Below are 143,376 nucleotides of genomic sequence, written 5' to 3' on the forward strand. Positions count from 1 at the left end.
TTAGGAGTCACAGACAGTTCAGGAATGTGATGAACCCTGAGAAGAAGTTTTATCTTCTTAACTAAGGACTGGAGCCGTGCAGTACCACCACCAGGATAATCTATTTCCTCCAGGCTGCTGCCTTAAAAATGTCAAAAAGTTGAAGGGATTTGAGTAAAAATAGAAAACAACATCCTGGATGATGGGGGAAGGCTTTGTGTCCGGTGGGAAGCCAGGGAAGGCAGGAAGTCACCAGGCAGAGCCCAGCACTATCAAGGAACCCAGCTTGCATGGGGACCTGCGGGCTGGGATGGGAAGAGGGAGAACAAACCTTGTGGAATGTCAAAAATCCCACCTGGACATTATTCTGGGGGGGGATTGGGGTGGTTTCTGCTTGTTCTTGCTACTCTGCCATGTGCATGGGGCCAAAATGAGATGGGTGCCAGGGCTGGGTTGGCTCTTGGGAGGACAAAACACCTTCTGCTTCCCATGGCAGCATTGGCATGAGCAGAAACCCCTGGGATTTACTGCTCCAAGGCCATCCCAGCAAGCAGGAGCTCTTGGAATTTCCATTAGAGCAGCAGTGGGTGGGCAATGCCAGTGATCCTGGGATGGAGATGTGGAGCCATGGAGAGCTGAGGGGTGGCCTGCTTCCAGGGCTTGGTGCTGAAATGTTGTCTTGGTATAATTGACTGAAGAAGACTCAGCCTGTCCTCTAACAGCAAATTAAACACAACTTTGTGGGTTTGGTGGTTTGCTGCCAAGTGCCAATACAGCTCCATATTAATGGCTTATGACAGGATTATTCTCCCTGTTTTTGGCAGGAAGCAGCTCTTTGGCCTTAATCCTGCTTGTGGCTGAGGGAAGAAACCCAGCACATCCCATGTATTTACCAATGGTGGAACACCCAAATACTGCTTAAATCCCAAATTTTCAGAGAGAAGCAGAGCAAAATGACCCTGCATCAATCCAAAAATGCTGCCAGGAGGCAGAGAGAGGTGAGGACCCTTCATGCACATCCCAGGGTGAAGGCTCAGTCTTCCCCAAGAACAGGAATTACCCTGTGTAACTGTGGGCATCCATCCTCTCAGAATAATATATAAACATCACCATAAATATATTAAAAAAATATTTTATTTAGGCACAAAAATATGATACGTAAAAATATATGTGTGAGGTTGTTAAATCAACAACTTCTAAAAAATTTTTAATACCAGTAGAGAGCTCAATATTTAAATGCCTAAAAGGGGTAAATCCTCCAAACAATGGGGTTGGAAATGGGAAAGCAAAAGGGATTTGCAGCGGTAGGTTTAGGAGAGCAAAGTACTCAGCACACAACCAGGTCAAAACCTCTTTGGGGGGCATCTGGATGAAGGCTGCCACAGCATTAATCCTTTTTAAAATTCACATACTCCAGCCAGGGGACCTCAGTGGTCACAGAGAATCAATTTTAGTGAAAATCTCCAAATTACACACCCAGCATCCCACCCTTCCCTGAGCTTGCAGTGATGAGAGACCGGCCAGAGAGGCTTCAAGGGCTCGATTTTGGGAAAAGCTGAGCTGTCAGCACTGGCAGCAGAGCTTCACTGAACTGAACTGGCAGCATCACTGGAAATAAAAGCAGGGTTGTTTTGTTTTTTTTTTTAATTTCTCCCTGATTGTTGAAGTTTTGGCTGGGTCTGTGAGGATTTGCTGGCGTGGGCAGCAGGGCTGGGCTGCACTGGAGGCTGTGGGGCTGGTCAGTGCTGGGGTTGGGGGGAGGACAAAGATACGTGTGTGCAAACCACCAAAAACCTCCAGGAAAAACGAGCACAGGCTTGAATTTTTATAAGGAGGTCAGCACAGCCGTGGCTTTGTGCTTCCCACGACCTGCGGACAATGTCCCTTCTCACTGTTACCCATTTGCGAGGAGGAGGAGGGGAGAGAATAAAAGTCAAACTTTGTCTCCCTCGCCTTGCCCGTGCCAGCCGTGCCCTGTGGGCACGGAGGAGGTGACAGGGTGGCAGGGCTGGAGGTGACACCAAGCTGCCATCGCTGCATCCATCGGCAAGGCACAGAGACAGTGGGAATTTTGAGAGGTAGAAATGTTTATCTTGACTTCACGGAGTAACCAGGAGTCAAAGCATGAATCGCTAACTACAGGGAGAGAAGAAAAGAAAAAAAAAATAAAAAAAGAACCCCAAAGCCCTCAGGACGCTTCAGTCTGCTTTAAAGTTCTCATGTGGCACGAAACAGAGACATCTGCACTTTTTCTGTGTTTCCTTATCTTCCCAAAAACAGAGAAGCAATTGCCCACATGAACACATCGTTTGTGAGAGGATCCAGGCACAGACACGCTGAAATATTTAAATGTAGCACCATGCTCAGTCAATGACCTTTGCATAATTAGCAGCTCTTTCTCTTTCTGATCATGGAAATGGCCTGTGGCTTCTGCCTTTGTGCTGCCTGCTATGGTCTCCATATGCTCCATTTGCATCCTGGAATTATCGATTGCCCTGTGTCTCAAATGTAAAGATTTATAAGCAGCCGTGGCAGGGTTGGGGATGCCAGGTGGGGGGGTTGAGGTCACCGAGGCTTTGGCTGCTGCAGATGGGACGAGCAGAGGCTTTGGCTGTGTAGGGCCTCACTAATGAGTGTCAGGTTGGGTCAGTTCTTGGATGAGGAGGCTTCCTAGGGCTCTGTTCCCATCCCTTCCCCAAAATCAGGTGAACAAAACACGAAATAAATAAGATAATAAAAATAATAAAATGAATCTTGTGAAATGAGAACTTTGGGGCAAGGCCAGGTTGGATGGGGCTTGGAGCAACCTGGTCTAGTGGAAAGCGTCCCTGCCCATGGCAGAGGGTTGGAACAAGATGGGCTTTAAGGTCCCTTCCAACTCAAGCCATAGCACAACCTTGGGATTTTGCCACCACCAGACTGGGATTTATAAGGTTGCTTTTGCCTTCCCCAGGTTGGAAGGGGCTTGGAGGAACCTGGTGTAGTTGAAGGTGTCCCTGCCCAGGGCAGAGGGTTGGAACAAGATGGGCTCTAATGTCTCTTCCAACTCAAGCCATTCCACAATGTCATTTCCCACAATGTGATTTTCCACCACCAGATTAAGATTTATAAGGTTACTTTTGCTTTCCTGGATGCTTGGATTTGACTAAAACATCTGACCCAAGGACTCCTTCACTCTAGAAGGCAGATGGTGATTTTTATTAGCAAGTGGTTTCCTGTTCTTTTGATTCCTTCAATAATGTATTTTCTGTTGCTGGGGTTGGATGTACTTTCTGTATATGATTGCTAACCCTTAGCAATGAATTCCTGTTGATTTTCTTTCAGCTCAAAGGCTTTCCTCATTCATCTTCTCTCTCTCAATGGCAACAGCAGGTATGTCTGTGCTCTTTTTGTACCAAAAAAAAATGTATCACACACTTTTCACAGATTCTTCTGGTGTTTCCATACAAAATCTTCCCCTCTTTAACAGAGCTGGTAAATCTCAGCCACGCGAGTGCCTTTTCCCTGCCCAAAAGGCAGGAGCTCTCAGCCTCTTCCATGATAACTCGGCTCCTTTGTTAAGGGGAGGCATTATCTGATGAGGTACAAGGCATCTCCATCTCCCAACGATTCCAGGAGCAATCAGAGGCTCACCAGGATCGCGTTTCTCAGCCATTACCTGATTGCTGTGAAGCACCGTTCCAGCCCGTCCATCTCCTAAAGAGCCCATCATAGAGACAACTCGACCGGAATCCCGGCCGCTGCCGACAATAGCGAGCCTTTCAGCTTGGAAAGATAATGACTTACTAATTAGCCAGACGGAGGAGAAGTGACCATCGATAACCACCCCTGCGAGCTCCCACAGCCGGCAGGAAGGCAGCGCTGCGGATTTTGGGAGCTGCCGCTGCACGTTGATGTTACAGGATGCTGCAGGATGTCGCTCCCTCTGCCACATCCTCCCGACATCTGCGCGCCGATGGTGGTCGCTGCTTTTTGGTGGTGTGTTTGTTGTGGTTTTTTTTTTTTTTTCTTCCGATTTTTTCCCCCTCTTGCTCAGATTTCAAGGGTTTTGGGGGCTGTAGTAGCCTTTTTTTTTTTTTTTTTTTTTTTTTTTTTTCTTTTCTCTTTTTTTCCCTGAGTTTATGCACTGGCTGGCTGAAGGCAGCCTGGAATCCTGCCAGGGGCACCTGGCAATGCACTCAGTAAATTATAGCAGTGAAAAGAATGTCAGATGCTGGGAGGGAGTTATAAGGCTTTACTGGTGTATACATTTTGGAGGCCAAACGCTGCTTTTATTACATATTCAGGTATGACCTGGCATCTCTTTACCCTAACAAGTTGTAGAGGAGGAAATGATGAATTGCCAGGTCTTGCTGCCCGCGAAGACAGAACTCCCAAGTTGTTGTTAATCACAGAATGGACTCACAGAGTAGTTTGGGCTGGGAGGGACCCTTTAAGGTCATCTTGTCACCTTCAACTGGAGCAGGTTGCTCAGAGCCCTGTCCAGCCTCTGCCTTGAATGTTTTCAGTGCTGGTCACCCACCACCTTTTTGGTCAACTTGTTCAGTGTTCCACCACCCCCACCATAAAACTTCCTCAAAGAACACAAGGTCCCACCGAGATCCCACAAGCCCTTTCTGTCCCACCAAGTCCCAGAGTGTTTTCCTCTTCCAAAATCAGTGCTGCAAAGATTGCCAAAGGCAGCAATGAGGAATTTGGGGAGACAAGGGGATGGGCTCCCATGGGCTCAGTGCTTTTGGCTGAGGAGCTGAATCCTGCTGGGGAACAGCCTGGGCTGGATCTCACTGGGGATGTGGAGGAGGTTTCTGTAACCTGCTGATTATCTGCTGGCTGAATGGGAGCTGGGGGAATGTCTCTCGTTTCTAATATGCAATAATTTCTAAAATGCATTTCATTCTCTGTAGCAGAAATATGTGGAAGTGATGTTTGATTCTAAACTGTCTTTGTGGGTGTTCATGCTTTGCTGGTGGGTGAAAGATTTTGGCATCTGCAGACTGGGGAAGTTTTGGGTCTGAGATTCATAATGCTGGTACTGATGGCTCCCATCATCCTGAAACTCCTTGAGCATCCCCTGAAAAGGGGATTTCTTGGCTGATAAAAATTGGTTGGGTGATACCAGCAGCTAGAGAGGGTTTTCAGGGATCAGTGCAATTGGGTGACAAACCCTCACCAAGGGAGCCTTTCACTCCAGAGCCAGGCTGAGACCACAGATCTGTGCTGTGCCAGAGCTCCAGTGCTTGGAAGGCAGAACTTCTCTCCTACCCCATATCCTGCAATGATTTGGGTGTTCTCATTATGTCTGACTGGGGGAAGTCTGGTTGATTTATGGGATGGCTGAATTTCTCTTTGTGCATGGGGACCCAGCCATCTGCTCTGGAAGCTGCTCCCCTGGGGGATGGGGATCATCACTGCCAGGGATGGCTCCTGCAGGAGGATGATGTGGTCCAAGCCCAGGGATCCATATTCACCAGCTTTGTCTGCTGGGATAAAGGTCAGAGTAGTAGAATTTTCCCTAAATTAGGTACAAGTAAATTATGGGGAAACTGTGTCCATCTTTTGCATCTCACCATTGTATTTGTGTTACCTTTGCAATGGAGGCAAAATTAATAAAGAAAAGGGGGTGAAGTCTTTAATTCCCAAACCAGCAGTTGGGTAGGATAGAGGGATGTGGTGATTTGAGAGGGGACTTGGCTCTGGGCTGCAAGGTCCTCAGCAGGAGCTGGAACTGTGGCTGGACCTGAATCCTCCTGGGAAAAGTGCAATAAAGGCAACACCGAGATTTGGGATGCCAGGGTTCTGATTTTGGCAGGCACACACAAAAGGTGTTTACTTTCATTGCCCCTTAGCTAACACAAGTCCTGCAGGAACTGAGCTGCACAGTGCTGGTGTTCCAGGAAAGGGGGAGGCTGTGGGGCACAGGAAAAGGGACTCAGAACATCCCTTTGGAATAACCCAGGTTGCTGTAAAAGACCTACAGAACCATCTGGGCACGTTTTGTGCTTTAGACTTAGATCATTTTCTTTCAAGAGAAGGACCTGTGGTGCCTGTCATACCTGGGGATGCCTTTCTGGAATGACAATGACTCAATTAGAGCCAGCCATTAGACAGATATGGCTAAGGTCAACTTCTATCTTCCTGGACATTTTCTTGCTGGGTCCTTCTAGAACTCCTTGCAGTCAGCTTAAAATTTTTTTGGCTTGTCAGCAAACTTCCCCATTAGGAGTCAGGAGTCTCCTCAGAAAAGGAGGAAGCTGAGGGGCACAGGAAAAGGGACTCAGAACATCCCTTTGGAATAACCCAGGTTGCTGTAAAAGACCTACAGAACCATCTGGGCACGTTTTGTGTTTTAGACTTAGATCATTTTCTTTCATGAGAAGGACCTGTAGTCCTGGGGATGCCTTTCTGGGATGACAATAGCTCAATTAGAGGCAGCCATTAGAAGATGACCTTAGCCATATCTGTCTATCTATTTTACTTGGACATTTTTTGCTGGGTCTTTCTAGAACTCCTTGCAGTCAGTTTAAAATTTTTTTGGCTTGTCAGCAAACTTTCCCATTAGAAGTCAGCAGCCTGGCCAGGGCCTCACAATTCCACAAAATCCCAGCAATAACCTCTCCCCACTGTGAAAATGAAAACTGATTTCCAGCCTTTGGTTTCTCTTGTCTCAACTGCTAATCCATGCAGCCCTTTCTTTATCTCATGCAACTTTTATCTCTTTGACAGCTCTTGTGGTGCCAAAGCTTTGCTGAACCCCAGGTATGTGATACACATGCAATCACCTCCTCCAACATATTCATTGACTGCTTTAAGGGGTGTGAATGCCTTATAAACTTTGACTTCTTTCTGCAAAAACTTCATATTGCCCTTTCCCTGGTGTATCAGATCTCCCCAGTGCATCCCAGGTATCCACATTTACCTGAACTCCACTGGATTTTCATTTGTGTAGTGCAGGTCAGAATTTGACTCCTAAAGTTTAATTTTTTAAACTTGCTTCTTTGGTAGCAGGTTTGTTATTTCTCATCCTGCAGACAAGTGTAACCCTTCACAGAATTGTACAAATGCAAATATATACAATAATATATTTATACAATGTTTTATGGAATATAATTATACAATTATTCATATCCTTGTATCTTAATCTCTTTCAAAGTCTTGGGCCAGTGATATCTCACTCTGGAAATTTGCTCCTCTGCCAATTTACCTTTTTAATTCAAAATTTTCTTGGTGAAACTTATATTTAAGAAGCTCATCAAAGCCACTGCAGAAGAGGAGGGTTTTTCTGTGGGAGTCTCAAGCCCAGACACATGGGGAGCTCATTTACTCAGCCCACCAGTGTTTTATTGCACCCCAAACTTCTCACTTTCACTGCTTGCTGGTCCCAGGGAGTCCCTGGTTGAATTTCTGCCTCTGCTTTTTTTATGAGCATTTTTATGCCTCTGGTGAACTGCTTTGAAATATCTTCTGCACTTGCCTTGCTGTGGTTTTATATTTGCCAGTGTTTGTGCTATATTTCATTTCCCTCATTTTTGACAGCTATCTTTTTTGTTCCTAATAGCCTTCCCCACTCTGCTACTTAACTTCTTTGCTTTTAAAAATTCCTTTAGGGTCTTTATTAAGGAGTGTTACATATTAAGCTGGAGCCTTTACCATATCTTTAAGCTGCTGCCAGGGTATTTGAAAGCATTTTATCCTTTTAGCTTTTCCACTTATTTTTTAATGCAATTCTCCTCTGTAAATTTTAGGTGGTACTGTGAGTCGAGACCATTACATGCCATGGTGGAAAATTAAGACAATAGAAGAGATTTTCAAATGGAGTAAGGAAAAGAAAATCTGTTTTAGCCTGACCTAAGTGGGGCACTGAACCCCTGAGACATGGACTGAGAGGCTCCCCCAAACATGCTAATCTTGGTGTTGCATCAATGTGAGCAATCACATCTTATTTTTCCAGTAATTTATTTATCAAATCTACTTTTAAAACACCTGCTGCTCTTTCTTCTGCTATTTCTACTTGGTGGCTGCTTGAGAGCCTCACTCACCTGCCAGCTGGAGCCTTTCCAGCCTGAAAGGTATCACCCACCAGGTGATACCTGCTTGATCCCAACCTTAGAGCTGAGAGAGTTTTTCTCCTTCCCTGGGGTTTATTCCCCTCTCTGGAGCACCAAATCCAGGCTTTTGCCATCCCAGAGTTTCATTTTCCCAGTCCCAACCATCCCCACTGATGGCTGAACCTGATCCCAGGCCTGGAAATCTCTCTCTGAACCAGGAGTGCAAACCTTTATCCCTGTTTATGCTCTGATCCCATGTGCCATGAGTTCCACATGCAGTGTGAGCTGCAGCTGTGATGCAGGGGCTGTTTAGAGGATCTCAGGATGGTCTGGGTTGGCAGGGACCTTAAATCCCATCCCATCCCACCCCATCCCACCCCTGCCATGGGCAGGGACACCTTCCACCATCCCAGGGTGCTCCAGCCTGGCCTTGGGCACTTCCAGGGATCCAGGGGCAGCCACAGCTTCTCTGAGCAACCTGTGCCAGGGCCTGCCCACCCTCACAGCCAAGAATTTAATCCCAATATCCCATCTAAATCTCCCCTCTTTCACTTTAAAAACCTCTTTCAGTACTTTTGAAGCCCATTCCCTAAGCCCTGATTCATAAAAGCACTGAAGTACAGTCAGAGTCCAGCACATCTGGAAGTACTTTGCTAAATTAGAGACTTATTAATCTTCCTGCATTTAAAATAACTTTTTATTACATTTTAAAAATAAATGGGCATGTACTATTTCTTCATGTTTGGGATTTTTTATTTTTCCTCCAAACATTGATTTTTAATGCTTGCCTGGCTTGGCTGGATATTCCTCCACCCAGCCAAGCAGCTGCTCGTGCTAAACCTGGGAGCAAAATCCCTCTTTCAGTGTTGATGCAGCCTGGAAGGAGCTCCAAGTTATCTGTGACTCCCACTTTCAGTTTTTTTTGGTTGGAAAACAACCCAACCTCCCTTCACTGCCCTGAAAAACCACCCTGAGACACCCCAAATCCAAAAAGGAAGGATGTTTTGAGCTGAAAAGTAGCAGAGTGCAGCTGTGGGCTTATTTCCCAATTATTTCAATGGGTTTGGGGGAAAATGCCAGCCAAGTGTTGCTTGTATCAGTTGCAAAAGGAATTTTTTGGAGCTGGTGGAAATAGAGGGGCTGGGATTTGGGGTTGGGATCTGTGTGGCACAGGGAGCTGTGTAATGTGTGGCAGAGCTGCTGCCTCCTCCTGGCCCTGCTTCATTAGCCAAAATGTAGGAATTTTAAATATTAAACAATTCTAAACAGGTTCCCAGTGCTGGCAGCTATTGGTCTTTGGGAATTGAGATGAGAAAACCTAAAATTTGGCAAGAAAAGACTCAACAGCCCTCAGAACACCTTGTGGGGCTGGGGCTGAATCTTCCCTCAGCCTAAAACACCCCGTGGGCAGAATGAAGAGATTGGACATGGACTAATGAAGCACAAATCCAAGGAAAAAAATAATGGATCAGCCCAAGCTCAGGGTTTATGTCACAGTGTCTCACCACAGGTGCATGGCAGGTGAGTGCCCCTCACCCAGCACAGCTCATCCAACACAGATGTAAATATTCCTCTGTGAATCCCACTGGGATCTTTTTTTCTTTCCCCTGCACATTCATTTTTCAGCAATACCAAGAAGAGCATTTTCTGTATTTAATAATTTCCTCAGCAGTGCAAACCAGTGCATTTTCTGTAGTCATGGAGTGGGAGTCACTTCTGTGTTTAATGACAGCAAATGCACTGGTTTGTGTGCTGGGAAAAACACCTGCAGGTTTGGGAAAAAGGTGCAGAGCTGCCCAACTTGCCCCCTGTTTTCCAAAAAGAGCAGTGTTAGAAAACGTGGAAGTGGAAAAGAGGGACAAATTCAGACCTCCAAGGTCCCTCATCCCTCCAAGGTCCTTCCTCATCCCTCCATCCCCAGGTGGGAGCAGTAAAAGATGCTCCAAGTCCAGACCCATCACTGACTTGTGGAAGCCCATCTGAGCTGAGCTGCTTGGGAGCATTGTTTTGAAGATTATTGGAGTTTGTTAATGTCATGTGAAAGCCAGGCTGCTGGGGAGGTCTTGCTTTCAGGGGAGAAATGCAGAAATTGAAGAGGATGCAGCCAGGAGTTTGTTTTCCACGCTGTTTTGGGGAATTTATTTGTTTCCTTTGACAGTGACTTACAGCCTGGCTTTCTTTTCTATTTTGTTAGAGCAATAAAGAAGATAAATCTATAATAATTCAGCTCCCTGTCTTCAATAAAATCTTGTCTTCTTCACACAGCCCCTGGGAAGATCTCCATTTTGCAGCCCTTCGAGATTGGTTGTGTTTTTCCATTTCACCTCTTCACTGGAATGACAGAAAAATAATATTACCAGTAAAATTAATAGCTAAATACAATTTCTGGCAGAGGGAAAGCTTTCAGCAGGAGCAGATGGGACTGTGCTGGCCCCAAGGATGCTCTTCAGCAAAGGTGGATGCTCCCATTGCTTTTGTCTTTGATAATGGGTTGGAAACCTCAAATATCAGCTAATGAGAGTTTCAGTCCTCAGCAGGGATTAACATCAGGACAATCTTTGCTGGTTTTGGGCTTTAGTAAGGTGCAGAGGACAAAGGAGGAGAGAAGGGGATGGCGGGGCAGACACCGAGGCAGAAAAATATCCTTGGAAGTCATGGAATGGGTTGGGTTGGGAAGGACCTGAAAGACCAGTAAAGAACAAAGGGTGTGAGGGCATTTCCGTCCCCTCAGACAGAAATTTCTGTCCCCTCAGAAGGAGGCAGAAGAGGCTGGAATTGGGCTCCAGGGATGAGGGACAGGAGATGGGACAGGGGATCACGGCAAGGGCAGGGTCTGACGGTGGGAGCCCAGGGAAGGGGCAGGGGCTGGGCAATGGCGGCGCCGCTCCCTCAGGGGCAGGAACAGCCCCGGGAGCTCTCGGGGCGCTCCCTCAGAACCCCAAGCCCAGACAGGAGGCGACGCGGCCCCGCAGTGACCTGAACCTGCGGTGTAGAGACACGCCGTGCATCCCGGGGATAGGAGGGGATCCAGAGCCCCACAGGTGCTGTGGAACCCGGGCTGGGGTGACCCAGAGCCCCCGCTCGGGACCCCTCGGTGACCCCGAGCCGCGGCCGCCGGTGCGCGGCCCCTTTAAGAGCGGCCGGGTCCCCTTTACTCTATGTTTACATAACACGGCCGGGCCGTACCACTGCTGCCTGTGCGGGGGGGGGGTCGCGGCGCGCGGGAGGGGGCGGTGCGCACCCGCGCCCAGCCCCGCCCCGTTCGCCGGCCGTTAATGGGCGCGGGGAGGGCGGGGCCACTCGCAGCCTCGCGGGGGGGGGGACGGCGCCGGTTCGCTCCTCCCGCCCCCCCGCGGCGGAGGGTTGGTCCGTCCCCCCGGTGGCCCCGCCCCCCGCGCCCCCCGCGGTGTAGTGGCCGTTGCCGCTGGCCGGCGGTGCAGAGCGGAGCAGAGCCCGCTCGGGACGCGCTCCTGCACCGGCGGCCGGGACGGGGCGGCCCGGCCCGGTGCTCCCACAGCGGCGGCCCCATGTTTTCCGCCAGCCAGGAGGAGCTGTGCGCGCTGAACAAGGAGCCCGTCAAGTATGGGGAGCTGGTGGTGCTGGGGTGAGTGCTGGGCAGGGGCTCCAGGGAGCGGCGGGGGGAGAAGCGCGACGGTCCCGGGGCGGCGGGAGCTGCCCTCTGCCAGCCTCCGGCTCAGCGCCGGCCGCGTCTCCGCGCTGCGAGGGAGCGCTCGGAGCTGGAGGGGGGCGCGAGGGGGCGCGTGGCGCTTCCCGCCTTCTCCCCGGCCGAGTGCGCGGCGCGGCCGCTGGAAGCGGGGGGGTGATCCCGGTGCCCGAGGGGAGCAGGGGAGGATGGATTGGAGGGGAGGTCCCGTTGCCTGAGCGGAGTAGGGAGCGTTTGATGGGGGGGGGGGGGGGGCTCCGTGCCTGAGAGGAGCGGGGAGGGATGGGGGAGTGAAGGGGGGGGAGGTCCCGGTGCGTGACGGGGCGCGCGGTGCGGCCGTTGCGGGCTGCCGGTGCCGGGAGGGTTGGAACGAGGACCCGGTGCCGGAGGGGAACGGGGAGGGTTGGAGCGGGGACCCACTGCTGGAATGGAACGGGGAGGGTTGGAACGGGGACCCGGTGCCCGAGAGGAACGGGGAAGGAGGGATGGATGGGGGTGGTCCCGGTGCCGGAGGGGCCCGCGCGTCGCGGCCCTTACGGGGTCCCGGTGCCGGAGGAACGGGCGGAGCGGGGCCCGGCCGCTCTCGGGCATCGAGGTCGCGGCGGGGCTTGGGGAAGAAACTTCTTGCGGGGCCTGGGGGTGCGGGGTTATGACACAGAAACCCCCCCGCTCCCCGCTGCGGGCCCCGTGCCTCGGCCGGTGCCGCCGTCCCTCGGCCGCTGGCTGCGGGAGAACGGCGTCCTCCGTGCAGATGGCAGGGAGATGACTTTGGAGCGAGGAGGGTGAAGCGCTTATATTCGGATTCGTCGTGGAAATGTTTATTTTCTCGGCTTGATATGGATCTTAAAGTAATCCGCTTGGCATTACGCTGTTGCCCTGCTGTTAAAGCTCGCAGCCGCTCTGCTGAGCGCCGCGGCGGCAGATGAGGGAGAAGCGTCTAAGCCGCGCTTGCTGAGAGCCCTCGCCAACCTCAGGAGAGACGCTTAATTTTGGGAGTTCAGTACGTGGTAACGTGTGGGTAATGGAGTGATTTTTCAGCGCTAAACACGACGGAAAGGTTTGGAGCCAGCCGCCAAGCAGCACGGTCACAGCCTCGCTGCGTTGCTCAGCCTCCCCCAGAACCTGGTCCGTATTTGCTGCAAGGTCGTAGAAAACCCTGTTCTGGTTTCTTGGGGATTTTTGTTCTGTTTCGGTGCTTTCCTAAAGAGCCGTGTTCACCTTTGCAGAAGAAGTGTTTGGAAAAAGAGCAGTCCAGGCTGGGTACTCCATCCAGTAGTGCACCTTTTTTCCTTAAGGGATGCTGAATGTTTCCTGTCACGAGACTGGGTCAAGATGCAGTTACCGTGGAATAAAACACAGCTGCTATCGTGAACGTGGCGTAGCTGGCGCTTGAAATCCTTGAATTTAAGTCCCTTGATTCGTGAGGAATACCCATATCACACTGAATTCAATAAAGAGACGTTCTTACTGTTTCATTTGCGGCAATGGAGGGTGAGCTCAGCTGTGCAACACTGTCTCTGACAATAAAGTCATAGTATAATGCAGAATCTTTAATTAAATTAGAGTGCGTAAATTGATGTTGTGCTGCAGAGGCTCTTTGTGCACAGCTGGAAGCATTTTCCTTTCTGTTGCTTTACTATTTTTAGCAGCAGTTGAAAGTGCAGAAGTATGAAATGTTTTGGCTCTGATCTTAACCTGGCAAAGTCTGGTGAGGTTTGCCTTTAATATGGGGACTCATTGATCTCGGCTTATCGGTTCTGCTGGGCTCTTGATCTTCACTGTGTGCGTTGAAACACGCCAATAAAATCGAAATAAAATGTATGTGGCTGAGTTTGGGTCCTGTTTGAGTTTCAGCCATTCTCTGAAACTACTGAGGCTGCATCTTGTCGGTGTAAGATGTACTGAAAGTGCAAACAGATGCTGTTGTCCTTGCAGTGCAGCCAGGGACAAGAAGTCTGTGCAAGGGAGCTGAGTGTCCCCGTGGCTGCACTCAAACAATGGGGCATTGGCTGTCACTGCTCACACAATGGGATGTAGGGCTAGGTGGACGTGATGGAAGCAATCCAGGAAATCTCGTGACTTCAGTAACTGTATTTTTAATTTTTAGACGGAAGATTGTTGTTTTAAGAGCCCTTTGCCACTACAGGAGTTCATTACTGCGTGTCCTATCAGAGGTGTCTTAAATGTTTGTAGTGCCATAAATAATGCAAACATCCCTCTCTTTGGTGACTCAACATTTGTGACTAGGAACTCTTGGAACAGCTTAAGCTGTTCAGTATGCTAAAAAAACCACTTAATACCTGTTTTGTATTAAAATCTTGTAATCTGGAGTTTCATTTAAATAAGACAATGTAAATCTGCTCTCCTCCCTGCAGCGAAACTGAGACCTGGGGACCAGCAGAAGCGTTCTGTTGCAGCTCCTGTTACAACTGCCTGATTAAAATTGATAGAACAGCCTCGCAGCTAGGTTAAAAAAAAAAGAAAAGAAAAAGCTGTTTTGAGACACTGTGTGGGTTGTTGTTTTTTTTTTTTTTTTAAAAAAGCCTTGATTGTGATGTTGATGAATAACTTGTGTCTTGAACTGTGAGACTTTTAAATTAGGTGGTGAAAAGGATGATGAACAAAGGAATTGGCATACCTGGCAAACTGCTGAGCTCCTGTTTTTAAGATGACAAAACTTTCCCTTTATCTTTTGCTCTCGCTCTGCCTTAGCAGTATGAAAGTGGGGTTGCTGTACCTTGACCTTTAAATGGAGGGAAACGTGTTTTTTTGGCAGGAGGTGGCTCTCCCAGCAGGGCACGTTCTTACTGTCTCAATAGTTGGGATTGCTCAGTGTGCACCTCAGCGTGAGCCCCAGCAGAGCCCGAGGCGTTTGGTGTGTGCAGCAAACACATTGCTGATAACCTTCTCCCAGCTCTGTGCTACGTCTGTGCTGGCAGGGATGTGGCAGCGTGTGTTTGGTGAAGGTTTTGCCGAGGTTTACATAATCAATGTTGTAGTGAATAGAAACAGTTTATGTAAATCGAGCCAGACAGGTCAAGATGGCTGGTAAAGAAGAGATCATCTGCTTTATTGTGAATCTGCTTGTGTACATCTGCTCGTAGCATCATCTGCTCACAAAAGGCTCTGGATTTCTTGGTGAAGCAGAAACATTCATATTCTAATTCTTTTTGAAGAAAAAAAAGAAAGCAGCTTTGTTTGAAGTCCTGTCAAAGTAATGGCTCATTATATATTTCTTGGAACGTGGGGCTGGAGGGAGTTAAGGAGATGCTGAATGCAGTTCCAAGTACCTGAATAGTGTCAGGGTGTTTGTTTCTGCCTTTGTCAGTAGCTTTTGTTTGACTTCTCTGGTGCCTTCATGTTTTGAGGTGCATGTCCTGGCCCCTTGCTCCTGGTGCCCCTTTGTCCCCTAACTTTGAGTCGTGCCCTGAAGCCTTTATTCCAGCAGTGTCGCTTCTGCTAAGCTGTGAGGAGCCTGTCCCTGCCTGCGGGGGGTGGCTGTCACTGAAGGCAGGTGTCAGTGGCCTGGTGCCCCTAAATCCTTTGGGACTGCACAGTGGGGATGGGCAGCTGTGACCTCTCAGGAAAGTCACTCGATTAAAATGATGTAAATTGAAGGAGGAACAGCAAACAGACGTGAGCTGTAGTCAGTGGCTGAGTTGTGTAGCAGTGAAAGATTTGGACCTGACATTGAATGCTTTTTGGGATGGGGTTTCTGGTAGCTGTGTGCATGTAGATGGAATATTTCTCATTAACCAAGGACTTTCTTGATTTTGCTACTCCTTAGCAAGGAGGTGCATCCTCAGCTGAGGAAGACTTTGTTGTACAGACTCACTGGATTTTGCAATATCTAATCCATTTTTTAAATTTAACCAGACAAAACTCTTAAGGGCTGTCCCTCAGTGTTACAGTAGTCATTTTGAAATTGCTGCCAACATTTTGCATGTAAATTTTTCCATTGACTACCATTAAAATAAATGCATTGGTTAATTTGGAGGCTTCAGTGCTGAAATAAGCCACTGTGAGTTATTGTGAGCATTGTTTAATGTGGATTCATGGACATCCTTGAATAAACAGGCTGTAGTTCTGCTTAAATTTAACCTTTTGAGAAAATAGAATTAAAGGATAGGTCTTGGAGCAGCCTGGTCTGGTGGAAGATGTCCTGACCCAGAGCAGGGGGTTGGAACTGAATGGTCTTTAAGGTCTCTTCCAACCCAACCATTCTGGGATTCTACAAAAGCTATCATTTGTGTTTACAGTCATACATTTTGTGGTAATTTTTGGGAAGCTCTTCTCATTGATGGACCACTTTATAGTTGAAGCAACTTTGGATCTGAAACAGTCTTTTTGTGTTAATCTGAAGGGACATGCATTTTTAAATTCCTATTTTTCATACTGTCTTTTTCTGACTGATCAGAGTTCTCACTACCACTACCTTCTTGCAGGGTAGATAAAGTTTCTGAAGTGTCTTCTGCTTATAAACACGTTTCTGTTTTTTTTAACTTGCCTGTCTGGCTTTTCGCATCACTTGTGTTCATCTCTTGCTGTGCAGTTCAGGAAGAAGCCAGGGCAGGTTTCCAGTGGTGTTGACAAATGCAGAAGCAGAGTGGGATCTCTGCTTGCCCTTGAGTGCTGTTTGCTGCTGTGCATGGACTGAAGCAGGAGGGAGAGTCATCCTGGCTGTGGAATTAAACTGGGGCTTTGTTTGCACATAGATGGATTTGCTGCTACCAGACTGAGGCTTGGTTTAATGCCTTGGTGATTTCCTGCACGATCTGCTATAGATATATTGGTGAGACTGCTTAGGTGACTTGAGTTCTGCTTTTAAGCCTTATTTGAAAATGTACTTTAGGTTTCATTTAAAGGAATGGCTGTAGCCCATAATGAGAACTACCAGTTAAATGTGTTCAAGGTCATGATTCTCTGAGAATCATTGGCTCCAGCAGTCATAGCTGGAAGGCTGCTGTTCTGGAGAAATAGATTTTGGTTTTTTTGTTTTTTTTCTCTTTGATATTGACAGTGGCTTCTTGGTGACCTTTATGTCTTGTGCTGGGTTTATGGTGGATTTTATATGTGCATATTGCAAATGTGTGATCAGGGTCAGTTCAGAACTTGCAAGGAGATTAATCAAACACCAGAAGAATTGTGTCTGAATAGAACATTAACTGCAGTGTAGGAAAACAGTGGAAAGGATTATATCTGAGGAAAGGTCTGTGGATTTTTTTGGAAAGCTTGTGTATGTCTGGATAGAGCAAACGTTTTGCTTCATTTAAGCTAAGAAAGAAAACATACTTGAGTTGTTTTTTTACAGCTATCCTATTCCTTGGAGTACTTTTGACTTTCTCAGAGTGCAGATTTGTATCCAGCTGTAGGCTTTATTCACAACATCTCAGTACCCATGTAAAATCAGAGAGCACAAACGTCAGTCTCTAAAATCTATGTTTATTGAAGCAAATCACAGCATCAAACGTCTGCATGTTTAATGTTTGTCATAAAAAGGAAACTGAGTGCATTCTGGAAGTTAAACTAATCCCCTTGGTGTGTACAGGCAGGAGGTCACACATGTGGAAGTGAAAGACTCAGTGTTTTTTCCTTAAAATATGGAAAACAGTTTACTCTGAATAAACAAGTCTGGGAAATGTAGAACTTTGCCTTTGATGCACTTCTTGTGTGGAACCAAGTAAGCTGTTCCTCTTCAGCCCTGGCAGAATCAGGGATGAATCGTTTTCCATTTTCAGCTGAAATTTGTAAATGGATAAATACTGTAACAGTCCACTTGGTTGCTTTAAAATATGCATATAAACCAAGAAATTACTTTCTAGGCTGTTATGGTTTGTTTTTTGTTGCTGAAAGCAGTATCTTAAGCTATTTCATGTTCCTTCTTAACAGCAGGCTGTTCTTTGACTGTGATTACAAGGTTGCTTGAGAACAGATTTTTCCTAAGAAGTCAGGAACTTATTATCCAGTTCAAACAGAAATTATGGCTGGTTTATACTTAGAGAACTCATGCTGCTCTCTAACTTGCTCAGTAGTGATAGAAGGTATAAACTTGGTACTTTAAGATAACAAACTCTTTCTGTACCCTAATGAGAAGGTGTGTGAGTGTAGCGAGCCTGTGCCTTGCTCTGGGTGGGGTTTGTTAGTTCAGGCTGCCAGCAGAGATGTTTTACAACTCTTTGCAAAGTCCTACAGAAGTGTTGTGTTTCCTGTTGGTATTGTCTGCACATTCCCAGTTTGTCCTGAGCACGTGTGGCTGTGAAGCCTTCCAAAGATCACTCTGGTGTGTTAGCTGCAGTCTTGTTCAGTGCTTCTTGTGGTGTCCTCTCAGTCTGGTTATTCTGCACTGTCATACTCGTGGCTTATTTGTGCTGTGGTCAGCAAGGCAAGTGAAGTAGAGGAGGATTTGGTCTAAGCTCTCAGCTTGAAGCAGGATCTCGAGCTGGTTTCCAGTGTACTTTGTGCTGTTAAATCCTTTTTTGCTTCTGCTGTTTGATACCCTAAATCTCATTTGTGTTGGGGATGCCTTTTCTTTTATCAACAGAAATCCTTATGTTTATTCTTGCTCCGTCCCAAGGTCACCACTGGAAGCTTGCATGTGACTTGTCACGAGTTTAAACCTTGAGGGACAGCAATGAGGATGCTGGCATAGGGACTGTGCCTGCTTCCAGAGAATTCTGAGGCAAAGCTGCTCCTTCTGTTTGTTTTGTAAAGACATCACTGAATGGTGCCCTTGCATTTTTCACTTCACCTGCATAGACCAATATGTTGAGAGGCTCCTGCCTTCCCTTCAGAGGGCTTGTTTCCCTCTTGATAAGATGCAGTTCAGAATTTTATGCCTCCCTTATTTTTGCATGATATTTGTTTTTAGGCATCTCCTGGTGTAGCTTTTTTTTTAGACAGGTTAGTCTTGAGTTCATAGTGACATCCCCATACTTTGGGGGACCAATTCGTGCCTTGTCTGACAAACTGTAAGTAACATCTGGGATTAGACTGCTTTAATCCTATTACTTGCTAGCCTGGAATAGTCTTGGTGCTCATGTTAAGCAAAGAGTACAGTTGAGAGCAGTGGGGATTCCAAAGCAGAGATTAGTGAGCTCTGGGGGCTGAGCAGGAACAGGAGCAGTGCTGTCCCACCAGCTGTGCCCCTCTGTGCTGACTCCTCTGTTTGACCTTGTAATGTCACCTCCTGTGCAAGTACTCTCCCTGGGTCTCTGCAGTGTGCATGGCTGAATAATGATTTAAAACCAAACAAAGAGCAGGGGGGTACAGTGGGCAGCAAACTGTTTGTAGGGTTTTCTTAAAGTCTGAGTAGGCATCGTGGTGCTGGGAGTTGAGCACTAAGAGTAACCTGTCTTTGGGTTTGCCTAGGAATAACCATCTCTCCTGGCCTTCCCACAAACAGCACTTGTTGGCTTGAGTTAAAAGATCTTAGGATTCAGGAAGACAGTCCTTGTAGGAAATCCCTGTATGGTGAAACTTCAGCAGTTTTAAATATTTGGTATTTGAAGACTGTCACTGAGGGGCTGTGTGGTGAGAGGATGCAGCATTTTATGTGATGGGGTTATGAGTGATGTGTGAACAAGGTGACACTGGACTTGCATTGTCTTCATCTAGACAATGCTTCTACAATTACTCCTTCTGATTAGTGTAACCTCTGTTCCTAAAAATAGCAACTATCAGCTATTTTGCAATGAAATTTCACTCAGTCCTTCATATTCCAGCCTTGGAAGTCCTCGTGTGAGGTCACTGGGAAGCACGCCCACAGCTGGGTAGTACAGCAGCTATTGGCTCATGGAGAAGAGAGAGTAATTCAGCTAAAAGCTTTCCTCTGTTTCACAACAGAAATGTCATCTGGAGGGAGCACATTATAAACAGCAGTTGTAAAAATGGATACAGACAACGTCTGCAAAGCTGGAGAGTTTGTTGTGTTAAAAGCAAAGAGGTTTGGAGATGAGCTCTGTTTGATGAGGAATGATGTGAAGGTGCTGATAGCTGAAGGACCTGTTTAGGCATCCTGCTTTCAATAGCAGCTTGTTTATGCTGGAGAGAGGGAAAGCAAGCAGGCTCTGTTTTGTGTTTCTGGAAGTGATTTACTTCAGGTCATTTAACAGTATAATTTTCAATATTTCATGCTGACCTCACTGTGGATACAACTCGTGTTTCAAGGAGGATGGAGTAGATGTGGGCTGCACCTAATCTGGGCAACACAAGGCTTCCTGTTCTAGGGAATTGGTACAAAGGCCACACGTGCCCTCACTGGGTGTATGTCAATAAAGACCTGGTGTTCTTCTGTCATATTTATTGCTTGTATTAACTATGATACAGCTACATTGCTGTGTAGCAACTGATTGTGTTTATCAGAGGTGCCAGCAGGCTGCTGTGCAGCGAGTCAAATACTGTGTAAAATGTCTGTTGTGCTGCCTCCCCAAAGGACTGGGGACAGGCAAGAAAAGTTAGGAGACAGCTGGCACATGGTAGGTTAAAAGGAGAAGGCCAAGAAGCATTGTGGTCTTCTTGAGTACTGTAATGTGAACTGAGCCCTGTTGTTGCAAAAATTTTTTTCTCTTTACTTTCAAGGAATTGAGGACAAAAAATTCTCAGTGTTTCTTTCTGAGGAACGCTTTTTAACTTTTTCAAGCACTTAGTGAACTGTAAGGATGTGTTTAGTGGGCTTTCAAATTACTCTTCACCCAGAAATGTGTGTGCTGTCTTTAATTTAGAATCCAGTTCATCAGCTGTCATGAAAGAATTTTATTCTTCAAACTGGCTGGCTTTAGCAATGCCTCAACAAACAGGTAGGCTTCAAACTTCTGAGGTATATCCTCTTAAGGCATGGAAATGTCATGGCTGAGGACAGAGTGGGACTGTCTGTGAAGACAATTAGTCACTGTATGAAAGTAAACAAATTGAAGTGAATAAAAGCTGAAATCTCTGCTTGCCTGTTACAAATAAACTGGAGCCCAAACGTGCAAACGCTGGAGCACGTGCCCCTAGGAAGAGTGAAAGAACTGTTTAGTCTGGACACAGAAGTTAATGGGCTGAAACTTTGATATAAGCACAGCTGTATTTCTTCATGTGCAACAGCATGAATTCATTTTGATTGTTGGTGTCTGATTTAGTGCTGTTGGAGGCACAGCCTTTGAAACTGGAGTAGAGTTTGTGTGTGTCCTTTCACAGGAGAGAGACACTGTGCTGGTGAAAGATAGCCAGGGCTGCGAGGTTCCTGCTTCCCAGCACATCCTGTGCCAGGGTTCAGCACCTCTCAGACTGACTGTGTTTTTTATGGAATATTGACTACTAAACCAAAATCTTGCTCTACTTTCAAGTTGCCTTCCTCCTAGTGCATGTTTGACCTCTGAGAGCAAATAGCTGTGCAGCTCAATGCTTGGATTCAGAATCATTTTGGTGTTGAAGACGAATCTTTCAGACTTGATAGGATTCATTACCTTGTGCTTGCCCTAACCTTCCTGCTAACATACATGCAGTACTTACTTTGAATTGCATTCTGAATCTTAAAATTTGCTGGAGTAGTTTTCAGTGCATCAGGGAGTGAGTTTTGATTCATGAGTTTGGTGTGTGGCTTTCTGTGCTGGGCAGTGGGCAGAAGTCCCATTCCAGAGCTGCATGTGTGATGGGAGAGGTGGCAGTGCCCTGCTGCGGGTCTGAAGAATTCAGAGGAATTCTTCCCAAGTGTTCCCTCATCTCACTCTGCCAGAAGATTTAATTAAATGGGCTGTCAGTACCTTGGTGGCTTTTGCCAAAAAACTACTGGCAAATTAAGCAAATGGAATGATTTGGTGTTGGGGCAGATCTGTGAGGAGGCAGGTGTTGGTTCATGTGAGCAGCTGAATAACTTCTTCCATCAGAGCAAAAACTGGAGAAGGAAGTTGGGCAACAGCCAAATGGACAAGCCTTGCATGGTTTTTTTACTCCACTTTTGTTTTAGGCTGCTGGGCTTCACTGGAGGAATGAAAGTGAAAGATGCCTCAGAACAGCACTGGTGGTGCAGCTGCCCTTGGGTGCTGCTGGCATTTGGGAGGTTGCAGGCTCTGCCTCCATGGGCAGTGGCCGTGGGAGCTGCAGTGCTTTGGTCTCACTGACTGTGCTGGGATTTGTTCCTTAGGTGAGATGCCTTGCTCAAGGTGCCAGAGTCTGCAAGCTGCTTGTTTGCTTTTAGGGATGTGTACTGCGAATTTTTCCTGTAATTTCCATAAATATTTTCTTAATACCCAAATGTTTTTTTCTTCCCTTTTTGGTAATGAGTCCCTGTGCCCAAAATCTCTGGATATGTTCTTTCTTTTGACTACGAAAGATAACTAAGCTGGGTTTTTTCCAGTATTTTCAGTCTGCTTGCTGTCAGAGCAAAAGAGCTTTAACTTTTGACTTGGGTTTGGTGCCTTTTTCCATGTTTGAGCACAAAATGCTGGAGTTCCATTGCTCACTTAGCTGTGCCTTATCTCTGGTTGTGCAATTCCACTTCCAGCTGCAGAACTGAGTGCCATATATCCAGCTTTATTGCAAGTTCAGAGTTTCCAGCATGCAGAGACTGGTGTTATCCAGCAAATAGCACTCCATGTAAGGATGCAGGGAGACTACAGAAAGCACAGTTCCCTCTGTAAGCAAAGCCAGGGTTTAAGTGTGATTAACAGGGTCTAAGTCAAGCTCCATGTACCCTCCTAGTTTATTATGTGCAATGTGACTTCAAATTCAACTCAGGAATTGGCTTCTGATCACGTATTGCTGGTTTGCACCTTCAGCTCTTTGGAGGACGCTGGTTTATGTTATGGCTTTACCTACTGGCAATCTCTTGGTGTAGAGACAACAATGGTAAAATGATGCTTTGTGAAAGGGCAAGCAGATAGAGGAAAAAGTGATTTGCTCTTTCACCTCTGGGCATTCTGTGGCCAGTGTAGGCAGGAAGGAAGGAACTGGATTTGGGGTTGGCTGGGGTCCAGTTGCAGACTCTATTCAGACCCAAGCCAGAAGGAGTATGAGCTTATTTGTAAGTTTTGGGCAGAGATGACAGTTGAGAAAAACCAGCTGTCTCACTTTTGTGGGCTGAGGAAATTAGTTATGAATATGTCAGGTGGTAAAAGTGGGATGCTTTGTGCTGTGCAGAGACTGAGAAATGCATTAAAGATCAGTTTGTCATGCCTAAGTCAAGAGACCAAAACATTTAGCTGAGTTAAACTAAGATAAGAATGTATGATGCTCTTTAATATCCAGAAAATAAGTGTATTCATTTGTAAAAACAACTCATTTATTGTAACCATGTGTCGAAAGGAATGTTCTCCCACCTCCTGCACCATTCTTACTTGTGCCTGAGCTAAGTGAAGCTTGTGTGAGTGATTGTGAGCAGCCTTTGTTTACTTAGTCATTATTAAATCTAAAGGCTGGTCTGGTTAGGGATAACACACATTTCATTTTCTTCCTGCTTTTCTTCCTAGACTTTACTCTGCATTTGGAGAAATATTGAGTTTATTTGATGTACAGAGCAATGCAGTTTGACAGCTATTGTCAAAATTTAAAAAAAAATTGGTGTAGCAAGCAGAATTTGACAGGACTTTTTAGTTTCCTGTTATGTTGTTTATTTTGGAAGAACAAAAGTCCAGATAATGACTGTTCAGATGGGCAGCTTGTTTTGGCATAAATGAATCCTGGTTAAAATTTGGAGAAGCTCTGAACCAGGTATTTGTTTCACTGATGGTCATAACTGCTTGTAGTGATGCCTCAGGTTTGAGCTTTTGTATTTTTCAGATTCTGTGCTGCTTTAGTGTGTGGGTCTGGGCTTCTTGTTTGGGGATGGTGAGTTCTGAGCACAGAGCAGGGAGACAAAACAATTCCTGCTCCAGCTGGGGACCATGGACAGCCCATCCAAATCTCAGGGCTCAAGAGCATAAACAATGATGGACTGAAGAGAGAAAAACAAGGAGGATGGGACTGCATGGGGTAAATCTGTAATTAGACAATTAACTCCAATATGCAAATGGAGCAGAATTTATAAAAGTGAGAGACCCCGTGACCAGTGACATTTTGTGACCATTTTGGGTTCATCTTGAGAATAACCCTGGCTGGGCTCTTGTGCTGCCCAAGGTGGATCCATTGAGCCCTCCTGGTAAATCCCTCCTTTGTTCTTCAGCTCTGTCCAGCCTCTGTTCTAGGTCAGCCTTCACAAGGCATCAGTAGCCCTGGAACTGCTGCTCTTTGTGCTGTGGGATGAGCTGTGAAGGATCTGCTGCTGGCACAGAACAAGGGGTCACTTTTGGGCTGGTGATGCCACAGCTGGAGAGAAGCAGTCGCTGCTCCTGGCTGCCCAGGCAGTTTCCTTGCAGGAGGACACTGAAGCCTCAGCTCTGCTGGCACCATGGGCTCCCTCTCCCAGTCATTTTCCATCTGCCTCTGGTGAATATGCTGTGATTTACTGAGAGATGTAGTGACAGGTGAGGTTGTAGTCTGTAACTGGAAATGAAGGATGTCACTGAACTCATTTTATTCCACAGCCTCCCGATGCTATTTGAGCTCTGGTGAGGAGAGGCTGTAAAGATGAATGAGCTTCCTACCCCCCTCCTTGTTAGACATCAGGGAATCCATGTGACTGATTCTCACCTCTGAGAAAAAAGCTTCAATTGGAGCTGTCACCTCAGTAGACAAAGAAGGAATCCAACTGCAAGACATGTACCCAGAGGAAATCATGCTTTGCTGGTTCCCTGGCTTATGAAACTCCTTGTTTTTTCATTGTTCTCCTTGTCACTACCAGTGCTTCACCTCTGCTGCCTGCAGTAGTAATAACAGTGTTGGCATGTTGAGTTTGAGTGAGTGGGAATGGACACAAATGTTCTGCTACCCCAGGTGACCGAGGGATGGATCTAGGAGAGGTTTGGGTGTAGAAGTGAATAACTCTGAGTGTTGCCTTTTCTTGGGAAACCAGCTTTTTGGAGTTATTTTGAACACAACCTGAAACTGCTTTGAGAATTGTCAGCAATGTCTCATATAGTTTAGCAGCCTCATATTTTGCCTCATGGATGAGCTCAGTTCAGAGCTAAGAATAGTATTCTGTGTTACTCAAACATTTAAATTTTCTGGATGTGGAAAGTCTTCTTTTCCTAGTGGTTGTAAAATAGCCTAGTGGAGGATTTTTGTCCTTGGCTGGAACTCTAAAAGGAAAAATTTGGGATTTGTCCAGACATGAATGCCTCTCCAGTAGATTTCAGGCTTGTTCCTTTCTAATAGGCAGTTCCAAGAGAATTGCTTCTGAATTCTACAAAGATACTGAAACAAACTGATGGGGTGTGAGTATTTCTGGATGTCATTCTTATCTTCTGCTCCCCCTCAAGGTGGTGCAGCCTGAGAGATTTCTACAAATGCTTATTTTTGATAGGGCTGTAGGAGGAAAGGAAAACAGTTGTAAGACATCCTTAGAGATATTCCTATGGGTATAATGCCAAAGAATTGACAGAGTAGGAAAGGTTTATGTTCTGAAATGCACATGCTGGGCAAGGGAGGACAGGAAAGAATTTGGTATCTTGCAAAACCCACATAAAAACGAGATAGTACAGACATAATCTGAGTCTTGCACATCCTCGTGCACTGCAGCAGCTGCAGAGCTCTTCAGCATTGTAGCACTCCCCTCTTCAGCTGGAAACAGTGCAGCATGGCCAAGGTGCCCTTATGGAGAGTGATGTCAGGTATAAAAACTTGAGGGCAACAGGGAATCTCTGGAGCCAGGCAGCTGTAATCAATTACTTGATTTCTGTGTCTCTGAACTAGCTCCTGCAGTCATGCTTTGCTGGGCAATGCACTTCCAATTTCAGTCTTGGGCTCATGAGCTTTATTTCCACAGCTGAATTTCCATTTGGCTTGCAAAAGCTACTTCTGAGTCCTGTAATGCTGTTTGATATTATGGCCTGTACTTGGGGAAAGTTTGCTTTAAGCAGATCCTCTGTTTTCTTGGTCTGGTTTGCCCCATAGGGCGTCCTTGCCTTTAAAATCAAAGGAGTCTAAAGAAATAGAGAGAAACATATGGGGTGGCTTGTTTTCTTGAAAGTTGGTGAACAAAAATAGTAATAGTATGCTGTCTGTCTTTGTGGGTGTTGGCAGAGAAAAAGAGCTGGATTTCCAAAGGAAATAATTTGAGGGAGAACTATCTGTGGTTTTTAAACTTATTTTCTTTTCTACAAGCCATTGTGCCACTTGTGCACATTACTTAATATCTGTTGGAATGAAACTTCAGCTTGCGGAGCTTAACCAGAAGTAGGCAGGTTGGAATAGCCCTGCAGAGGAGCTGAGTGAGAGTTTTGCTCTAGGGAACTTCTCTGCTTTAGAGCCTTCAGTGTGGCTGCAAGGTTTCAGAGCTTGCATCTGTGTGTGAGCACAGTCTTGTGTGGTTGTTTTGCACAAAAGTCCCTTGCTGCTTCAGTGAGGAGGAGATGCCCTCCCATCTGCAGAGATCTCCCGTGCAGGCACTGCCTCACCAAGCTCTGTAGTGAGATTCTTCAGAGATCAGAATCTCTGAGCATTTGGACCTGGAAAAACATTAGGAATTCATCACTTGTGTTGCTTTGATTCATTCTTAGTAAGTGGTGTTTTCTGAGGCCTGTGAAAGGTCAATGTTTATTTTATGTAGCATTTTGGGAAACCCTCTTAAGGGAAGCGAATCTCAAAATTCTATCAGTGAAAGTGTGAAACTGAAAGGCTTTGCTGTCATGAAGGTGTACATAGATCAGAATTCATTCTGCTGATCAGCAGTAAACACCTAATGGTTTTGCAGAAATCTTTTCCTGGCTAGAGATGTCTGATTAACTTTGTTATAGATGATGATAAAAGCAAACACCCAAGGTTGCTCTGAATTAGTAAGCTGTCAGTGTGTTTTAAGTCTGAAGAAGATATATTGAAGTCTAGCTCTCTGCACTGCTGCACTGTTAATTTCTGGTTTATTAAGACTTTTTTTAAAAAAGCCCCCACAGTTACAGCAGTGCTCTGATGCCTCTGTACCAGTAGGTTTCAGGTAATTCTTTCAGACAGGGTATGAAGAGTAATTTATTCTGTGCCCTGGATTTTAGGGCACATAACACATTTGCTAACCAAGAACAGGCAGAAATGTAATTCTTTGCTTTTTCTCTTTACTTACCCACTCTAAACATGCTAGGAGCAGGCAGAGCAGTAGATTATCTTCCCTTTGACAGCTTGTGCCATGGAGCAGTTGATATAGTGCAGAATCAGTGATATTAAGAAAGCTGCTGTGTTCAGAGGCAGCAGTGCTTGCAAGTGCTACAAAGAAGGAAACCCAGTTCTTTATTTTCTGTTTCTGAGGCAAATATTTGGGATTCTATTCAGCAGTTGGGGTTGAACTGGGAGCTGTGCATTTGTAAGGGTGTCTTTTTCCCTGGGAAACTAAAAGGAATGTTCAAATTGATGGAATTAGATATTGCAGCTCAGGATGCAGTAGTTGAGCACCTTGCTTTCTATTCAGTGCACTGCTGGTGAGATCACCTATATTCACAAAATGGATGCAAATTTTCTCTCTTCCTCTGTGCTAAATGGTACTGAAACCAACCTAAGACTATTCTTGTTATGCTTGAGTGTTTGAAAAAGCTGTAACAGACATCCTGGAACTTGCTCCACTGTCTGTGAAATCACAAAAATGACATTGCCACTGCTTGTATTTGGAGGTGAACTGAAGTTATGAGAAAGCTATCACCTTTTCTTATGAAAATGTGAACTATCAAATAGTCCTTGATAGGGTTTTAGGGAAAGCACTTGATTTCTTAGGAAATGACTGTTGGGACTGTGCTTTTATTTTCAAAAGGCTCAAAGGTTCCTTTGAGTGAAATGTAGTTTCCTCCATAATGTTTAATGTAGTGCAGTTTCAGCTGCACTACAGTAATGTGGTGTTATTCAGTAATGTGGTGTTATTACTGTTCATTCCTCAGGCTAAAACTTGAGCAGTTGGGTTTTGCACCTTGGAGCATGTGGGAAGTACAGATAGGAGAATGTTCAGAATGTCAGGGCAGGTGGGTTTTGAGGTCTCTCATCCCCTTGAATGCTGTGAAGTCTAATTTGTCTCAGTTTTGAAACTTGCAGCCTTTTCTTGGTGTGATGTTTAGGAGCAGATTGTAAATAGTTTCCAGACAAAGCTGTGTGGTTCCCAAGCCTCTGGTGGTGTGGATCAACAGGATTCCTCCTTCCCTTCTTTCCTCCTGTGCACTGAAACCCAGCTGGGTGTAGTACTTTGCTTTCAAAGTGATTTTGTGTTTTGCTGACTTGTTTTGAGTGCAGTGAAAGCCAGGTCTCACTTTCTGCTGTATCTGTATGTATTTAACCAAAGACCAAATCCAACAATTCCAGTGGCATTTGGTGGATTATGGATCCTTGTCAGATGAGCAGCATTTCCTCTGTGCTAGAGAGGTTTAAGGTTGGAAAGAGGATTCTCTAAACGTGGTGCTTGGCCCACCTCTTGTGCTCTTGTAGCTGGAATAAAAAGCGTGCTTTGAAATGAACCTGATTAGTTTATACCCTGTATTTTGCTGTGCACTAGCATTGCTGGTTTTCTGTAGTGGGGAATGGTTTTAGCTGGCAGCTTTGGAGATGGGCTTAGAGCACTCAATAAAATTGCCTCCTTGTTAAGTGAGTGCTGGGGGGAGCAGTAAAATGTTGGAAATAAGGATTGGTAAGGAAATCATTGTGTGAAAAAAGAGGTTTCCTTACCCTTTACCCTTTGCTTTCTGAAAGGGAAACCTCTTGCATTCTAATGCTCTGCTGGCATATTACTTCTGTTGGAATTCTATAATAATATCTTAAATGGAGTTTTTTCTCTGTTAAAGTTGCTCCCTTTCTTTTCCCTGGTCATATCATGGTTATCTGTGTTTTATGTTGTGAGACTCAGGTCATCCCTGCCTAGAGAGTTTTTAGCTATTAAGTTGTTTGGAACTTGAGGTTATTTGACTGCATTAATTGAAGCTTATCCTGATGCTCTAGCAGGCTGCATCTGCCTGTTCCTTGGATTCCTCCAGAGTGTCAGCTTTAATCAAGCTCTTATGCCACCTGCACAGCTGTCTTTGATTTCACAAAAACAAAAGTAACAAATTATTTTCCAGAAAAATAATCTGGGACAAGTAACAAGCTACTTTTTAAGAAAAATCAAGGAGTGTAGGAAGAAGTTTCTGCAGAAAGTTTCTCCTAGCCCAGGAGAAACACCAGCTCTTCTGTATTCCTGACTGCATCTCCCTGGTCTTCTGTGCCAATAGCTGCAGTAATAAAGCCCTGACTCCTGTGCCCCTCACTTGGGGATGGTTACTTCTGCATTATTTTACTCCAGAATTTCTCTCTCTGCCCCTCAGTGAGGAGAAGAGGATCAAAATAGCCAAGAGTTTTGGGAATCTTGGAGGAAGCTGGATGTGTGGTGTAAATAAAGCTGTTTCAAAGCAGTTCTTACACGATCCATTTGGTAATTGCAAGCCAAGAGCATCCTTTAATTTTCTGTATAGAGTGAAATTAACACAGATCAGGTGGGTTTTTCTTCAAGTGCCTCTATTACGTAAGCTAAACATGCATGGGGATTAGTCAGCTGTATTTTCTATAAATATTCTCCTGAACCAACCTTGATTTTCTATTGCTCTTGTGTTACAGCTGTTCTAATAGCAGGGTAGCCCTGCTGGTGCTGGAGGGGGATGTGTGGAGTGGGATAATTACAAATATGAGTTAACCTGATCTGTAGGGTTAACCAGATCCTTTCATCTCTGGGTGGCTGGAGGTGGGGGGAACAGCAGGAGGCCACAGCAGCCAGGAATAGCCTTTCCTTCCCAAACCAGAAGAGTGACCAGTTCTGCTCCAGAACACCAGGGAATAATTAAGGTCACCCTGGAGAACCTCAGCTACTGCACATGTGACTTCTTGTGGTGTTTCCAGCAGATAAGGTTCTACTTAATTTGTATACCCTGGGAAGGAGAAAAGTAGGTTCTGGCTTATCTGATCTGCAGTAGGTACCTCTGAAAGCTTTTTTTTTGTGGTGTACATAACCTTTTACTGTGTGCTCAGCTGATCCATGGGGCTGGCTGGGTGGATGTGAACATAAAAGTTTTGTGAGTGTAACATGAGGCTTTGGGGTGGCTCACTGCTGGGTTCCTGATGGTAGGAGCAACTTTTGAAAGGTAGCTAAAAAAAAAAAAGTAATTAAAAGTGGCTCCTAATCATGAGCCAGTGATGCAAATCAGCTTTTTCTCTGAAGAAATCTGGGGTCATGGCACAGATCAGACCTGGCTGCATTTCATTGAATCACTGCAGCAAGGAGTACTGAAATTTGGTGCTGGAGAGGAGAAGGCCTGTGGTGAACACACAGGGCTGATCACTGTGCCAAGGAGTGTTCCAAAAGTGCTGGGGAAGGGAATGCTCCCTGAAGTGTTTTATGATAGTAAAATGACCTCACAAATGCAAGTTGTAAGAACAAACACTTGTCTCAGAAGCAAAGAAAAAAACAGCCCCAAACTGATTATAGCCACAATTAATAACTCCAACATACCTTTCTTATGGATAATCAAATTCACAGATGCAAAAACATTGCTTTTAATTGGGTGAAGAGATGAGATTATTTGAGACTTTGGAACTTGCTGGTTTGGATTTTCTTGCTCTGCAGGAAGACTGGCTTTGTTAAGCTGTACAACTGGTAGTGATTAGGAAGCATTTATGCCTATGGAGATGTCTTAGCCAGCAGAGTCTGAGGTGGGACTGTGTCTTTCCCTCAGAGCTTCCTCCCAGGTTGCATAAACCAAAGGTCTTGGATCAGTGGTTTTTGTTAATCAAAGGATGGAATCCCTTTGGTTATCCATGAGTTGCTTCTTGCTGTAGCCTTTCTACTCAATACTACTTTAGTTTTGTGTTTGTAACTACTTAGAACATTTTCCTTCAGAAAGAAAGCAAAATCTGGTGGGAATTAATCTTCTAGCACGTGAGCCTGCTGTGAGAAGGAAGAGAGAACAGGTTGGTTAAGCTCTTTGGTGGATTTGGCAGGAAGTGCAGGAGACTTGCTTGACCTGGATCTCCCTTGCTTGACCTGGATCTCCCTTGCTTGACCTGGATCTCCCTTGCTGTGTGCATGGGGAAAGTTTTCACTCTAAAAATGTTGAAACACAGTGGGGAGGCCTGGATTTTCCAGACTAACTCAAGCAGAGGTGTCATGGATTGACTGGATGAAGCCTTTGGGTTGGGGATGGAGCAGGTGACTGTGCCAGCTCTGTGTTCTGTCCCTCAGAAAGCAGCTGTGCACTTTTCCAAAGGTGCAGTGGGGAAAGGGAACCTTCTGGTCATTCAGGGCTTGTTGAGCTCCTGGGAATGAAGGCAACAAGGATAAAACAGTATAAATAAAACAGTATCCTCCTTCCAGCCTCCAAGAAACCTCAGCATTAAAGGTGTTCCTTGCAATCTGCTGTAGAGATCTGTGAAGCTGTTGAAGGAGCAGCTGTGTGTTGACTGCCAGAACTCCCCAACAGGAGCAGGATTAGCAAAGCTCTGGTGGTGGAGCTGCTTCTGGGACACACATCAGTGCATGCAATCAGCTGGGGACAAGCTGAGACCTAAATTCATATTGAGTTAATATCTGTGACACTGATAGAACACCAGAGCACTCAGTTCAAAGGAGGAAATGAACCAGGAGTATCCTGTTGGTACAGAAGTACTCCTTAGCTTTGCTTTTCTATTTGGCAGCTCTTCCCCATGAGATTGAGTTTGAGAATAACTTCACTGTTCTGTTTCACTGAAATTCTCAGATAAATTGCCAGTTGCAGACAGCAACTGCTTGTTTTCTGAAGCTCTGATGCAGAAAAATGTGTTTGAAATAATTCTTGCCTTTTTCTATTTAAAAAAAGGAAATCCTTAGCCATTCTTTTGCTGAAACATTACTAGACACAAAATGAATTGTTGAGATTGATACAAGGGAAGAGGGTGTAAAGACTATGAAGTACTCTGGCAGTGATATTATATAAAGGGAAACACAAATACACTTATTTTGTTGTCACCTTTGTGGATGTTGAAGCTTTCTGTTTGTGTTTTGCTATAAACATGTCTTTTTCCTTTTCAATGTGTGTTCAAGGGAGGGAGTGCTGGATGCTTCAGCAGCAGAGGGTTTTCCAGTTAGTCAGGACTGGATTGTGGAGCTGTGAAAAGCTCTGGGACTGGGTGTTATAAAGGTGAATAATGTATCTTTAGCTTTCATATGTGGTGGATGTCATGAAAGCTGCAGACTTGTAGCACTTGCAAGGGAATCCCTCCTGCTCCCTGCTGGTTTCCATGTTGCTGATACAAGTGCTTCTGTGGCTTTGCAGTGGGCTGGAGAGTGAGGAATGTGGTTTTAAAACTGAACTTATAACATAAATCTAGTTTTGTTTCCCCTTCATGTGAACCAAGGAGAGAAGTAGTGGGAACAAATTAATAAATGAAAGGTGAGACTGCTGCTTTTGGCAGCAGTGTGGGACCACACTGGCTCAGGGAAGGTGAAAATACAGTGTAAGCACAAACTGAAGTTTGCTATGTGTGGAGTAGGTTCCCCAGGATTCTACCAAATATGGGATCAGAATGTACTTAAAAGGGAGGATTTACTCAAGCCTGATTTTGCTCATGCAGCTTTATTGTTTAGTGAGCAGAGATGTGCTGTTTGACTTACTAAAACTATGGAGACAACTGAACTGCAGCATCTCATCTGTTTATAGCCAAGTCTGTCATTTGGGATGGTTTTCATCCAAAAATGACGAGGTGTGCTGTGGATCTGTTATTAACAGACAAGGAAAGCAAAGTAAAATTATTCTTTTTTTGTCTGGGGGAAATATTACCAGTGAAAATCAGGAGTTGTTCAGTTTTAGTCTTTTGGGAGGTAGTTTGCATAGGTATGCAGAAGTATTTAACTTTATGATGGCTTGTATTTTGACAGCATTGTAAAAAAAATCAGCTACATGCAGCACCTTCAATGTCAGCTAATAGATACCTTAATTCTAAGGAGGACTTCCTTGAGTTGAAGTCAAACTTTCCAAGGTGCAGCTCATGATTTGGAGCTGTTGTACCAAGGAACAGAACTGTCATTTACTCTTTACCACTGTCTAGGCTGGATTTTTTATTTTTTGTTTAAACAAAGCCAAAATAAACATAAACCAAAAAAGCTTGTGTAACAAGCCTTCTGACAAATAGTTCAAAGCTTGCTGCTAATCTCTGAAGTAGACAAGTCCTTGTAGTAGTACAAGTAGTACAAGACTTGTAGAAAGTAGGAGCTTGCCACAGTGGACTGTGGGAGAGAGCAAGTGTGGTCTTGCTCTCCAGACAGCCCTGAATCCAGGAGGAGGAGAGGCTTTCATTACACATCCCAGCCATGGGAAAAGCTTAATTGGAATTTGCAGCTCATTGTATACCAAACTCTTCAAGTGTTTGATGTAAATCTGTAGGAAACTGGCTTTGGTAATTATGGTGCCCATAGCCCATGCCAGCACCACTCCCTTATTTGCAAGGAACAGTGCTATCAACTGAGATAATTATCCCAGGAGGTTTCATGATGCAGCTTGTCCCAGTGCTGCTGTCACTGAGAAGCATTTGGAAAAGTACAGGACTGCTCCTTCCACCTGTGCTGGTCTGATGAACATCTGGAGAACTTCCAAAGTGCCCCACACATCTGTGTGTGAGCAGGGTGCTCCCAGAAATGATTGTTCTGTTGCTGTGAAATTGATTTTTTCCTAGTTTGTTTATTAGTTGGAAACAACATTAGTTCCAGGATTTTGATGGCTGAAGGAGAGTTCCAGCTGCAGTTCTTTTGGTAGCACTGGTCTTCTTGTGAAGCAGAAAGTTGTGTGCTCATGTGCTGGTTCCTAAGCTGATCCTGGAGCTGTTGGAAGAGTGCAGAGGAGATGGGAAATGGCTCCTGCTTGTGGAGTGGCATTGTGATGAGACAGAGTGAAAATTTTTTCCGAGTAGAAATCCATTTTGATTTAGGTGAAATGTACATCTTTGAGTTAAGTCTGTGGTTTGAAAACACAGCTGTTTAGTCACCAAACACTTGAGAGGAAGTGTTTGCTGATGGGGAATTTGTGTCCTCAATCCCAGTCCCTTCTCCATAGGTGATTCCATCCTGTTGCTGCTCAGGGGGAGGCGCTTGGTGCTCGCCCAGGCTCTGCTCAGTGGAAGCAAGAGCAGAAAGCGATGGAGAGGAGAGGGCAGGGCAGGTTTTGTTGTAGTTCTTCATGGCTGTGTTTAGAAAATCTGACTCAGCAAGGTGTGGGCAGCCATTCCTCCTCCAGGGTGCTGAATCCAGCTGTGTCCTGTGGGGCAGCTCCTGTTGGGAGGGAAGCAGGGACAGGCTGTGCATGGAGCTGCTGCTCAGGAGCAGGCCATGGAAGGTGGAGGGAGCTGCCATGGCTGGCAGGATCCCAGGGCACCACTGCCAGGTCACTGGGCATGGATGGAGCTCCTTCAGGGCTGGGAAGCAAAAGTGTGGCTGCAGTGCCATGGGAAGGGTTAATTTGTGGGGAACAACTTGAGAGGCCTGGCCTAGGAAAAATGAAGGTGTCTGCTGGTTGTGGAAAGAGGCAACTTCTCACACCCTCCTTTTTCCCCCCCTTTTAAAACATGTGTGTGTCCCTAGGAATTGTCCCAGCTCTTTCTACCACTGTTGGATCAAAATCAAACTTGAAGGTCTATAATTGAAGCATAACAAATCATAAAACTACCACTCAATTCCTCCTCCCTTTGTGGAAAGGAAATGTAGGAATGGGCATAAGGAAAACCTCCCTGAGAATTTATCAGTGCTAATCAGGATGACTGAGTCCATCATTCCTTTGCTTGTATTTCCTTCCTATTTGAAGACTCCAAGAGGTCTTTTAACCTTGAGCTTCTTTATTTATGTATTTTAAAAGTAATTAAACCCCACAGAGACCTGAATTGAGATAGAGTGGACTTCTCCAGTTAAAATTGTGTTCTGAAAATGAGGGAAAACCCCCCCCAAACAATAAAACCCCACTTGCCTGGTTTTAACTTCCAGTGGAACTGCTTTAACTGTTTAGCAGTTATACAAGAAAAATCAATAATTACAGGGTATAAAGCTAGCAATGGTGATCTATAGTAGTTATATATTATTTCTGAGGGAATTGTTACTTTTTTAGGTTTCCAGATAAAAATACTGGTAGAAAGAATATTGTCTTCAACAGGTTAAAACTTGCTGGCATATTCCTGATAGGTAGTGACTTTAAAAGAAAGCATGTGCACATAGCCAGGGATATTCAAGTGCAGAATCAAATAATTCCTGTTTGAAGTGCTGGTATTTAAGCTGCCTGTGGAACATTTTGATGTGTCTTTCTAGAGATTGGTCTCTTGTGATGAGGATCCACAGGCTGCACTTCTCTGGAGTAGAGTTAAGAACAAATTTCCAAATTTCCAAATTTGCAAGTAGGCCTGGCATGAAATAGTAGTGATTTACTCTTGTTGGTTTTGTGCTGTGTTAGGGAATCTCCTTTAATATCCAGAAAGACCCAGTGGTGTTCCCTGTGAAAATGGGAGTGAGAGGACAAGTTCAGCTGGAAGTCTCTCAATTTTCTATGTGGCTTTAGCATCATGTAATAAATGTGCATTTTTAAATGTCTGGGTTTTAAGTTCTAGAGCAGTGAGATTTGAGATCATTTTTATCTTAAATCTGTTCTTGCTTGTGCTCAGTCATTCAGCAGTCCTGTCCTTGGGATTCCTAGAAGGGTGGGAGGCTCTCCAAGTGCATTCTCCTGTTACACAAATATACAGGATGTAATATTTGTATCATTATCATTATGTATACAGGATGTAACGATAAAAAAAAATTCTGGGTTATTGCATTGCTGCCTCTTTTCTTTTCATATTCTTTTTCTGCCTGCAGTGTTAACCTGTAATCATAAAGACTGCAGGAGAGGGATATATGAAATCATTGTAGAATAGACCTCACCAGTAAGACAGAAGAGATTGATCAGTGGAATAACATCTGTAGTTTCTTGGGCAAAAGTCTGAAATCTCTGAGGATCAGGCATGGAAGATTCAGTAAAGCCCTGAAAGCTCTTCCAGCTTAGAGCTGGCAGGAATGGTGGTGAAAAGCCTCTACCTGACCTAAATCTTGGTGAGGTGATGGTGAATTCCATGCTTGTGCACTGCAAAGAAATTTCCCTTCCCTGGGGAAGGAGCTCTGTCCCCTTGAGGCTTCAGACTTCTCTGAATAATTAATCCACTGGGTCTGTGTCCTCAGGGAGAGATGAAAGAACTGTCAAGGGCTCCTGTGTTACACCTGATAAGGAAAGTCATTAGTGAGGCTTCAGATAGTCACATAAATTAAAAACACTTGCATCCTCTTTCCTTAATAATTAATAGATGAAGCCTTTAGGATTAAAGTTTTGTAAAAAATGGACGAGATTCAACTAGAAGAGCATTCTTTGTGAGTGAAATTCCTTTCTCATAGTTTGACTTGCCCATAAATTACTTTGGTTTTCCATGTTGCCCCTGTTCTTCCAGTCCTGCATGAGATGTGGGCAGATAGGTGGTAGGATAAAAACATTTTAGAACTTCTTACATTCTGAAATTCAAGTGAAGATGTAGAGTTTGTTCTTCTACATTCCTTTGCATTATAGAGGTGAAGAAATTCTCTGTGGCTGAAAAACGGAGTATTTAATTTGTAGTTAATTATATTTCAAATGAGAATAAGATTTCAACCATTGGTAGGTAAAGAATGTTTGAATGCTCAATTCAGGAAGCAAAACTTAGCCATTGTTACTTTTTTTTTGTTTTGCCCCATGCATTTGATGATACCAAAATATTGTGGCCAAAATTACCTCTCTTTCCTTTGCTGCTTTCCAGACTGGTGGTGTTTTATGCTAAACTTTTTTTCCTTTCTTTCCAGGTACAATGGATCCCTCCCTAATGGTGACAGGGGGCGCAGGAAAAGCAGATTTGCCCTTTATAAACGATCTAGAGCAAGTGGAGTTAAACCCAGCTCTGTCCATGTCATCTCTACCCCCTCTCAAACTTCAAAGGTACGTGACACTGGCAAATGCTGGTTTTTGATGATCCTGGGTGGAGAGCAGCTCAGCTATTGCTGCTGATTTACCTTGCTGCCTGTTTATTCTGTGCTTGTAGGATACTTCTGTTTCATGAAGAGGCTGCAGTGGATTTGCTTTTCTGGGGTGTATAGCTTTAATCCAGTTACCTGTTTAAAATAGTCTGTGAGCTCAGGTGTGAATTAATCTGACCTTCCTGCCCCTATTCAGAAAGCTCCTGTCAGTGCTGGCTGTTTTATCTGAGCCATAGAGTACATGGGATAAAAACACAACAAGTATTTTAGTTTCTCACTGGAGTGACTCTTCTTTCCTCTTCAGGGAGATAACTGACATGCTATGAAAAATGTTCTGATCCCTTTGGGCCTTTAATTTTTCTTGCTAATAATGATACTGTACAAATTTTTACCTGGAGTTGAGTGTGGGTGAAGGAGGAAAAGCAGCAAAGTTAATATATTAACATAGTAACATATTAATGTATAGAACTGTCCAGGTCAGAATTCTGGTGGTGGAATGTATTTCAGGCTGCTAAAACTCTTCCTATCTCTCTTCTCAAAGCCTTTTTCTTAAAACAAGAAGTGAGTAGAGTTCATGCTAAACTGGAGGTGGAGTTCTGTGGTGGGACTCACACAAGAGGATGATTTATATGAAATTAACCTCACTGAAATATCTCTTGGGACAGAGAGAGAGAACCTACACTGTGCTCAGAAATGTACCAAGAGAAGAATGTTGTTTAATATATAGTATGGGATTGTTTTATTTTCTAATACACAGTATATGCCTAAACTTACCAAAATACACAATATCAGAGCTTGTTCTCTTGGAGTACAGTGTAGGGCTTGCCTGCTGCAGATAAATGTGGAGTCCTTTGGATTAAAAGTCACAGGAAATATTTTACAGTGTTTTTGTTATTGAAATGAAAGCTTTTGGTGAGTTAAATCTTCCTGATGAAATCAACCTTCAGAATAGAGCTGTAGTATATGTTGGTAATTCTGGTTTGTTGCTTAAAATGTAACAAATGGGGGAAAAATGTGTTTTACATAGTGGATGAAAAATATACACATGTTCTCACTGGATGATCTTAAGCATTTGGACTGCAGATAGTATTTCAGCATTTGAGTTGCAAAATGTTTAAACACCTGGCAGACACCACAAGGAATCTGGTTAATGTTCATCTGTGGTGTTATTGTAGTGCAGATAAAATATGTGTGCTGTACAAATTAGTGCCCTTATAAAGATAGCAGAGGATCTGGGACATTAAAGCCTTTCCTCTGAGCATTTGGATTCGGGTAGATGTGTCAAGTTGAATGGATTTTGCACTTTCTCTGAACCCTTAGAAAGAGCTTTTGTGTATTTGTGCTGCTGTCTGGGGCAGGGCTGGTGGATGTGTGCCAGAACAGTGGTGCAGTGGCTCTCAGTGAGTGCTCTTCCCATGCACAGAAAGGACACTTAGATTTTAAAGATGCTGTCATCAGCTTTTCTCACATCTTAGGCACCAGAGCCTGAATTGTTTTACTGAGAATTGTTTCTGCATGTAACTTGTGTAATTGCCTGAAGAAACATGGGCTAATAAAGAGTGAACTGCTTAGTTCTTAGAAAATAATGGGCAACTTGACCTCAAAAGTTTAGTTGTGCTCTCAGTCTTTCAGTCTTGTATTTAAGAAAGATGAACGAGAAAAAACTTTTGCTGCATAGGATGTTACCAAGTTTCCTCTCTTTACATCATTGACTTTAACTTAATTAACCAATTTTCTGTTTTGTTCTGCTTGTCTGTCACTGTAACTGAACCTGTGAGTAAAAACACAAGTGTAGGGCAGTGATGCTTTTTGGGGGGTGGATTTAGCAGAGGAGGGAGAAGCCCTGACTGCCTCCACTGGTGTTGTCTCTGACAAACAGAGGCTTGAACGAGGTGCATGGCTGGTTTTGTGCTGATTGCATTAATGCAGCAGCTCAAGAACTGTGGCTGTCACCAATTTTGTGTGTCAGCCTGAACACTGCAGTAGATGGAAAGAGGATGCTTGTCATGTTCCATTGTCCCTGCTGTGCAGGTGTCAAGGACAGCTGGAGTAGCAATGGCTTCAGTAGTAAATTTAGCTGAGCTAATTGCATATGAATCACTGCCTTTTGTTTTTTTCCACTGAGCGCTTGTTTTTTGCCACTCTGCCTTCTGAGGTGCTGAAGAAAATTCAGAAATATTTGGCCTTTTGAGGGTATCTGGATGTATTTAGGGGAAAAGCAGTGCATAGGGTATGAAGTCTCAAGTTTTTTCAGAGTTGTTGTCATTGTTAAAATGCAGACTGATCTCTTCAACATTATGCACTGGACTTCAAAACCTATTTTATTAACTCTTTGCTTTGGCACCATTCAGTAAATTTTGTGTTTTCCCCTATTTGGTTTTTGCCAGCATTGTCAAAATTGGTTTTACTGTAAGAAAGAGCTTAAAACTTTTCTGCTGTTCTAAGCTTGTCTGTGTGGACATGTCTGAGGTAGGGATTTGGGGAATGGGGGACTGTGAGTCTTCATTATCTTGAGAAAGATCCATACTCAGTTTTTAATAATCTCCTTTGCTGAATTAGAGAGTTTCTTTCAAAATCATCACATCACAGGAGAGGCCATTCCTTACCTCTTGATCTGGGTCTGATGATGAAGAGGAAGGTTTATCAGTCACAGTAACAGAATTTGTGAAAACCTTCCTCTGGCTACCAAACTCATAGGTGTAAGTTTGCTGTTGGCTCATCATAACAACGTTTTTATGGTTAGGGTTGGTGATTTTTATTTTTAAGCTGCTGGAGCTGTTTAAGAAAGTCAGAAGTCAGTTGTAATGTTTATTTCATTTAGTTGAGTTGTGTTCACTGTTGTTTTCATGCACAATATTTAATGCTGTTAAACTCCAGTCACTGTCTGCTGGTGACTGAAATGATTTCAGGATTTACTTGGGCAGAAATTTTCCAGTAAGTGCTGAACTTCAGGTGAGAGTGGGATAAAAGGTTGTCTTTAGAACAATCACCTGGAATGATGAGTTGCTGAACTGGACTTCACTGGGTTTTGGGAGGAATAAGGGAGACTTTCATAAGGGTTTTTTGTGTTTTGGGAATTTGTGACTTTTTCTTTGGTTGGAGATATTTGAGTCTAACAGGGAAAGAGGTGTCTGACTGAATATGAAACTGGCTTAATACCACTGTGGAGTAATATTTGAGGACACTATGTTTTTCTTGCAGATCTTAAGCAGGTCAGTAATATGATGTGGAAATAAAACTGAATGATCCCAATTCCTGCCAAGTGTGGATGTTCCTGTTCCAGTCCACATCCAGTCTCTTGATTCAGTGCATCACTAGCTTAACACTTTGCCCTGTCCAAGCACAGGTGAATCTTCACTCCTCATTACTCCTCATTGCTCCTCTTCATGACCATCCCTGGCTTCTTGCTGGATATTTTTAGTTGGGATTCTTTTTGTGGAACAGAGGGAGAGACCTGCCCCAGTCCCATAGGAGAGGGGTGCTGGCAGCTGGTGTGAAGACTGAGCTCACTGGTGTTACTGGGAACTCTGATCTTGGAATCCCCCATGACTTTGGCTCTGAGAACATTTGGATTTCTCTGTTGGCTTCTGATGCTTCAGAATTATTTCCATGGGCCTGAAGTTTAGAGAAATGAAGAAGGGGCTTCACGTACATTTGAATTACCTGAAGTATGGCATTAGGAAGCAGGAATTGTTGACAGTAGCTCTTCAGGATTACTCTGGAAATGTGACTGAATTTCCTTGTTACAGCATGGATGGTAATTGAGACTTTCCAAAGTATTGAGCCAGTGGGCAGAAGAATATAACTGCTGAGAATTGGAAGTATTCCTTTTTAACAAGGGACTGTTGAGCTTTCCTAAGTGATTGCATGTGTAATAGTGACTGCAGAAAAGATTCCAAATACCTTTTGAATTGCTGAAGACTTGAGAAACCCCACCTTTAATACCTTTTTATGGCGGTGTGTCTTGGTATTTGTTATGTCTGTCTTTCTCAGGATCAAAGTTTCCTTTGGTAACCTGTGGTAGATAAAGGTAACCTATTTTCTCCCCAATGAAATTACTATTTCAAGCTGACTGAGGAAGATCTCTCTTGACTTCCAAGTCCAATTACCTGCCGAGTTGGCTTCTGCTTTGTGCTATCACAACAGCAGCTTGGATAGTCACTGGCTGGGTTCCTGCAGCTCTAATCAAGTTTCCTGCTGCTGCTGGAGAAGAACAAAACACAGCCATACGAATAATTATTAGGTCGGGGAGAGAGCTGCAATTTGTGCTTTGAGTGACGAGAGAAAATGAAAGTATAGGATTCTTGTGATTAGTGATCTACTGTAGATGCAGTATCTGCTTTGACGTCCTTTGAATTGGGAGTAAAAAGGCCACCAATCCTCTTGGCACTGACAGCTTTTTGGTGTTCATGCTGAATGAGAGCTGTAGAGCTCAGCTGCTGTCAGGAGGATGCTGTGTCTGTCAGTGGCTTCTCCCTTTCCTGTTGGGCTTATTTATGGTCTAATCAGTTCATGGAGCACTAATTTGTTCTGAAGTAACTTAATCGCATAGGTGTCTCAAGAGCCCTGGCTTGTGCAGAAGCAGCTTTTTCTTGGCTCATCAGACTGAGTCTGCTTGAATAATAGTTTCCTTGGTGTAATGTCCTTTTCTTCTATTAAATGAGCATCATCTTAACATGCTAACTCCCTACCCCTGTGCCCTTGCAAATAGCAGGGAATGGTTAGGCAGGAAAAGATGGTTACACCAATTTCACTGGTAGGGCTGAATAAATAACAACTCTTACTTGGTTTGAAACCCTCCCTCCTGAGCTTTTGGGTCTGTGTTAAAGGTTTTGGAAAATCATTTTATAGTGTTTGCTAACAAAACCCAGATGTTTAGTGAAGGAAGGGGAATTAAAAATTGCTGAGGTCTACAACAATTATTTTTTTATGACTTAACGTTGCTTTTTGTTTTCATGCTCTCCCTTCAGAGGATAAAAAAAAGATCAAAAAAATGCTTTCCTTGTAAACTCTCTTTAAACTACATCTGCTCTAAATCAATATTTTAGAGCAGATTCTACTTGAATGTGGTGCCCTTTGAAAGCAGAGGAGGATGCAGTGATCACCAGGCTGGTGTCAAGAAACTGGGGAACATTTCATTTCCCCATAAGCTTCCCTTGGCTTCCTGCAGGGAGCCAGGCTGTGGGAGCACTGCTGTGCAGGACCTGTCACTTTGCAGCTTCCTTGACCATGTCAGAAATAACCTGGGGGGTTTGGGCTTGTGAGAATGCAGAACCAGGGAAAGGAGAGGCTGCATCTCAGCTGAGGTTTAAATGCTGTAGTGTAAGGTCAGACACTGCAAATCCTGCTGCCCATCATGGAATGTCCTGCATTTCTTTGTGCCACAGGAAAAGTGACGAGTAGGATTTGTACCAGAGTTGGTAGAGCCACTTGTTTCACTGGAAGATGAAAATTTCACAGCTTGAGCTTAATGTAGCATGACTTGTTTAAAACTGTCTTGTTCCAGTTTGACTGGTTCCTGCATGCTTCCCCTCCGTTCCCCAGAATTTAGAGTGGAAATTTTGGACCACCTGCTGTAGTGGTGAAGCTCTGTCCTGTTTCATATTTATTCTGTTTGGGCTCTCAATTGGCTGGAATGGATCTGGTTTTAGAATTGCATGCCTCCTTAGAGCTGGGCTGCTCTGAGCTTCCTAAAGGTCAGGAAAACTCCCCACACCTTTGGTGTGGCTCAAATGAAGCTGGATGGCCTGAGCACAGTATTCCTGCCTGTGTGCTGCTACTGCCTTTGGAACTTGTTGGGGATAACTCCCCCTGCAAGCTGGCAGTACTGAGGGAGATCCTCTTTGGAGTATTCAAGTGGTGGGGATCTGCTGTGGTGGTCAGGGGTTGGGTGGGCTGTGCTGGAGCCCAGCTGGGAGCAGCCTGGTGACTGCAGGGCCTTCTGTACAGCTGTGAGAGCCTGGGATGTCAGCAGCTCTAATACAGGAATCCCTCTTCTCTGTAAAGGTTGTTTCATGCTCAAAAGAAAGTGCCATGGCAAGGGGAATGTGGCAGCTGATAATGGATATGCTTTTCCTGTTATCTCAAGCAAAATTGTCTTAAATGGATGGAACGTTGTGTTTTGGAAGAGTCAGGTAGTGTGAAGTCAGAGTATGGAATTGCTCTCCTGGAACAGGGGAGTTGGAACTGCATCAAAGAGGAGATGAGACTTCTCTGCTCCAAGGCTTTGTTGAGAGGGGCAATTATTTTGAAAACACAGAAAGCAATTGAAGCATCATGGGCCAACAGTAACTTTCCAAAGAAACAAACAGCTGCTACTCCTGTTTTACAAATTAGAAAATACTTGTTTTCCAGCGTGCTTAGAGAGTTTGTTGATGGAAAGAACAAAATCTAAATATTTCTCTTTTTGGGAGTCTCTTATGACTCCATCTGTAAAATGAGTAACGTTATCTGTTTGCCAAGAGAAGAACTAAGAGGGGTGACTCTCTTGTGACATTCAAAGATTCCTCTTTCTACTCTGTAGGTCTCTTGTCTGAGACATGTTTATGCTTTTTTTTGGGTGTAGATTTACTTTGTTTTGAGATCCTGCTGGTTTGTTCTCATTCAACACCAAAGACCTCACAAATATTTTAGGAGAAAGCAGGGAGTACTTTATCCTGATAATCTCTTTAGAAGGGATGTATCCCCAGCAAAGTGCTTATTGGCTGCATGCTCTAAGCCCTTCAGCTCTGCTTGCAGAAATTCTCTGGCAGTTGTAAAGCAATCCAGAATTCTTCAGCAATGTGGCTTTGCTTCTACAGGATCATTATCTTTTTTTTTTTTTTTGATCATCCCTGAGGTGTCCTTCCATGAAAACAAACGAGTCCAGCCACTGGACCTACATCAGAGCTTGTACTTGGGTGACCTCTGTGTCAGACCCAGTGTGTTCTGTACAGACTTGCCTTGAAATTCTGCATGTCTCTTGTCCACAGTGATTCTGCCAGTTCTTCAAGAAGTTCTGGACTCTGCAGATGCCTGCTGTGAGATAATGCTTGTGGTAATCTATACTTTGGGCTTCTAATTTCAGTAGCAGCAGATCCCTATCACTTTGACTTGAGGAAGCTCATTAAAGGCCCAGCACTCTCAGCTTGCTCTGTTCAGTCTTCCCCCAGCTCTGAGGGATCTCCCTTCCCCTGAGTTCACCATCATATCCAGGGAATGGTGGATGCTTTCTTCTCTGCTTTTTGGTACCAGGGAGGGGTATCCCTCCCTGGCCACCTGAAAACCTCTGGACTCTGAGGATTGCACATTTCCTGGGAACTGTGGCCTGAGGACAAGGCCAGTGTCTGAGCAGGGATCTGTCTCAAGCTGGGGTCATCCTGAATTGTTGCACTTTCAGCCTTGGATGTTGACAACAACAGAGATTTTCCTGGGAACCTCTCCTTGTAAATTTAAGATACCGAGGGACACGTTCCTTTCTCTTCTGCCCTAACCCCAGGATAAGAAAAGGGGAAGCAAGTACAAGGTTGATTTTTATGTATTTAGTTTTCTTTCATGACACTCATGTGGCCAAAGAAGCTCTGTTCCCAGGGCCTGTAGCTGCACAAATCTGTTTCTCCTCCCAGACTTCACAACTGATTGAAGGCTTAGATGACAAAGCACTCCCAGTTTGCAGCTTGGAAAACTCTTCTGTCTAAAGCAATTCTGTTCAGCATTGGTCAGGGGTGTTCTTGAGCAGGGGAATCTGAAAAGAAAATGGAACTTCCCTGGGGAGATAAACCACATTTTATACTTGCACTACAGCAGTGCAAATTTCTGGGGTTTATTGCTAACCTCAAATCCTAGAGAAGTTTAACAGAGAAGATGCTTTCTTTTGATGTATCAGATGACCTCTGAAAATCAGGGCTTCATGGGACCAGAGCATGCACATTTACACCCTGGTGACCAGGGAATTTCTGAACCTGTAGCAGCTTGCTTGTTCTCCAGTTCTTTGGAAATTCAGTGGGAGCTGTTCTTTGGGTGGTGAGTTAGAGCCTCAGAGGATCAGAGCTTCTGTTCCCTTCCACAGACAGTGCTCTTCCTGACAGTGCTGCTGCTGTTTCTTTCAGCTTTATTTCAGCTGCATGAGTCCAGAATTCCAGAAGAGGCAATTAAAGAAATCATATTTAGAGAAGGTGAGGGAGAGGTGCTTTTTTGTGCTTGAGGTTTTTAGAGTTTGTATTACTAAAGCGGAATTTCTGGACTTCATAAATGCAAATAAAATTGTGTGAACGATCAAGAAACCCTGCAGTGGTTGTGGGCTGATTTCTGTAATTTGTAACATTGAGGCAATGGACTTTAAATATACAGGCCTAACTAGTTTTGAATTTCCTACAAAGGTTTGCAAGGAATGTTGAATAGGACAGTGAGAGCAAATGCACAAAAGCTGGAAGGGGGCCTGAAAGAAATTTTGGTGAGGTTTTGTGGATTACTTTTGACTTGTAGCCTTCCTATAATGGGCATTTACCATTATAAACTTTGGACAAGAGGCTAGAGTGTAAAACATGCAGAAGTTTTTCATCTTTCCTGTTATCTCTACATTAGCATTTGCTTTTCCACATCTCTGTCTCTTCTTCAGCCCACCAAAGAATCTTCAGTGCTGAAGGTCAGGAATGAGGCAGTGCCTTGGGTGGTCCAGGTGGGAGGCAGGGAGGACAAAGCTGACCTTGCTTCAGCTGCTCCCAGATTGTTCCCAAGGAAAAGCTGGCCTTGGAAAGCTGGATTGTGGAACTTGCAGTAAAGCACATAAAGTGTTCTCCCTAACTCATCCCTCCTCCTCCTCCTCCAAGCTTTCTCAAATCTTTGTTTGGTGTTTTGTCACAAAAATTGACTCTGTTGCTACTTGAGTATAATAAATAAACTGCAGAAGTCAAAACAAAATGTTTGCAATTTTGTTCAAGAGACAGCCCATGCTGAATGTCTTAAAATATCCTTGTGTTATGATCTTGCCTGTTACTGGAAACACTCTCTCTAACTCTCCTTTTCTTTGGTTAAAAATACCTTGGTTATTTAATGTTGTCTCTTGGTATCTTGCACTGTAGTAGCAAATACTGCTGGGGTTGAAAGTATCACTGTGCCATTATGCGATGCATATAAAAACAAGGCTCTTTCTGAGGAACCTTTTTTTCATCTCCAGATGAAGATGCACTTGCTAAATTTAGAGGTAGGGCTCTGATTTTTCTCTGACTGCTGAGAAATTCTGTGTAGGAATCCTCTGATTAAAATTGAGCCATAATGCTAAATAAAAATCTAGATATGCATTCCAAACACAGCATGACAAGGGAGAGCACCATCACACAGTGTGGCTCTATGAATGCACTGAGGTTTTTCCAGGCTGAAATAGAATTGGTTTTTACTTGGTGGCAGTGAGTTACCTCATTTAGCCTTAAAAACACTAAACCACTTTGAAACAGGAGTGTGGAGGCACCTTCCTCAGTCAAAGGCTTTGATGGCTTCAAACACATCTGGGAAAAGGAGATTTTGAAATGTAACAACTGATGTTTCTGCTTCAGGTTGGATTTGGGCTCTGCAAAGGCTGTGAGAGGTGATAGTTGCCTGCACAAGTGGATTTTGGAATTTCCATGGAGCTGTAATCCATTCTGTTCAGTGTTTACCAGGCAATGTTTGGCTGCAGCCCTGGTGGTGGAGCAGTAATGTGAATTGGATGATTTCTGATACCCAGAGTCTTGCTCCCAGCTCAAGGGTAACAGTCCTGCCTAGATTGATTCTGAGTAAGGCATTTTGCATTAGGTAAAAGCCCACAACAATGCTCAAGGTCCACAAGTGGAGACCATCCTTCCCTGTGGAGAAAGCAGTGTCAGGGTCATGGAGGCTGAGGCTGGAGCCTGTGTTGGAACATTTGGAAGATGCTGAAGGTTTGGCTGTGCAGGTTTGGGCTCTGCAGGCTCAGGGGGCTCAGCTGAGCAGCATGTGCTGCTTTAGAGCACATGGGTTTGGTCAAGGCTGCCCTGACTCAGCTGTGTCCAGAAGGACATAGCAATTTTGGTATCTTAGTTGCTGATACAAGCCTGGCTGAAGGTCACTCCAGAGGGAACTGCAGCCAGTTTGTGTACATGGGATGTTTGACAGCTTGTAATCCTTTGTCCTTCAGTCATTTTTCTGCCAAAACCTTGAGTGTCTGCAGAGTCATTTTCTGAACTCCTGCCAGGATTCTGGTACTCTTTGTTTTGAAGTCAAGGAAGTTGTCTTCAAGGAAATGTCATATCCAGAATCATTTGTTAATTGTGCATAAATGGTGCATAGGCTGTCTTTCAGCAGTACTTTCCCAGCTTTCACTTGCCAATTTGTGAAATGTCTTGCTAGCACCAGTAGAAGTTCATAAATCATAGATAGAATCTGTGTACCTCATCAGCCTGTCCAGTGTTCCAGGATTATCTCAGCCTTGTGTTTCTCAGGCTTGATGAACAGGAAGGAGGGAGCACTTAGGACACTTGTTACAGGTACATGATGTCTCTTCTTTATCACTTATATAACTTTTTTCCCTGTTGTGTATCAATGTGTATTTAAAGAACAGTGAAGATAAAAAGTAGATTTTCTTTGAAACAGAAATCCTCCTCATTCAAATATTATGTACTCACTGTCTCTAGACAAAAGCTTGCACATTTATTTGCTATGATTTTTCTGTTTATATGCTTTATTTTGTTTTTTTGTTTGTTTATGCTTGGATCTAGATACAGTGTTCCTCTTATTACTGAAATAGATGAGCAGTGTTAAGAGATACAAACTATTGGGAGGGAGAATATAATTTACAATTATAATTCTTTCTCATGAAGCATTCACTACTTTTAAATCTATTTATTTAGTGCCTGCTAACTATAGGCAGCATGATGATGATTGAATGCTTTTTCATGCAGGCTCATGGAGACTTGAAGTGGAATAAGATTCACCTTTGGAATTCACTGAGATAACTTTGTCAACAGCAAGAAATTGCATGCAAAGTGGAAAGGCCAAGAATGTGCTGAATGTTTTGGCATCATCAGTACTGTATTAATCTAATTTCTGATGGTGCCTTGCTGTACTAGTTCTCTATTAATAGTTTCTTATACCAAAAGCTTGTTTTGCTCTACACTGGGGGAAAACACCTTGCCTTGAGAATAGGGGTTGTGGTTCTATTCAAGTGCTTTTGGCAGAAACTGAGATTATACCTGTCTGGGGCAGGTTGTGTCTCCTTGTCAAGTGGCACATGGGTTGGTTGTCTGTGTAAACAGTGAGACTTGCTCTCTGATGTGGTGTTCTTGCTGCAAAATTGTTGGGCTGGGACTTAATTCCAACTTTGCCAGGATTTTAAAGCATCAAAAACTGGGGCTGAAGGGGTTGAATTGAACTCTTTGGTAATTGATAGACAGAATCTGGCTGTGATAGAGCTGTGGAAGGATGTATAGTATGAACTGTTTATGAGAGAATGACATTTAATGTGGAAATAAACTGATGCAGCAGCTTGAGCTTTGTCTTCTTCCCCTTATACATCACCTCCTGTGCATCTTAGAAATGCAGACATAATACAGTGTAAAGAAGAAATAGATTTCATTAATTGGTTTGTAAGCCTGGGTTAAAGTCCTGCAGTTATTTTCCTTGCCATCAAACCTCCCCTCTCCTGTCTCCTGCCGCTGACCTGCCCTGTGCTGCTCCTCTGCTCCTTTGTCCCTGGGAAGTGAGGGACACCAGGAGTCCAGACATGGGTTTTTGCTTTTTCTGGTTGGCCTATCAGTGAGATGCCTTTGAGCTTTTTAGGAAAACATTGCTGAACATTTTCTTTTTGGAAAGAAAAATGTTAAAACTGTACTCCTGGGGCTTTAAAAGAGAATTTTCCTTCTCATTTTGCATTTCATATATAAAACATGTATACACTGTGCTTAGCACTCACTACTGGTTTAGAGCCTTGCTCCTACTGGAATACACATCAAGTAAAAATAGGCTGGTGTACTCAGGAATTGTGAGATTTGATGTGTCCCAGTTTTCATTTCTTACAACACTTTCACTGTGTTGGTCTGTCACTCCATGTTGGTAATATTTTGATTTTTATTTCTTTTCTCTTGAGCTGGTAAAAGGAGAACCTTGTTTTTGCCATAGTGAGTTTCTGTGCTGGTCTCTGAACACAAATTGCAGCAGTGCACCAACAGAATGGTGAGGATGTATTGACAGGATAGTCCATATAATATTATGATAAATTCCATATAATATTAGATCCAGAAGGGATTTTTAATAATCTAAAAGTGTAGAACTACAAATTCATCTCTTCATTATTTGTTTTGAATGCCTGTGTTCATGAAAGTAGTTCAGAGCCCTTATGGTTCTGGCTTAAATCCTAAAATCTTCACTGAGTCCTAGGATTGAATTTTCATGAATAAACAAGATCTTAAATTTGGAAAGCAGGAAATGATAGGATTTGGTTGCATTGCTGTTTGTTCACGTTTCTGTGAAGGGGAATCCTGGCCTGAGAGACATGATTCTGTAATTAGAATATTAGTTACACTAGATCACCTCTTTCAGCTTTACTGAAAATCAGTGCTTTTCACGCTTTGCTAAGTGAGATGCACAGAGACAAGCACTAAAAATTACATGTTACACTTCAAACTCTTCCTCTGTCTTGATATTTTCCTTGGTACTGAGGCCTTTTGCTGCTGAAGGGAAAAATGTAGGATACATGCTGTTCTTTCATAGCTCTCATTTCCTCAAAACTATTATTATTTTCCTTGGAAGCCTGTCTGAGCAGAAAGTGTCAGTCATGATTCTGTGTGTCTGGTGGCACAACACTGATGTGTCATCTCCTGGTGTCACAAATAAAATCTGAATCTTTCCAGGTCAGGACAGAATTTCAGCTCATTCCTCCCAGAGTGTTTGCATTGGAGAAGCCTCATAGTAACAACTCAGCTTTTTTTTTTCCTCCAGGAGGAATGTCTGCCTTTTGTTCTTACAACTAATTGTTCTTTTCTGAATGCCTTCCCCATAAGTGCTGTGTGGGTTTTTTTGTTTGTTTTTCTCTAAAACTGAAAATCTTGAATTAATTTGTGAAATGGTGTTTGAACTTCCTAACAGAAGTTAGTCAGGTTGATGTGCAGTGAGACAAAGCTGCAATTATCTCTATTTTTGTACTCCCAAGGGGCTTCATTACAGCAGCTCTTCTCTCCCTGCTGCCGTGTCCTGGCAAGGTGAGGTTCAGGATTCAACAGACACAACAAATTATTATTTTCTGTGCGTGTGTAGTGTTTCATCCCTGCTGATGGAACATTTAACTGGGGGTTTGTTTTTTGGTTTTTTTCTTGCTGTTGTTGTAGTAACAGGAGAATCTGTGTGAGTTCAGACAGACTTTGTATTATTGAATACTTGTTTGGTAGTTGCCTTGGTTTGAAAAGCCAGGTGTGTGCTGAGGAAGGCAGGAGCCTCCCCTGAAATGGAAAATGCAAACCCCCTCTGAATTGTTATAATTTTGAAATTAAGGGGCTCTCAGGCAAAGATATGGGAGCAGGAATAACAGTTCTTTATTAGGGAAGAAAATAAAAAAAAATTAATAAAATAAACAATGCAGTGATACAAAACCCCACTGCCAGAGTGAGAGCATGCCCTGTCCCCCTGTGTGTCAGGGGGGTGGCACAGCCCCATCCCATGGGGGCTCAGCCCTCCTGCAGTGCCAGCTGTGGCTCTGCTGGAGCAGGGATCCTGCACAAGGGGGGAGTTTTCCTCTGCAGCTCCAGGGCTGCTGCAGATGGGCCTGGGCTCCCTCTGGCCATGCAGGGCAGCAGAAGCTGCTCCTCTGGCAATGCACTGGGCAAAGGCTGCTGGGCTGTCCCAAAGCTCAGATTGGATCCAGGTAGGAATGCTTGGCTCCTCCCCTGGGCAATGCAGCATCTCCCCATGGGATGCTGGGATTGGATCAGCCCTGCAGGGACACTCAGTGGCCATGGGCAGCAGAGATCTCCTGCAGGGAGGATTGGCTGTGGGAGAGATAAAGAAAAAACTGCCCAATTAGCAGAGGATAATTGCTCACAGATAGGAATAGAATACACACCCCCATTCCAGCCCCAGACTCTCTCCCCCAAGCTGTGATATGGCAAAAGTATCGAGGGTTCTGCTGCATCAGCTCCTCCACTGCTGTCAGCCAAAGACAGGGACACTTCAGCCCCAAAATGTCTTTAAACTGCTCTATTTCTAATATTGCTTAATGCAATTTGACAGGCACATAATGCTCTAACTCTTAAAGCCTCTAACAACAATTTCATGATGGACTAGTGTGGGTTTAAGCAGGCTTTCCTGAAGTTTTAGATTTGCTGATCCAACCCTGAGGGCAAGTACTTAATACTCGAGACCCTCCAGACTGTTAGTTACACTTCATAGTAACATTTCCTTCTTCAGGTAGTGCTTTGTCTTTTCATAACACTTAAACCTCCTTTAATTTGACTATTTTAGCTATCAAAGCTGAGGCTTGAGTGGCAGCACAAAACTGTAATAAGGATACATTTGGTTACAGACACAAAAACTGTCTTGCATTTATACTTTCCACTGCAGAAAATTGTCTCTGTTGTTCATTTGTTGTTTCAAGACCCTTTAAATATTTTTTTTAACAAATAAATGCTGTTTTGGCTCATATAGTTTAGTAGGACATAGTTCTTTTTTCATAGTGATATCTTTACTAGCATTTAAGTATTGAGTGCAAGTCAGGGGAACTGAATAGTTTAGTCATGCATTTATAACTCCTTGTTAAGGGAATGTCTATAATATTTTGAAAAGAATGTGCTTAAGTAGCTACCTGCAATTCAGAGCTCTCTGCCTGGAAAGTGAGCTTTAGCTATTGTTCAATATTTATTTTTAGAAATTGTAGTAATGTGGAGAGATCTATTCAAAATATTTTACTTAAAAGAGAGCATGTCAATATATAGATTTGGCAAGATGCAAATCCTGAATTTCTCAGATGCTCTCAGCAAGGGGAGGGGGGAGAAAATGTACCAAAACCAGTGAGAATTAACTGCTCTGGTGTTGTGCATTATTTTGTTGCATTTCAATGGCAGGTGAATTATGAGAGGCATGACTGCAACCCTCTGCAGGTGGAATTTTTGGCTGCGTTTGAAGACAAGGAAAAGTACCGAGGTGAACAGCCTGGGGTAAGCAGTAAATGGGAGAAACTCATTTAGCAGGCTCTAGTCCCAAAAATTCCTTGCTTGCCTACATAATAATGTGAGGAATCTGACATCTCTGACTTGCTGAGTGTAAATGAGATGTTGGTATAATAAAGGACACTTTGAGAAAGTGTATGAGGATGCAGTAAAGAGGAAATGAGGAATTCTAAACTATTTATCCTCGTGTTCATGAGGGAGGGATCAGTTCCTCATCCATTTGGGTTGATTGGATCCCTTTTCTGTAATGAGGCATTCTCTGAGTTTGCTGGGAGCAGGAGAGAGCCTGGCTGTGCCTTTCCCAAAGCTTGCACAGCACCTCCCTGCTGCCTTTTCATCCCTCTGCACACATTTTCTCCCTGTATTTGGGGAAAAAAGCAGAACAGCAGGTGCCTGTTCACTGCAGGGTTATAAGGTGACTCCTGGTTTATTGAGGACTTCCTAGAAATACCATTTTCTAAATGAGTGTGTTCCCAAGGATCCTAAGTGGCTAAAGAGAGAGGGAGAGAGCACCTGCTGGCTTGGTAATTGATTGCTGGAGTGAGAACAGTGGGGAATTCCTGAAGAGCTTTAATGGTCCTCTGAGAGCTGGAAAGGGAACACGAGAGACCAGGTAGGTCCCTGTGCAGGATGGGAATGTGGCACCACTGAACACTGGGATGAAAAGCCAAAAAGAGAGAAATGGAAACGAGCTTTAGGTGATGTTATCTTCACTGTTATCAGCTGGGTATTAATTAATTTAAATCCTGGTAAATTATTTGTGAAATTGCAATTCCTGAGCTGGTTACTAATGGGATTCCATACTAGTAAGCAATTTTCTAGCATTGAATGCATCACATGAAAGAAAACCTTTGAAAAACAACAAAGAAAACACCAAATAACAAACCCCATAAATTTCATTTGATAAAACTGGTAGCAGTTAAAGTGTTAGAAAGGTAAGTAAAATGAAACAGCTGCATTGAGTGGTTTCTCCATTTAAAAATGAGCTTTCTAAAAAAACACATTAGTTAGAATTAACTATAACCAAAATAGTAGCAAAGTGAAATATATGGAGGATTTCAGTATGGCTTGTTGGTATTGCAAACAGGAACAGTGCCTTGGAAATGAGAGTTGTCTCCAATTGGTAAAAATGGATTTCTGTAAAAATGGATTTCTGGACTGGGATGAGCAGGGAATTGTGGAATTGAAGAGTCTGTGTTATCCAGTACAGATCTGCTGTCAAGTGTTCAGAAGGATTCTGAAATGCTGGAGAGGATTCAAACAGGAGTAGAAAAACTGATTTGAAGGAGGGAATGGGGAGACTGTGCCTGGAATAGCAGCAAATGAAAACTGGCAGCTGAAATGAGCTGTTGCACAAGTTACTCACCACAACTGCCCAAGAAACCTGGCACAAAGTGCCTCAGTTTGGTTCTGAACTCCAGCAGCTGCCTAGGAATTTCCACATGCTGCTGTATGAAAACTGATTTCTTTGAAGAAATCTGGTTTCCTTTTAATTTAGTGTATTTTACACTTCATTGATGAAATCAAATTAGCATGAAGCAGATTGATATGTTTTAGCCAAATGTAATGCATTTAAACCAATGTGGGGGACAACAGGATGACTTTGGAAAATAGCTGGTATAGGGAAAATTTAACCTGATTAGGTAATTCTGTTTAAAAATATAAATTATATTTTCTTTGTGGTCTTTTGGAGAAAATATTAAGTGTGCCAAAGTATTTGGTTATTCTGAAGCAGGTGTTCACTGTTGTCTTTAGGGTCTGGGTGGATGGTGGAGTGAGTTGTATCCCAGTAACTGCAGGGTTTTGAAAATGATGGAAAATGTTCCTGTGTGTTGTAGTAGGCACTGTGTGCAGTGTGTGCAATGGGAGGGTAATGGCTGTTGTAAAAATAAATTAGGGCTGTTTGTGAGTAAGTGCTAAAATGGAACCTTTTTTTTTTAGGTGTAGAAAATGATGATGCTCATAGTGAAAGTCTCTGTGTACATAATGTGGGGAAAAAAACAAACCTGGGAAGCATTAGTGTGGGAAGATTAAAGGCAGATCCCATCTTTAGAGCCCATATGTGATTTGTAGCTCCAGCTCTGTCTGCAGAGACATCAGGGAAGGGGGTGAGAGCCCTGAGCCTTGATGGATGCAGGGAAACCCTCACAGCTCTTGGGGCCTTTTGTTCCTGGTGCTTCATTAGGCAAAGCAGATGTGAGATTTAAGGGATTATTTGCTACTCCTACAGAGGCTCAGTAACAAAATCCAATACCAAAAGACCTCAAACTCGAGTTTGTTTCATCTGGGGAATTGTAAATTTGGAATGATGCTGTATAAAGTGTAAAATGTAGTTTATAATCAACCACAAATTTTGGTTTATGGCTTCTGTGCCATCATTTAAAAATGCCTGTTATCCACACTCCCTGACCTGACTTAACAATCAGAGGGCAAATCTCCTGAGTGGAAATAATTTTATATCAGTTGCCACATACAGAAATGAAAAGGTCAAAATGAGATCCTGTAATAAAAGGTGTTCTGAATTACCTATTACTTGTAATAGCTGTATTAATAATAATAGTAGAGGTTGAGAGAGCAGGATGGGTTAATGTAGCTGAATAAAACACCTTTTAGGTGTGAAATATTTTCTACACATTACCTTGCTTGTTAAAGAACACATGCCATTATCCCAGAGATTTAATAAAACATTGGAAGGTCAATGCAAAAATGAATGTTTTGATAGGACAAGATAACTGGGACAGAGGTAGTTGGATGTCAGGCTGCAAGTGGGGAGTGCATTCAGTTACTGAGACACTCCAACCTTTCCTTCAGTGTTTGTGGAAGCCAAGAGAGACTCTGCTGCAGTTTTCTGAAAGGAATTCTTTAAGTTAAGCCAACTATTGCTGTACTATTTGTAGGTTAAAAGAATTTTTGTATTGGCACTGCACTCTGTGGTCTGCATTTCTGCAGCATTGCTGTGCTATTAAGTTCTTGTTTTTAAGGATCAGTGAATCTGTACCAGCTTGCTGGGTGGTTGTTAGAAAAATGGATAAATTTTTTTCAGTTATAATTATATTAAATGTGAATTTAAATATACTCTTCATTTATATTGACTTTGAAGAGATTATCTTTTTGGATTTCCATTTATTATATTTGCTCTAAAAATATGTAAGCTCTTAATTATTTTTTTTTAATCTGGCATTTGATCTGGGTTGCCATTTTCATCTGTTGTCTTTAATTAGGCTTCCTGCTGGGTTTTGTAGCTTTACAGTTCATACCTTGTGAAAGAATCAATTGATTTCAGTGCAGATTCCCACGGTTACTATTCTTAAATTGCTTTCTTAGCTCAGCAGAGTGGTGGCAGAGTTCTTGCAATTTGATCTTCACAACCACTGCTGTTTATTTAAAAAAAAAACGGATTACTCATGATTTTTCTACAGCCTGCATGAGATGATTTGATAATTTATTTGTAGGCAGTGTTTGCTCCAAGGAGTCACCAGAGCTGCTTCTTAATTCACTCATCCACAGTGTCTTGGGGCTTCCTCTGGATATCATCCAAGTATTCCAGAAGTGCACAGGAATGTGACTAAAACTGCACCCAAAGCATGTGATTTCAGTGTTTTTAATTTTATATATATATGAATATAATACATGCTTTGCCAATCATGTAACAGCTGTCAGTAGGTGTTCAGTGAAGAGACTATAAAGGGCAGGTAGGTCTGGAGATGGAGGTTGGTGCAGAGGAAAGGGACAGGGGAAATGATTTAAATGATTCTGGGATTTATGGGGCAGCTCTCTGGAAAGTCAAAATGGGGGTTTTGCCAGAGGGTTGCAAAAGGGAAATTTTTTTCTTCTTATCTCCAGCATAAAAATGATGGGTGGGTAAGCAGTGATCTCTTGAGCTGTGTGTGAAATGTGTAGTGGCTGTTCCAAGTCCTGCTCTCAGTAAAGCTATAAAATTGTGGATAGTGAAGTGCTTTGAAACATGTCAAATACTGCTCAGGATCATGTGTGTAAATTCATGATTTTTTCTTAAATTAAGCAATAATATTGAATACATATATCATCTTTATTATGGGCAGCCTGATAGTGCTGGGTGCTAAATACCCTTACCTGGCATGAGACTGGGATTCAGAGCTCTGCCAGGAGAATCAACACAGCAAAGATTTTCCTTCCTCCTTGCTAAAACCTAGCTTAAACAACTGATTTAAGAAATCAAGTAATTTAAGACACCAAATTAAAACCATACTTTAAATCAGTTAATACTGGAAAACACAATTAATTTTTATGTCAAGAACTTCTACCCAGGCATGCTGAGGGACGAAAAAAGGTCCTTGAAGTGCTTTTTGTTGTATGTAATTTCATAAACCTGTTCTCCACATAAATGTGGGCTGCTTTATCCTAGAAAGCACTGAATATTCTATAAACCTAATTAAAACTGTGCCTTATTAACACTGTGGGCCTGCTAAGTGCATTGTGTCATTACTTAAGACTGTTACTCAGTGTTTGTTTCATTCAATATAAAGCCCCAAATCCCACCTGCCACTGGGAAAATTGTATTTTTCATAGAAATAGTGACATATCCCATAATTTTGCTCCTGCAACATTAGATTTGTGCTCTACCTCTTTATTTTTAAAATAAAAAAAATTTAAAAGTATATTTTTAAATATTATAATCTTTGTCTGTGTGTGTGTTCAGATAATTTGGGTCTGGGAAAAAAGTGTTAATATGGGATGGAGTTGTGCTTCCCTTCTGCCTGAGCCAGGCTGTTTTGGAGAGGGGCAAAGCAGGTCATATCAGTGGTGAAATCATGTTGTGTGAAGTGCAGAGCTTCTGATGAGCTGTTCTCTTATCTGACATTACATATGAATAGAAAGCAAGTTGCCTGTAAAGCTTGCTTTAAATTTTAATAAACTGTAGAAAAGATAAGTGGTAATTTCCTGATGTGGATGCATCTAGTAGAGCCTGCTAAACCCAAATTCCAGGATCATAAATTTTAAAATGAATCTTTGTGGCTTGAATTTTTAAGCTGGCATGATAGATTTAAATTTTAGGGAAATAAATTTCCCTTCCTCTCCTCTGTCTGTATCAATCTTACTGAAAAACGACAGAAGATTCAAATTTGTGAACACAATGAAAATAACAGGAAGGGAGAGCAATAGAGGCCACTAATCCTCTAATTACTTTCTCTGAACACTGGGAATTGGGCTGCAGAATATCCTTCAGTACAATCTAGAGTAAGCTAAATTTATTCCATTCCAAAGCTGTAAAGGGAAGGGTTTTGCTACCAACTCAGAATAGTAATGGGCTGTGGTGGTCTTTATCTGATGGGAGAGAAGCAGATGTGGCTGCTCTGGGAAGGCCTCTCTGCAGATTGGAATTTTCCTGCCTCTTAATTGCCCTGTGCTCGCCCTTTCACACCCTGGGGTTTGAAATGGAGCTAAACAATCCCATGATTTTATAAACCATGGGGCAGAGCCCTCTGCTCTGGGCATGGGGGCTGAGGATGGGGCACATTTACAGCAGAATTCCCAGAATGACCAGGTAGGAAGTGACCTTAAAGATCATGGACCCTGGCCCCCAGTGCCACATCCAGTCTGTTTTAAACACACCCAGGGATGGTGACTCCACCATCTCCCTGGGCAGAGCATTCCAGAACTTTATCACCATTTCTGTAAAAAACTTCTTAATATCCAACCTGGATTGGGAAGTGACTGTGGTGGATTCTCCTATAAATTCCTTTTGGCTGCACACTGCTATCAAAGCTGTTTAGTGGCAGACATGACCTGTATTTTGGCTCAAGTGCTGTCAGCCAGTTCTTTTGTGCTTGCTTTGCTCAATAGTGTGCTGTTGGTATTGATATTTTCCCCAATCCCTCACTCCACACTGAAGTTCAGTAAACACACAAAGATGCTGAAGTTAAATGTGTGGCTTTCAGCTGAACCTCCCTCTGCTGCTGTTGCTTGTGTTTTGTGAACCTTGCTGGTATCTTGGATAAATTCTGGAGTAACACTCAGGGACAAAACCTTCTGGGATAAATGAATCCTAAATTTGGTTGTAAGCACTTTGTTGTAGCTCTGGTGACTGAGAATGGGGTTTGCTTTCTCACAGTGTTTCTCAGTTTGCAGAGTGGGGAGGCAGTGCTCGTCCCACATCCCCCAGAGCCCTGACACCTCCTGGCTGCAGAGATGGTCTTTTTTTTTAATCCCTTGTATAATTTAGAAAGGTTTGGGAATCAGGACCAGCCTTTTTTTGCACAGATTCAGAGACAGCACCAGAGGGGTTTACAGTCACTTATGTTTTGGAATGAGCCTGGCAGCTGCACATGTGGAGAGGAAAGCTCCTTGCTTCCCACTTGTTAGCAACTTGATTTTTCAACTCCCATGCAGCACATAAATCAGGATTTAATTCTGACTGCTGTTTTATGTATTATCTTGTTGACTTAAATCACTTAAATAGCTCAGTTAAACACAGTTCAGAGTGTGTGTGTGTTTTTAAATACACTAAGTTGTGTGTAAGGAATGTGAGTAAGCTCTGAACTTTGCCCAGGAAGATGCTTGGTAATGTGTATAAATGAGAACTGGAAAGGTTACAAATACTGTGTTTGCTTTGCCCTTGTAGGGCTAAAGAAGCCCAAAATAATTTTTTTTCCCACATGCAAGATGTGGGCTGTTAACTTGTTAGTGAACTGAGAGGTCAGATCATCCCTTTTATCCCTGTAGGAGCCAGATCCTACAGATTTACCTGGTTTGTGCCTTCTGCCCCCAGAAATCCCTTGCAATAAGGAAGCTCTGCTTGAAAAGTGGGCTTAACACACTTCTGCCCAGAGCTACTGTCAAGTTTGCCTAACTTGGTTCAAGCACCAGTTGAACTATTTTACAGGATATTTTTTTATTATTGAAAGTCTCCATGGAGGAAATTGCCACAAAGTCCAATTTGCAATGACTTGTTGCAGTTCCTGCAGCAATCCCAGACCAGTAAAAAATAATCTGATTGCTTTTGGGTTTGTTCTGTCAGGACAATATTCCATAGTGTCATTTCTAGAAAGCAGCTTCTGTCCCTGATAGGCTCTATAAAATCTTAGCTGCTTTCTAGAAGCACTGAATGGCTTTTTGGCAAGAAGAATTTGCCTTTTTTTCCCTCCCATCCTCTTGAGAGAGTTTTGTGCAGCTGCTTAACAGGTCTGTTAAGGTAACTGTCTGGAGAGTCTTTGGCTGTCTTAATGTAGAACTGAGTCATGTCAGATGCAGTTTATGGATTCTGGGAGCTGTGGAATGATCTGCAGCTTCTCCTGGTGTTATTGTGTGCTCTCCTTGGCAGGCAGGCACAGCTTGGTGCTCAGGGGTGCTTTGATTCACAGAAGCATTCACTGCTGATGAGCTGAGTGTACAAATCTTTCAGGCTGTGGATTGATAGAAGCCCTTGAGAGGACTTTAGCACTATATTTTTTCTTTTTTTTTTTTCTTTTTTTTTTTTTTGGTCTGGCTTTTAGTTAAGGATTCTGATTTGTGGCTATTCTGTGTGCTTGGCATACCCAAATACATGAGTGTAGCCAGGCATCTGCTGCTTTTGTTCTGATGTGTATAAATGAATTGTAGACTGTTGGCACCAGAATGTTCAGTTACAAACACTGTTGCATCCTTCTCTAATTACTGATATTTTTGTGGGTGTGTCAAGAGATTTGGGGATGTGATCCAGCTGCAGTGACAAAATCATGTTTATGTGCCTTCATGTTTAAATCTGTAGTCTTCCTGGAGAAATCCTACTCTTAGGAAATTAATACCAGGAGTTTTGGGATCAGAAGTTTTGCTTTACAAATTCACACATGAGGGAAAGTCTCACTGGTGTCCAAAAATTATTAAATAATTTGAGTGTAATCTGTACTGAGAAGAATATGGAAATCTAATCTGTGATACAGTGAAGGATCCCCATATAGTCTGTAGTGATCAGTTAAGACAATGAAAAGAGAATCCCTGCTGGAATAAATAAGAATTAGTGTGGCTTCTTTTTTTTAAGTATGGAAAAGTTATTATTGACTGGAAATATAAAAAAAATGCAAAACTGCCAAAAATCTGCATGTGACAGTCTGATACAACACCACTGAAGGTCTCCTATGAAACAGATGAAACTCTGCATAGGACAGTGATAGACAGAAATGCCTCCTGAGGCTCCAAAGCAGCTGAAATTGCCCTCAACACAGGGTTCCCAGCAGGCAGCTCTAGAGCAGCTGTGCTAGGAAGTGTCACAGCAATGTGCAGGCATGAATGTGTCCAGAGGAGCATTCTGGATTTTGGGAAGGATGATTTATGCTTTGGGTAGTTGATGTATCTGACACTGCTGCAGTTTTGTGTGATGCCTCTGAGCTGTCTCTGGCTCTGGTCTGTTTGGGGGAGAAATTCAGCAAACTGACTAAAGGAGGAAAAACACAGATAATTCCAAAGATGGATGAAAGATCACTTGTAATATATCGTTACTGAACATGGCAGAAGAAAATGGAAGGAGAGAAGAAAGATCTTAAGGGCTGGAAAAGTGAAAAAGTGAGATTAGGCAGAAGAAAATGATTCATAGGTTGGTTCTGTAAAGTGTTGGTTCACAGCCACCAAAAGTTGGTGATTTACAAAGCAACTCCTGAGCTACTGTGTCATGAAGTTGATGTGTGTTGGTATAAACTGGTGTCTACTTTGAGCTGCTTTTACTGATTTGGGGGAGCAACTGAGCTGTAGAGCTGGTCAGGAGTCCTAGGAATGAGGAGGGACTCTGGTCTGGTCAGTGGCTGAAAAAATGATGGTTTGGACCCCTAACTTCAATCTGTGCACTTTCACCAACACCCCCTGTGCATTTTGAAGATGTTTTGAATACTCCTTTTTGTTTGAGGAGTACCCTACTCTACATTCTTCTGAAAAGCAGAGTTTAGCCAAGTGTCTTATCAGCCCAAACTTAGCTTTGCAGTAGCTTATCTAGGAAAAACTAGAAAGTTTCCTATCTAGGAAAAACTAGAAAGTTTCCTATCTAGGAAACTTTTCCCTTTCTGCCTCCTTCCTTGCAGCAGGACCCAACCAGAGAATTAGGGAATGGCATGTTTTGATGCTGCCTCTCTAGAGAGGGTGCTGTGTGTGGTATTGGCTGCTTGTCTAAAACAACACAGATTCAGCAAATGGACAAAAGGGTTTAACATCTGCCTTTGAGTTGATAAATGGTGAAGTGCTCCAGTGGCAACACACAACCCCACATGTGCACTTGGAGCAGATGGCTTTGATGTGTGCTCCAGACAAATGTGCTGTCCCTTCTGTCCCCTCCAGCCTCAGCAGGAAAGGGTGCACAGAACAAACTTGGGAGTGCTTCAGAAGCCATAAAAATGTGAAGTGTAAATAAAACCACTCTGTGCTGACTTTGTTTCTGTGTAGTCACTGAGCTTTGAGTTTTGGGGGGCGATCTGCATTCAGGAAAGTGAAGTGGGGTAGGTGACCTGCTATTTTCATGCTTCAACTTGTTCATTTTGACAGGGATTGCAGACAGTGCCACACATAGGTTGTTTCAAAGTGACAAAATTTAATTTCTTTGGGGTGGCACATTTCCTTCCCTACATGCAGTTACTGGCTCTTGGTCGTTTTTTTGGCCATTTCCTAATACTCATTTAGTTGTCAAGAGAATATTGACAGCTGAAGTATTAGAGACAGACAAGGTGTTAACATTGATATTTCAAAAATGACTGCATAGATGTTGTTGCAGTTGCAGTGTTTATAAAGAAAGGGAAAATCCTGGAAGAATGGGCTTGTATGGAGCTGTGCAGGAAGCAGATGCAGAGTTAAAAGAGCTGGGCCCATGGTTCTGGTTGATTTAGATATTTCAGTCTCTCCTACAGGCACATTAAACCCTGAAGTTTTCCATAATAATAATGTGTCCTTTGCAGAAGGCTGTAGGAAAATTACAGTATATATATAATGGCTGTATCAGTAGGCAGAGGTCAGTGTAAATGTATTGAAATGCTGTCTTAGAGAAGCAGCAATTCTGGGCAATTACTGTTAGGTTTGAGACAGAGTAAAATTGCAAACAGTCTTTAGCTCATGATCTATGAATTGGCATTTATCTTAATTTGCTGGGAAACTTCCCAAGTGGTGGACATGCTTTTCTGATGTGGGTAAAATATCAGTGGCTCATGCTCAGGAGCTTTTGTTAGGTTATCTTACGATAACTCAGAGTCTGCTGGCTCTGGCAGCCAGTCTGTCCAAAAATCCAGTGGAAATGGGATGTGTTCTTCACTTTTGAAGGCTTCCTTCCTTGCTGGCTAAAGCTTCCTTTTAAGTTGCAAGATCTTTTGTCTGACATCCCTGAGTGTTTCTTGTGTTCTCTTTTTATAAAAGCAATGGAAGGCTGGCAGCCAAGTCTGAAAGCATTTAACTCATGAAGGCTCTGCTGTCATTAATTTTAAGCACGTCACTGTGGTGTCGGTCAGCTCAGCTACCAACAAAGAAAACTAAAGTGTTCCCATAAATCATTTTATTGTCCTAATCCAACCTAATTAACTAAACTAAAAATCCTATTCTGATGAAGCAGCCCTTCCTGTGAGACATCTGCCTCTTTCTTAATGGATTTTAGCTTTTATTTCTGCTGTAGTGCACAAGAGTTGGTGACTGTAATAACGTTAAGTCCCTCTTGCCCTCTGTGGGGAGCTCACCTGCCACAAGGGAATTCATTTCAAATTTCCAAATGTAGAGGATTTTTTATTTTTTTTTCATTCCTTGGGAGCATGGTGTGCAAGCCAGGAGGAAGCAATGAAATCTCTATTTCTAGAAGTGGATTAGACTTGTTTCCCTGCAAGCTTTGCAAGTAAAGGCTCTGAGAATTTTGGGATCTGCTTCTGTAGTTCATTGACAGGCTCCTGACACGGAAGGTTTGACTTAACAGTGTTAAGTTGATGTAATCGTGCAGTGAGCTCCTGACCTGTTCTTGAACTCTGGGGCTGGAGGTGGCTCAGGGGAATGAGCAGCACTGTCACAAAGTGTGCAGGGCTTTGCTGTGGCACACCAGGACATGATCCCAGGCAGGGAACATCTGGCTGAGCACAGATAGAAATGCAGTGTAGGAGAAAAAGGTGGAAATTCTGACTAAAGAGCTATTTCTGCTCTTGGGGATAATCTGTTGAAGATTTGTTAAATTCTAGTTTTGTTCCCTCCTTTTTCTGTATCTTGGCTGAAAAAGAGCACTAAGAAACACTGGTTTTAAATATAACCTTTATATATTCTTATTCCCTTTATCTATGAGGTGCCTTTACATGGGGTGAGGCAATTTGATTTTCTCCCTTCTTGAAATGCTGATAAAACTGATAGCATCCCCTTTGCAGGGGAGTGAGTGCAGAGCACAGAATTCAGATGGACTGAGATATTCCAGGGGCTGCCAGAGTTGCAGTGTTGCTGCTGGGAAAGCAGACTCTGTTTGATCTCTATTTGATCTTGGCTCCTCTGAGACCTGACAGATTTGTAAGTCATAGCCTTTAGCTGCTGCTTTGATTGTGAGGGCAAAGTGCTGGAACGAGGTTTTGTTCTCAAAACGGAGAGAAAGGAGCAAGAATGAAAAAGTGTGTGTAAGGAGGCAGGGGAAAAACCAAGGCCAAGTGGAATTCCAGCCAGCAGGAAGGATATAACTGGAAACTTGAGCTACTAGCAAAGTTGAAAAACGAAAAATAAAAAAAAGGGAGCATTTGCTTGGGCCATGTTGTTGTGCGGTCATGGGTCCTTTCGGTCTCTGTTAAAATTGGGCAGTTTTTGGTCCAAAATCACCAGAACACAAATCTTGAGGTAGTGGGGGGAGCTGTGGGGTTTGCCTGGAGCAATAGGGAGGAATCTTCCTGCTCAGCAGTGAGGCTTGGAGCCTCCATGTGGGAAGCCCCATGGAGTTGGATGGATTGCTGTGCAAACATGAGCCCTGTCTTGGAAAAGTGCTGGGCAAATCTGTCCCTTGATGCCACGTGGAATGTGGCACTCAGGGTTCCCCTCCTGCTTTTGTTTGGCATTTGGACTTCCTAAAATCCCTCAGCCCCACTATGGACATAGTCACTAGCAGTGGAATCATTCTGGAAAAATCTCTTGCTGCTGTTTGTTCCCCCTGTTTCTCCACAGGGTTTTTGTCAGTTCACCTTCACTTTGCTCTCTGTTTTCTCCAAAGGGAGCTACTTGAACTCAGAACCTCGAGACAGTTAAATGTAGAAAACCAAATGTTGTATGGACAGCTGGATTCACCCAGCCTGTGTTTCCCCAGCATTCCTGCTGGACAAGGGGTGGAATTTTCTGTGTCCAGCCTGGATTGGCTTGGTAGGCTCAGGCTATGGATGTTAGTGAGGTTTTCCAGCATTTGTATCTATTGGAAACTAATTCAGGGTGTTTTCTTTTTTTGTTTTTCCTGTTCAATTTATAATTTTCATTAAACTTTTAAGAACCTGAAAAATAGGAACAAACTGCTCGAGTAAAGGAGTCCAAAATGCTGGGAGTGCCTGAAGGAAGATTTCCCTTCCCTCACTACTCAGGTGAAACCACAATCCTGGGATTTATGGTTGGATTTGATGATCTTAAAGGTGTGTTGAAATTAAAATGATTCTACAATTCCACTCATTCAAAAGCCTAGTGGATTCTAAAAAAAAAGCTTTGAAAATACCCAGTGTTGCTCTGGTGGATCTTGGCAGCCTTGGAGTGGAGGTGAAGAGGCAGAGGTGTGGAGTTTAGTGCCAAGCTCTTGTTTTTCCTTATCCTGTTTCCTGCCTGGAAGGTGGACATGGTGTTGTCCAGCCTGAAACTCTGAATTTATCAGTTCAAACTTGTGAAGCTGCTGTAATTCTTGTAGGAGTCAGGGCTTTTCTCCCACTGCAGTTGCTACACCAGGGCAATTATGTGACAGCATCGAGGGGGTTTGAGGAGGGAATCCTGCTGACAGGAACATTCCAATGCTAAAAGCAGTAAAAAGGCAAACTCACTATTTTGGTTGCAAAAAACCCCCAGATTTGTGCAATCAATCTCCAGACTCTTTTGGGACTTGTAGTAATGTGGTTCAATATTTCCTCAAGCAGTCAAAATCCTTCATGATTTTGCCTCTGTCTGCATTCCACTTGCAGTAGTGTTTTATTAGGAGTCTTAACTTCCACTGTTTCGTGTAGTTCCTAAAATACTGTTACTTGTCTCTTTTTTAAATTTTATTTTTTGACTTGGAAGTGGCCAATTGCTTTGAGACCAGCACTTAAAATATCTGTAAAGTGTCTGAATTGGAGAGTAACTGTTGGTCCTGAGCAAGCTGTGAAAGCACACAAGTTGAAACATTTCTCATAACGTTCTTGCCTTTTTCCAAAAATGATTACACAATTCCAGGAAATTAAATGTAGCATTTCTTCACTGAAAATAACTGGGTATAAATAATGGAAAACAAAGAGGAGGGGGAGTAGATGGGAAAGAAAAGTTGGGAGGGGAAAGGAGCATGCAGAGAAAAGAAGATTATGTCCTAGCCTGGAATTTCAGAGGACACACTGACCCTGGTCAGTATTATTAATATATCTGAGCCTTGAGCTCTGGAGGTGTAGGCCACGACCTGACTCACTAATTCAGGAAGTCCTTTTTGTGTGTTTCCCTCTGTGTTTTTTCCATCAGACCTTAAAACTTTGAGCTTGGGTTCTCAGCAAAGCTTCCAAGTGATGCAGGAGCTTGTCTGGCACAGGGTGAGCTTGGGCCACACGTCCCTGCCTGGGAGTTTTGCCTGGGTGCTGGTGGCCACTGCTGCAGTCAGGACTGTCACATTTACACCCTGTCCTCTGCTGGATTCCAGCTGCAGCAGAGATCTGTGGAAATGAGTGAAATCTTGTGGAGGAAAGCTGTTGCTTTCTGATCTTTGAAATGGTGATAGCTGATAATATGAGTATGAACTGATTATTGATATATTAAGCTTAAAACATAAGGTGTAAGGGTCTCCTGTTGATTTCTTTATTTCATTTCATTCTTTTTTTCTTTATTTCTTTATATCCTGAGAACACCTTTATTTCTTTTATGTCCTAGGAGCACCTGAGACCTGCCCAGGGTTTGAGATCCCTTTCTTAGTTGTCACACAGGCATAGAGGAAAAACTTTAGAGAGCAGAGCTCAGTGTCCTGGCAGGTCCCAGAGTGTAGTGACTTAATCCAAACTGCATTTCGGTGCCATTTGTTCTTGCCACTGTAGTGGTTTTCACAAAACAATATAAATGATCTGGGAAATTCAGAATGTGGTTATTACTGATTACCAAGTGTGTTTACATCACTTTTCAGCTGTTACAATGCCTGGACTTTGTCTTCAAATTTTGTTAAAAGCTTTATTGCAGAAAAGAAGTTCTGGGAAAGGTTGTCTTACCTAATCCTAGAATGGTTTGGTGGGAAGGGACCTTAAAGATGACCCAGTTCCACCCCTCTGCCATTGGAAAGGGCATTTTCCACTAGAGCAGGTGCTAGAACTTCCAGCAAGGGGCACATTGTAAAAACACTGTCTGGTTGTAAATGCATGAGGTTTGCAAGAAACAATTCTTCTATTACGTATTTTCAATAATTCTGTGTCAAATACTCTTGCTAACCCTTAGTAGGCTTTTAGTATGCACATAGATGTTTTTAATACCTCCAGCATTCAGAAGGATTTTTAATGATTTGTTCAATAATTGATGGAGCTTTGGCATAATTTAGGCTTTTGTGAGGGATGGCAGGCAGATGAGTAGAATATATTTAGTTGTTTAGTTTAACCATCCCTGTCTGTGAATTCTTAAGGTGAAAAGCAGAACAAAGGAAAGCAGCAAGTGAGAGAACTTCTTGGAGGAAATTATCCCCTTAACTGAAAACTGGAGAAAGCCTTAATTAACTTATTAATTCATTGCTTAAGTGTCTGCAGAGTGTTTTCTGAGCAGTAACAGTCATTACCTTCCAGAATTGTGTGTGGTTATATGGACCTTTATATTTCCATCTATTGCTCTGTTAGCCAGGAGATTCAGTTTCTCAGCTCGTTTCCCTCAGTCTGGGTGAGATAAAGCAGAAAACAGGAGCTGTCCTCCTCTTGTCTTCTTTTAAATACTGAAATCCTTTTTAATCTTTGATGCTAAATCCCATATCTATAGACACCAGTCTACTTTGACAGGTAGTAAGAAGTACCCTTTAATGAGGAAAACCACACTGAAAGTCTGGATTTTGTCACCTGTTTTATAAAATTGCTGGGCTCTTCCTGATACAACCAGAAATTTACTTCACCTGAAGTCCTGGCTTTTAACTGGAAATCAGTTCTGTTGTTCACTTACTTCAAAAATAAACAAGCCAAAGCTCCCTCAGCTCCAAGTCTTTGCTAGGGTACAAATTGCTGCAAGGGTTAGGAATTAAATATAATTTCAGAGTAAAAAAGGTGTTTGGAAAAAATACAATATTTTTTACACACAAAATAGCATATAAAAATGATATTCTGTATGTAAAAATATATATTAAAATGTAAAAAAAGCACTGGGTGCTTCTGAACTAGAAACAAACGAGTGCAGTTTGGGGTTTTCCATTAAAAACAAACAAAAGAAATCCTATTGTATGTGCTTAGTCAACCTTGTAATAACATGTTACCCTACACTGCTTTTCCTGATCACAGCAAAGGTGTTTATGTAGAAAAATGATTTGATTACAGTATTTTTGTGTATAATAGACTTTTTTTTTTTTATCCACAGGCAATCAGCTCAAAAGGCCACCACAGCATCTCTTACACATTATCCAGAACCCAGACAGTTATAGTGGAATATATTCATGACAGAGATACTGACATGTTTCAGGTAAGGCTCTAAAATACTTGGATTGTTCTTTACAAGCAACATAAGAAACCCCAGTTCTGCCTTATCCTCTGGGTATTCTCTGAGACCTGGGGGATTTCCACAGTCTGACCCAGCTGCATTTATCTATCTGGGAGCACTTGGAAATTTTGCATTATTGTGCTCTTTGCAAACCCACAGCAGCATCTCTTAATATTCTTACTGAGTTACTCCTTTAATTGTGCTCTGCCTTTTCTCCAAAGACAAACAGTACTGGAGAGAAAAGTGTGCTCTGTTTGGGTTCATGAGTGAGCACAGAATTACACCCACCCCCTGCAGATAATCATGTAGGTGGAGTAAAAAGGAAGTGGAAGGAGTAGGACATGGGATGGGGAAGGAGGGAGGCAAAAGGAGCTGGGCAGTAGGGGAGACAAAGCAGTGATAAATTACATTTATCATTTCACTCATTGTGCTGAGTTCTGAGGGGTGTGCAGATCCCTCAGGTGGTGTGGGCTGAGTTTCCCTAAGCTCCCATCTATTGTCCAGCACGTGCTCAGTGTCCCCTGCCTGCATTTGTGTTTGCCTGCATCATTTACCAATCCAGTAACCTAAGTGCTATTCTTGTGCCATGGTTATTTTTATGTATTAAAAGAGAGCAGAAATCCTGTGTGTACTTAGACTTCAAATTTGGAGAACCCAAACATGCCAAACAACCCTTTTTATTCTGGACTGTCAGGTCTGTGTTACCTAGAGCATCTCACCAGGAATTGTTATCCCTCCTCATTCAGCCTTTCATATTTAAAAGGGTCAGCAGCTGAGAGCTGTTGACAGAGAGGAAATAACTCTTTGGAGGTGTTGTTGCTTCTCTTGACTTCTGTGTTTTGCTCTATATTAAATTTTCCAGTGTGTCTGAAACTATTAGGTCCAAATAGGAATTGATTAAAACCCAGTCTTATTCATTTGCTGCAGAATGAAGGATTGAACAGCCAGGATGAACTGAAATAGGTTTTTCTGTGTTGACTAGTGAAAGAAAAATGTAACCCATCCATTGGGGTTACTGTGTGATGCTTGTTTAGCTCTTGAGTAGCTACAGCACAATTTTTTCCTGTATATAAATTTTGAAAAGCCATTTTTGAAAGCTGGAATTTTCTTCTTCTTGAGTACAGTAAAAAATGAATAAAGAGTTGCAGAACAGCTGCTTTTTCTGGGCATACTCTATAGACATCTATTGCACAGTGTCCTAGTGGTGGGTACAGCTGTTTTGGGGAATAAGAAACCATTTCAGTCTTGGGGTGTGGGGAGGGTCCTGCTGTGACTTGATCTCAGTGTGACCTCGAGTGCTGTGTCCTGGTTCAGGTTTCTGCTCTCTGGCTCTTTCCTGAGGATGGCATTCCCTGCATTGGCCTGCTGGAGTGGTCTGCTGGACTGTGGCAATAATTCCCCCCTGAAGCAGGACCACAGCAGCTGAAGAGGGTTTCATTATTTGTATGAGCCATTAGATTGTAACTGTTCTCATGAATCTGTTGGAGAAAAGTTCCTTGAGGATGTTTAGTGGAACGCTGTGGTAGCTGATGACAAAATTCATGTCTGTTGATCCACAGAGTAGAGTTGCATTGTTGGTCAGGCATCACTTGGACAGACAATGCTTGGAGTTTGATGCTTTCTTTTTAAATGTGTGTTCTTGGCTTGTGTAGGATGTGCAAGTTGAAAAGGGAAGGATAATTCCTGGACCACAGGATTATCCTGAGCCTTAGGACCCCACTTTGACTGCAGTTAACATGTATTATCCTGGGCAAATCACTTGGCTTTTGTTCTTTATTCCCACTGTGCTTCTTGAGCTGTTGCTCTGCTGTGTTGTTTGTAGTTTTGTTTTTTGGGTTTTTCAAATGTAACTATATTATGAAATCTGTGTGCAAATGCTGCTGTGTACCTTTGTCTGAGTGACATCCAGGTCAGATTTCTTCATTTAATTACAAAAAAAAATGCACAAATGTGTTCTTCTAGCATTCCCCAGGCTCTATATGCTCCAGCATCCATGTGCTGCTATAAATGAAGATTTTCCTCAGAGTTCAACCATTCTGTTGATATGCATTAGGTGAAGTTAAACCTGTTCCTTTATGGTTTGATGGGGTGGAAATGGGTTGATTATATCTGCTCATGCCACTACAAGACCCAAAATGTGCAGCTCCTACCCTAAATAACCACAAGTTTATACAAGAAGCAGGTACATTCAATACAAAGCATTGATTTTTTTTCTGAAAAATGACCCTTCAGAAGACACAGAATCCAATTCTCACTCTCACCAGAGTGAAATTCTGTTGAAGCCCAAGAACCTGCAGCTGTTCAATTCTGTGCTGGCAGAGTTTGCCTTGTCAGGAGCAGTGTTTTACTGGCAGCAGCAAAGCCTGCTTCTCACACAGTTTAACAATCACCTGCAGAGGACACAACCCTGCTGCCTCTGCAGCACCTGGCACATTTATGGGCTCTTGTTGGAAGTAACTTGGGCAAATCAGATGACACAGTTTTAACAAGAAGGGTCCCAAAGTACAGCCTGAAGTTGCTAAAAGAAGAAAGTCTTCTGTGCTGTGGTGGAAAATGGGAGAAAAATGAGTAATGAAGAGTGTAAAGAGCAGCTCTGAATAATGGACTGGGTCTGTAGTGACTGTGGTCTGCCTGCAGCTGCAGATGAGGTGAAAGTTCTGCAGGGTGGATCTTGATAGCATCAAGTTTTTCATTTATTCCTTAGGTACTTGCTTTTCAGGTGATCTCAAACCCAAATTCATGCTTTAATACAGAGCTTGAGAAAATGGCCAGATTTTGAAGACCACTTTTTCAAATAAATTTAAATGCTGAAAAGTAGCACAGTACATGAGAGTGATCTCCTCTAGAAGGCTTTCTCAGCTGGAAAAGGGAAGAAAACCAAATATTGAAAAGATTTGATTTTGGATATACATATTTGTGACACAAATGTGAAGTGTTTATATAAAATACTACATATCATTCTAGAGATGTAAAAAAGCACATAGATGCACTGTTTATAGCTCTTAATGCTTCTATCTAAAGAAATTGGAATTTGGTGGTGAATGATTAGTGTGATGCAAGGCTGGGAGCACACACTTGTGTGCTTTGTCATCCTTTAAGGAAAAATGAGGCAGATTTTTCTCTAATTGCATCTAAAAGCTTTGAGAGAATGATCTATTTCAGAGACTGCAAGAAGCAGAAACTTGTTATGAACAAATTAATTTCATATTTGTTATTGATTATCCTTTAAGAGACTCCCTGTACAGATGGAGAACAGTCAAAAGTTATTCATGAGGTTCCTGCTGCTGCTCAGTGCTGACTCTTAGCAGGAATTGCTTTGGATGGGAAATAGAAGCCTGGTAGAAATAATACTGTAAAAAGAAGAAGAATATTGCTTTGTAAGATTTAGCTTCAAGTTGTCAAGTTCTATAAATCAGGAATATCCCATATTAAATAGTTTCTAAACTCTCTCTCCTGGGTACTCTAGTAGGCACTTTCTGTGAGAAATTGAAATGTAGACTTTTGATTAGGCCTTGTTGAGTATTTCCTGTGCTGGGAGCTGATCCCATTTTCTGCCTGTGCTGAGCCCTGGGATGTGGAGCCAGTAACTGGATGTGTCACTGGAGACAGGAATTGTGACATGTGTTAGACTGCAACCTGCAAACAGAGCTTGAAGGAGAAGCACAGCTGAGATCCCTGCACTCTTCCTATCAATCCAGTTGTGACAAGGCTTAGGTGTGGATAATATTCATTTCCTTGGCTCTTGAACAATGTTTCTTTAAAGCAGGTTTAGTTTGCAGAGATGTTTGTTAATGATAGAACCCATACATGGCTCCCCATCAAGATCTGAGCAGAATGGAACTTTTGGGGAGACAATGAGATCATGTTTAGTGAGGAGGTTATTTAATATCAGTATAGATACCTGAAAACTGAAGGTAATTTCAGTGAAGAGTATTCCTAATTCTGTTTGATCACAAGGTGTCTGTAAAATTAATATTGTGTTCCACTTCTTGTTCCTCAGCTCCACTCTCCCAGTTAAGCTCAAAGTTGGTGTAACACTAATTTGCCTGTGGAAATATTGATAAAGCCTCACTGTCTGTCTGGCAGTCAGATCCTTCCATCCATGTAGTCAGGAAGTTTTCTGTCCCAGATGTTTCCAGATTTGGAATTAAAATTTTTAGCTGACAAGACAGAAAAATCTTTTTGTCTACTCCTGAGTCTACTCAGTGTTCCTTCCTACACACTATTGGGTGTATTTCATTTCTGCTCAACTCAAGAAAGTTTGAAAATTCTGTTAGTCGTGCATGTGCATGATTAGGAACCAATTTCAACATAGGGTGGGTTTTGTCTGACAACACTTCTTTCTGGGACTATAAATCCTGAAAACATAAAGGTGGGTAACTCTTTGTTATGACATATCAAAATAACCAAGTTCTGGGTCTAAAAAAAGTCCTTTATTTTCATGGCAAATGTATTTGGAACTGGAAAATGTGAATAAAAGTTGTCAATCTAAGCTAGTGCTTTCTCAACTGACAGAATGTAGAGGTAAGTCATTTGCTGTGGTTGGATGAGGAAATAGCAAGGTGATAATACATTTTTTGGTGACAATACTCTTATCAAACAGATCAGCTGTGTTGATCTGTTTCAAGCAAGCATGAACGTCACTTGTGGTAAGTGAAAATTTGTCATTCCACGTCTGTGTTGTATTTCTGCGTGGGACAAATGTGGAAATACAGGTTAGACTCTGCTTGGATCTTAACATCCAAAAGTTCAGTAGACAGAAGTTTGCTGATGTCATCAGTAAAGTATTAACTTGGCAAAACTATGTCCTCAATGCTTCATACTTCTGTGGGTATTTCTATTTATACCATTATCTTAATTGTTTTTTGCAGGTTGGGAGGTCGACAGAAAGCCCCATAGACTTTGTAGTAACAGACACTATTTCAGGAAATCAAAATAGTGATGAAACCCAGATTACCCAGAGCACCATCTCCCGATTTGCCTGCAGGATTGTTTGTGACAGGAACCCACCCTACACAGCAAGGATCTTTGCAGCTGGCTTTGACTCATCTAAAAATATATTTCTTGGTGTAAGTACTGCTAATAATGATGTTACAAGCAAGCTCTGGTTTATATTCTGTTACTTTCAAGCCCCCAAATCTCCTTGTACTTGTTGATAACTTGTACTGTCATTAGACTTTTATTACTCCAATGCACCAGCTGCAGTGTTAAATAGAAACTGCATTTTTATGTGCCTGAGTTATCACCAGCAGAGACTCATGGTCATAATTGTCTTTAACAACGAGGCTGCACTTTAGGAGCTGTTAGAGGATTTTCTTTAGGTTGCTTTGATGCATTTCTGATAGTCACTGTCACACACAGGAGAAAGCAGCCAAGTGGAAGAACCCTGATGGCCACATGGACGGACTGACAACCAACGGGGTGCTGGTGATGCACCCCAAGGGAGGCTTCACGGAGGAGTCCAAGCCCGGGGTGTGGAGGGAGATCTCTGTCTGTGGGGACGTCTACACGCTCCGGGAGACCAGGTCTGCTCAGCACAGGGGCAAACTGGTGAGTGGAAGTGGTTGGTTTTGGTTTGTTTTTTATTTTTAATTTTTGTTGAGGTTGGGATTGAAGGTACTTGAGATGATAGTTTGCGTTCAGACTTAGGTGTTTATTATTTTTTATCAGTGTCACAGTCTTACAGCAGTGAGTTCTGTAGTTTTTCATTAACAAGGCACAAAAATGGTTAACTAGCTCTTGTTACAAGGTCTTTTAAGGCTAAACTATCTAATTAAGAAATGACACCTAAATTATTTTCACTTTTAACTCAATAACTAATCTCTCAAAGTCCCCACTGTGGACTTTCCTCTTCAACTATAAAATATCACCCAAACCCATGGAGAAGAAAGAAGGTAAAGAAGAACAACCTGCTTCTACAACCTGCCCTAATACTTCTATCTTTCTTCCTATTTATTAGTATATTCTAAAATCCCAAACTCTTAAATTTTCCTCCCAGTGATATTACACACTTCTAACCAACGACACACCCATAATCTCAGTGCTATCAGTCAATTTTGGAAGCCTGTTCCATGACTTCAGGTCAAATGAAGTGTTCTCCAGGAAGTCAGAGTCTGTTTGTACAGAAAGTCTAAAATTTTCAACATCTAGAACTCCAACAGGAAGTGACTGAAATTAATGAAGGGGTCCTGTGGATGTGACAGTCTTGTCAGAGAGACAGAAAGCTAGATCAGCTTTCCCATGAAACAGTCTGGGAAGTTTCAGGGAGCTGGAGAGAAAGAATGATAATCAAATGGAAACAATCCACAGGTGGTGTTTTGTAACAAGCTGTTTTCCCATAGGGTTGTTTACAAATGGGTGTCTTCATAATTAGCCAGTGGTGATGGTGTTTTAATTAAAGGACCAATCAGGTCCACCTGTAGAGACCTAGAGTATAAAAAGGAATGGGTTCCTAATAAAATTGTTATTGGCCTTCTGAAAATGCATGGAGTGTGTCACTCTTTATCAGTGTCACTTCTGACTCAACAGTGACACAGGGTATTTGTTTTCCTGGCTTTGAATGGAGGCAGGTACAGCGTGGCTGGCCCTGAGCAGTGGCACTGTGAGTGTGTAAATCTGTGTTACAGCAGATTTTGCACTGCTGTTCTGTTCCTGAGTGTGTGGGAGAACACTCAGAGCTTTCTGCTAATGCCACTTTTCCACCTGAAATAGCACAGTGTTAAAGCAAAATAAACTCTGCTCTGGAATCTCCATCTCTGGAATGTTCTCCAGGGACATGGGGATGTCTGAAGTTGCTGCATGGGGAGCTGTCTTTTGCAGTACTGCCAGAAGAGTCCACTTTTGTGCAAAGGCAGTTTGGGTAAGGCAGCTTCTGTTAGATTTACCTGCCACTGGGAAGATAAGAGGAGCCCTGGAAGTATATTCCTGTTTTCTCCTGTGAGGCAGGATGAGCTTTGCCTTTGCCAGAAGTGAGAGATCTCAGCTGCCAGGGACTTGTGACACATAAAACCAGGAGAGAAGTTCAATTAACTGACTTTGCAACTCTGCCATTGGCTTTGCAGAAAACTGACTGCAGAAGGAGTGAGGGGAATGGAGTTGGGCTGCTCTGCTTCCAGCAGACACCCTTCAGGACATAAATTGCTCTGTCACACTGATGGTGGCAGGCAGATGTTGCCTGGGGACCTGGACAGATGATGTGGCAATTGCAGCCTTTGTGGTTAGCAAAACACCTTTTTAGTGCTGCTAAAGAGAGGCACAGCAAAACAAATGAATCCCCCTCCCTGCATCCAAAACGAGTTGAATGCTCATTTAAATAAAATTGCATGGCACACTGGTATTGATGTGATCAGTATTCCTTGATTGGGTTCATAAAACCAAATGCAGGCTGTATAATGAATTGAACGCGTGTCATATGAGGGGAGCTTTTTGTTTTGCTGTTTGTGAAGGAATTCTCTGAAAAGAGCATCAGATCAAGGCTTCTCTCATCTCTACTTGAACCACTACATTTTTCTGCTGGAATTACTTGGCAGTGGTGACCTCTTATCTGTAGTCTGTATTGTACCACTGAGGTGTTTTGTGCAAGGATGATCCACAGTTAATCTGTGAATTTAAACTGGATTAAAATGTAAATGCTACAATGGTTGTCATTCATAGTATTCTTAGGCAGATGTGATGATTTCATGTGACCTACTTAATGTATTTGTTTGTATTTGGCTGTTTGTTCTGCATTAGTGGTATTTTCTGCATACTTTCTGTGCATAAAGCCAGGCAGTAGGTGTGTTTTTCTCTTTAATTTTATAAAGAGCCTTTTTAATATATATTCATCACTAATGAACTGACAGCAAAGGCATGGATTGCTTATATGTTTGTGACATTAAAATAAAGAATATTTCAGTCAAGTACAATGTGTGTTTATAATAATCCCCTGAAAATGTTGTAAGTACCTGCTTTTAATGAGAGAGAAGCCTTTAGGCAGTGCACGATGGGGCTGTGTTTGCTTGGAATACCTCATTAAATAAGAGGGCTAATGAGTGGGGTGGTTAATTGTTCATAAGCTGAGCCTGTGTGACTTCCAATTTGTCACCTGAGAAATTCAGCTGGTGATTCTGTCTGCTGCAGTGCTAAGCCATGCAGGTACCTGTGCTGCTGCTGAGGCACACTGGGAGTTCATGCTTCTGCAGAATGCTTGACCCTTGCCACCATCCCTGAAAAAATGGTTTGTGAGAGGCAGGACAGCTGGCCTGACCTGGGTAGCAGTTTTTACTCCAAAAAGGACTTTTTTATTTTACTGTGTGAACAGCTTCTGTCAGTGTAATGTGGGCAAAGAATTCCAGGAGAGAATCTGCTAATGCAGCCCTCAGGGAATGGCATGTCTTTTCTTCAGTCTATCAGGACTTACTGAAATATGACAAAGGAACAGAGAATCAATATTGGAGGAAAAAAAAGCGTGCTCAGGGGCCCAAAGACTGTATAATAATTTATATTGCAGCTGCAAATGCAAATCCCCTGTATAAGCACAGAATAAGAGAGCAGTGCTCGTTATAATCCTAGATATAGGTTAGGAGGTGAGGTGGATTCAGGACAACAATAAGACAAAATTAAGCAGGTTAAATGCTGAGAAAGGTGATGTGGTGTCTGTGTGGTGTTTGTGAGGCCCCCAGGAGGAGGGAAGAGATGGGAATCTGACTGCATGTTCTCAGAAGACTGATTTATTATTTTATCATATTATATTAAAAGAATGTTATACTAGAACTATACTAAAGAAGTAGGGAAAGGATACATCAGAAGGCTGATTTATTATTTGATGATATATTTGTATTATATTAAAAGCATGCTATACTAAAACTATGCTAAAGAAATAGAGAAAGGATACATAGGAAGGCTGATTGATTATTTGATGATATTATATTGTATTAAAAGAATGCTATACTAAAACTATATGAAAGAAGTAGAGAAAAGATACATTAGAAGGCTCATTTATTATTTGATGATATTGTATTAAAAGAATGCTATACTAAAACTATACAGAAAGGATACATCAGAAGGCTGATTGATTATTATATTATAGGAATGCTATACTAAAACTATACTAAACCATAGAGAAAGGATACATCAGAAGGCTGGTTATTTTATGATATTATATTGTATTAAAAGAATGCTATGCTAAAACTATAGAGAAAGGATACATCAGAAGGCTGATTTATTATTATATTATATTATAGGAATGCTATACTAAAACTATACTAAACCATAGAGGAAGTATACATCAGAAGGCTGATTGATTATTTGATGATCTTATATTGTATTAAAAAAATGCTATGCTAAAACTATAGAGAAAGGATACATCAGAAGGCTGATTTATTATTATATTATAGGAATGCTATACTAAAACTATACTAAACCATAGAGGAAGTATACATCAGAAGGCTGATTGATTATTTGATGATACTATATTGTACTAAAAGAATGCTATACTAAAACTATACTAAAGAAATAGAGAAAGGATACAGACAGAAGGCTTAACAAGAATGAATAATAAAAACCCGTGACTCCTCATAGCCTTGACACAGCTGGACTGTGATTGGTCAATAAATTTAAACAATTCACAATCAAACAATCACCTAGCACATTCCAAAGCAGCAAAACACAAGGAGAAACAATCAGATCATTGTTTACTTTTCTTTTGGAGGCTTTCTCAGCTTTCCAGGAGAAGAAATCCCGGCAGTGAAGGGATTTTTTTTTCAAGAAATATCATGGTGACGAAGGGATTTTTTCAAAAAACATCATGCTGCCAGTGTGTGTAAAAGGTCTTTGTGTCCTGCCACCAGGTAGAAAACGAGACCAACGTGCTGCAGGACGGCTCCCTGATCGACCTGTGCGGGGCCACGCTGCTGTGGCGGACGGCGGACGGGCTCCTGCACTCGCCGACGCAGAAACACATCGAGGCTCTGCGGCAGGAGATCAACGCCGCCCGGCCCCAGTGCCCCGTGGGCTTCAACACCTTGGCCTTCCCCAGCATGACCCGCAAGGACGTGGTGAAGAAGAAGGACGTGGAGGAGAAGCAGCCTTGGGCCTACCTCAGCTGCGGCCACGTGCACGGCTACCACAACTGGGGCCACCGCAGCGACGCGGAGGTGAACGAGCGCGAGTGCCCCATGTGCAGAACCGTGGGCCGCTACGTGCCCCTGTGGCTGGGCTGCGAGGCCGGCTTCTACGTGGACGCCGGGCCCCCCACGCACGCCTTCACCCCCTGCGGACACGTGTGCTCCGAGAAAACTGCCAAATACTGGGCCCAGATCCCGCTGCCTCACGGCACTCACGCCTTCCACGCCGCCTGCCCCTTCTGCGCCACGCAGCTCACCGGAGACAACTGCGTCAAGCTCATCTTTCAGGGCCCCATCGACTGAGGAACCGCACGGAAATGACCACAATAAAAAGTGTTTTTGAACGGTTTACTGTGAAGATTTTTTTGCCACTAATTCTAGATTTTACCTTTTTTTATAATGTTGTTAATATAGGGGGCGGTAGGGTGGGGATGGGGGGACCGTGGTGGGGTTGGGATACATTGATACCTGGAACTCGACAGATATCAGTGGTGTTGCATGCTCGAAAGCAGCATATTCATGGAGTCTTCTTGGTCAAATTGTAGTATATTTGTAATCTTTTTATTAGTACCCTGGATCAGAAAAAGGTGTCTTAAATGATTTTTTTAAGCTAAGATTTTTTAATGGAAAGGTTTTTTCTTCTAAACTTTGACAAGCCTTTAAAACCTATTTTTCAAATCTAGAAGGAACATACAGAATGTAACTGTCTTTAATTTGCAATATAATTTAACTTGAATAGTTTCTCAAGGAGCAAATACAGAATGTGTGGACAACCATAGGTGAATGTTCACTAGAGATAATTGGATATGTAAGAGAAAAATTAGCTGCCTAAAGTGTAGAGGATAAAAGCTATTAAAATATCTACTATGGTATAACACAGCTGGCCAAAAGGGCATCAAAGATTACTTGAAACTGAGGAAATCATGTTTGCATTGATTTCCTTTCAGTGTAGTAGATATCCACTGGCTATTAGGTATGGGAGATGGCTGATTATTTTCTGGTTTTGTTGTTTGTTTTTTTTTCCATTTAACCTGCATCTGGTGAAACCACTTTGCTCTTTTCCATACTCAGCTCTGGGGTTTAAGCTGATGTTCTGTGTATGTGTGGTCTGGCCTTTTTATTTCTGCTTTGCTTGCCCTCAGTGCTCCTTGCCCAGGACCTTTGGGTGAGTGGAGGCCACAGATTCCCAAAATGGTTTGGGTTGGGAGGGACCTTAAAGCCCATCAGTTCCACTCTCTGCCATGGCAGGGACACCTTCCACTGCCCCAGGGTGCTCCAAGCCCTGTCCAGCCTGGCCTTGGACACTGCCAGGGATCCAGGGGCAGCCCCAGCTGCTCTGGGCAGGCTGATGAAGCCAGAGCTGTGTCCAGGCATTGCTGCAGTGATGAAGGGTGGTGCCACAGCAGGAGGTTTAGGTGCAGCTGGGACAGAATTTATTTCCAAAAACCTGAATTCAGGAGAGCACTTAGTCTGTCCTTAAATCTGAGCCCATGGCTGGGACTGTTTAGATTCTCAAGAGCTTCAGTGCGTTGTGGTTATTTGCTGTTCTGTTTTGAAATTAAAAAAAAAAAAAACAATTTAAAATAAGTTATTTTTTAAGCTCACTTTAAAGCATTTTCACTAGAAGGGAGAGCATCATTTCCAGTTCAGCTGAGCATTTTTGTTCACTTTTCAACTTGCTGCCATCTGTCACCTTTTCTTTTGCAGATTGAGTTGTGTTTGTATCTCTTTTTTCCCCCAAATGTTTGCAAATCAAACAACATTCAAATGTAATCAAATATATGCACTGGGGTGGTACATCTGAAGTGGATCACTTGAAATTCGTGACTTTTTAAGAGAGCTGATAAATGTTTACTATGGAAATAATTAAATCAGAATTTCATATGAGGTGTTCCCTGCCCACTGTTAGGCTCATTTCATGCAGAATGGTAACTCTTTGATTTGTGGTTGGTTTTTCTTTTTCCCTTTATGCTTTCTGTACTCTTGGTATCTGAGGTATCAATCTATCCAGGTTTTAACAAAAAAATGGGGAGAAATCTATAACATCTCTAGATGAAATTGATCATTCAAGCTCAGTTTTGTTTAATCAACTATAGCTTTTTGCTATATTTGTGCCCTTTGTATAAATATATAATTTATATGATTTTAATATATTCTGTATATATATATACTTGAATTGGCCTGTTCATATTTTGGTTGTAAAATTGTTTTATAGTTAACCTTATAAACATTTTACATGTCCCTTGCCAATGGTGATGGGATGGATTTTGTCTGCTGCTGTTTTTAGTATAATTTTGCTGTATACATGTTCAGCATTTTAATAATTTGAAAATAGCTTTACTTTTCTTTTCATGCTTTTGCTGTTAAAAAAAAAACAAAACTCTGCAGCATTTTTTTTCCCTAAAAGCCCCAAACTGTACAGTTTTTGTCCCACTCAGTGATTGGAAACAGGATAAACCTTGTTAACCTACAACTATATGCTTCTTCCTAGTGCCTTTTCAAAGAGATCCTCTTGTGATTCCATATTCCAAGTCCTTTCTCCCAGCCTCGTGGCTCATCTCCACGGAGAGCAGCAGCCCAGCCAGCTGGGGGAGAAACCCAGACACAGAGGTGCCTCTTCCTCACCCCTGAGCCCCCTGCAGGTTCCTCAGGTGCCACAGTCATTCCTGGTTAGCAGATACCTCATCTGGGAGAGGCAGCCTCACTCCTCCCTGCTGGACTCACACCCAGGAGCTGCTCCTGGTGAGGTGCTCCTGGCTGGCTTCAGGCCCTGCAGCTCCCTGCATGTGCAGCACTCCCTGGGGCTGAGCTCAGCAGGGTCTGCGCGTCTCCTCTGAGCCCCCACAGCCTGGGAGCAGCCAGGCACCACCTCCCTCCCCCAGCTGCTTCACTGCTTCCCTTCACTGTGTAGTTCAATTGCTGCTTCAGGGCTTCATCTCCCTTCTGCTCCCTGTGGAAGGTGAATGGAAGGTGTTGGAAGAATCCTCACTGGAAATGCAGCACACCATCAGGCTTGCTGTGTTTGGCTGGATGATGGTTTGTATCCAAGGAAAGTGGCTGTTAGAAACTGTGTAAACAAGATTTATTTTTCCTTTTGCTGTTGGCAGTTCTGTATAACACGAGGAAAACTCTGAGAATCCCAGAACAGGCAAGGCTGGAAGTGACCACAGGGGCTCATCTGGTCCCACCTCCCTGCTCAAGAGGGGCCCTCCTGGAGCACAGGGCATGGAATTGTGTCCAGATGGCTCTGGAGTATCTCCAGTGAGGGAGACTCCACACCTTCTCTGGTCTCTGTTCAGGGAAGTTCTTCCTCATGTTCAGGTGGACCTTGTGGGCATCAGTTCCTGCTCAATCCTCTTGTCCACAGAGCAGGGCCTGCTCCATCCTCTTGGCACCCCTTTGGATATTTATACACATTGATGAGGTCTCCTCTGTTGTCTCTTCTTGGGGCTGAACATTCCCAGCTCCTTCAGCCTTTCCTCCTGCGAGAGGCTCCACTCCCTTCATCCTCATGGGAGGATTTGCCTCTGCTGTTCCTGCTCCAGCATCTCCGTGTCCCTCCTGTCCTGAGGAGCCCAGGACTGGGCACAGCACTCTGGCTGAGCAGAGGGGCAGGATTCTTTTCCTGGAAGCAATTTCCCAGGGTTTGTGTAGAATTCAGGGACTTTGCTGTTCAAATCCAGGGTCAGTCCCCTCTGCTGGGGAGGCAGAAGGGTTTGTACCATGATTTTCCTCAAACCCTGCTCTGGTGAAATGATGGAGCATTCAGCTCTTAGCCCTCACCTTACCCCAGCTTCATAAACACCTCCTCTGCTCTGGTACCTCTATAGTAAAAGGAGTTTGTGGATAAATCAAATTAGAGTCAGTATACTTGAGAAGCACCCTCAGGTTTATTCAGTATTTGTGTCCTGATGTTCCCTGCATCCCATTTCCAATGCTGGCAGTGTATTCCATAAGGATTTTTTTATCACCTGTTACTGTTGATTCTATCTGAATGCCTCAAAAGCAGCTTTGACTGCATAACTTAGAACTAAAAGTATTTTTCTAGTCTGATTTTTTTTTTAAAAAAGATGATATCTGTCAAATCCATGCACACTGGAGCTGGAACCCTTCCCTTTTTCCTGGCAGCTTTCTGTGTGAGTGCTGAAGTCTAAATAAAAGGAGTGCTGAATGCTGTTCTTACTGGGAATTGTTGTCTCTTGTACAGGACAGTTCAGATGAAACTGTTTTAGTCATTAATTTTTTTCAAATTTGGTCATTTTGTGCATCAAGCTACAGTTATAGTACTGTACAGGTCAAATAATTAAAGAGGAATCTTTTTTTTTTTTCCATTGTGAGGGTGGGAATGGGGATCAGAAGGGAAGAAAGCCATGGTTGAGCTGGTTCCAGTAGGAGCAGAAGCAAAGGAACTGCTTGGAACTGTGACTGGAGCTGTTCTGCTTTCAGACCTCATCCAGGCTCTGAAAAGGATTCTCCTGAGTTTGTGAGGAAGTGCTGGGGTGCTCTGGGTGCCCTTCCAGTGAGACATTCCTTGGTGTTTCAGTGGCAATTCCTGGAATTCAGGGCTTTGGCTTCAGAGCCTGAGTGAGGAGCCAGAGATGCTGAGTGTGTCATAGTGAGAAACTGCAGTGGAACTGTGAACAGAATTATGTTTTAGTGCTTAATTATGTTTTAGGGCTGTGGTCATTCTCTGTTTGGTGCTCTTGCAGTAGCTGGTGGGTTCCTCACCATTTTTTCATTCTTCTGGAAGTGGAAGGAAGTTCCTCCAAGGCCATCATGTTTCTGTTCCTCCATCCCACAGTCTTGATGCTTTCCTGTGCTTGGAGAACCATTGGTAGGGATGTGGCTGTGGTGAGGACTGACAGGCATTTAAATCCATTTTTAGCCTGCTAGGAAAGTTGACCTTGACTCTTCCTCCTCATTTCCTCAGTTTTTCACCCTCCTGTGAGTCCTTGGCTCCTCATTTTTAATTTATCCACACAGTTGCAGGTACACAAATAAACACAGCTTGGAAGGAAAACACAACCCAGGTGTTTTTGCAGTGTCTTTTGACAGATTTTTCTCATTATTCTGGGTTTTCCAAGCACTGGTCACAAGTCTGCACACTCAGTGTAGTGAGGTGAAAGGACAAATGTGGAAGGTAAGGCTGGTTTGGGGGTGGAGAGGGGGGAGTGTCTGGGATGGTCACAGTGGCTCTGCAATCTGTGTCCCACTGGGTGGATCTTGGAGAGCAGTGGAGTCACCCTGGACTGGCAGTAAAGACAGAACTTTCCTGTCTGTGCTGCTCAGTGTTCATTTATTGGCAGCAGAACAAAAACTGGAGCTGCCTGGGACACCCAACCACCAGAAGCAAACCCCAGTATCTGTCCAGATTCCCTCACTGGGGGCATATTTATGTTCTCCTGGTGGGCAAGCCAGTCCCCAAGTCACCTGGAGTCCCTCCTGCTGCTGTCCTGGGCATTAGGGATGGGAATGGCTCTTGGATCCACCATGGAGAGCCCTTGGAAGGCAGCAGAGCTGTAGGAAAAGCCTCTCCCACAGCAAGCCCTGTGTGATGGAGGGTGATGTTTACCTTCAAAACAGTGTGAGCAGCTGTTCAACTTCTGGGTATATTTGTAAAATTGGTCTTTTTATACACCGTGTGAAATGGACTGGAATAATTTCTTTTGCTGTTGTACCTGTGGAAGTACAAGCCATTTTACAGGAAAAAAGAATTATAAAACAAATTAAAATATTATCTCAGTATTGTCACTGACTCCTTCAGTTTATTTTCCCTGCTGGTTGGTTCTCAGAGCTTGACTTTGATTTGCAAAAAAACATATAAACAACTTCAAAAATAAATGGTTTCTTTTACTCTTTTATCCCCTTTCTACTCAGCAAACAAAACCTGAAGCCTTTGATTGAGGATTTTTAAATATTGGAGGTAGTGGAGCGTATTCAGGTGTGAGTGTCCTGGAATTTCAGTTAATTCCCTTCCCTGATTTTTAAATTGAACTGTTTGTTTTCAGTGCCAGCTGCCTCCTTGCAGTGTTAACATAATTGCTAAATAAAAGCAATTTCCAGGAATAATATGCTTTGTGACTCTTAAAATTAATTTCCATAATGGGAATTCAGTGGTTTGTTTTCCATCTGTGTATTCTGTATCCCTTTTTTTGCAGGTGGTCCCTGTGAGTACAGGAGCTTCATTTTTTTAAAGGAGCTAAAATGAATTGTCATCTTTTTTTGGAACTTGGAAAAATAAGTGTTGGTGTGAGCACAGGGAAGGGAAATAAGGATATCTGCAGTGTTTTCTAGATGGGGTCACCTGCCAGCTGGCTCCTGTGCTTCCAGGGAAGTCAAGAGTGCTGAATCCTTTCCAGGGAAGTGCTCCTGGGTGAGTTTGGGATGTTTGGGTGTAACTGTGCTCCCCTCCCAGCAGAGCAGGGAACCCTTTCCTGTGGGATTGCCCTGTGCAGCTTCACTGCAGGGCACTGTCAATGCCCTCCTGAGGGCAGGGCTGTGTGTGCTCCTGGTGGGCTCCTGGCAGGAATTCTGTGCTGGGAGAGAGGCAGTGCCCAGGGGAGCAGAGACAGGCAGGGCCCTCCCTGCTGGTTTAAAGCAGCTGTGGGTTGGGGGCTGGAGGGAGATGATCCTTGGGGTCCTTTCCAACCCAGACCATGCCAGGGTTCCAGGGCAGCCCTGGGCCAGTTCTGCTGGGAGTCCTGGGTGAGGGGGGAGTTTGTGCTGCTCCTCAGGGGAGGGGAAGAGCCTCAAGGCAGGAGCAAAGGCTGAGAGGGAGGAACAGGGAGAGTTCAGAGCTGAGCTGAGCTGCTGCCCCAGCCTGGGGAGGGGGCTGAGGGAATCACCCATCCCATCCCATCCCATCCCTGCCATGGCAGGGACACCTTCCACCATCCCAGGGTGATCCAAACCCCATCCAGCCTGGCCTTGGGCACTGCCAGGGGCAGCCACAGCTGCTCTGGGCACCTGTGCCAGGGCCTGCCCACCCTCCCAGCCAGCAATTCCCAGTTCCCAATCTCCCATCCATCCCTGCCCTCTGGCACTGGGAGCCATTCCCTGGCTCCTGTCCCTCCATCCCTTGTCCCCAGTCCCTCTCCAGCTCCCCTGGAGCCCCTTCAGGCCCTGCCAGGGGCTCTGAGCTCTCCCTGGAGCCTTCTCCTCTCCAGGTGAGCACCCCCAGCTCTCCCAGCCTGGCTCCAGAGCAGCAGAATTGTCCCAGCTCATCCTAAAGCAATCCTCAGTACCCCTCAGGACTGACCCTGTGTGAGCTTGTTTTATGCAGATTGTGTGCATTTTGTATCCATTCTGTCACAGGTTTGTTTTTTAATTGAAACCTTCAGTTTTCAGCCCATTCTCCATTCAATTTATGCAAGACAACAGGACCACATATCATCCTAATGATCCCATTCCCTTGCTGCTTTTCCCTCCTCATCCCTCCAGCTCCCTGATTAAAGATGTTGTGGTCTCTTTTTTCACTGCCCTCTGAAGGGAGCATCGATTCCTATCTGTGTTACCTGGCTATAAAATTTCACTACTCACTCACTGCAGCTTTGCTGCTGGGAAATCATCTTTGTGAGAGCTTTCCAGGGCATCTCTGGCTCCTGCTTTTCTTTGCCTTTCAAGGCATGGCTGTATGGATGCATATTTTTAGGAGGAACTTAAGAAATCTCTTTCATGTAAAACTAAGGCAGACAGAAGTTTGACAGAGGAGTCTGAGCCTGATAGTTCCTTTCTTTTCCACTCACTGAAAACTCCTGTCTGAAGACAGGAGATGAGAAAAGACTTCACAGCAGAAAGGAATTCAGTAGAACCCCAGTTACATCAAGGCTTAAAATCCTGGATGTGCCTGTAAATAATTAAATTTATATATATTTATATATAATATAATATAATATAATATAATATAATATAATATAATATAATATAATATAATATAATATATAATAATTAATATAATATAATAATTAATATAATATATATTATATTATATATATAATATTTATATATAGATTTATATATTCATATACATTTCTTTATATATGCAAATAAATACTCTTGGGGGAATATTGCCCTTAAATGCTGTATTTTTAAAGGAGCCTGACCTTTGAACTCAGCCCAAATCTGCTGATTCTGGTGGGAATTTTCCTCAGCAAGGACAGAAGGGGAACAGAAAGGGAGCCAGGGAGCAGGAATGGGATGTGCTGTGGGGGTCTCTGGGTTTCCCCAGGGTTTCCCCAGGGACAGTGTCTGTGTCCCTGCCAGGCTGCTGGGACCCAGCTGTGGCTCTGCAGTGCCAGCTGTGTGAGCAGGGACAGGGGGCACGGCCCTCAGCCCCAAGGGGGACAGGATTTGGGCTGAGGTGCCCGGGACAAATCCAGCTCAGCTGGGCAGGGAGAGCAGGGAGCAACATCTGGCACATCTGTGGAGCATCCCCTCCCCTCCCCTCTTTATTTCTCCCTGATTAAATGGAGTGAGGAGCCAGGGAAGGGCTGGAGGAAGGGAGAGCAGGCCAGAGTAATTCCCCTGATGAGAGGGTCCAGAGGAGGATTAAGCTGAGCTTTGTCCAAGCTGTGCCTGTACACAGGGAGTGGTTTGGCTTTAGCTGTGCTTCAGCAAACCTTACCCATGAGTGGGCCTGGAGGAATCATGGAATGGTTTGGGTTGGAAGAGACCCCAAGGATCATCTCATCCCCCCCTGCCATGGCAGGGACACCTTCCACTGTCCCAGGCTGCTCCAAGCCCTGTCCAGCCTGGCCTTGGGCACTGCCAGGGATCCAGGGGCAGCCACAGCTGCTCTGGGCACCTGTGCCAGGGCTGCCCACCCTCACAGCCAGGAATTCCTTCCCAATCTCCCATCCATCCCTGCCCTCTGTCTGTTTGCATCCATTCCCCCTTGTCCTGTCCCTCCAGCCTCATCCAAAGTCCTTTTCCAGCTCCCAGTGGCAGAAAGGCACCAGGAGGTGCTGCCACAGCCATCCCATGTCAGGGGAGCTGCACGGGCACCTAAAGCCAGAACAATTCCCCTTTCCCAGGGGAAGGCACGAGCTAACAGGAGGGCAGGTTTGACTTCTGGCTTTTCCCTGCTCAGCCCTTGGGTTGGTTTTCATTTCCCTTTCCTATCCAGAGAACAGGAACTACAGAGCTACCTGGCACTGCCTGAGAGGATTTGAAATTTTTCTTTTAAAAATCTGGCTTTTCACTCAGTGGTTTTATCCCCTCCCTGCAAGCAGATCATAAACATGTCCTTTTTTTTTCAGTGGGAATGTTCTCTGCAGAATCCAGTGTCTTCCTTCAGGTGTTTGCTCTTCCTTCACCCTCTGGCTGCTCCCAGGAGTGTTGTCCCTTTGGCAGGATCTGTTTCCTCCCTTCACCCTGTTGGATTAGGCCCTTTTCTCACCCAGAGATGGGGCAACTCTGCCCTTAAGACCATTTCTGTGCTTTTTCTGTGCCCTTTCAGGTTTCCTTGCTGGATCTGGGCACGTGGCTCTGCTGCTGAGCTGCTCAGTGGGACACTGGGGTGTGGGGCCACATCCCAGCCTTGCAATCCCCCTGCTCCCACCCACGAGGCACCTGGGAACTCTTGGGAGTTGCTGCTTTTGCTGAGCTGAGCTGAACCTGGTGGGATTGAGGCTCCCATGGGGCTGGAATCCTTCCCCACCTGCCAAATTCCCCCTCCTGGGAATTTGGGGCTGATGGCCCCATTCCCTTATGGAATCACTAAGGTTGGGAAACACCTTTAGGATCATGGAGTGTAAGGATTTTGCAGCTCTGCTTTCCAATGTCAGGGCTTTTCTATCCAAAATCCTCCTGGAATTCCTCTCTGGAATTCCCTGCTGTTGGCAGAGCTCATGAGGAAGGAGAACACTCGTGTTTGGTGCTTATTCCTGCACATTCAGGAAACAAGTGGAGCCACTTGGTTTTTACATTTCTTTATCCTTCAGCTGAGTCCTGCAACAATACCTGTGCTTTTCCACCTGGGAAAAAACCCTGGCTGATTCCTTTTGCTTTATTCAATCCTGGATCCACACTAAACCACCTTCCTACTTTTCCAGAACTTGCCTGCTATTCACAATTAATTAATTAATTAGATGTCATTAACAGCACTGTGATGGCTCTGGGAGGTTTCTCACTCTGCACCTAACATTTTGCTTTTCACTTCTTTTTCTTTTCTTTTCTTTTCTTTTCTTTTCTTTTCTTTTCTTTTCTTTTCTTTTCTTTTCTTTTCTTTTCTTTTCTTTTCTTTTCTTTTCTTTTCTTTTCTTTTCTTTCCCCCCAGTGATAACACCAAACTCAATTCCAGGATTTACAAGGTAAAGCCTCTCCATGGAGAATCCACCAGCACCCATCAAAGTCCCAGAGGTTTTTATTCCCTGGTGATTAGCTGGGTGCTCCCCTGCCAGTGCCAGGCAGCTCACCCATCCTATTTAATCAGATTATGCAAAGTGTTTTGCAGGGAGGATGAGGCAGACACCTGGGATGAGCTCAGATTTGGGGATGGAGATGAGGATGTGGCAGGAGGGGGGCACTGCTGTGTTCCCTGGGATGCCTGGGGATTTCCTTTAATTCCCTCAGCAAAGGGAGAAGGAACCAGAGGAGGAACCAGAGCAGGAATCAGAGCAGTTTTTATTTTCTCATCCTGGCTGGAGGATGCTGCTGGGGAAAATGGGGTGTCTTGGTTTGAAAAGCCAGGTGTGTGCTAAGGAAGGCAGGAGCCTCCCCTGAGATGGAAAACGTAAAATGCAAACCCCCTCCCTCTGAATTGTTGTAATTTTCAAATTAAGGGGCTCTCAGGCAAAGATATGGGAGCAGGAATAACAGTTCTTTATTGGGAAGAAAATTAAAATAAAAATGCAGTAAAACAAAACAGCACAGCCAGAGTCAGAGCATGCCCTGTCCCCTGTGTGTCAGGGGGTGGCACAGCCCCATCCCATGGGGGCTCAGCCCTCCTGCAGTGCCAGCTGTGGCTCTGCTGGAGCAGGGATCCTGCACAAGGGGGGAGTTTTCCTCTGCAGCTCCAGGGCTGCTGGAGATGGGCCTGGGCTCCCTCTGGCCATGCAGGGCAGCAGAAGCTGCTCCTCTGGCAATGCACTGGGCAAAGGCTGCTGGGCTGTCCCAGCACCTCAGATTGGATCCAGGTAGGAATGCTTGGCTCCTCCCCTGGGCGGAGCATCTCCCCATGGGATGCTGGGATTGGATCAGCCCTGCAGGGACACTCAGTGGCCATGGACAGCAGAGATCTCCTGCAGGGAGGATTGGCTGTGGGAGGGATAAAGAAAAAACTGCCCCATGAACAGCAGAGAACTGCCTCAGCTCTGAGAGATGGGGATTGAACTCACATTGCTTTGCCATCCAGGACAGAGAGGTTCTCCCTATCCCTGTTTTCCACTTCCTGGGATGCTCCTTCGTTCCTGGCTCATTCCACACACATCCCTGTCACCCAAAGGAATTTTTTTCCTAGGATTTTACCTGCAGGTTTGTGGCCAGCTCCTGATTTTCTTGCAAATCCAAATCTGTCAGAACAAAAAGGAGCCTGGCTGAGGCCCCACCTTGGTCCCTGTCCCTGCCCTTAGCACAGGACATGGACCCCAAAGCACCCTGGGTTCCAGGCAGGATGTTGGATGTGGGGCTGATTCCTGGAGCTCCCCCCCAGTTATTATGGCATCATCCTGATTTTCCACCCCCCCTCTCCTGCCTGCTTTGTTTTAAGGATTAACATCTAGAGCTGTGTGGATGTATCAGAATTGCAGCTATCTTTTATTTTCCATTTTTTAAAGCCCACTTGGTTGCAGGGGGAAACACAACCCCAAAGAGAACACACATCAAAAGAAAGCCAAATATAGAACATTAAAAAAAAAAATAAGACAATTTTAAATAATAGCAATGTATGAGTGAGATTTTGTAAAAAATCTGCTGACTTTGAAGGCAGCCTCATGACTTATGAATATTTAGAGCTGACAGTCCTGGATAGAGGCTTTTCCTTGAGCTTATTTGGGAAAGTGGTGCTAAACTCCAGTGAGTGATGGGCTCAGAGCAACTCAGGGTGTCAGAGTTGTGTGAACTCAGCTCCTTTGGCCTGGGGGCTTACAGGGAGGGTGGTGTTTGGCCATTCCATGGAATCATGGAATGCTTCGGGTTGGAAGGGACCTTAAAGATCATCCAGTTCCACTATCCCAGGTTGCTCCAAGCCCCATCCAACCTGGCCTTGGGACCTCCAAGGATGAGACATCCACAACCTCTCTGGGCATCCTCACCCATCCTCCCCACCCGGAGGCACTGGGGTTTTGGGAAGCAGCCCACCCTAGGAAATCTGCTCCTCTGGGCATTTTGGGTTATGGTCCTGAGCTTGGGAAGGGGACTGGGAGCTGGTTTAGCCTCCTGCATCCTTAGCAGACCCCCCTGGTCTTCCTAAAATGCTGTGAGATGTGAGGAGAGAGCAATTTGGGGTTCATTTCCCCTTCAGAGCATGGGGGAACCGGAATCCCAGAATGGTTTGGGTTGGAAGGGACCTTAAATCTCATTCCAAACCCTCTGCCATGGGCAGGGACACCTCCCACTGTCCCAGGCTGCTCAAACCCCCTCCCAAAAATAATCTGGAGGGTTTTTCCTGGTGACTTTGGCAGAAGGAAAAGTGGAGCTGAGCAAATAATGAGCCAAAGGTGCAGCTCGAGGCCTTGCTGTTGGTTTTGTGATAAAGGTCCTGGGGTGCTCAATTCCCAAGGAAATACTGCTGCAATAAAGTGATTATAGGTTTTTCCAGATGTATTTAGGGTTAGGAGGCTAAGAGGAAATTCCTAGCTGAATTCCTGTCTGTGGGATAATGCTCTTTCCATGATCCTCCCTGCCAAGAATCACTTAATTATGAGTAATTAAAAAAAAAAATAACCCAACCTATAGCAGGGCTTTGGCTTGGCTCAAAAATGCTGAGGGATTTGGGGACAGGAAAATGGAATAAAGGGAATAAACAACAAAAAAAAAATGAACTGAGTGACCTTCTGTGCAGATGGGACTTGGCAAAGAGGGGAGTGCTGGGGGGAAAAGGGATGTGGGAGAGAGAGGGGATCTCCTTATCAGGGCAGGGATTTTGTCCCATGCCCATGCTGGAGCCAGGGATGCTCTTGGGTTCCCTAAAAAAAAAAAAACAACACAGCTCCTTCTCACCAAAAGAGTTGCTAATTCTGTCATTTCCCTCTTTATCCTCCCTGCCAAAAAAAAAAAAAGAAAAAAAAGAGAAATCTGTGTTTTCTGCAGGGATTTGGGATTGCTGTGATGATGATGATGGACCCAGGCTGTTGGCTTGGTGGTGGGTGTAAAAATGCAACTTTCCCAGGAAAACCTGATGTGTTTGGGCAGGGGCTGGCTCTCAGATGAGGTGAAAAATCTGAGCCCTGGAGAAAAATCTGAGGGGATTCATTTGATTTTCCCCATTCCCTGCCAGGGATTTGATTGTGGACCCTCCAAAATGCAACACTTAAAGGAGCAAAATGATTCCAACATGAAATTTTATCCCTGAGAAATCAAAAGTTTTGCTCAAGCCTCATCTTATAGAAAACAACAGAAGGAAGTTCTGAGATTTTTTTTTTGAGATTTACACCCCTCAGCTGTGCCCCACCAAGGAAATCTTGAGTAGTTTGAAAAGTGGGGTTGAAAATGCCCTTTGTTAATTGTTTGCCCTGGAGATGAGCATCAAATGTTTTGGGTTTTTGGTTTTTTTGGGGGGGGGGTTCTGTGGGGTTTTTTTTGGGGGCTTTTTTTGTTTTTTTTTTGAAAGTGCTTCAAACCCACACAAAGACCTGGAGCTGTTGCACACCTGTGCTGGGTTTTGGGGATGGATTCCCTCATCCATAAGTGAAGCATAAACCAAAGTGGGACCCTCCTGTGCTCCATCCGTGCTATCCTGTGACTCTGAGCAGCAAGGGGACAGGGAGGGTTGGCACAGGGACATTTAACCCTGCCAGGGCTGTGGGTTGAAGTTCCTGGCAAGAATTTCTCCTGTTTTCTGCTGGGGTGGGTGCCCAGAGCCCTGGGATTGGTACCTGGAGGGGTTGGATGTGGTTCAGTGAGACACACGTGGGTGTTGTGCTCATCAGACCCATTGAGGGCAAACTCCTGGGCTGAGGGATTTGGAAACATTCCTGGCTTTGTGGAAGAAGGGGAGGGAGCTGGAAGTGATGGAGGGAAAATATGATGTTGAGGGAAGAGGGTGGGAGAGGATGGGAAAGGAGGGATGTTGAGGTTATGAGAACCACGGGGGCAATAAAACAAGTGTGAGGCTGGGAGGGAGCCTGGGGCTGTGATCTCCTTCCCCAGGTGCTGCTGCCTCCATCTGGCTCTGTGGCCTGGATTCTGCCCAGGGGACAGAAGGGGAAAGGTGGGGAGGGGGCAATGAAAAAATGCTGGTACCAATTGCATCTCTCCAAACTCACAGCTGGGTTTGGCTTGGAAGGGACCTTGAAGTTCATCAAATTCCATCCCCAGCCATGGCAGGGACATCTTCCACTACCCCAGAGTGCTCCAAGCCCTGTCCAATCTGCCCTTGGGCACATCCAGGGATCCAGGGGCAGCCACAGCTGCTCTGGGCACCCTGTGCCAGGGCCTCAGCAGCCTCACAGGGAGGAATTTCTGTGGTCCATGCAAGATTCTTCCTCTTCCCATTCACCTTAGGTCTGGGCAGAGCTGGAATTGCAGCAGCCAGGCTGGGATGGACTGGGATTCCTGGGTTGGGCAGATGTGCCCTGGTGCCCTTGGGCACTGAGGGGACAGGACCCCCCTGCACCCCCAAATGTGTTTGGTCAAAGGTTGAGCTTCGATCTTGGAGGTCTTTTCCGAGCTCAGTGAGCCTGGGATTCTGTGAAATGTGGGTGGGAGCAGGAGGTCATTGTTCCCCTGGACTCAGCCCTGCTGAGGCTGCACTGTGGGATTCACATTCTCTGCACCTGAGAGAAGCAGTGAGAGGAGTCGAGAAAAGAACGATCAAAACAATTCTTATCTCATTTGCTGCTCCTGAGTTGTGCCAAAGCAGGATGCAATGTGGAGATTGTTTACCCAAAGTGGTGTTTTGTTTACCCACAGTGATGGTGTTCTGTTTCCTTGGCCTGTCAGGGCCAAGTGTGTGTCTAGACTGTTGGTCAGCAGACACTCACAGGATTTTGTTGACTACTTCTGCAATTTCAGTTTAGATGTAAGTGTAATATAGTCTAGAATAATACAGTATAATATTATAGTATAATAAAGTAGTTAATTGGCCTTCTGATATCATGGAGTCCTTCTCATCATTTCTCCCTGCCACAGGGGTCACCTTGAATCCAATCCTGCACCTGGAGTGCTGTGCCCAGCTCTGGGCCCTCAGTTTGGGAAGGACATTGGGACTATGGAACATGTCCAGAGGAGGCAGCAAGGCTGGAGAGGGGCTGGGAGCACAAACCCTGTGAGGAAGCCCTGAGGGAGCTGGGGGTGCTCAGCCTGGAGAAAAGGAGACTCAGGGCTGCCCTCATCACTCTCACAGCTCCTGAAAGGTGCCTGTGCTCAGCTGGGGCTGGGCTCTTTCTGCAGCAGCACTGACACAACCAGAGCACACAGCCTCGAGCTGCACCAAGGGAAATACAGGTTGGATATGAGGGAAAAGTCTTTTACAGAAAGGGAGATAAAGTTCTGGAATGGCTGCCCAGGGAGGTGGTGGAGTCCCCATCCCTGGGTGTGTTTAACAAAGCCTGGATGTGGCACTGGGGGCCAGGGGTGAGTTGAGCTGTTGGGGCTGAGTTGGACTCGATCCTGAAGGACTCTTCCAACCCAGTGATTCTGTGGATGCCTAGATCAAGGATTAGGACACAGCCAAATGCCTCCTCTTTGATCAAACCAGGTGCCAAGGCTGAGGAGTCTGGGCAAAGCCAAGTGTTTGGTGGCCTGAAGGGACCCGCTGGTTGCAGTTTGTCCCAAGAGCCAGGAGCATCCTCCTGGAGGATTCATCCATCCTGACCATTGTATTTGTGGGGTTCCCAGACGAAGGAAGGAGTGATGAATCTGACTCCATGTTCTCAGAAGGCTCATTTATTATTTTAAGATATGATATGATATGATATAATACTAAAGAATACAGAAAGGATACAGACAGAATGCTAAAAAGATAATAATGAAAACTGGTGACTCTTTCCAGAGCCCTGACACAGCTTGGCCCTGATTGGCCATTGAGTGAAAACAACTCACAGCAGAACCCAATGAAACATCCAATCACCTGTGGATGAACAATCTCCAAACACATTCCACATGTGAGCACAACACAGGAGAAGCAAATGAGATAAGAATTGTTTTCCTTTTTCTCTCTCTCAGCTTCCCAGGAGAAAACTCCTGGGTGAAGGGGTTTTTCCAGGGAATGTGAATGTGACACCTCACTCACTGCCCACCCATCATCTCTCTGAGACAACTGGGAACATCAAATTGTACCCTCACTCCCTTTAAAAACCCTTTTAAACCTTTCTGCAAAAGGCCTGTAGGTTTTGACAAGGTTCTCCTGGTGCAAAAAAGCCACAGGAACTTTGTGGAGCAGCCCTGGCTGTGATCCTGAGCTGCCTGGGAGAGCCGGGGGCTCACGGATGTGGATGGAATAATAAGGATGCAGAGGGCAGGAAAATTTATTTTTGCAGGGCAGTAAAACCTGCTCAGTGCCAGGCTCTGGCAGGAGCTGAGGCTCTGATTTTCTCCTTCCTCACCTCCAGGTACAGTTTTCCATGGATTCAGCCCTGCACATTCCTGCCATCCCCTCCTCGAGGCGGTGCTGGGCAGGTTTTGGGGAGCTCTGGGAAGAGGATCCCCCACAGGGAGCTCAATTTGTGTTTAACCCCTAAATCTGTGTTCAATTTGAATTTGTTTAACCTCCTTAAATTTGTGTTTAACCTCCACCTAAATCATGGAGGAAGGGTTTATGTGTGGCTGTTGCAGAGAGGGATGAGGGAATTTATTGTGCTCTGGCTGCTGCCAGTGAATATTCAGACAGGTGAAGGATTCCTGGATTTATGGGAGAGGGAGTGCAAAAGCAAGGGGATATTCTTGGATCAAGCAGTTTAACCTGCAGAACTGAAGGTTTTTAGGGATGGATCAGGGGCACAGGGAGGGCACATCCAGGGAAAAAGCAAAATTTTCTGATGCCCGGTAGCTGCACTGGGGAGGAGGGGAGGCATGATCAGGGGTTTTGGGGTGGGATTTGATGCTCAGCACCCCAACCCTGAGCAAGGCTGGCTGGAGGTGCAGGGCAGGAGCAGAGGGTGCCTGCATTTCCCTCTGGCCATCCCAGGCTGTGTCCCAGCTCTGGTGCTGGGCTCCATCCCCTCAAGCCACAGCTGCAGCCCATTTCTGAGCCCATTTCTGAGCCCAGCTGGGTTTTTGCAGGTGGAAGAGGTTGAGCTTGCTTTGAGCCCAATAAAAGCTGTTCTCTCCCAGGATTCACCTTTTCCCTGAGCACACTGAAATCCTGGTGAGCTGCCCTGCAGCAACCCCAGCTCTGCACCTTGTCCCCAACTCTTGCAAGCAGGTCCTGCCATCCTGGCTGATTTTCCATTTTAATCTCCTGTACTCTCACTATCTTTGAGTCTTCACTGGCTTGGAAATGTCTTTTTTTTTTTTTTTTTATATTCTCTCTCTCCCTCACCCTTCAAGCTACCATCAGCTTTCTGACACGAGGGTTTTATTGGAATAAAAGCAGATTTTTATCTCCCAAGCCTGTTTATTAAACTCTCTCCCCTCTTCCACAGCGAGCTGCCACCCACCCTCCCGGATGTTTGTCGATTCAAATCAGGTTTAATCAACTCACAATATTGGACACAGTAAAATTGGATTTTTGAAAGCCCAATAAAGTTGTGCCACTGCTCTGGAGGAGCTCAGATTTCATCACATCGTGTCAGCAGCCACAAGGAACAGCCCATGAGAGCTCATCTGCAGGGAGCAGCAAGCTGCTAAAAATGGATGGAGCCTCTCCTGAAGAAATATTGACTATTAGTATTCCTATTAACATTCTGCTGTCAGAAATGACCAGTGGTAATAAATACAGATGTAGCTTTTCATCCCCCTGCCCATTCATCACTGTCTGCCTGAGCTTCCCTGGGTGCCCAACTGCTCCCCACTGTGCACAGGACCCCTCACTGGGCCCCATCTCCCTGCCCTAAAGGAGCTGTTTGCCCTCATGTTGTGTCCTTTATTATTATTAATTTATATAATTATATTAAAAATAATTTATGAATTTATATATAATAGGAAATATTATTATCAATTATATTAATATTGATTAATATCAATCTAACCATAATCTATATTGGAATAAATGATAATAAAATATAATTTCTATTATTATATATTAATACAATTTCTGTTAATATTAAATAATAATAATAATAATAATAATAATAATAATAATAATAATAATAATTAGTAGTAGTAGTAGTAGTAGTAGTAGTAGTAGTAGTAGTATATTGTTTGGGTTGGAAGGGACCCTAAAGCCCATCCCATTCCACCCTCTGCCATGGCAGGGACACCTTCCACTATCCCAGGGTGCTCCAAACCCTGTCCAGCCTGGCCTTGTGTGGTATTTTCAGGGTCCCCTGTCGTGGGGAGGAAAGATGAATCTGACTCCACATTCTTAGAAGGCTAATTTATTATTTTATGATCTATATTATATTAAAGAATACTATATTAAACTATGCTAAAGAATACAGAAATGATACAGGCAGAAGGCTCAAAGATAACAATGAATCTCGTGACTCTCTCCAGAGTCCAACACAGCTGACCCTGATTGGTCATGAAGTTAAAAAAATTCACATGAAACCAATCAAACATGCTCCTGTTGATAAACAATGTCCAGACCACATTCCAAAGCAGCAAAACACAGGAGAAGCAAATGAGGTAACATTGTTTTCATTTTTCTCTGAGGCTTCTCAGCTTCCCAGGAGAGAAATCCTGGTGAAGGGATTTTTCCAGAAAATATGACAGTGACAGCCTTGGGCACTTCCAGGGGTCCAGGGGCAGCCACAGCTGCTCTGGGCACCCTGTGCCAGGGCTTCTCCACCCTCCCAGCCAGGAATTCCTTCCCAATCTCCCATCCAACCCTCCCCTCTGGCAGTGGAAGCCATTCCCTGTGTCCTGTCCCTCCATCCCTTGTCCAAAATCCCTCTCCAGCTCTCTGGAGCCCCTGGGAACTGAGGCTGCAGATCCTGATATTCACCTGTGGATCCCAAAATCTCCACAAGAGCTTTTGTGAGTCTGTGCTTTTGTGGAACCAAACCTTTGGGGGTTTTGGGCTGTGGGGTGATGGCATCTCTATCCCAACATCCCAATGTGGCCGACAGGGCCATCCTGGAAGGGATTTTGCTGCTCTGAAGGGGTTAAATATTCACTGAACAGCAAAGGAGTGTCTCTGCTGCTGAAAAGCAGCATTTAAGTGGCTGGGAACCACTGGTGTCTGCCCACTTTGGGGAAAAAAATGCCATAAAGGCAAACCAGGTTGTTTTGGTGGACCTTTTGGGATGGGATGGGCTTTGCTGGGCAGAGCACAGCAGCACTTGGCCCTCCTGTGGTCCCAACCCAGCCGGAACAATTTAGTTTTTAATTCTGAAGAAGCACTAAAGCCCATTTTTAAAATATGTTTTGAATGGCTGCATCATAAATTAAGGTCAAAATACAATTTCTAAATTCTCCAGCTATGATGCAGAATTCACTTCATTGATTTTCTGTGGGATTTGTAGGAGCTCCCATCATTGTTTTGACAGTTTTATCCTGGAGTAATAGACTTTCTTTTGGATAATTACAGTTCCTACATTAAATCTCAATCTTCTGTCGGACTCAGACAATCACACTTTGATTGTGTTCCTTTCTTTAGCTATACATACCCCATAAACTTCATATTACAGCACTAATTGTTTTAACACTGGAATTTCAGGGCTTACAGAGGAAAGTTCAAGGGTTAATCATGCAAAAAAACCCTTTAATCTCCAAAATTGGTGGTGGCACTCATTTTTTAAGCAGTGAACACCTATTTTAGGGACAGAAACAGCCCAACAGGTGCTGTTGATCCATGACAGAAGATACTTAAAGCTGATTAATTGCACATGCCCACTTTGAGTGTGTCTCATCCTGGTTCACAGAGGGTCCCCAGGAGGTGACAGTGAAAGTGCCACCACTTCCCTCTCCCAGCCCAGCACCGTGGGTGTTTGAGACTGTTCCTTAGCCTTCACCAGAGTGAGAAAGCAGATCCTCCCTCCAGAGCAAGCCCAGGAAGGTGTTTCACAGCTGATGCTGCAGCCACCCCCGTGCCAGGGCTATCTCTGCATCTCCAGCCTGCAGTGATCTCTCCCTCCGGTGCCCGGTCATTAAAAGGAAATTAATTTCAGCAGGCCCTGACGTGAGTAAACTCTCAGATTCCTGCTCTGTTATGACTGTTAACCAGCTAGATCTCTCTTTAATAGCTTATTTAAAGCACTGGGCTCCTGACAGGCCGGGTGATGGATGGAGCTGTCAGCCCCGCTCCGTTTGGAGAGGAGAAGAACATCCCTTCAACCACGAGCTCCATAAATCAAAAGGATGAAAAGCAGCCAGTGCATTTTCCTGGACAGGAGAGTCCTTCTCCCTGCAGAGTGCAACAGGCATGAAATTCAGGCTGGACTGATCAGGTCTGGAACCCCTTTGGACAGGTGCTGGAATGGGAAGGAATGGGCACAGAGCAGCAAAGCCACACCTTGGGGAGCCCGACACTCACCAGCAGCCCCTTCATGGCAATTCCAGTGTCACTGCTCATGGAAACAGGGAATTGATGCTCCTCCCTGTGCTCAGTGCCCCCAAAGCTCCCTGTGCTCCGGGGATGTGATCCCTGGAGGTTTGGCAGCACTGGAAGCACCACTCTTGTGCCAGCTGTGCCTGGGGGGGTGGTTCTGCCCCTCGTGCAGAAAATGAACTCTTGGGTTTTTCCTGCCACAAAACCACCATCATATGGCACCAGGCTGAGCAAAATTGAATCCCCATCCCCAGAGGGATTTAAAAGCCATGTGGATGTGGCACTGGGGGCCATGGGTTAGGGGTGGGCTTGGCAGTGCTGGGGGAATGGTTGGAGTCGATCTCAGAGGTAGTTTCCCACCTTAATGAATCTAATACACCAAATATTCACAGGGCAGAGCTGTGGATTCTGCCAGGTGTGAGACCCTGCTGGCACTACAACCTTTTCTCCATATTTTTTCCAGGCTGCCTTTCCCAGAGAGCTGATGGATGGGAGCAGGAGCCACCCCCACCCCCCTGCAGACGAGTTACTCGCAGCGCCTGAGTTTTGTTTAATATTGAAAGATGTGCAAAGCGTGGCTCTGACCTAGATTGGAGCTCTTGGGGGGAAGGCTGGGGAGCAGCCAGAGGAGGCAGGGCCTGTGCCTTGCCATGGAATGCTGCTGCTGCTGCTGCTGTGATAAAATAATCATTTAGGGATGGGAATTAACCCACTTAATCAGTGCTGCTCTGGGCTTGCTCCTCCTCGGTGAATGCTCAGAGGTGACTTGAGGTGCACAGACCCTGCTGGGCCCCAGTGGTCCCTGTGGCTGCTCCCAGCCTTGCCTTGCTTCCAGGATTGCAAAATGTTTGAGCCTTCCTTTTTTCCTCTTTTCTTTTTCTCCTTCCCATTCTTCTTTCCCTTCCCCTTCTCCTTTTCATCTTTTCTCCTTCTCCTTTCTCTTTCTCCTCCCTCTCCTTACCTTTACCCTCCTCCTTCTTATTTTCCCCTTTTCCCATTTTTCTCTCCCATTTTTCCCTTTCTGTTGCTTTTCTGGGGCTCCCCTCTAGCAGCCCCCAGCTCCCTTGGGATCACCTGTCCTGCCACGCCAGGAAAGCAGAGGGGTCCTTCAGATTCCAAGGATGGACATTTTTTAGAAAGCACACCCAAAGAGCTCTTTTTAGGTCAGAATATGCATTTTTAAACACTTCCCATCACATCACAGAGAGGTTTGTGTTTGACATAGAAACCCTGGAATGCTCCCACAACTCCTCCAGGCTCGTCCTAAATCCCTTGGTCTGTTTTTGTTTTTTGTTTTTTTTTTGGGAGGAGGAGGCATTTTGTGTCACAGCAGTGGCAGATTTTGGCTCCCTGTTTGTCAAGTCCAAGGGTTTCACAGTGGAGCTGTCGAAGGAGAAGGTAAAACTGGTGAACCACATAATTAGTTTTTGATTCAGTGATTAATATCACTTGCAAACAGGTAATCACAGCCTGAGCAGGCTCTTCCATGGTGTTGCTCCTAATGAACCAGTGTGCTTGGCTGGTGCTTTGCCTTGCAATGGGAACACAAATGTCACATTCACATTTTCTGAAAAATCCCTTTTCCCAGGAGTTTTCTCCTAGGAAGCTGAGAAACCTCAGAGAAAAAGGAAAACCATAATTATCTCATTTGCTTCTCCTGTGTTTTGCTCACATGTGCTTGGAGATTGTTTACCCACAGGTGATTGTTTCATTGGGTTCTGCTGGGAGTTGTTTTGACTCAATGGCCAATCAGGGCCAAGCTGTGTTGGGGCTTTGGAAAGAGTCAGGAGTTTTCATTATTATCTTTTTAGCATTCTGTCTGTATCCTTTCTGTATTCTTTAGTATAATATAATATAATATAATATAATATAATATAATATAATATAATATAATATAATATAATATAATATAATATAATATAATATAATATAATATAATATAATATAATATAATAATAAGTTAGCCTTCTGAGAACATGGAGTCAGATTCATCATTCCTTCCTTCATCGGGGCACCCAGTGAATACAATACACAAACACTGGGAATTAACAGAGGATGTAACAGGGAAAGCAAAGCTCTTCCTTCAGGATCAGACTCCTGATATCCCCCAGCAGCTCCTGGCCTCTGCCTCATCTGACACCGTCCCCTTGTTGGTCCCCAGCCCAGCACCCTCCTGTCACCATCTGGCAGTGGCAGTGGCCCTGCCAGCCTTCCCTGCCCACGGAGAATTCCCAGTGCTTTTCCCGGGCAGCGACCAGCCCGTGGAATCTGGGACCAGGGCTGCAGCTCAGAGCCTTTGTTTTAAACCCCGGGCTGGTGGTGGGGTGTGGGATGGTGATGGCTCCATCATCTGGTCCTGCAATAATCCCAGAGCTGCAGAGCCCCAGGCCCTCGTTTCAATGTGATTTAGCCAGGCTGGAGGAGCTCTGACTGCTCTGGGTTTTGCAGGTACGCAGTGTGGCCATAACAATAATTTGGGGGGATGTTGTTTTGGGGCTGAGCAGGAGCTGAGTGTCAGGATGAGCCCGGGGTCAGCTCCAGAATGTTCCCAGCTGGGATGGATGCCTGAATCCCCACCTCAGCAGCCGGAGCTTCCATTTTTTTTCCTTCCTCTCTTTTTCCTTCCAGGCGAGTTCTCCAGCGTCATGAAGAGCCCCTTCCCAGGGATATTTTGGGTGCTGGGTTTCCATGGGCAGGCTGTGCCTCTCCTTCCCTCCCAGCACAGCTCAGAGATGCGGGGATTGCAGATTGATCCCATTGCTGCGATATCCCGGCACTTCCCGGACATTTAAAAATAGCAGCAGCAGATAACGATCCGTGTCTCCATCCAGCCCGGAGGGGAAGGAGCTGGATGAGCTCATGGATCTCCTCCTTTGCCCGGGAGTGACCAGGGAAGGGGCTGGAGGAGGTGGGGATGTGCAGGGGGAAACCGGGGAGCAGCCGAGAGGGGAGACCCCTGGGCACATCCATGGGGTGTGGGGTGTCCTTGACCCCGTGGTTTTGTCCCCAAAATCTCGGGATTTTGCTGGTGAGAGTGACCCTGAGATGTGTTAGAAAGTCTCTTTTTCCAGCCTGGCAGTTGAAGAAGGAGTCAGAATTCTTCTATTCTTGCTCAAAAGGTTGTTTATTGTTTCTAATCTATAAAATTCTTTCTCCAACCCGCCGCGGCCTGTCCAGCAGGTCGGGCTGAGGCACACTGCCCACCTTCAGAGACAGTGTTATCTTTTTATACTAAAAACCACATGTACATTATTTACAGTAACTCCCCAATACCTATCACCTATGTTAGACAGTGGTTTCTACTCTAAACCAATCTAAAAGTGCCAACATCACCCAGAAGATGGAGGCTAGGAAGAAGGAAAAAGGACAAGGCACACCCAAATTCCTCCATCTTGAGACCCCAAGCCCCCATTCTAAAAACCTCAAAAATCTATTTTTCACCCTGTGGCAAACTATTATTCTACTTAAACTCTTTTGACTTGTAATTCTTCATATAAAGGTTGGTAATTGTTTTTTCCAAGGGCTAAATCAAAGGCACAGGGGCCTTGGGCTCTGTGCCAAGGTCTCTGAGCCCCCTGGGCAGGGGCTGGAGCCCTCCAGGGCAGCCAGAGGAATTCCCTGGGTTCTGACACCAAAAGGGAGGGTGGTTTTTGTTGGGTATCCGGTGACCCCGTGTTTTTGTCCCCAAAATGCCCTGGGAGGGTGGTTTTTGGCTGGTTTTGGAGCTGATGGATGAGCGGGAGCCGCACTGGCTGCGTGCACACCGTGATGGGTGGCAGCGAGACACGGGGAGAAGGATGGGAAATGCAGGAATTTGGGAACTGTGGCTGCTCAGTGCCAACCTGCCAGATGTGCTGAGTGCTGTGGATGCCCCGTGTGCCACCCCTGTGTCCCTGCTCCCAGCCCCAAGGTCCCCAGGGACACCCTGTGAGGTAAGGCTGGGGCTGCTCCCTTCCAGGAAAAGCTGCTTTGTCTTCCTCCCCAAAATCCACGGAGCATGTGGAATCTGAATATTTCCCCCTCAGGGAAATCCCCAGGGCATTGGAAAGACTTACCATAGAGTTTTCCCCACCTAGGCAGGCAGAAAGGACTTCCCATGGAGTCTTGCACAATTCCTTCCCCTGAATATCCCAGATTCTACAGGAGCAGGTTATTTTGCTCTCTGGTCCAAATAAACCCCGCAAGGGATGTGTGAAAAATGTGTATTTTATGATTGGCTTTTCACAAATATTAAAATGAATATTATCTGTGTTATATTAGAAAGTAATGCTGTATTAATTCTCTTAAGTAGTGTGTTAAATATAGTTTTAGATTATAACAAAATGTTAAAATAGAAACTATGCTATGTAAGATACTTTTTTTAAAGAGAGGACTTGCACTGAGATAGCAGCCACAGGGAACCTGAATCTTTCAGAGAAAAAGAATTTATTGCTCTTTTCAAGTCCTTTCCACCTTGCTCAGCCCAGAAGATGCTGTCAGAATTCAGAGGAAGAAGCTGACACTGCCCAGACAGAATCCTGTGTTTGAACGGAATTTATGCACCATGTATGAGGTGTATGAATATGCAACAGGTTATTGTTTTTAAGGGTTAATCCTCTGTTAACGTGGGTCCTTTTTCAGGCTTATTTTGCCCAGAAAAGGTACCCAGACTGTCTGTAACTCTTTGTTTCTATTGTCTCATATGGTCCTAATCCAAATTGTCCAAATTATTATTACTCTAATTATATTGCTATTTTTATAACCATTTTATTACTATTAAACTTTTAAAATTCTAAAAACAAGTGATTGGCGTTTTTCACATGATGTGAGTGGGGAAGGAAGAAGGGATCCCACCCAGGTGGTGTGGAGGGCTCAGGGATTCCCTGGCTGGGGATGGGATGGATGGATGGATGGATGGATGGATGGGATGGATGGATGGATGGATGGAGGTGGGTGGAATGGATGGATGGATGGATGGATGGATGGATGGATGAAGGTGGATGGGATGGATGGATGGATGGATGGATGGAGGTGGATGGGAGGGATGGATGGATGGATGGATGGATGGATGGATGGATGAAGGTGGATGGGAGGGATGGATGGATGGATGGATGGATGGATGGATGGATGGATGGATGGATGAAGGTGGATGGGAGGGATGGATGGATGGATGGATGGATGGATGGATGGATGGATGAAGGTGGATGGGAGGGATGGATGGATGGATGGATGGGTGGATGGATGGGATGGATGGATGGATGGATGGATGGATGGATGGATGAAGGTGGATGGGAGGGGTGGATGGATGGATGGATGGATGGATGGATGGATGGATGGATGGATGGATGAAGGTGGCTCTGTGCCCCCGGCAGGTTGGAACCAGCCCCGCCGGCACCAGGAGCAGCACTGCTGGGAAGCTCCTGGGATTCAGAGAATGTTGTCTCCCCATGGTAAGGGAGGGCCTGGCCACCCTTTTAAAAAAGTGATTTATGCTCTAATCGCTCTTGAAGGTTTATTATTCCCAGCATTAGCCTGTCTGAGCCACTGGCCTTGTTTGTTAATGCACCGGGAGCGCGGCAGATGCGCCGGTTTGCATCTGTGACCCCATCAGCTCCCTGATTCATCCACTTCCATTTTCATTTCCCTGTCATTGATTTATTAATGATGTCTCACTTATCTGGGGCTCCTCTGCAGGGCTCCTACAGCCCAGCCCCCAGAGAGATGCTGGAGGAGCTCTCTCCCCCTGCCCAAATATCCCGTTTTTCAAACCATTTTCACCATCACTGTTCCAGAGATCAGATGTTTTAATCATTTACTAACTGTGGCTTGTACAGTTTGTGGGTGATTTGCCTGCTGAGACTACAGCATCCCTTTTTTCCATGGCAGACAGGGTACCCCATCCTCCAGGGATGCATTTGGGAATGAGAATCCATCCTGGACTCTATCCAGGAGCTCCACAGGATGCACAGGGCAGATGTCCAGGCTGAGAAAATGAACTGGTTTTCTTGCTTTTCTCTGCTCTCTGGGCTGGTCCAGCCTGGAATAATCCCAGGGGCAGATTTTGTGCAAGAAGCTCAATTCCCTCCTTACTTGGAAAATCTGGTGAGGAGCTGGATCAAACTGTGGTGAGATTCTATGGCTTTCCTTGGCAGACATGTCCTTTCTACACTGCCTATTTGACCTGGGCCATGATGAAAAATATTTATTTTCTGAATTAATTCAGAATTTTCTTAATTAATTTCAGAAATTATTTATTTTCTGAATTAATTCAGAATTTTCTTAATTAATTTCAGAAATTATTTATTTTCTGCACCCTATTATGACAAAATACCTTTATTCCCACACCTGTCTTAAGAGTGAGCCTTGAGCAGGTTATTGGTTTGCCTTTGCCTTGCAAGGGGATTTTCCTCCTCCTCTGATCCAGTGATGGCACTCCTGGATAAGCCACAAAGCAGAGGGAGCTGCAGGGACCTGGGATAAACCTCTGGCAGGCTCTGTCCCATGGGATGTCTGTCCCAGCCTTTTGGCAGCTCTCAACCTTTTGGCTCCTGACCCTTTTTTTTTTTTTTTTTCTCTTGGCATCCCACTTTGAGCTGCCCGGAGCAAATCCTGCTTCTCCTCACTGAAAAGCATCTTCTCACTGAGCAGCTCTGACCTAACACCCTCAGGGCTCTCCAGAAACCAAATTCTGCCACAAAACCCACACACAAACCCTCTGGATCTAGGGAAGAGAATTCCAAGTTTATTCACAGACCCTCTGTGCTTTTCCTTTCCAGCCCTAAAGCATCACCCCCTGTCCCTACAATTTGCTCCTTGCTCCCACCTTTCCTGCTGGGAAATTCTGCCTGTTTCCAGCTGCTCACCTGGATCCCTGGGGAAAATTTCTTTGCTTCTGGGGATGTTTGAGAGATTTATGGTGTTGGTGTTGATCCCTGAGCCTCAGATGTGCCTGAGACCTTGCTGCTCCCTCTGATCCCCACTCTGATTCCAGCCTGGCTCTCTCCTTGGCTCTTTGCAGGGTGGTTGGCTCATGATATCTCAGTTTTGCTGGAGGGTTTAACCTGCTTATTTTTTGCAGAAAAAATAAAGTTTTCTGGGTGTTTTTTCCCCTTTGTATCCTTCCCTCCTGATGAATTCAGGTGCTGATAAGGGACTTGCCAGCCTGGAGCCATCAGGAGTGTGTTAGATTATTGGCACTGCAGACAAGCCCTTGCTGTTTTATAAATGTAAGTACCTCTCCTAATCAATAAATCAACATTCATGCTACTTTAAGCTGCCACAACGAGGAGAAGGAATTTTCTGATCATTTCCTTTTCTTTCTGGTTAATTTATTTGTCCGTGTGAAGTTCAGATTTGCTGGGGGACAGATCCTCAGCTCAGTGCCCTGGATTTTCACCAGGGCCATTTCCAAACATTTGCTTGGATGCAGAGAATCTTGGAGTGGTTTGGCTTGGAAGGGACCAAGAAAATCCAGTTCCAACCCCCCTTCAATATCCTCTGTGTCCAGACTGGGTTGGGAAATACAAGGGACAAAAAATGAACTTGACAAGAAGGGAAACGGAATCTTGCGACCCCAGAAAGAAAGGCTTACAAACAGTCTGGAATGGAGATAGGATCAAATGAAATGCAATTGAAAAAAAAACCCAAAAAACCCAGAAAATGGGGAGATTTAGTGTCTTCAAAAAATGGTCTGTGAGGAAATGAGTTGCAGTGCAAATGACCAAAATATACCAAAACTAAACTCACTGATGCTGCAAAAGCAGGGGAAAAAGTCAAGGAGGAAGACACAACTTGGAGGGGAAGATATGAGGGACATGGCATGGATACTTTAAAAAAAAAAAAGAAAAAAAAAGGAAAAAAAATCTTCCCCAAAGTCAAAGCCATCAAAAGGCATGGCATGTCATCAAGTGCCGGGACATGCACAAAAGCTTGTCCAAATGGATCCCCGCTGAAGGCCAAAACAGAAAAGAAGGACTTACAAACACTCTGGAATGGAGATACCATCAAAGGAATTGCAATTGGTGGAGAAAAAATAAAAATTTGGGAAATTCAGTGACTTCAAGAGAATGGACCAGGATTATATCCAGTGCATTGCAAAGGACCAAAACAGGACAAAACTAAGATCACAGATGCTGCAAAAGCAGGAGGAAGACACAACTTGGAGGGGAAGATATGAGGGACATGGCATGGATATTTAAAAAAAAGGAAAAAAAAAGAAAAATCTTTCCCAAAGTCAAGGCCATCCAAAGGCATGGCATGCCATCAAGTGCAGGGACATGCACCAAAGATTCCCCTATTGATCCCCATTGGAATCTTGCGACCCCAGAAAGAAAGGCTTACAAACACTCTGGAAAGGAGATAGGAACAAATGAAATGCAATTGAAAAAAAAAAACCCAAAAAACCCAGAAAATGGGGAGATTTAGTGTCTTCAAAAAAATGGTCTGTGAGGAAATGAGTTGCAGTGCAAAGGACCAAAAGAGGCCAAAACTAAACTCACAGATGCTGCAAAAGCAGGGGGAAGACACAACTTGGAGGGGAAGATATGAGGGACATGGCATGGATACTTATAAAAAAGGAAAAAAAGAAAAATCTTTCCCAAAGTCAAAGCCATCCAAAGGCATGGCATGCCATCAAGTGCAGGGACATGCACCAAAGGTTCCCCTATTGGTCCCCATTGAAATTGCAAGATTCTGTTTCCCTTCCTGAAGGGAAATTTCATTTTCCCTTTCAGAAAGGAAAATATCCATTGCCATGGTTATTAGGAATTCTGGAAATGTGCAAATCAGCCTTTTTCCACAAGGAAGGGACCTGGGGGAGACCAAAGCCCCAAAGGCCAGCATAGAAACCCCTGGGAGCCAAGACCTGTTCCTGTGAGCACAAAACCCACTATTTTTTATTTATGGCCTGGGTGGGAAACTTCCCCAGCTTCTGTTTTCCCTGTAACATCCTGAAAACAAAGCACTGAGCACCTGGGGCTCACCTTCCCTCCCAGATGCTGCATCCCAACTTCCCCTCATGGCCCCTTAGCACTGGGGTATGCATTAATTAACCTCACACCTTCTACAATTTTCTTGCCCAAAGGCAGTTTGCAATTTTACAGTGTCAGCCTCTCCATCCCTCCAAAACCGGAGTCCCCTTTTGGTTTTTCCTCTGTATTTTTTTCTCCCACTATTTTGACTGCCTTTTTCCCCTCTTTTTTTCCCCCACTCTTTCCCTGCCCCTTTTTTAAAATAATTTTTCATTTTTTCATTTTTCTTTTTAATTATTTATTATTTTTCTTTTTAAATATAGCTATATAAACATATAAATTTATTTTTATTTTTATTTTTATTTTCATTTTTATTTTCATTTCAATTTTTATTATTTTTTAGTTTTTATTTTTATTTAATTATTATTTTAAATTTTATTTTTATTTTTATTTAAAATTTATTTTTATGTTTATTTTTATGTGTATTTTTATTTTTAATTCTTTATTTTTATTTTATTTTAATTTTTTATTTAATCTGCTTGCTCCCAGCATCCTAACCTCAGTGAGCATCCTAGGAAAAAGCCAGATAGTGATGTGGTGGCTTGGGCTGCCCTCTCTTGGCACTGCTGAATGTTTCACAGAGCAAAATCCTCAGCTGGGGAAAAAAAAAAAAAATAAATCCGCGTTTCTTGACAGCATCTTCCTCCCTGCAGCTCCCTCCCTGCTGGAGAAGGGCAGGTTGGGAGCTCTTCCACCCCCTCCTTTCACTCCATGGCGCTGCTCAGGGTCCCTGTTTTAAGGTCAGGGACCATATTGTGCCTCTGTGATTCGGGCACATCTGTCTGCCAACTTCCTTAATGAACCTTTCCAACCTGGCTTTTGGCCCGGCAGCAGCTTTGAAACGGCCCTTGGGGGAGTAATTAAGGATTTTTTTTTTAATTTTTTTTTTTTTCCCCAACGCATTTGTGGATGTGACCTCGTGCTCCCCCCGCTGCCGGTGGAAGGGGCTGCGGTGCCCTTGCGATAAATGCCGAAATTCCCCCCAGGGCTGGCTGGAGCCTGGCACATCCTGCAGCCTCCTTGCCAGGGTGGCTGCACAATCTCATCAGCCAGACGGGGAAAGGGCACGGCCCAAGGTTATAACCAAGCTCTTCTCTCTCTCTCTCTTTTTATTTATTTATTTTTTTTTTAAATATAAATTTGGTTAGTGTTGATCTGGCTGACTTCTCTCAGCCTGGTGGCTTTTCCAAATTCTGCAGGGATGCCAGCCCCAGCCCTGGGACAGGGCTGCTTCCCAGCTCCTGAGGCTGGGTCAGCTCATCCATGGCTTTCTCTGCCACGTCTCCAGTTTTTTGTGTTTTTTTTTTTTTCTCCACGAGGGGTTTGCATTTTCAGAGAAGAGGTTTGGAAAGTGTCTCTGCCCTTGGCAGGGGGGTTGGAACCAGATTTTGGTCCCAAACCATTCTGGGATTCTCTGCTGCTAATACAGCAGACAACTGAGGATCAGCATCTTTCCTTGGGCTCTCAGAGCAAAACCAGCTCAAAAAAAAAAAAAAAAAAAAAAGAAAAAAAAAGTTATTTTTCTTTTGCTGAAGCAAAGATTTTCCAGATCCACTTCATGGCTTCACGGCCAAACACCCTGTGGGCTTGAACCTGCTGCTCCCTGCAGGAGCTTGGGTGAGGCTGGGTGTTGGCAGAGGTGGGACAAGGAAAAATAAAACTGAAAGTCACGTCATGTCTCTGACCTCTTTGGGAAAACAGCCTCGTGGTTTCCAGGCACCCCTATCACTGAGGGGCCAAAGGACACACTGCTCCCTGTCCCTGTGTTTGTCACACAGACCTGATAAAACAGCCTGTGATTGCTAATTTCTCTGCTGGCTTTTTCTCCGGGGCCCTTATCAGGATGGCAGATAAGATAATGTGAGGCTGAGAGAGTGGCTGTGTCAGATAAAAAATATAAATATTGTGCTCTGCAAGTCCCCTCCCACATCCATGAGTTTGCTGCAGCAACAGCCCTGACACCTTTTTCCAATTTATTTTACAAAGTAATGAGCTGTTCCTGATGGGCACAAACCCAGAGAGCTGGGGGTGAAAACATGGTTATTTGTGAAAATCCCCATCCAAGAGCTGCTCTCTGGCCCCTGCCACAAAACAGAGGGAGCTGCAGGAACCTGGGATTTATCTGGCAGGCTTTGTCCCATGGGATGTCTGTCCCAGGCTTTTGGCAGCTCCCAAACTTTTGACTCCTGACCCTTTTTATTTTTTTTTTTCCCACTTGGCATCCCACTATGAGCTGACCAAAGCAAACTCTGCTTCCCCTCACTGAAAAGCATCTTCTCACTGGGCAGCTCTGACCTCACACCCTCAGGGCTCTCCAGAACCCGAACTCTGCCATGCAACCCCTGCACAAACCCCTGGGATGGGTTTGAGGGCACTCCTGCCCTGCAGCTCCCAGCACTGGGATCAGCCTCAGGGATCCTCGTGGAGCAGGGGCTGCACGTCCTGCTGCCCCCCTGAGCTGGTGGATGTGTCACCTCTGCCCCACCTCTGCCACCCCTGGGCCTGGGCAAAGCTCCCCCAGCACCTCCTGAAGCTGAGGAGCTGAGGGGGTTCCTTGGCTCAGGCCTGAGACTTCTCAGCACTTTCTTTTCGGGGTGGTTGCTCGTGGGAGTTACCTGTTTTACTCCACCATTGTCCTGGACACCCTGTGCCACCCAACTCTTGGCCTTTCAGTGAAGAAATTTTCTCTCATACCCAACCTAAACTTGTCCTGATGCAGCTTGAGGCTGTTTCCTCTCATCCTGCCTCTGTTCCCTGGAGCAGAGCCTGATCCCCCTGGCTGTCCCCTCCTGTCAGGAGCTGTGCAGAGCCACAGGGTCCCCCCCTGAGCCTCCTTTGCTCCAGGCTGAGCTCCCTCAGCCTCTCCTGGTGCTCCAGAGCCTTCCCCAGCTCCTTTCCCTTCTCTGGACATGCTCCAGCCCCTCAATGTCCTTCTGTGAGTGTCCCAAAACTGCCCCAGGGCTGGAGGTGCCCCAGCAGTGCCAGCACAGGGGACAATCCCTGCCCTGCTCCCTCTGGCCACGCTGTTCCTGACACCAGAGATTCTCTGGAGGCCATGGCCAGCAACACATCCACATCCAGGACAACTCTGCCGGCCCACAGCTCTTCCCAAAACACTTTCCTCTCCTTTCCCAAAGTGCTGCCTGTGCTGCAGGGCTGGAGTGAACCCCTCTGCTCGGCAGCCATGGCCCAAAGCCATTCCCAAGCCTTGGTGCTGTCCCAAAGCCATTCCCAGCTCTCAGTGCTGACCCAAAGCCATTTTACCAGGTGCAGTGCAAAGGACCAAAAGAGGCCAAAACTAAGCTCACAGATGTTGCAAAAGCAGGAGAAAAAGTAAAGGAGGAAGAGACAACTTGGAGGGGAACATATGAGGGACATGGCATGGATGCTTAAAAAAGAAGAAAAAAAAAAAATCTTTCCCAAAGTCAAAGCCATCCAAAGGCATGGCATGCCATCAAGTGCACATGGAGCAAAGCTTGCAAAAATTGATCCCTGCTGAAGGCCAAAACAGAAAAGAAGGACTTACAAACACTCTGGAATGGAGATGGCATCAAAGGAATTGCAATTGGAGGAGAAAAAAAAGAAATTTGGGAAATTTAGTGACTACAAGAAAATGGACCGGGATTCCCAGCTCTCAGTGCTGACCCACAGCCATTCCCAAGCCTTGCTGCTGACCCACAGCCATTCCCAGTTCCCAGTGCTGACCCACAGCCATTCCCAATCCCCAGTGCTGACCCAAAGCCATTCCCAGTTCCCAGTGCTGACCCACAGCCATTCCCAATCCCCAGTACTGACCCACAGCCATTCCCAATCCCAGTGCTGACCCACAGCCATTCCCAATTCCCAGCGCTGACCCACAGCCATTCCCAGTTCCCAGTACTGACCCACAGCCATTCCCAATTCCCAGCGCTGACCCACAGCCATTCCCAGTTCCCAGCGCTGACCCACAGCCATTCCCAATCCCAGTGCTGACCCACAGCCATTCCCAATCCCCAGTACTGACCCACAGCCATTCCCAATCCCCAGTGCTGACCCACAGCCATTCCCAGTTCCCAATGCTGACCCACAGCCATTCCCAGTTCCCAGTGCTGACCCACAGCCATTCCCAATCCCCAGTGCTGACCCACAGCCATTCCCAGTTCCCAGTGCTGACCCACAGCCATTCCCAGTTCCCAGTGCTGACCCACAGCCATTCCCAATCCCCAGTGCTGACCCACAGCCATTCCCAGTTCCCAATACTGACCCACAGCCATTCCCAGTTCCCAGTACTGACCCACAGCCATTCCCAATCCCCAGTACTGACCCACAGCCATTTCCAATCCCCAGCGCTGACCCCAAGCCATTCCCAATTCCCAGTGCTGACCCACAGCCATTCCCAGTTCCCAGGGCTGACCCACAGCCATTCCCAATCCCAGTGCTGACCCACAGCCATTCCCAATCCCCAGCGCTGACCCACAGCCATTCCCAATTCCCAGTGCTGACCCACAGCCATTCTCAGTTCCCAATACTGACCCACAGCCATTCCCAATCCCCAGTACTGACCCACAGCCATTCCCAGTTCCCAGTGCTGACCCAAAGCCATTCCCAATCCCCAGTGCTGACCCACAGCTATTCCTGTCCCCAGTGCTGACCCACAGCCATTCCCAGTTCCCAGCGCTGACCCAAAGCCATTCCCAATTCCCAATACTAACCCAAAGCCATTACCAATCCCCAGTGCTGACCCAAAGCCATTCCCAATCCCCAGTGCTGACCCACAGCCATTCTCAGTTCCCAATACTGACCCACAGCCATTCTCAGTTCCCAATACTGACCCACAGCCATTCCCAGATCCCAGCACTGACCCACAGCCATTCCCAATCCCCAGTACTGACCCACAGCCATTCCCAGTTCCCAGCACTGACCCACAGCCATTCCCAATCCCCAGCACTGACCCACAGCCATTCCCAATCCCCAGTACTGACCCACAGCCATTCCCAGTTCCCAATACTGACCCACAGCCATTCCCAGTTCCCAGCACTGACCCACAGCCATTCCCAATCCCCAGCACTGACCCACAGCCATTCCCAATCCCCAGTGCTGACCCACAGCCATTCCCAGTTCCCAATACTGACCCACAGCCATTCCCAGTTCCCAATGCTGACCCACAGCCATTCCCAATCCCCAGTACTGACCCACAGCCATTCCCTATCCCCAATACTGACCCACAGCCATTCCCAATCCCCAGCGCTGACCCACAGCCATTCCCAGTTCCCAGCACTGACCCACAGCCATTCCCGGCAGGAAGGGGCTGCGGCTGCCCGGCTGCTCCATCCCTGGGCGCTGCTGCCATCTAATGCCCACGGCCGGCGCCCCGCAGCCACATTCGGGAGCTGGGAGGAGAATCACCCTCCTCCTTCCAGAGGTGCTGTTTGTGCGGGAAAATGTTGCTCCTTTTCCAGGAACCAGCCTGATGGATAACTGCGAGCCGTGGGAGCATCCAGCAGGGATGCAGGCTAGGCTGGAGTGATTTTAGTTGGTTCTTTCGGCTGAGGACAGCTGAAAATTGCAGGAAAGACACCCTCCAGCTCACCACAGCTGGGATTTCATCCTGATGGGGCTGCTCCCCCCTGCCCTTTTTCTGCCAGGGAGGGAGAGATGATTTCTTGGATAAAATAATACAATAAAATCCTAGAATTATTTGGGTGGGAAGGGATCTTAAGGAACACCTTGTTCCAACCCCCTGCCACAGGCTGGGGGCTGGATAGGAGATCTGTGTATGGAGAAAGGAGTTTTTTCAAGTCAGATGCTCATTAATCTCTATTATCTGAGAAGTGTTGATATCTGTAATCACTTTTTATTTATTTAGTACTCATTGAAGCACTCAGGGCAGGTTCCTTCCATTGTGTCACCTCTGCAGAAGGTTTATTTATTTTTTTGCCATTTTTTTTTTATATTCACAGTCACCACTCCCCAAAATAAGCATGGGTGGATATGAAATGGGTTAAAAACCTGCTCTTGTCCTTCCCAAAGACACCTTCAGAGTGGGTTCTATGTTCCTGAGAACCTTCCAAGGGATTTTGGGGATTTCACATTTCCATGAAGGATGCAGAGGGAATGGGGCCCGTGTGGCTGGACACAAATAAACAGAGAATTTTTCACAAATTCTGTGTTTATTTGTGTCCAGCCACACAAATTTTTCACAAATTCTGGGTTTTTTTTTTTTTTTTTTTCACAAATAAACACAGAATTTGGAGGTCAAAACATTCAGGGTATCCTCTGTCTTTTGGAAAGTGCTTTTTTGCTGCTTACCTGGGGGGGTGAGGAGGGCAGGGATGAAGGCTGCTGGTCCTTCTGGGGCTGATGGGGTCCCATGGGCTCATGGGACCCACCCAAGGCACTTCCTAATGACCATGCCCAAAATCAAGGCTCGATTTCCTTTAGTGGCCTTAAAGAATTTTACCTGTGTAAGGTAATTCTTTACCTTAAAGAATTTCACATGGTGCTCCTGGTGGGAGCTCCTGGGCATTGTGCCAGCCAGCTGACCCCAAAATCACACAAAAATCATGGAACTGGGGTTTGTGGCCTCCAGGCTTACTCCCAAAGTAGGAGAAAAGCTTTTTTTTCTTTATTTTTTCCTTCACCACTCCATAACCCTCATTTTCACACACACCTCTGGTGGTCACAGGACATCCACCCACTGTTTCTGAAACTTCCCTTGTACCTCCTGCCAGGAGACCATCTTTTTAAAATCTGTTGGATGAGCCCACCACAAAAAGATGTTTTCTCCAGAACCTGACAAGCAGGTGTTTCTATTTTCTGGATGAAGCTCATTGTGAGGGAATGGTGACCCCATCTGAGGACAGGGCCACACCATGGTTCTGCAGCAAAGGGGACCCTTGAGGGGGTGTTTGGATGGGGCTGTGGGGACCAAACTGTGTCACCCTGGTGCTCCCCAGGGCCTGGCCAAGGCTCCCTGGTGCCCTGTCCCCTCCCAGCAGTGTGTGCACAGGGATTAGGTAACACCAGCTCCGTGTTTGGGGTCTGAGTGCTCCTTTCAATTTAGCTTAACTGGGTGAGGAATTGACTTAAACTAGATTGATATAAGCCACTCTTAAAAGATTTAAGCCCCACCGTAAGAGGATGTGCTCATGGGTTTACACTGTATTAACCCAGGCTTTTAAATAACAGCTCCAGGCTAGGTCTATACTTGGTTTCTGTACCAAATTATTGCAGCTCAGGCCTGCCTGGTGTTTTAATTGAATCAGTGAGAAATGTTCATGTGGATTCACTCACACTGGTGGGGAATTGTCTTACACTGGGAGAGTTCTGGGAGTCATCCAGCTCTCCCAAGAGTGGGAATGAGGAGGAGAGAGGGTCTGGCAGCCCAGGGAGTGCTTGAAGTATTTCAATCAGCAGGGAGAAGAAAGGAACCAATATTTCAATTAAAAAAAATAAAAATTAACCTCCTTCGCTTTTTTCCCCCTGTGGTCAGCAGCCCCTGAAAAGGAGGGAGAGATATCCCAATTTATCTGGGACACTTGGCAGGGGTGGAGCAGCAATTCCTGTTGTGGGGTGGTTTCCCCAGAGTTTTGAGCGATTTTGGCCACACTTGGTTTTTAACACCCCGCCCATGGCTGTGCCAGGAGCTCACCCTGTCTCAGCTCTGGCTGAGGGTGATGCTGGTCCCACACTGGGGCAAAGCCAAGTTCAGCTGCAAAAGCAGCAAGTTTTGGCTAATCCCTCTCCTAGCACAGCACATCCCTTGCACCAACACGCTGCTGCTCTGTAATAGTATTAATAATTCTCCCTTTATTTCTCACTCAAACACTCTTGGAAGGATCATCCAATTTAAATCACAGCTTCTCTAGTTAGCGTGTGTCACCACGAGAGGGCAATAAATCATCTAATTACAGTGATGGAGCTGCTGTCCCTCCACAAAGCCACCCATGATGAACTTAAATGGATTTTAAACATTAATATAATAGGCATTTAGTAAAGAATGGGAAGGGAAAAGAATATTTTAAACAAGCCAGCAGGTTCCCCTGAATGTATTTGGGATGCAGGGCTCGGATTGGCCACCAAAACCATCCTGATGTGCTGGAATTAAAACCGGGGAAGGGAGCCCTGCCTCTTTGAGATGCTAATTCAGGTAAAAGCTCATTTTGAGGAGTGCAGACGTACTGACCCTAATGATTCGGAGCTATTTGGAGAGCTAATGGAGGGTTACTAATTTCAAAGCATATCAATCTCACAAGAAGTGAAAGGAGATGGTTCCTCACTCGGCTGTCCTGGGGGATGTCTGGGGGCTCCCTGGCCCCTTCCTGAGCCCCCCACAGGCCAAAATGCCCAGCTATATCCACTGCTAAGGCTTGGCCCTATGGAAACCAAGGAAAACCTCTTTATCCCCCAAGATGATGCTGCCAGGAACAGCTACTCTAATCCTGGCACTCTGACCCCATCTAGGGGAATGTTTTTGCTGTAAAATGGTCCCCACTCTCTGCTTTATCCCCCAAGGTGAGGTGGCAGGGTCTAGGTAGATGTTTTGTGGCTCCAAATGTGGCCACTGGTGGTGGCAGGAGCAGATGGAAACCAAGGGAAAAACCACTTTATCCCCCAAGCTGATTCTTTCAAGAACAGGTACTCTAATCCTGGCACTCTGACCCCAGCCAGGGGAGTGTTTTTGCTGTAAAATGGTCCCCACTCTCTCCTTTATCCCCTAGGGTGAGGTGGCAGGGTCTTGGTGGATGTTTTGTGGCCACTGGTGGTGGCAGGAGCAGATGGTTCCCACCTCTCTTGGGATGTGTTTTTGTGGTGACTTTGGCTGGTTTCTTGAGGGGCAAGAGTGGGAGTTGTCATTGAATCAGCCAAATCTTGTCTCGGCATTCACCATTCTCCTCAATGTCCTCATGATGAGTCTTCCCAGTTTCCACATCTACCCATGAGGCAGGAGCAGAAATCCATCAGAAACAGCCATTCAAGAGTTGTGGGAGGTTTAAGGGCTGCAATACAAGATGTTGCTGGCATTTTGGGGTTATTTAATCCCTTTTATTTGACTTTCCGCGCTTGGATGGATAAGACACCAGGCTGGTGCACCTGTGACTTTTGGAGATGGGGGGACACCAGAGCTTTTCTGCAGGAATCCAAAACAGACCTGGATGAACCAAGGTGAGAAAAGAGCAGTTACCAGCTCTCAAAGCCCAGGGCTTCTGGGTACTTTTAGGAGAGCAAAATCAGGCACACAAGTATGAAACAGAGAAGAGAAAGCAGCAGCATTGGGGGCTGGGTGTGAAAGCAGAACAAATCACAGCCTAAGGCTGGTGGGACAGCAAACAAAAACTTATTTGGGGTGTTCATTATAAAGAAAGTCACATGTGAGTCCTGGCAGGGACTGGTCCTGCCCTGTGTGCTCCTACCAGACATGAGGGAAGCTCAGGGCTTCAAACCCTTGTGAGCAACTTGTAGGGAGCCCAGAGGGAAGGAACAGAAGTGAGGGAAGATGGGCTACGAGCCTCCTGGAGTAGTGTGAGGAATGGATTTGTAAGGGATTCTCAAAATCTGACTGAAAGCTCACACAGCCTTGTACATGTGTATGCAAACTCTGAGATAAGGTGTGCTGGCTTAGGAATGCCATGGAATAGAGATGACATTGCTGAGAGAGAGATTGAGCTAGAAACAAGTTTCAACAAGTCTCAAAACATGGCCTTGCAAAAAGACCAGATATTTTAGAGAATTAGAAGTGTGAAAGATGCATTGTAGCAGGACTATGTGGGGTAAAAATTTAAGTGATTTGTGTTAGAAGTATTAGTAGCATTGTGTGGCAAAAGCCAACAGGTTGAAAAACATTTTTAAGGTATTGTGACCAGGAAATAGGTTGGCTTCTGATAGAATGGGGTTGAGTTTTACATCTCTTACATCTCACTATTCATCGAGACTGATAATGGAATAAAATCTTTTAAAATGCCTCTAGGTTGCCCTGTCTCTGAAAAGCTGGGAATAATCCAACAGAGTAGGATTTGGCTCTCCTGTTCCTTGGGGAGAGGTCAAAGCTGCACTCAAGGAAAAACTGGTTTGAGTTGGAAGAGCAATGTCATGGTGAGGGGAGCACGTGCAGCCTCTGCCCTGGGGCTTTCCGGAAGAACAGGGAGCTCCTGGGGAGGGATGGGGCCATTCAGACCTTCTCCACTTCATGGCCAAATGGTATCAGCTGCACCCTGGGGCCAGAGCAGGGGAGGGTTGGGAAATGCTCCCTGTGACCCCCTCGGGAGCTCTCGTGCAGCTCTGGATGTGCCTGAGCCCTGTGGCTCTGCACAAGGACAGTGTTGGCCATAAACCGTGAGGAACAGCAGTGAAGCCAAGGTTAATCTGAGAACGAGACCCACAGCACAGCCAGTGCCCCAGTGCTGCAGGAGAGGAAATTGGGACAGGATATTCCTGCTCTGAGGAGCTACCAGGGAACATCACCAGGGGACACAGGAAGCCCGTGTTAAGGTTGTCTTGAAAAATGAGGAGATGACAAGAACTGAGGGTCAGCACTTCCCACAGCAAGTCCTGATGTAAAGGTTTAAGGAGCTGAAGGTTATGGGTTCATACACAGATCTATCCTCTGTGCTGATATCCATCCACTGTGGAAGTCATGGTCACCATGGGGGCCACCTGGCTCCTCTGGCAGCATTTTCCAGCCTTTTCCACAGGAATGAGCAACGGGATGGAGGAGAACAAGGCAGTTCAGGTGTGGTGTGGGTGATGGAGACCCTGGTAGGTTGTTTGCAGCAGTCCTGGGTGGATATTTCCCTGGATTTCCACTGGACCAGCAGTGGCATGTTCAGTCCTGAGCAGAGCATGAAACAGGGGAGGAGAACATGGAGACACAGAGCCCAGCCAAGTTCTGCACTGATTTTCATAACTAATAAAGATCCGGTATGAATATGAGATTGAAAGGGCTCAAAGCTGATTAAATCTGTTTGATATTTGTGGGTTTCCTCCCCCTCCCTCCCCTTTGTTAAAGGACAGTCTCCTCCTTCAAAGTGAGTGATGGTCTAAAGTAGTAATGCCGATTATTGCTGAGATTCTCACACAAATGCGGTGGGGAGGAGGGGGGGGGAAGAATAAAAATCCCTGTAGGGTAGTTTAAAGTCGGCGTGAGTAGTGTGTAATCTACCCAACAGGATTGATCCAGGTCAGGCATTAAAGGCTAAAATGGATTAAACAAAAGACATTCCCCTTGTAACAAGAAGGAAAAACTTCAAAGGTGGGATTTGTTCTTGTTATGACAAAGGAAGTGGATTTACCAAGTGCCTGGGGGCACACACCCCTCCGCGGCTTTCAATTTGCTCGAGTTGCTCTGAAGAAACAGGACAAAATGCGTGGGGGTTTTCGCCGTGTGCCGGGGCCCTCCCCGGGCTACGAACGCTGGGTTAAGAGGATCGGCTTGGCATCGCTTTTTCTTGTTTTGTTTTGTTCGCTCTTTAGGGGAAAAAAAGAAAAAAAAATAAAATAAGAAGGGGGGAAAAAAAAAAAGAAAGAAAGGGCGGGGCGGGAATAACAAAAGGAGGGAGAAAGGGAGGGTTGGTGTGTCAGAGAGATGGGGTGGGTGAGGGTGGTGGGGACAGGTGGAACAAGCGGTGGCATGGGATGGGATGTGGGAGTTTCAAAGCAAAGAATGACCCAGGCTGTCCCAGACAGGGCTGGAGAAGGTGCCGGTCCTGTTTTGAACACCAACCATGCTCTGCACGAAGATGCCTTTTCCCTCCTGTTCCCCATGGCCAGGGTGGGTGTTGATTGTCCCTGAGCAGTGGAAATCCAGCTCTGCATGGACCACGAGGGAAGGGGATGGGACCTTCAGGCCAACAAACCTCCCCAGGCCAACAAATCTCCCCAGGTCCCCAGGTGAGCATTACAGCCGCTTGTTTTTACAAGATTTGCACCCTGCTGAGGCGGGGGGAGGATTATTCTTTTCTTTCTTGTTCTTGAACCCACTCCAGGGCGAAGCTAATTCTCCTCCCTGGCTGGGAAAAGGCACCTGGCAGTAGCCATGGTGACAGCAGGGCATGGTGGCAACCAGTGCCTGCAGAAACATTCCCTCCATCTCCCCCAGGTCCTGCCACCGCTGCAGGGGACACGCTGTGACACCAAACACCTGCAGGACTCGGCCAGGACACCCATGACACTCCAAACCTTTCCAGGACTCGGCCAGGAGACCCAGGACACTCCAAAGCTTTCCAGGACTCAGCCAGGAGAGCCATGACACTCCAAACCTTTCCAGGACTTGGTCAGGAGAGCCATGACACTCCAAACCTTTCCAGGACTCAGCCAGGAGAGCCGTGACACTCCAAACCTTTCCAGGACTCGGCCAGGAGAGCCATGACACTCCAAACCTTTCCAGGACTTGGCCAGGAGAGCCGTGACACTCCAAACCTTTCCAGGACTCGGCCAGGAGACCCATGACACTCCAAACCTTTCCAGGACTCAGCCAGGACACCCATGACACTCCAAACCTTTCCTGGCATGGTGCTTCCACAAAGCCTGAAGTGCTCCTTGGTGAACCCAAATCTGGAGCATCTCCAGCTGGGCTGGGCAAGGATGTTGGGTGATCCTGCAGAGGTGCTGGATGGTGGGAACCTGGTGGCTTCCATGTTGTCTGGTACCTCTAATTGCTTGAATTCAAACCACAGCTTCTTTGGAACCCAACCCGTGTGATTTTTGAGCTATTTCTTGAAGGGAACAAGCCCCACACTCTAATCTGTGTGATCACAGCAGGGTTAAGTTGAATGTGACCATGTATGTGTACAAGTTTTCCATACTAAAGCCAGGTTAATTCTGTTAGGAAGTGGATCCTTGCTCTGGTGCAGCACAGGCTTGTGGTATTTCTACCTAATTACCCAGGTAATGCAATTAGAAAATCAGGTCTAAGCTGACATCAAGAGGGGAGGTCCCCAGGTTTGCACAGCAACAGGACTACGGCGATTAAAGGTGCCACACTCAATTATTGACACCTGAAAGCGTCTTTGGGAAACTCCATCTCCACCCACATTCTCTGTGATAACCAGCATGTCTGAGCTGCAGCTGCTCAGACCTCACTGCTTTGCTGGCAGAGAAGGATTTTATGAGGGCCTGGAGGGACAGGACAAGGGGGAATGGATTCAGACTGGCAGAGGGCAGGGTTGGATGGGACATTGGGAAGGAATTGTTCCCTGTGAGGGTGCTGAGGCCCTGGCACAGGGTGCCCAGAGAAGCTGTGGATGCCCCATCCCTGGAATTGCCCAAGGACAGGGCTTGGAGCATCCTGGTCTGGTGGAAGGTGCCCCTGCCCATGGTAGGGAGGTGGGAACGAGATGAGCTTTAAGGCCCAACCCAAACTATTGTGGGATTCTGTGAACATGAGCTCCTTCACTCCTTCAGGGTGTCTGGCAGTGGGGCTGACTCACCCCTTCAGGGCCTTCTGCTTGGGCTCAGCATCTCCCTCAGGAGACCTTCCCGGGCAGAGGATGTGAGGGGCAGGGATCACCTCTAGCTAGGAAGGACACTGCAGGACAGATGGGGATAAATAGCAAATAAAGGTGCTCACAGTTGGCACAGAGCCCCTTTCCCTTTCCTGCAGCACAGTTATTTCCACAGAGCATGGCCAAATCCCTTTAAACACAAGTGTAAATGGTTCCTGCTGAGGTGAGGACAACGATGGAGCTGTGGATCTCCTCAGGAATGCAGGCAGGTCCAAAGGACCACCCTGGGCTGGAAGCAGTGACCTGGCAGAGCCACGGAGGTGAAGAAAAGGTGTGAATTCACCACTCCATGCTTCACTTCTGACCTCCAGCGGCAGCTGGAGAGGGTGGCTGGTCCTGTCTTTCTCTGACACTGCCCTTTGGGCAGCTTTGGCTTAATGCACCTGTATTTAACCATGTCTGTGCCAAACTTTAATGACAGAATAATTTATTTCCATTTGAAGGAGTTGTGGACAGATTCCTGCTGTGGTCTGTCCAGCTCCATGGCTCTCATCCCTTTTTAGCAGGTTCTGAAATTAGTTCATTGTGTCCTTACATCCCCTGAGCTTTGCTGGGGCTATCAGCTCCCTTTGGTGCTGCATGGACAGACAGGGACATGGAGGGGTCTCTGCCAGGCCTGTGACTGAGATACCCCACACAAAGCCTGATTGTCAGAGAGCTGAGCTGGTCCAGGTCACCCTGTGCCTCAGTTTCCCCCCTCTAGAGCAGGGGTGCTGCCACACAGGTGGGACAAGGGGTGAGATGGGATGGGAATTGGGAGTTTCAAAGCAAAGGCAGACCCACACAGTCCTTCCTTCCTGCCTTCTCCAAGCAGAGGATTCCCGAAGGCACCCTATGGCCCATTAACATCCTCCCACACCATCTCTCCGCAATACTTTCATACTCTGGGGTCTTCTTAGGGGTCTCAATTTTACAGTGAGATCCTGGAAGTCTTTTCACACCAAATCAGAGAATCCTTTATGTTAGAAAAGGCCTCCAATACTGCCAGCTCCAACCTTTGGCTGATCACCACCTTGTCAACCAGACCAGAGCACTGAGTGCTATGTCCAGTCATTTCTGGAACACTTCCAGGCATGGTGACTCCTGGCCAGCCCATTCCAATGCCTGACAACCCTTTCCATGAAGAAATTCCTCCTGATGACCAACCTGAACTCTCCCTGGTGCAGCTTGGGGCCGTTTGCTCTCATTCTGCCACTGGTTCCCTGGGAGCAAAGCCTGACCCCCACCAGGCTGCACCCTCCTGTCAGGGAGTTGGGGAGAACAAAAAGGTCTCCCCTGAGCCTCCTTTTCTCCAGGCTGAGCCCCCCCAGCTCCCTCAGCTGCTCCTCACACTCCTTTGTCTCTCCAGTCTTGCATCTCATGGCAGGGCAGTGGGCACATGGTCAACCCCATCAGCCCCAAACATGTTCCAGGTGGTCTCTCCTCACTCCCAGCTCACTGCAGGCTGTGAAAATCCCCTCCACCTAAGCCACACCATTGCACAACTTCTTTCTTTGCATTATCTCAGCACCTCCCAGTGCACTGGGGCCACCATGCAGCATCCCAGCAGGAGCCCCCTGAGGGCTGGCAACTCCTCCATCCTCTGCAGCTCTCCCACCTCCTGCTCCTTTACAGGATTCTTGGAAATCCCGCTGGGTTTTGTCTGGGTTTTTGCAAACACCCCCTTGCCTGGGTGTTTCTTGCTCTCCTCCCCATTTTCTGCTCCCTTGGAAGGGGCTTGGCACGCTCTGAAAGAGACAAGCGTGAGTTCTCCGTCTCCACAGGTGAGCTTTCTGCTCTGGGATCAGCAAGGAGCCCTCACACACGGGGAAAACATCCCCCTGATTGCTCTCTGCCACTGCCAAAACTCTTCTTGGCACCGGGTGCTCAGCGCAGTCAGCTCGAAAAAGGGGGGAAAACCACAAAAAACGAGCAAAACGTGGAATTTGTGGGGCAGCGGGGGAAGACAAGAGGTGGTGTTAAAGAGCAGCAAGACAGGGATGCTGGGCACCACGGGGCAGAGGATGAGGAGATAATTCCCCCATGGCAGGAATATGGCATCTGTAAAAACCCATTTGGGCTGTTTTTCTAGGAAGTGAGGTGGTAAAACTACATTCGCTAGCAAATAATTTAAATATTGCCAGTCACGTCACATTGTGGTTGTTTGGAAATAATTATATCCATATCACAGACAGTAAATAATAGATGTGCTTTCACTAACATTTTATTCATGTTCTGTTTTAATATGGCAAACTTAGAAGTAATTTAATCTCCCAGTAAATTGAACTGGTAGGGGGTTCTTCACACAGAAGATTGCAAGTTATTAATTCCAGGCAGTCTTCATCTTGTACAATTAGTCACTGTTTGCAGCTGGAAATGTTTTATTAATTTTCCATAGCAGTTGATTTTCCACAGTTTTCTCAGTTTAAATTAAGCAGTAAGAGCCGCTGTTTCTTCTTAAATAAATTTCCTTTCCACAAAAATACATGCCTCTGGCTATGTCAATTTTCCCGTTTGATTAAAGTGCCAGCAGGCAATTAATAACTTAATGCATTTTAAAGTACTTTTGGAAAAGTAATTTGAATAGCCAAACTTGTATATTTGAATTGATTGTTGCAGAAGATTTAACACACATTCTTAAATCACAGAACCTTGTAAAGGACAAATGAAGAGTTGCAGAAGAAGCAGCCACAACCATCCAACACTGTCTCCTGAAAACAGAGGGATCTTCTAAGTCCCCTTCTCTTCTGGGATTGTCACCCAGATTTTGGTCCTGGGAGAGGGGTTGGGGTTGGGGTTGGTTCATTGGAGGCTTGCAAGGGAAGGAATTTGCTGCCTTGTCTGAACTTATTGGAGAGGAGGTCCTTGGGAAGCCCTGAGGAAAGGACCAGCTCTGGTGAATAATTGTCCCTTCTCTGGTAAATGATTGTCCCTTCTCCACTGCATGGGCTGGGACATTCCCAGCCCTCACAGAGGCTCCCACTGGCAGCAGGAATCTGCTCTCAGGTGAGTCCTTGTTGTGATTCAGACCTAATTTCATTGCACATCCACTGCAGAATCCCAGAATTGTTTCAGCTGGAAAGGAACCTAAATATCACAGCTGGAAAGGAACTGAAATATCACCTGATTCCAGCCACTTCCATGGGCAGGGACACCTTCCACTAGATGAGGTTGCTCCAAGCCCCATCCAACCTGGCCTGGAATTCACTTTGAGGGATGGAGCAGCCACAGCTTCTCTGGGCAACCTGTGCCAGGGTCTCACCACCCCTACAGGGAAAAATTTCTTCCCAATACCCCATCTAAACCTACTCCCTTTTAGTTTGAAGCCATTCCCCCTTGTCTTGTCACTTCATGCTCCCGAAAAAGTCCCTCTCCATCTCTCTTGAAGGCTCTCTTCAGGCACTGGAAAGCTGCAATTAGGTCACACCAAATGCTTCTCCTTTCCAGGCTGAGAATTGCCAATTCTACCAGTCTTTGGCCATCAAGAATTTCATCATAACCAATCTAAACCTGCCTTCTGCCAATTCAAAACCATTCCCCCTTGTTGCCTTCATTTTTTAAGATCTTCTAAGGCTTCTGATGTTTACATTCTTGTAGCGAACTTTCTTACACACTTTCTGTAAATAACTTATTGTTTTGCATTCTTTTATGGAGGAGGAGAAATTTGAAGGACTCTTGGTTTGTCCAGTGTCATTGGAGAGGTGGCAATTTCACCCTCCAATCCACTGTCACTTTTGGAAATCTGTAAATGTTGGAGTCAGAAAATAAACTTCCCTTTTTACCTTGTGTTGTTTCGTGTCCTATAGTGACACCTCCTTGTCCTCTCCCTATCTGCTCGTGTAAAAAGCCAATCTCCATGTTCATATCCATTCTCATGGTTATATCCATGCCCTTTCCCACACCTGTCCATGGCCAGGCTCAGCAGGAGCAGCTCAGCACGAGCCCCTCCTGTGATTCCAACCCTTCTTTCACACAGGAACAGGGACCTCAGAAGGCCACCTCACCCACTCCTGGCTCTCAGGTGGGATCAGCAACCTCCAGACTGGAGAGATGTTTGTCACTGGTTCATGAGACCCCACCACATCCCCTGGGCACCCAGCCAGGCTTTGCTGCCCTTCCAAGGACTCTGTCCTTGGCTGTCCTGTGGCTGGACAGTGCTCAGGCACAAAGGGACCTGCTCGACAGCCGGTTGAACAGGAGCCAGCAGTGTGCCCTGGTGGCCAAGAAGGCCAATGGCTCCTGGCCTGGATCAGGAATGGTGTGGCCAGCAGGACAGGGAGGTCATTCTGCCCCTGTACTCGGTGCTGGTGAGGCCAAACCCTGAGTGCTGTGCCCAGCTCTGGCCCCTCAGTTTGGGAAGGATGTTGAGAGGCTGGAACACATCCAGAGGGGGCAACGAGGCTGGAGAGGGGCTGGGAACACAAACCCTGTGAGGAATGTTTGAAGGAGCTGGAGAAGAGGAGGCTCAGGGGTGCCCTTATTGCTCTCCACACCTTCCTGAAGGGAGGCTGCAGACAGGTGGGGTCGGTCTCTGACAGAACCAGAGGACACAGCCTCAAGCAGCATCAGGGAAGGGACAGGTTGGATATTAGGAAGAAATTTTTCACCAAAAGAATAATAGAGCACTGGAATGCTCTTCCCAGGGAGGTGGTGGAATCATCATCTCTGGATGTGTTTAAAAAAGCCTGGACATGGCACTGGGTGCTATAGTCTGGTTGAGGTGTTAGGGCACAGGTTGGGCTCGATGATCTTAGAGGTCTCTCCCAACCTCATCATTCTGTGATTCTGTGATTCTGTCCTGGCTGTAGCTCCCACTGGATGGGTTTTCCCTGGAAGCTGTGTGCAGGGGTGTGCTGAGGTCATGGCAGGCAGGACAGAGGGGTGTTTCTCCTCCCACACCTGACACCCTGATCCAGCAAAGCCCTTAAGAGCCCTCATAAATACAACCAGATAAACACCCCCTTTGAGTCGTGGCATTATTCCTCTGCTTGCCTTAAAGCAGGCGCTTAAGGACTTTGTTGGATTGGATTTGAAATGCTTTAGCCCTCATCTTTATCTGCCTTCAAATCAGTCTTGGAATAAGGGCTGTCTTGTATTTGTTATTCCTTTCAAGACATCAACAATCCCATCAATGTTTCCTCCTTTTTGCAGAAGTTGAGGAACACTGTGGCACCACCCAACTGTGAGGAGCTGAGGGCACCATGACAGACAATTGTGAATTTCACCTGCTGCATCCACCAACTGGAAAGAAATTATTTTTCTCAATGCTGAGCTGACTTTTCTGACCATCTCAGTGTAGACCTGGAGCCAAGTGTGGGGTGGCAGGAGGGGAAGGGGTGGGTGATTCACGTTGTGGCTGTCAGTGCTTCACACATCTGAGAGCACGGCGTGCCCCAGCTGAGAACTTCAATCCACTTAGTGCCAGATAAAATGGCAGCTGTGCTGGATTGATAAAAAATAATAACCCTGATGAAATAATAGGATTAATATGCCAGCTAGTGCTGTTTAACCAAAAGGTCATTGTGACAGAGGTAACTTTTATCAGGAAGCATCAAAATATCAGATTCATTTTTGCTTTTTTTGAGGAGAGGGCACTAAGAAGACAAAGTGGGGATGTTGAACGTGCCAGGACTTTTCTGGGCTGTGGCATTTGGCTGGAAGCAGCTCCCAGTCTGCAAAGAGCAGGTTCTCAGCTCCAGGGACATCATGGCCAAGGCTCAGCCATGATCAGCACCAGGCTCTGTGTCCCAGCTGAGAAACTCAGCCTCAAACCCTGTTCCTTCAGATGAACTCTCAGGGGTTTTATTTTACTCTAATTTCCTGAAACTGTGGGGTGGCTTCTTATTTCTCCACTAAAAAACACCTTCCTGCTTGTCTTGAAAACCCAGTTCAGCATCACTCCAGTTCCCACCTGCCCCTGCTGGCCTGTCTGGTCCCCGTGGGCAGCCTTGGCTCTCCAGGGACTGCTCAGGTTATGCCAGCACTGACAGCTCTGCCTTTCCTCCCTGAACTGGCTTAGCACCCATCCTAAGGATGATGGAGCTAAAATACACACAAATGAAAAAGGAAAACAAGGTTGTAAAGCTCTGCTCCTTGCCTGGGGCTATGGCAGAAAGAGAAAAGTTGATTGGGAGGAATAAGTCTTTAATTGTGTGTCTCCCTTCTGCTGGTGGCTTTGTCAGATCTCCACCTCTCTGCTTTCCCACCAAGCCTGTCCTGCAACCCTGGATTTGCCCAGGGTTGAGTCTCATGTCCCTCCTGGAGGAGGGACCCTGCTGCTAGGGGACTCTGGGTTCTCCATCTGTCCTTGCTGCACCGTGCTCTGTGCTTTTCCCCTCCTCTGAAGGCCAGGGTGGTGTCCCTGAACCTCCTGTGCCACGGGCACCGTGTCCAGGGATGTCACTGCTGGCTTCCCCACACCATGAGCAGCCTGGTGAGCTGGAGGTGTGTGGTGTTTGTGAGGTGCCCAGGACAAGATGAGAGATGAGAATTTGACTCCTTGTTCTCAGAAGGCTGATTTATTATGATATATTATATCATATCATATCATATCATATTATACCATATTATATTATACCATATTATATTATATTAATCATGCTATACTAAAACTATACTAAAAGAAAGAGAAAGGATTCATCAGAAGGCTTCACAAGAATGATAAAGAAAAACCCATGACTCCTCAGAGCCTAGACACAGCTGGGCCCATGATTGGTCATTAAATTAAAACAATTCACATGTTTGGATAAACAATCTCCAGACCACATTCCAGGGCAGCAAAGCAGGGAGAAGCTGAAGCTCCAAGAGAAATCCTGGTGAAGGTGTTTTTCAGAAATATGGTGACAGAGGTGTCCCTGCCCACAGCAGGATCTCTGAAGGTCCTTTCTAACCCAAGCCTTTCTGTGATTCTGTGATTCCATGACAGCTTGCCTAGCCATGCTCTGTCAGCCTCAGGCCCCACATTTTTGGAAGCTCCTTGGCAATCCAGGAGCAGAGCTGGGGGGCTGTCTCCTCCTTTCCTGCTCCACTTGCCACCTCCCTGCTGCTCAGGGTGCTTTGTGTCTTTCTGGGTGTGCCCCCTCCAGCAGAGCCCAGTTAAAACCAGAGCACCCCAGTTCAGCGAGCGAGGGGTGGAATTGCTTTATTTTTACCTTTGGAAGCAAGAGGTGGTTTCCAGCAAAATCCAGAAGTGGGTTTTCTCCTGGATTTGGCTGCTGAAGTGTGGGGCTGTGCTGTTTCCATCCCAGGAGCTGCTCTCCCACTGCTCCCACATCAAATGCAAACAGGAGCTGTGGGAGGCCAGCCCGTCTCTAACTGCGTGAATCCATCTGAAGGGAAGAAACAAAATCCCCAAATCTCGAAATAATGAAAACAAAGATATCCAAGTAATAAAATCTGTGAGAAGCACAAAGACAACATAACTCAGATCTCAGCTGGCTCAAAGAAAGTGTCCATTAACAAGGGATTAGCGGGAGGGAAGTACACAACCAGTCAATAGGAAGTGAAAACACACCACACAGTCACCTAATATCACAGCCCAGTGCAGGGTTAGGATGAAAGATGTGTTGGTAAAGTCAGAATAACAGCTACTCCAGAATCTATCAAATAATAAAAACAAATAAGTCCTGCCAAACCTGCCTTTGCTGTGGACCCTGGCTCTTAAGAAACCTTGAAAAACAGAGATTTGGGGTTTTTTTGGTTTTTTGGGGGGTTTTTTTGGTTTGGTTTTTTTTTTTGGAGGGGGATGGTTTTTTGGTTTTTTTGTGGGGTTTGTTTGTTTGGGTTTTTTGGTTTTGTTTTGTTTGTTTGTTTGTTTGTTTGTTTTTGTTTTTTTTTTTTTTTTTTTGTTTGTTTTTTGTTTTTTTTTTTTTTGGGACTATCTCCTCACAGATTTCTACCTTTGGGGTGCCTTCTTCACACAAACAGGAATGAAAAATCAGCAAGATTGATTATGCTCTCCCCACTGCTGTTTTTTCAGCCAGCCTGTAAGGGTCCCCAAACTCTTCCTTCCCAAAATTGCATTGCAATCACTCGTTTGAAAGGCACTGGTGGCTTGTGGAGTATTTCTTCAAAAGCAGGGCAGGAGCAAGTGCTGTGTAATTAGATATGCAGAGAGCATAGAGTGTGTGGGTGATCCATTCATTTGGAGTCATTCACACACTTGCACTTCCATCGTTATTTAGAGATTAAACCAGTTCAGCTCCTTAGTGCTCACATCTGCCCAACACCCCCGTGGACTGCAGGCACTGGGGTACCTCCTGAAGCCACAAAATATTAAACCCCATCCCAAAATGCTGCTCTGACACAAGCGTTCACAAGCAAAGCCTTATTTTAGTAACTCTGGGTTTTAGCTGCTCTGTGTCAGGAGGCTGGGGGAGAGGCTGGGTGGCGCCCAACACCCCTCCCTGGTGATTCACAGCCCCCTGGGGGGGTCAGCCCATCTGCATGGGAAACAGGGCCAGGTCCTAAATAGGGGCTTAATCTGAGTTAAAATTAAACGGGCTTAATCTGGTCTTAATCTGCAATAATACCTCCGGTGTTCTGGACGTGTCGGCAGAGGGCTGGCAGGAGCAGGCACCGTCCTTCAGGAGCCCTGGGCTCTGCTGCCTCCCAAAATGGCCTCTGGGTCTCTGTGGCCACCAGCAGTCGTGGTGATCACACCCTCATCCTGGCCACCCTCTGCAGACCAGAGACTCCTGAGTGCAAGACAGAAATCTCTCGGATTTGTAGGATTGGGAATGCCCTCACAGGCCTGCCCTGGAGTCTGTGGAAGTCCTGAAGCAGTGCAGGTGCTGCTGGAGGTGGCACAGAGATGTGAGCCCGGCTGTGTGGGTTTGGCACATGCTGTCAGGGTCCCCTCGAGGCCGTGGTCACAGGGAAATGGAGCCCTGAGATAAAGGCTGTGGCTGAGCTGCCCATCCTGCTGAATGCAGGTGAAAGCATCCACCTGAGCCTGGGAGAAAAGGAAACTGCAGTGGGCACAGCAGGGAGGATGGGAAGGAAGTGTGACAGGCCTCAGAGTAACATTGGCAGGACCTTGGTGGGGCTCAGCCCAGCCCTGGACCAGACACCTGCACTTCAAACATGAGCAAAAAGAGCAAAAGGTTGTTTCAGGAGCAGATGGGAGCTTTCCCACCACCAAAGTCATTCATGGGAGATCTGAGCTGGAAGGGGACCACAAGGATCATTGAGAGCAGCTCCTGGCCCTGCACAGACACCCCAACAATCCCATCCTGTGCCAGGGAGCACTGTCCAAACACTCCTGGAGCTCTGGCAGCCCTGGGGCTGTGCCCATTCCCTGGGGAGCCTGGGCAGTGCCCAATCACCTCTGAGTGAAGAACCTTTCCTCATATCCAACCTAAACCTCCCATGACCCAGCTTGATGCCATTCCCATGGCCAGAACTCAGGGAAAGCAAAAGGGGAATTTTTAACTTCCCTCTTGGAGCCCTTATCCACCCCAAAGCCATCTCAGCACCCATCAGAGGCACCAGCAGCTCCTGCTAAAAACCTTTCCCAGCTCTTCCAGCATCCCCTAGCGTGGGTAGGGTATGCACCCAAAGCCTTGCAGGCTTTGCCAGAGGATTTGGGCACCTCCAGCTCAGAGGTTTCTGCTCCCTGGGTTTGCAAACCCAAAGCAAAAGTGTTTTTCAGGATGCATGCCCTGAATCCTGCTCCAGCCTGGTGGATTTGGGTGAGCATTGCTCCGAGTGGCATCATCTGACATCACCTGGCACCTCTGGCAACAACTCCTGGGCTGGGGGAGAAGTTTCTCAGCTTTGCTTTGCTTTTTGCCTGGCAATTGGCATGCAAACACCCTCTCCCCAGAAAATAATGTACATTGGCCTGAGGATTTATGTGTTGCCAGCTGCAATTTATGAGATTCTGCAAGCTCTGCTGGTAGCTTTGTATACTGGAGGATTCATTTGAGAGTCATCAGCCACAGATTATGACTGCAAGGGGTGCCTGTCTTTAATCTCATTTTTGAAGGAATAAATGTTATTAGTTTTGATGAATTAATGGTATTTAGGTGTGCAAGGTTAGCACGATTTAATGTCCACTTATTTCTGTTGTGTGCCTGACTATTGTAAAAGGACTCTGGTAAGCAATCTTTGCACAGTCTCTTTTTTTCTTCCCCTTCATTCTTTTCTAATGCTCTTTTAGGAGCTTAAAAATAATGTTTGAGAATTCTTTTTTTCCTCTTTCTTTTTAAGTAAAAAGAAATATTGAAGATTTTCCCCTGGGTAGAGCTGACATTAACTTAGCCACTGCTGAGTCACGGAAGGCTAACAAGCATTTGGGAGCCCAACCAAAAGGCTCTGATTTATGGATGCTGCAGGTGGAGGAATAATTCATGGCACAGCTCAGCTTTCTGGGGAGGGCTGGCATTGCTGAGGATTGTGGATTTGCTGGCTGATGGAAGAGCACCAAGAGAGGAGTTGCAGGGAACCTGCCACCTCCAGAGTGGGTCACAGGAGTGCAGGGCACTGGGACCTGCTGCCACACGGAGCCAGGGACCACAATCCCCTTTATGAAGTGCTCACCTTCTGCTTAAACCATTTTGTTTTAATTTTACCTTGGAATTGTTGAGCCACAGAATGGTGTGGGATGGAAGGAACCCTAGAGACCATCCCATTCCAAACCCCTGCCATGGATAGGGATGCCTTCCCCTATCCCAGGTTGCTCCAAGCCCTGTCCAACCTGGTCTGGAACACTTCCAGGGATCCAGGGGCAGCCACAGCTTCTCTGGGCACCCTATGCCAGGGCCTCACCACCTTCACCCTCAGGTTTTCTTTTTTATATTTTCTGCATATCTAATTTAAATTTCCCCTTTTGCAGTTTAAACCCATTACATTCTTCTTAAACTTCCATGTTTTCCTCTGATCAGAATCAACCAGCCCTGCTAGTTACAAAACCTCATTTCCTTCATTTCCCCTGGCTGATTCATGATCATTGTAACCTGGCTTTTTTGTGCTCCACACTGTCCATCAGATCAAGGCAAGTGTGCTGCTTCTACTTGTTTGAGATGATTCTCTAGAATAACATCACTTTCATGGTGGGGGGGAAAAAAATCAGTAAAAAATTGCATATTTCATGTTCCAAATGGTTGTGACAGGTCATGTTTTGAATTTCTCTGCATGGGCTGAGAAGGTTTAACTCTGAAATGGGTGGATAGTGTGTTGAAGGTCCTCACTGCCACTCCATCCTTCAAAACTAAGGACAGAGGGATGTATCTGGCTCTTTCTTTGCCCACCCTGCAGAGAGCTTGGCATGGGCATTTCACAAAGCTGTGGGGAAAATTAGGCTGGTCTAATAAGTTTGGCCTCTCAGAAAGGGGCTCAGCACAGAGGGTTTTGGTGGCAGCTTTGTACTTGTGAGTGCAAACAGCCTTTCTGAAAACAGGCAGCAATATTCACTTCCAAACCTTGAGGAATAATTCTAACAGAAAAATAATTTTCTGGCATAAAATCAACATAAAATTGGGTTCCAAATCGATGTGCCATGAACACCTCGACCAGATATTTATTTATAGTTCCCTGGCAATGCTCAAGGAAGGTTGGAGAGGCTTGGAACAACCTGGTCTAGTGGAAGGTGTCCCTGCCCATGGCAGGGGGTTGGAATGAGATGGGCTTTAAGGTCCCTTCCAACCCAAAATTCTGTAATTCAATGATTGTCAACAACCTGGGGACTGAGAACATTGATCATTAAAAACCCAGAGATTTCTCTGCCTTCCCCTGGTCCCATCAACTGGGGACTTGTTCTGTTAAAAGATAATAAGATCTAAGATCTGGCAGTGTTGTCTGGATGGAAGGAACCTTTAAGTGAGGATTTTTTTCCTTTCTTAATGAGGAGTCTCCAGGAGCAGGCGGGGAATGCCTGTACTGCTGGAAGGATCCAGGTTTTATCGTGCTTGCCTTTTTGAAATTCTGCGTTATCTGGTGACAGCTACAGAGCCTTCCCCAAAATTGGGTTTGTTACAGTGCATTTGCTGAAAAAAATTGCACACAAAAGATCTGAACCCCTTTACAAGGGAAGCACCTGTAGTATGTGATAGGCTTCTTTCTCCCATATAGGTATATTTAGGAATAACAAAAAGTCTGTGTAAAACTGCCTTGAGCTGTTCTTTAAGTTAATTATCACTTCTTTGGGTACTATGAATGGCTGTTCAATGACACTGTCAGCGAGTGGAATGAACCAAATTACTTTAATTATGGAGTAATTGCACAGAGTGATGGTAATTAAATCTTGATCAGTTTAAGTGAGTGAATTAATTGCTCCAGCTTGGAATGCACACGGCAGCAAGAGGAGTTGTTTTGTAGTTTAATTAACACCAACCACTAAATTCTTATCATATCTAAAATGCAGACAATTAATGAGTTTGATTCTGCTCTCACCTTAATAGGAACTAGGACAGAACACATGCTGAGAAAGGTAGTTGTGGTAGCAGAATGACAGAAAACTTAATATTCCTGTCAGTGGTGGAGATACATTAGCTATACTCTGCTTTGCCTTGCAGTGAAATGTGCAAATAGAAATATTTCCATATAATTAGCTCCTGGCCCCATTTTGTTTCAATACTTGCTGATCAGGAGACATTGCCAAATTTGTTAATGTTTTCAGCTTCAGCTGCCTGTGTTTCCAGGTGATTTTTAGCCTCTTTTCCCTGTGTTGTCCAGCCTGCTGCTCCCAACCTGGATAAATGAGCTGCTCTTCCCTTGTGCCACGTGCCAAGGTGCTGCCGTGATTTTGGGTGTGTGATGGTCACACAGACCCCTCCTTAATGCAATGTCCACCTTCTGCCTCACCTGACAGCCTCCCAAAAGTGACTCCTCCCATGGGAAAGTCATTGCTTCTCTTCTTTGCACTCCTGCCATGATAAAATCTTCCTGAAGGGTCAGGGGACATAGAGGTTGGGGTGTTGACATGTTGACAAAAGGGAGGAAAGCTGCAAATGCAGCCCACAAGTGCTTGCCATGCTGGTGACACTGCTTAAGGGACACTTAAATTAAAGAAGAAGGGAGTTCCCAGCACATGACGTGTCTGTGGGTTCAGAGTATTAATTTTTAGCTTAATCATGGAGATCAGAAGAGGGGGGAAACTCCCTGGATTGATACCAAATGAGGAACTTGGCTTAAAGGTGCTTTTATATAATAAAATATCTGTCCTGTGAAAGTGCCTGGGACACTTTCACACAGACAGCTCCATCTTTCACTAACAAGAAGTGATAATTTACTCTGCAGGGAAGCTGGTGGAGGTGTGACCCTGAGCTGGAGCTGCCATTCACGAGGTCACAGCCACCAGGGCACTGATGGCCACTGGCCAGCATCGTGGAGGGCAGTGGCCACAGTGGGAATGCCACAGCTTCGAGGTTCTACAGGTGTCAAGTGTTTAATTGGAATTTGCACCCCTGAAGTCTCTAAATTTGACCAAAACCAGTAAATTTTCCAGTTCAGAGAAGCACTCAGCGGTGTGGCCAGGGACAGTGCCCAGCTGGCAGTGCCAGAGCAGCTGCCTCTTCGTTAGCTCTGATTTCTGCCTCCTCTTTAATTGCTGCTCAGAGCCAGCCCTGTCAAGGATCTGCAGTGCTGCTCTGCCCAAGGCCAGCTCTTGATCAAATTTTCCACATCTCGTCCCGACCTTGGTCACATTCCCTCACTCCTTCCACACCCACTCAACTCCATATCATAGACACAGGCACAGCTCCAGGAGACAATTCCCTGCTGAGTGATATCTCCTCTGATTTGAATTGCTGTCAGTGGCAAAACAACATCTTTTGGAAGCAAAAGAAAGAACCTGCTGAATTAGAGGTATTTCTCCATCCATTTGCTAGATTTCATGGAGTTAATTTGAATGCATGGCTCCTGTGGCTGCCATGACAAAATCAGAGCCTTAGAGATGGCCAAGGAATTCCCATTTTCAGGGATTTTTGATCCCCTGAGGCATGCTCAGCTTCTGCTAAGGACTCAAGCCATGTATAAAGGGTTGAGTCCTCCAACACCTCCCTCCTCCTCCAACACCATCAGACTCACAAAATATTTATTCATTATTCATTCAAATATTTATATTCATTTATTTCAAAGCATCTTCCTACTGTTTTCCCAAAATAACATGGTCACAATGTCTGGGGCTCACTACCCAGCATCCTAGAATTTATTTTTAATTTTCTTCTCTTCCTTCTTTGGTGACTTGGCTCATGAACTGGTGCACAATATTTGCCTGTGTTATGTCCTGAAGATATTTAAAGGCAAAAGGGCTTTTTCATTCTGAAATCTGAGCCTCTTGAGTGAAAGGCCCTGTTGTTTGTGGTGCTGGAGTAGTTGGCCACAGGACTTGCAGCAGCTTGAGGTTGCTGTGTTGAAAGCAGCATCACCCTTATGTCCATGGCAGGAAGGGCAGGAAGGGCTGCCTAACCTGTGTGACAGGGTGGGAAATGCCAAATCACAGAGTCACAGCACTCCAGAATGGTTGGAAGGGACCTTAAAGATCATCCAGTTCCACCCCTGCCATGGGCAGGGACACCTTTCACTATCCCAGGTTGCTCCAAGCCCTGTCCAACCTGGCCTTGGACACTTCTAGGGATGGGGCAATCACTTTGTTTTACATTTTCCTCAAAGTGCAGGAAAACCAAACTTTTGGCACTTATTCTGATTTATCTACCCCTTTTCTCCACTCTTTCTTCTCTAGGCTTTACACAGCAAATTTTAGCCCTGAATGAAGGAGGCTGTTGCAGATTGGTTGGGCCTTCATCCCCTTTGGGACCTTCGTTGCACTTTGCCTTTCCCCACAAAGCACCACCTTCATTTTGGCACTGGAGAAGAGGCCACACTGTGATAATTTATTTGTGGGGAGTTTTGAATAAGTTAGAGATGGGGATTTTTGAGTTATTTTTGATGATGTGGTTTGTTTTTTTATTTTTTACATAGGTAGGAAGGGTGAGTTTGGTTTACATTGTTACAGTATGGTTTAGAAAGTTATAAGGCTTTTAGTTATCAGATTTTTAAAGGAGTTATTAACTAATAAATTGGTAACAAAGATATTTATGTTTTTAACTTAATCTTTAAATATTTAGTCTTATATACTCATATTACAGTGTAAGTTTTCTTAATCATGTTATGACACACAAACCTACAGTACAACATTCTAATCTCCTTATTTACCTCTGTAACTACTTTTATTTTTTCTTTATCTTAAACTCAAAACCTCTAAACTTTCCTTAACTTAACTCTAAACTTTCCTTAACTTAAACGTGTCTCTACTTTAAACTCTAAATCCACATTCTTGCTTCTAACACTTAAGTGTAGAAGCTTTTTCCAAAGTCTCAAGTCAAATCTTGTGTTTAATTCTAAGCTTTAACTTACAAACCAAAATTCCTAAAAATCCCTTTCATTTCAAATTCCAGCACCACACAACCACTCCACACAGACAGGGCCCTGTGCCACCCACCTTTGACCCATCACAATGTTTGCCTAAGGAAAGACAGGGAAGGAGGGGAATTGCTTGTTTTTACTCTAGGGAGGGTCTGGACCCGCTTGGACCTGGATTCCTCCCAGCTGCCCATCCCTATGGATTTTCTGCTACTCTCCCTACACCTCCTGCCTGGGTTTGCATGGTGCCAACCCTCTCCAGTGCCACTGAGATAAGGATGACCAGGAGTGACTTGCAGTGATGGTGGACTCTTGGGAAGGATGAAAGTTTGACAAGAAAGTCTCACAGATAGGGATGCTTAGCAGAAAGATTTTTGAATGTAGAGTCTGATGAAGGAATAGAGATGGAAGCAAGTTTTGATATAGAAGAAAAGAATTGCTGAGCCAGTCTTACTGGATAACCAAGGAAGCAAAGGGTGTGTTAGTTAAAAGGGCTTTTTATGACTTAGAGCAAAGGATAAACCTACCCCAAACAAGAAGATGTTTTTACCAAGCAGAAAGATAGCACAGGCAAAGTCAGCAAATGTTGCAAGTAGGAAAAAAGGTCTCAGAATTTTCCACTGCAAGAAAACTGAAAATCAACTTCTAGCTTAAATTATAATGTACTAACTTTTAGTGATTGGAGAATGGTAACATGAACATGGTAATTATAGTAGTTATGATAGGCTACAGATAAAAGTTAAGGTATAGATTGGTTCTTAAGATGCTCAGCAAAGAAATATATAATGCATTGTGACCAAAACTAAGGGTGTCCTGGCCTGCCTGCAGCTGGAGCTGACAGCTGTGGGCACAGGCTCTGTCACCCACAACCCTGGACTGCTGTAACTCTTGGATGGAATAAACTGCATTTTGAAGAGCTCCTGGAGTCCCACATCCCTCATTCAGGCTCTCAGTGGACAGGTTTGAACAGCCCCCACTCGCAGTGCCCTCATCAATCCATCCCTCCTGCAGGACCCTGGCTGTCAGGAAATTCTGCTAATCCCATGCAGCCATAGAGAGCTTTTCTCCCATTTGCTGGATGTACGAAATCCATATGTCATCAATCTCTTTCTGGTGGCTGGAGCCTGCTCATGAAGCTTAAATCTCTGGCATGTGGCTGGGAGCACGAGGGCCAAGTCCTGGTGCCTGCCAGCACAAGCTTCCCCCTCCCACTTCTCCTGCTGCACTCTGGTCTCCCTCCCCTGGCAGCCAGCACCCCCTGCAGCCACTCTTGGATCCATTTTAGGGGAACCAAATGGTTCCTGCATAAAGCTGGTGGTGGAGCAGCCCAGATGTGCTGTTGGAGCAAGGAGGAGGCAGAGCTGGGCAGCTGGCTGCGTGCTTTCCCCCGGGAGGGCATTGCCAGTGCTCCAAAATCTTCTTCCCAAAACCACCTGCCAGCCCTCAAGCTGCCAAAAAGGCAATAAATGAAGTGCAACAGGGTCAGCTGCCTGGCCTCCACCAGCACTGGGGAGCTGAGGCTGCTTAAAAATGATGGCATTGCCAAATTTGGGGGCAAAAATCAGCCTTTTGTCGATGCTGTCTTTGCTTCAGTGCCCGGTTTGGGCTTTCCAAATTCCTCTCCAGAGGCTGGGCAAAGGAAATGGGCAAAGGGGGTTGGTCTGGGAAACAACCCAGCCCTCCACAGTGGGTGGAGGGGGTCCTGCAGTTGGCAGGGAGGAGCTGGCAGAGGCTGGGCACCGTGGGGAGGTGACAGACCCGCTGGTGGGGACAGGGGGCCAGGAACGCTGCCCCTGAGCCCCAGGCACAGAGCAGATGTGGGAGGATGGGGAATGCTGCCACAGAGAGGTGCACAAGAACAGGGAATGAGGCCCAGGAGCAGCTCAGGGTTGGGATGAGGGGAGAATTCACATGGGGTCAGAGCCCTTCTCCCTTTATCTTTGGGAGATTTGGGTAGCTTACTTTATTTTAGTCCCTTGCAATACATTTATATAAAGCTGCTTTGGGCTGAGTGCTTCTTAGTGCTGGTCTCTGCTCTATTTAAACATAAATGTTTTAAAGTGCACAGATAGGTTTTTAACAGGGGAAAAAATTGCATGTGAATTACATTTATTTCTTGTTTACCCATACGGCTCCAGCCAACACTTATCGACAGATTAACTTTCACTAAACTTTCCATGTAATATGTTTTAAAAACCCACTTCAAGTACAGATTCTATTAGTTCCTGACCTTATGTTTTAAGAGGAAGAAAGTGGCTTTACACCACATGAAATGTGTTAATGCATGGATAGAAGTCCTCTTATCCTCCTGCTTACATTAGGTCCAATCAGGAGAATGGATTATGTTTTTAATAATCTGACATTAGTATTAAAAGTAATATTTAAGGCATTAGGATCCATAACTGCTCTGGTGTGTTCAGAGCTTTCTCTTTGTGTGTGTGCACACAGGACTGGGCTAAAACATATGTTTATGAAACAATGCATTAGCCCAAAACCTCCCCAAATATATGGGGATAAATTGGGGCAGCAGATTACTGTTGACATCACTTTTTCAATTAGAGGCAGAGGGAAGATTTGATGGCCATTTTAAAACTGATTATGGAGGGCAGGGATTAGAGGCTGTTAGGAACAGGAGGTCTTGCTCTCCTCTCAGCCTTGGCCTCCTGGAGCTCTGTGGACTTCAGGAGTGGGTGCTGATTTATGGGGTAGAATAAGGCCAGAGGCACTGGTGGCACTGGTTTTATGTACAGGTCATCTGTACATGGGGCTAGGCCTCTCTGCCTGTCTTAGTCCCTTGGAAACATCTCATGGGACAGGGGAAGAAATTTGGAGTCTTCATCCCTAAACTGAATGTTTTAGGGGAAAGCCAAATCTTCCCAGCTGGTCTGGGTGGGTAAACAGTGAGCCCTGCTGGGCTGGATCTCTTCTCTCTGTCTTCACTCATGGCTGGAGGGACATTTAAGTCATCTCAAGCCCTGATGTCCCCTGCATCCCCTGGACAAGACAAAAGGGAGCTGGAAAAGAAACAGAGAACACCAAGAGGAGAAAATGGAGTGTGTGGCCATCACCATGCAGAGGAGTGGACTAGAATCTGCCATCCCAGACAGATTTCTGCAGTGTTTAATTCCCTCTACTCAGAACCTCACTTCTAGGTGTAGTTTGTCTAATTGCAGCTTTTAGCACTTCAGGCTCACTTCAGCTTTGTCTGCTCAATTAATCATCCTTCCAGAATCAGAAATCTTCTCCTCATGGGGCACTCGCAGCCCACAGCCACGTTACTGCCCACCCTCCTCTCTGCTAAGCTGTAGATTGCTCAGTGGAATTACAGAGGGGCTTTTTGCACTCCTACTGGTGCCCACAGTGAATTTTAGACCTGTCCTATGTTTTAAGAATCCTCCTTGGGAAGCCTAACCTGAGCCTAATGCTCCCATCAGGCCTGGACGCAGATGTAACTCCACGACTGCTGTTTCCTGTTGGCAAGAATTTGAGATCAAAATGCTTCAGCTTTCACTCCTCAGCTGCTGGGAGAGCATCCTCCCTTATTTTCACACACACACCTTTCTCTCCCACATCTCCTGGACAAGCAGGAATTGCAGGGAGCCTCTGCCTTTCCCCCGTGATGGCAAACAAGGCTTTATCTTCCCAGCATATGTGCAGTAACTGTTCTTTGGTGGCAGAAGGGAAATCCACAAGCTATCCAGCCACTGCACCTGCCTGCTTGGACCGAATTCCCTCACTTGTGTTTGTTGACTGGAGTTAAGCAGGTCCTGGGCTGGGAGACCAGCTGGGAAACCCAGTGATTACAGGCACAAACAAACGAGCGAGGGGCGGGCACGGGCGGCCGCTCCTGTGTGAGCACCACCGAGGGAATTTGGCAACGCACCATCCCGACTCTTTGTTTTAATTCCAGTCAGGGGAAACTGGAGCCAGCCAAAGGAGGTGGGAGACAGGATGTCCCCCACCCTCCAATCTGGACTGGTGACACGTTTTGTCTGGGGGAACGCAGCGGTTCGAGGCGGCCACCCTGGGGTCTGCAGACTGTCCTGCCTTCCTCCTGCTCTGCCACGGCCTTTTCTGACTCTGGGGGGGTGTCTGAGCAGAGCCTCTTTGTCTCCAGCTTCCAGACACAACAGCTGTTTCAGGGGGCCCTCCTGGCAGCCTCTCACAGGTGTGGTTTTGGCCAGCACAGGGGTAAAAAGTGCCAGGTGAAAGGATGGGTTGTGCAGAGCTCACGGTGTTTAGCTGGAAACTTCCTTCCCCAAAAGAGCTGGGTCATTTCTGGGTAGATAAGAGATGAGACCCCCACAGATATCTCCATGCTTGGAGTGACTCCTTGAACTCAGCACCCAATGGATTTCATTCATATGCAGAGAAATCAAATGAAATTTAAAGGAAATGAAATGTAAGGTTTTTCTTAGTTTTCCTGGTGTCCTTTCCAGTTGGTCAGCTACAGCGGACAAAAACCCAGCTCAGATAAACTGATATTCATGAATACCAGTGGATATTATTCTGCAAAAGCTTTGTTTGGGAAGGTCAAGTTGTACAGCATTATCTCATATTTATGACTGAAAAAAATCCACAAGGTTCCTAGAAAACAGGAAAAAAGGCTTCAATTGCCTCCTGTATTGCAGAAGAATTATCTGTGCTGATTAAGCTGTTGCTCATTAGCTCACCAGGCTTATCAAGGCCCCAGCCCACAAGGCCTTTGACTCCAGCAGAAATGATAGCACAGAACATTTGGACCACCTTGGGTCATTTTACACCCATTTTGCCTTTTTTTCCTGCTAATATCATGTGTAAATATATGCACAGCTGACCCTGCTGGAGAGTCCCCTGTCCCCTGCAAGAGGCTTCAGTTCCCCTGTGCTTCCTTTAGCAGTGTAAGTTCAGGCAGATTTGTGGAAAGCAGGAGATTTTGTTTGCGCCTAAATCTTTTTGTAGGATTTTCCTTAAAGGCCTTAATGCCATGGAAAAACATCAAGAGGCAAATTCTGCTTTGGGTTACACCAAAAGGGGAGTAAGGCAGCTGAAGGCAATGAGGGAAGCTGGATTTATCCCAGTGGAGGCAGAAGCAGAGCTCAGCCCCTTGCACTTTGCTATTTTCTGCACCAGCAGTTCTGGCCTTTGAAAAATGAGATGCATTTTCCTCACTGTGGCTTGAGAAGAGCCTGCAAATGCCAGATGACAGAAAGCAGAGGAGGAGAAGTCTGAGGCTCCTAAATTAGAAGCTTGTGGCAACTTCAGGCACTGTCCTGTAGAAGCTGCCCTTGGCTTTATGATAAATGTTGTTTTCTTGTGATTTTCAGCATTTGGTGTTAAAAAAAATGCTCAGGGAAGGCTCATTTTACCTCAAATCCATGATTGGGCAGTACCAGATTGGAAGATTTGTCTCTTTATGGATTTGGGATTTGGAGCAACCTGGCTTAGTGGCAGGGTGTGGAATGAGATGGGCTTTAAGGTCTCTACCAACCCAAACCATTCCATGAAGATTTTGGGGTCCTTCCCACCACATCTCCCACAAGGCAGCAACTCCCACAAGGTTCTGAGCAACTGGTGATCCGAATGGGCAAGCCAGGTCTGGGAATATGCCAGGATTTAATCTGGATTTAATGTAATCCATTTAATCTGTTTCCTAGCCTGGCCCTCCACAGGAAATGGAGATGGAGCCAAAGAATCCTGATTCTGTTTTTGTGCTTCCTGACCTCTAAGGAGAACAACTGCAGGACCTGTGCAGACCTTGAAACCAGGGCATGGAGACCTTTCAGGAGATTTGATGGAGGATTCAGGATTCAGGAGATCCTTGATGCATGGAGGGTAAAATTCCAGCTGAGCTCTGGGGATGCTGCTGGGCTGGGACATGCTCCTGTCAGCCACCAGCATGCTGAAGAAAGCATGCCTGAGGTTTGGGTTGTTTTTTGAGGCTATGGAGAATCCCACTGGCCCAGCCTGAATTTTTGGTGAGGTTTATGCTTAAATGGTTCAGCCATTACTGTGAGTGTCAGAGAAGAATATTGTGTTCTGCTCCTGTGTAATAAAAACAGCAGCTCTGGGACTGTCACCCCCTGGGACAGGAACTAGGGAGGAACTGAGCCAGGGATCAGCCTGGGAAAAGCAAACCAGCCCACTGAGCCCAACTCAAAATCCTATCCATGGGTTCACCTACCAAATCTCTTCCCTCCAAAAATTGGATTTATTACATTGGAGCTCTCCAGGCAATGTGAGCTATCCACAAAATGGCACATCCTGCATGATGGCACAGCTCCATCACCAGGGCTGCTTGGATGCAGGGAAATGGGAATTACAGAATCCCAGAATGGTTTGGGTTAGAAGTGACCTTAAAGCCCATCTTATTCCATCCCTGCCATGGGCAGGGACACCTTTCCCTATCCCAGGTTGCTCCAAGCCCTGTCCAAGCTGGCCTAGGACACTTCCAGGGATGGGGCAAGCCCACCATCTCTCCTCCATTCCCACATTACCTGCTGCTCAGCATCTCCACAAGTTCATTTTGGCCATGTATCAACACACCACAGCCCTTGTCTGTGACCTCATCTATGCAGAACAGGGAGAGGAGAAAAGGTTCCCATCACAATCTCACCAGAATGAGATTAATGCAAAAACCCTGTGGGGTAACACAGGTTTTGGAGCTGACTCTGGAGCTGCATCAATTTTCCAACTAGAATAAGGTAGCAGCACCACGGATTTGTTCAGTGGAGGAACATAACAAAGACATGGTGGGGCCAGGCAGGAAAACACAGGTGAAACCAGGTACAGAGAGCAATTTTGGAGGGTACAGGTCCTGTCCTACTTGACATCCTTTGTGCAAATTCCCTCAGCATGATCCTCAGCTGACACAATTCTGACAGAAGCCCAAAGAAATGGGAACAAAACAGAGAGAACTGATGGAATGTGAGAAATTCTTACCTAAATGATTTCCTTGATGAGTTTTACTGGAGATGTGAGCACAGATGGAGAAATTTGAGTTTGAAACCCTGAACTGCTGGTACAGATTTTCAACCATGTGCTGT

General features: G+C 45.2%; 1 protein-coding gene across 2 annotated transcripts; it reads left to right on the forward strand.

Moving 5' to 3' along the window:
• Positions 1-11,406: 11,406 nt before the first annotated feature.
• Positions 11,407-83,521, forward strand: PELI2 (pellino E3 ubiquitin protein ligase family member 2). Of its 2 annotated transcripts, XM_071426164.1 has the most exons (7): positions 11,407-11,628; positions 36,563-36,695; positions 51,775-51,867; positions 67,552-67,653; positions 72,543-72,740; positions 73,033-73,221; positions 77,499-83,521. In XM_071426164.1, exons 1-7 carry the CDS (start codon positions 11,552-11,554, stop codon positions 78,075-78,077), a joined length of 1,371 nt encoding a protein of 456 aa, XP_071282265.1. In that variant the 5' UTR covers positions 11,407-11,551; the 3' UTR covers positions 78,078-83,521. The 2 variants fall into 2 exon arrangements, with proteins under 2 accessions (XP_071282265.1, XP_071282266.1); XM_071426165.1 differs by lacking the exon at positions 51,775-51,867 and having other exon boundaries at positions 11,408-11,628.
• The last annotated feature ends 59,855 nt before the right edge of the window (positions 83,522-143,376 follow it).

This window comes from Agelaius tricolor, unplaced genomic scaffold (genome assembly GCF_023055355.1).
Source record: "Agelaius tricolor isolate 1412-34295 unplaced genomic scaffold, bAgeTri1.0.p SCAF_5, whole genome shotgun sequence".
In the NCBI taxonomy this organism is placed as follows: Eukaryota; Metazoa; Chordata; class Aves; order Passeriformes; family Icteridae; genus Agelaius; species Agelaius tricolor.

Coding starts and splice junctions, on each gene's coding strand:
- PELI2 (XM_071426164.1), top strand. CDS start 11,552: ATGTTTTCCGCCAGCCAGGAGGAGCTGTGCGCGCTGAACAAGGAGCCC. Junction 36,696..51,774: donor CCCCCTCTCAAACTTCAAAG/GTACGTGACACT, acceptor TTTCAATGGCAG/GTGAATTATGAGAGGCATGA. Junction 67,654..72,542: donor GAGATACTGACATGTTTCAG/GTAAGGCTCTAA, acceptor TGTTTTTTGCAG/GTTGGGAGGTCGACAGAAAG.